The sequence below is a fragment of the Brachyistius frenatus genome, unplaced genomic scaffold, assembly GCF_029030835.1.
Source record: "Brachyistius frenatus isolate BFR_SWC_R1_liver_20210118 unplaced genomic scaffold, ASM2903083v1 Contig_29, whole genome shotgun sequence".
NCBI classification, from domain to species: domain Eukaryota; kingdom Metazoa; phylum Chordata; class Actinopteri; family Embiotocidae; genus Brachyistius; species Brachyistius frenatus.
The window spans coordinates 2,060,051-2,204,229 of record NW_027210628.1 but is presented as its reverse complement, the minus strand read 5'-3'; the positions used below and the strand labels follow the sequence as shown (position 1 = coordinate 2,204,229).

General features: G+C 41.7%; 5 protein-coding genes and 1 long non-coding RNA gene across 8 annotated transcripts; 3 read left to right on the top strand and 3 right to left on the bottom strand.

Annotated features, from left to right (window-relative positions):
- Positions 1–6,602: 6,602 nt before the first annotated feature.
- On the bottom strand, positions 6,603–12,655 carry dmap1 (DNA methyltransferase 1 associated protein 1). The gene is made up of 10 exons (XM_069699120.1): positions 12,217–12,655; positions 11,856–11,947; positions 11,251–11,446; positions 10,942–11,100; positions 10,673–10,840; positions 10,293–10,478; positions 9,814–9,885; positions 9,115–9,187; positions 8,220–8,572; positions 6,603–7,390 (listed from the first exon to the last, which is right to left on the bottom strand). The coding sequence occupies exons 1-10, from the start codon at positions 12,310–12,312 to the stop codon at positions 7,331–7,333; spliced, it is 1,455 nt and encodes a 484-aa protein (XP_069555221.1). The 5' UTR covers positions 12,313–12,655; the 3' UTR covers positions 6,603–7,330.
- Positions 12,656–13,757: 1,102 nt separating this feature from the next.
- hnrnpm (heterogeneous nuclear ribonucleoprotein M) lies at positions 13,758–21,464 on the top strand. Of its 2 annotated transcripts, XM_069699119.1 has the most exons (16): positions 13,758–14,028; positions 14,976–15,157; positions 16,724–16,776; positions 17,514–17,521; positions 17,719–17,812; positions 17,913–18,155; positions 18,401–18,554; positions 18,659–18,708; positions 18,797–18,854; positions 19,208–19,378; positions 19,474–19,521; positions 19,837–19,905; positions 20,000–20,101; positions 20,195–20,784; positions 20,880–20,931; positions 21,030–21,464. In XM_069699119.1, exons 1-16 carry the CDS (start codon positions 13,949–13,951, stop codon positions 21,191–21,193), a joined length of 2,118 nt encoding a protein of 705 aa, XP_069555220.1. In that variant the 5' UTR covers positions 13,758–13,948; the 3' UTR covers positions 21,194–21,464. The 2 variants fall into 2 exon arrangements, with proteins under 2 accessions (XP_069555220.1, XP_069555218.1); XM_069699117.1 differs by lacking the exons at positions 13,758–14,028; positions 14,976–15,157; positions 16,724–16,776; positions 19,474–19,521 and having other exon boundaries at positions 16,805–17,521.
- A 157-nt stretch (positions 21,465–21,621) lies between these two features.
- Positions 21,622–33,590, top strand: timm44 (translocase of inner mitochondrial membrane 44 homolog (yeast)). Of its 2 annotated transcripts, none has more exons than XM_069699116.1 (13): positions 21,622–21,762; positions 22,253–22,357; positions 23,287–23,490; positions 23,615–23,695; positions 23,811–23,960; positions 24,235–24,371; positions 25,377–25,462; positions 27,223–27,315; positions 27,836–27,960; positions 28,190–28,240; positions 28,435–28,524; positions 29,013–29,123; positions 30,945–33,590. In XM_069699116.1, the coding sequence occupies exons 1-13, from the start codon at positions 21,733–21,735 to the stop codon at positions 31,062–31,064; spliced, it is 1,383 nt and encodes a 460-aa protein (XP_069555217.1). In that variant the 5' UTR covers positions 21,622–21,732; the 3' UTR covers positions 31,065–33,590. The 2 variants fall into 2 exon arrangements, with proteins under 2 accessions (XP_069555217.1, XP_069555216.1); XM_069699115.1 differs by having other exon boundaries at positions 21,700–21,762; positions 23,311–23,490.
- Positions 33,591–49,917: 16,327 nt separating this feature from the next.
- Positions 49,918–51,026, bottom strand: LOC138621230 (uncharacterized). The gene is made up of 3 exons (XR_011310927.1): positions 50,887–51,026; positions 50,409–50,500; positions 49,918–50,071 (listed from the first exon to the last, which is right to left on the bottom strand). It is a non-coding gene; the product is annotated as an uncharacterized lncRNA (long non-coding RNA).
- A 14,253-nt stretch (positions 51,027–65,279) lies between these two features.
- On the top strand, positions 65,280–66,163 carry LOC138621228 (cortexin-1-like). Its single transcript, XM_069699114.1, has one exon. It carries the CDS (start codon positions 65,647–65,649, stop codon positions 66,028–66,030), a length of 384 nt encoding a protein of 127 aa, XP_069555215.1. The 5' UTR covers positions 65,280–65,646; the 3' UTR covers positions 66,031–66,163.
- Positions 66,164–67,113: 950 nt separating this feature from the next.
- Positions 67,114–135,293, bottom strand: fbn2b (fibrillin 2b). The gene is made up of 65 exons (XM_069699112.1): positions 135,227–135,293; positions 130,940–131,274; positions 121,563–121,645; positions 121,318–121,425; positions 115,062–115,157; positions 113,914–114,009; positions 105,324–105,521; positions 102,077–102,202; positions 96,173–96,298; positions 91,755–91,907; positions 90,522–90,761; positions 90,245–90,388; positions 89,870–89,989; positions 89,615–89,740; positions 89,397–89,519; positions 88,595–88,870; positions 88,376–88,429; positions 88,143–88,268; positions 87,624–87,749; positions 87,325–87,444; positions 86,127–86,264; positions 85,836–85,886; positions 85,498–85,623; positions 85,151–85,378; positions 84,796–84,921; positions 84,573–84,701; positions 84,301–84,426; positions 83,907–84,032; positions 83,548–83,670; positions 83,310–83,435; positions 82,927–83,052; positions 82,351–82,473; positions 82,062–82,184; positions 81,847–81,972; positions 81,615–81,737; positions 81,036–81,158; positions 80,386–80,547; positions 80,142–80,210; positions 79,839–79,964; positions 79,591–79,716; positions 79,318–79,467; positions 79,149–79,220; positions 78,905–79,030; positions 78,076–78,201; positions 77,825–77,950; positions 77,616–77,732; positions 76,780–76,908; positions 76,525–76,644; positions 76,166–76,291; positions 75,801–75,953; positions 75,632–75,697; positions 75,412–75,537; positions 74,882–75,001; positions 74,663–74,785; positions 74,344–74,475; positions 74,089–74,214; positions 73,686–73,892; positions 73,256–73,381; positions 72,958–73,080; positions 72,579–72,695; positions 72,285–72,413; positions 71,958–72,077; positions 70,546–70,777; positions 70,248–70,401; positions 67,114–70,132 (listed from the first exon to the last, which is right to left on the bottom strand). Exons 2-65 carry the CDS (start codon positions 131,116–131,118, stop codon positions 69,755–69,757), a joined length of 8,670 nt encoding a protein of 2,889 aa, XP_069555213.1. The 5' UTR covers positions 131,119–131,274; positions 135,227–135,293; the 3' UTR covers positions 67,114–69,754.
- Between the last annotated feature and the right edge of the window lie 8,886 nt (positions 135,294–144,179).

Here is a 144,179-nt window from a genome sequence, read left to right as displayed (position 1 = left end):
TCCGCCCTGGATCATCTCTGACATGGCATGTACTAACCCCAAGGATGAAGAGGCCACACACATCACACACAAACCCAGGTGTCTGTACGGGACGCGCAACCGCACATACAACACGTGTAGCCACAGGGAAACATAACAAGAGATAAACTTCTGATCAGTACACTGCACCGGATTGATTTGTCTCATAGACACCCTGAGCTGCTGCTGATACCTTGTATCACGTGTACACACACACACACACACACACACACACACACACACACACACACACACACACACACACACACACACACACACACACACACACACACACACACACACACACACACACACACACACCTGCTACCTCTCACACTTCTCAGCTGCTCCAACCATCCAGGGCGGGCAGCTCAGAACTGGTGCCACCAGATAAAACCCAGCCAGCTCTATTTCAGTATACACAGTCCAGCTCAATAAGAGCATGCACTAAATGACTGCACTGTAATGAGTGGCTGTGTGGCTGTACTCAGAGCTGTGACACTGACAGCGCATGAGAATGTAATGCGTTGAAGCCTCCCCCCCCCTCTCCGTCTCTCACTAGCTCCATGGTCCTCTGCGCCCCACTGCCTCTCAGCCACGGGATCAGCTGCAGGCGCTAATGAAACGTCAGTCAGGTAATTGAGGCTCTGGTGGTGGCGGGCCAGCCAGGCAAGTAGTCAGCCTGGGTGGGTGATGACACTGGGACGATAGCAGCTATACTCTCCCACCAACCCCCTATGGAGCATCACAGGAACTGCTCCAGTACCCAGCGGGGTGTAAAACATTGCATTTATGCTGACATTTCTCCATGCCTTCCTGTTTGTGCTACAGAGACATTTGAGCGGCGAGCAGGATGGTGTGTGTTGCTGAGTTGAGTCGTCAACTCGTCCAGACGTTGTTAACCAGCACAGTGAAAGGTGCTGTTGGTGAGGAGGACGTTCTACCAGCAGCCTGAGTGACGGAGTCAGAGGTTAAAATCCTTTGTTATTGCACCCCAGAGTGATGTTACCATCCCTGCCATCCGCTGACCTGCTCAGCACCCCCAGTGAGTTATGGGTAATGTTTAATTCCCCCACCGTGACAGCTGTGGATCCGCATGGTAAATTGGATTTTTTTTTTTTCTTTGTTAGAATTGTGCTTGTGCAGGTAAAGAGAGGGAGGATGACATTCGCTGCGGTGCTTTGGCGAGGTAACTCTGTCACATATTGTTCAGAGCCTTCTCTATCACTGACAAATCAAATCAAACCGGTTTGTTCCGGGGGGTGGGGGGGGGGGGGGGGGGGGCGATAGGACACCAGAGTGGAGCTGATCTATCCAACCTGGCCTTGTTTACTGTCAGCATGCAATCACAACTCTGTCCTGGACGGGCCACCTTCTGCTCACCCTGCTGTGTCTCCTACTCTTCATTATGTACACCATGATAGACAATAAAAAAACAAACAGCCGAAGTGAACACGTATGAGCTGACAACCAAACTGAGTGCAGTAAACTCATACTTTAAACACTCCAGGTAAGGACACATGCTGTATAAAGAATACTGTTCAATTATACGGTGAGCCTTGTTTCACCATCTTTGCCTGTAATCCATCACCTCGACACTAAGTTAGAGGCCGTTAGAACTAAATCTAAGAGTCTAAGATTATCAAAGCTACACTGAGGTAGGTGCTAAAGAAATACAGTGTCAAAATATTCAGTCCGCAGAGAAATGCACGCAGCCGTATTCAGCAACTGTGAAATTTGGACGAGCAATTTGTACTTTCATAAATTTGTGATGTCACAAACCCACGCTAATGTTACATGTCCCCCTTCAGCACGGCCCACCGTCAAACCTTTTATGTGGAAGGAATCACCGAACAGTTATTCTATCACGGCGCTAACAAGCTACAAGACTGAAGCAAACCTGTAGTTGGCCTGGGCGTGTGTTGCTCAGAAAAGAGTCAACCAATCAGAAGAGAGGGTCACTGACACAGTATCACTGTGGCTTGAAGATACAAAACAGCCTGTTTGTGGTAGAGCTCCAGAGACAGGTTGAAGAGATGAGATGTGAAACTACTTAAAACCACAAAAATATCATCTAAAGATACCAAGACTGCAAGTAAAAGGCCAGAAAAATGGACCTTTAACATCCTTTACTGTCAAGCCCAGCAACTTTATTGTTTTGGGTCAGTCGTGCAGCTCTCATGAAACTTGTTTCTAGCTGAAGCAAGTAGCTGTTTTCAGCAAAGTTCTGACTAATCCAACTGTGTGTTACCCACCCAGTACTGATCAGAAAACAAATTAGACATTTGCAGGCAAACACAGGTAAGAAACTAGTGACAGATATTTGCCCCAGGATTTGGTGGAGAACAAAACAGACCTAAAACGTAAGTGATGATGACATGTGGTCTGAAAATCTAAATATATGCTAATATTGCTCCATAGACATGTCAAATTGGTTACACTTGTAAACCTATTTTGAAGTGTAAGCATGCCCCAGATGGGCAAAAAAATCTTTACTGCTTGAAATTTTGATCATTTTATTTTCCAAAATGTGAGTTGTAAAAAAAAAAGATAGGTTTGTAAAAATAAAACAAAATAAACTATCTATAATGTATTCAACGCGTTTATTAAAATCTAAATACAACATAATTTTCTCCTCAGAAAGCATTTATCACAGCACACATCCATAGAAGAGACATTCAATTACTGTCATGGGTCTGGTTTAACTTTGGTGTTATTGGATTAGAACAAAAAGGATCAAAACTTTCCCTTAAACTGATCTGACAAGTCCAATTTGTCGTTATCGTACAACTACACAAGTAAAGCTCTTCCCCTGAAATGACATTTTCCAGTCCATCACTACCGAGCCCTGTTCTTTCATTTCAAGGTAGGACACCTTGAAAGACAACAACATCTGAGTGGAGATGTTCCCGAGAGCAGCACAGTGCCAGGGAATAGGAAGTCTAGATTTAGTCCCACTCTCTGCTCTACTCCACTCTCTTCTGCCTCCCTGGGGCTTTAATGTGGAGAGTGGACAGTGGGGTTAATGCCTAGCTGTAAGCACTGCTTAGCACCAGTGATTGGGTTTGTGTTGTAGCAGGCCTCCCCCCACCAGCAAAAAAAAAATCCAGTGGAAATGACTTCTACTGTCCAGCCCTGTGGGCACTTTATTTTCCAACCTGCGGTTTCAAGTCCCCTCCTCTTTGTTGCAGCTCCGTGTCCCAGGGGGCACAGGTGAATTTGATGTGGAACAATGATTAAAAGTTTTCTGCCTCAAGGTGACCTGAATACTGAATACACCTGAAGGTGAAAGTCAAAGTGAGGACATGGAGATGAGAGGGGCATGGAGGTGAAAGTCTGATTTGGACATTTGTTATGACGCATAGAAGTGCCAAATCCTGAACTTAGGGAATCCTCCAGCCCCTGTCCTTACACTGCTAATACACAGTTTCTGTCTTTTTACATTGTGGTATTCAGTGATTGCATGTGACAAGATGGCTATAAAGCACTGTGCCACAGAGAGGAGGCATCAACAATCTAATCATTGTCACATCGGCGATTACCTCAAGGTGTGATGTATTTCAACACTGTTCTATCACATCTGCTATTACCTGCCTCTTCCTGCCTTATGTCCCTCACTACACATCTTTTCTCTTAACTGTGTTCAATCACCACCACTGGCTTCGCCTGCTGGTGCAGCCGAGCGACCCCTCGACAGTGACGTATGTCGGCGATTAGCCTGGATACAGTTCAATTATGATAAAAAGCCGGCACACCTCTTAGGCCATGATTAAAGCCTCGGCCTGGCCGTGATAAAGAGATCCCATCTCAATGCCATCACAACCACATTATAAGACACTCTCCCGTGCTGCTCCGCCTCATGCTTTTCACATCACTGTTGCAGAACGTACACTGTGGCCCGGATGCAGCTCATGGCACACGTAGCTGCTGGGGGTCTTTATCATTCACACATAGCTGATGAAGCTTCTCTGCCCACCTATTTTCAATTTAGACTAGTATTTATTAATAACCTTCACGTTCTCCACGCCCATCTTACAAGATATCTGCCATACAACTTAGGAAGGCTTTAGATATTGAGAGACAGAGAGGGAGAAGGAAGCCCCAGTGTTGATAAATGGATGAGCAGTGATGAAAAGAAGATATCAGAGGAGCATGAAAGGAGAGAGAGGAAGAGAGGCGAGCATTAATCCAACAGCTGGCCGGTCGAGAAGAGAGAGTGAGAATGAAAGCCAGAGAAGAAGGGGAGAGAGAGGGGGGAGGAGGAGGAGGAGGAGGAGGCAAAAGAAAGATAGCCCTTCGGCTGTGTTCTGTCAAGGGAGAAATTACACATTTACGGAGGTTTTTTCAAGCAACAACGGGTTCCATAGATCAAACCTTTGGATTTATGAGCCAATTTTCAACATGAAATATAGACACAGAGAATCCATTTTACCCATGTTTACTTGCCTTCTCACTCTTTTCCTCTCTCTCTATCAAACGGGCTGCAGTGTGTGAATGGCTTTACTCCTGTAACCTGAGCATCGCTTACTAGAGCTGTGGATGAAAATCTAATTGATTGCAGTGATTTGGTAATACTACTTTTAGAAGCTATATTAATGTTTTCTTCTTTGACATGTTGAGAAAAATTACTGAGGTTGGAGACGATCAAGAATTTTCCAAAAAATTTACGTTTTTTTCTTGCTTTTGAGTCAATTTCTTCTGTCGAACTGACAAAATAAAACTTGATTTCAAGACTGGTTTAAACGTTATTGTAATTCAAAAAATATTCATATAATTAAAACTGCAAGCAGTGATATGCGGACCCTCGCACACTGCACGTCGGGGATCCAGCATGTCGGGGCCGCCGGCAGCAAGCGAGGGTCCGCATATTCCCGCTTGCAGTTTTAATTTTTCTCTCGAACTAGTTCCTTATTCTTCTTTAAAAAAAATTGCCTTTTTTTTTTTTTTTTGGCAGCTTTAACATCTTCAAAATCTCATGAAAGTTGGTGCCTGACGCATGTGCAAAGTTTCATGAGGTTTGGAGCATCGTTTGTCCTTAAACATCAACTTCCTGTGTCACGGCGAAACATCAAACTTGGCCGCATCCCTCTGTGAACCGTGTGGCTTACCCTTAGGGGGACTCGCTGGCTGTGAACTGTGTGGATTACCTTGAGCGGGGTTTGAACCCAAATCCTCATGAGGTCGTTTCCAGCTCTGACATTACAGGAAGATATTTAATATCACTGCAGACCCCCTTGAAAACATGCATATCTACTATCCAAAGAAATGTCTGCGGCAATTTTGGGCACATTTGAATGAATATTTGTGGACGGTGGAGTTATAGGTTGCTGTGAGGCCAAGAGTTGTCACAATGCACTGTTGCCTCTCAGCAAGAAGGTTTGGAGTTCATGTCCCCCCTTTGTCATGACTTTAAAAAAAAAAAAAAATCATACTATAGCATGTCATCCAAATTATGAAAAAAAAAAAGTCTTACTATAGCAAAGGGACCCAAAGGTCATTTTTGGGTCACTTTTTGTATGACATGTTATAGTATGACTTTTGGGTCACTTTTTGGCCGTCACACCACGGGCACACCGATCGACGAAAACAAATTATTTTGATAATGTTTAATTCCAAACATGTTACGAGTGCAGAGACTAAATTTTAAGTCGGTCCGACAAAATCTGTAGGAGTTTGTTCAAGTACAACGTGTGTGAATCGCCAAAAATGGCGACTGAATTCAAAATGGCGGACTTCCCGTTGAGTTGACGTAATGGTGCATTGGAACTTTTTTGTACGTCTAGTGTGATACACATGTCCACCGAATTTCGTGCATATAGGTAAATGTAGCCGCCGGGGGATCTCTTTAGGGGGCGCTAGCGAGCCATTTGGCCGCGCTCACTCGCGACTCCACTAACATACTACATTTTTCACCGGGAGAGACGCGTGTACCAACTTTCATGAGTTTTTGAATGTGATAAAGCCTTCAAAAATGTAGTTGTTTACAGAAAATAATAATAACGCGGAATAATAATTCCTTGAAGAACAATAAGGCTTTCAGTGCTCGTGCTCTAATAACCACTGAATAGTTTTCTGTAATAGGAATTTTGTTTAGGAAAAAAAAAAGACCACCAAATACGGTGAATACAATTTGAAGACATTTGCAGCCGAAATATTCCGATTTTATAGGTGTAGTGCTACATAGATAGGTGTAGTGTATATAGGCTACACACACACACACACACACACAGTCTGCTCAAATCACCGTGCTCCCCAAACATATTCAAAATTTGCATAGAAATTAATGTCTAAGTGGGCTAAACGACATAATTGACATGCAATTAGAAATATTACGTGGAGGAAACCTAATGAAGTTTCAATGGCTGTGCCAACCTACGAATGATCACAGCTTAATTATCATATTAATGAAGTCATTAGTTGTCACTTAGCTTAGATGACAGGTAAGGTAAGAGTGTCACGATCCTAAAATTTCCTCAACAAATGTGTATTCAACACTGATTACCCACAAGTCAAGATCTCATCTGAGAACACAGACTTGAGAAGTGAAAGGGAGTGCTACCCCGACAAACATGCATAGCCCACAGTAAGAAAAAAACAATGATATTTATTGAATCATTGACTAAAGCATCGTCAAGGTCACCTGAGGACAAACAAGATAAATCAGCCCCACTAGTCCAACATAAAGAATGTGCAGCAAATGAAAGCGGCATCCGTGACCGAAAACGAAATGCACCCGAGGTGGAGAGGGAGCCAGTACTACAGGCTAACACAAAAACACATTTCCAGTAAACACTATGGCATGATTAGGCTACACACGAAAAAAAAAAGAAAAAGAAGATGGGTCAAATGAGCATTGCGGCTCGAGGACCTCCCACTCCCGGAGACTGTTCTTTCATTCCAATTCATTTCAATTACCCAGTCATTCCCACCTTCTTCCCCATGTCCCGATTAGCTCAGCCTGGCAATTTACAGTTGATCTTGCCTCATCTAAGGCCAAGCAGTGGTGGAGGCAGGGAGACGAGCAGTAATGGAATGAAATGTCACTCAGTCGTTGCTTTTGTCACAGCGCTGTTGGGTAGGCCAGATGGGGAGGGGCTGGAGAGGCCTCGTTAGTAGGTGAAAAGTTGTGTGTGCGTGTGTGTGTGTGTGTGTGTGTGTGTGTGTAGGCAGTGGTGTTTCTTCGTAAACAGACAGCAATACGGCTCCGTTGTGTCTCCCCTGTCCGGCCGTAACACTCACAGGCATCTCCCACTGTGATCAGAATAAGTAACACAATCCCTTGTTCTCCAGTGTGTACAAGCTGCCGCTCTCGTCACGGCTTCTTCACCTTTTTCACTGAAGACGAGCTGGATGCCGATTCTCTCCGTTTGCGCTGAAATGTAATACACAAGACGGTAACATCAGGCTGTGGCAGGGTTCACCTCACTCTCCGTGGTACTTTGTCTTCAGTCACCAGAGCTTACAATCAATTTCTAGATCATGCTCGCTGAACTGCTGTGCAAACCGGCCATGAATAGTGAATGTTGTTTAATGAATGACAGACTCACCATGTGGCGCAAAGTGACAAGTGCAGCAATTTCTGTCATTTCCCCCCCCCCCCTTAATTGCCCCTAATTTCTACCAATTTGAAATCAATTCACTGTTGTACTCGTCACTCCCACTGTTGGTCCGGGGAGGGTCAGGAGTCTCATCAATACATCTGGAGCTAGTAGCTGCTTGTTTCTATCTACCACCACAGAACTTTATTATGTGGATATACAAAGGTTCACACGATCTACCCAAATCCACACAGAAACACCAGATAATCACGAGGAGTCCCTGGTGCAGTGAGAAAGGCTGTCTTCCACACTGGCTTCTCACCTATTAGATGTCAAATGGCAGCTGAGTGGTAGGAATACAAAACCTTCTAAATGCGATCAGCAGAACTTGACTGACAGGCTTTTTTTGTCCACTTTAAATCACTGACAAAAGATTTTATAGTAGTGCATCATCAGAATGAAAAGCTTCATTTGGTTTTTTTAAATAATACAAAATGATGCAGTGTTTGAATTGTGAGTACCTTTCACCAGCAGGATTCTAGTTATTATTTGGAGATGTTATAATTTCTGTATTTATAAAAACAGTTTGATGGTAGGTTGATATCCTCTCTCAGTTATTGAAGATGGTTTACAAAAGTTTGGCTCTGATCTGTGCGGACTTACTGAGTTGGGGGTGAGCGGTGCTCCTACAACGTCAATGATCTGCTCCTTGGCCTCCACCTTGATGTCATCTGCACTGGGCCACGACTGAGTGTCCCCCCCTGGTGTGGATGCTGCGGTGCTGTTTGTGGCGTTGAGTTCCCCACCCTGCGGTGCGGGGACCGGTCCGACCCCCGTTGCCGCACCACACCCGCCCCCGCTGCCGGCCTTCAGTAGGGCCTCGTATCGATGGCGCAGCATCTGTTGTTCGTACTCACAGTTGCTGTGAGCCTGCTTCAATTCGTACAGCAGCACCAGGTCGCTACGCAGCTCATTGAACATCTGTACTATCTCCTCTGTGGGCATCGGGTTAAGATCTGGATCCACAGGAAGACACAAAGGGAACGTGATTAAAAACGCTCGACTATAACGCTACTTTTACAAGTGTGATAATATTATGGCAACTACAACATGATGAAGTCAAGGGTGCATGTGTCCCCGTCTGTTCGGGACAGTGTTTGATTCAGCATGTGACGTAGATTATGTAGATATAGACAGCTGTTAAGCCTTATTTGCTTAAATATTATTGTTGGTGAGGTAAAAGTCAATGACAGCCACATCTTAAAGACTCTATTTTATCATCATATTCCTGACAACTGATGCTGCCGAGATGCTGCACGCAGCCACTGCTACTGGTTTTGATCAAGAAATAACTCCGTGTTCAAACACACTGACTTCTCTTTTGTTCAGACACGAAAATGTCAGTGGTTAAAGTAGGTGTTACTCAAAATAAATGTCAAGGATTATATAATTTGTTTATTTTCTCTGCTACATTGAAAACAAGGTCTGTTGCAGAGAAGAGTCCAAAAAAATATAACTGTGAAATGGTAGCAAATTGGAAATCGTTATTTATACTCACCCACTCCTTGCTCTAGCAGGATCTGCTCAATGGCCTTGATCTTCTTCTGACCTACCGAGCTTGGCAGTTTCATCTGAAAAACACACACAAGAGTGTGATTTAAGGTAACGGGGATATTAGGATAAACAGCTCCACCTCGGGGCTTTTAATTCGTATGAAATGCACTTCAGCGGGCCAGATCAAAATGTCTTTATCCACTGAACTCTATCTGACTGATTAGCTGGAGGAGCACTCCACTTCTTTAGCTGTGCTAATGCATTTTCCATAGAGAGCGGCAGCTCCTCATCAGTCTTGAAGATGAATAAAGGTCCTCTTGCTGGGTTTTACAGATATTAGCGGGTCAGTAACAGAATTAATCATCGCAGTGATAATAAGAGATACCTCATGTCAGAAACTCTGGTTTCTCACATACATCAACAACAAGCTTTGACTAAAATCATTCTGATATTAATAGTGAGCAAAACAAAACTTTAAAAAAATTCAAGCTTCGTATTGTTTTTACATCAATTCCACAGCACAGAAAAACTGCTCGATAAAAAACCAATGGGATTATTCCTGAATATTGTAGTTTCAGGTTTGCGCTTTGTTTCAGATTGATGTTTTAAATTCCTCAACAGCATTTCAGAGCCAAACTAAAAAGTTTAAAATGTGTTCCATTTTTGTAACGTGAATAGCTCTACAGGACCGAGATACACTCACCCTCTGACTGCGCAGTGTGACTCCCGCTGATTTGAAATCAGGGAACTTGATACCAGCCGTCTCTGGAACAGCCTGAAGAAGAAGAAGAAATAACCGATAACAGACAACACATTAATCCTCTCTCTTTGGATTGACCAAACATGGGAAGCATTATAATATTGGCTATGAAATAAATCTCATTTATTTGGCTCTTCAACAGTTTTTCACTAACGGAGACAAAGGGGCTCCTTCAGCTGCTCCCTCATAATAATATAAAATTATGAACACAAACTGAGACAGAGCTAAATCTTTGTTATTTCAGTGTAACATTGCCCTGTATAAGCACTATCATGAGGATGAGAGCTGTATCATTTCAATAATATAAAATATTTAAAGGTTTTTCTTTTCTCTAACGAGCCTTTAATCTGCAACATATTTCTCAGGTATGAATGGTTGGTTGGTGCTTTTCTTAGCTGTTTTTGCGTGAGTGCGTAACATACCGGTTTTTCTGTTTCTCTTTTTTGCGGGAGTTTCTTCTTGGAAACCCTCTTTTCGGCTCGCCTCAGCTCTGTAGTTGTGTCAGCTGCTTTAATGAGTTTCTGCAGATCCTGGGCTTTCTTCTCCCGCTCCTTCTTCCTAGTCTCAATCTTCCTGAGCTCCTGAATAAGATATTCCTCTTCTGCCACCTGCAGGAGAAACAACAGAAGTGCAATCTTGATATTTACAACACTGAAGTCTGGCAATAATGTTTTGTTTTTTACAAAAAGCATTACTGCTTTAATAATTACAGTTATAACTGGTTTGTGCTCGGTGTCTCATCTCGGCTGGGTAATACTTCACAGCTGCATTTAAAAACAAATCAAGAGACAAAGTTCCTTACTTGTTCAGGAGTGCGGTTGAAGAGCTTCTCCAGCTGCTCTTTACGGCGCCTCTCGTGGCCAGCATCAAAGATGTAGATCTTGGGCTCTGTCCCTGAAGCTGCACGGACTTTGGTCAGCTTACCACAAATACTATAATATCGTTCTTTCAGGTCCTCTACAGAGCGTTTCTGAAAAGAATAAATTGAACAATGTCGTAACAAATTATGCGCTTTAATTTACAGGATTATGGTTTTTCATGAGTACTGTAGGTGAGGGAATGATCCATTACTCTGTATTGCTGGTGGTCGTAACGGTCGTGGACCACTACAAAGCGTAGGTCAAAGCGCTTGCAAAGGTCAAACAGGTGGTCTGTCTCAGCTTTAGTCCAGCCATCGTCATGGAGATGCATTTGATATTCCTGCTCCGAGTACACCGGCACCTGCACTGTCTATTCAGCCAACAGGAAAACAGAGAAGATACAGTCAGGATGAATAACTAAAATGAGTTAAGGGGTAAGAATGTCAGCTGTAAAAATGAATCCTTTGTGTTTGTACTACATGGGGGATTGGACTGAAAAGGAGACTGCGGTCATCCCTACCTTATTGAAGCGAGCAAAAGGGTAATCCTTGCCCTCCTCTGCCACACGTCTCCAGTGGTGGAATATGGCCCCATCCCTGCGAGCTGGATTCGTGAAGGGCATCCACTTCCAGGGTCGAACCTTTTTACAGCCTAGCTTGGCTTTGACTGTCCTATAGCCTTGAGTAGTATCACTTGGCAGCAGAGGTGGTGCATCTCTGTAGATTAACAGGGGGGAAAAGTCTCTGTTAAAGTGAGTTTACAAAATAAAGGGATAATCTGCTTTATTTGTTACATAATCTGATAGATATTTAACAAATGGAAATTAAACAGCACATACCTTTGGCTGGGAATACAGCAGTGTATAAACAAAACCTTTTAATGTTTCACTAACCATACTTCTTATTGAACACAAAAAATAAGGGAAGAAGTTGTCATTTTTCCTCTTTCTTTTCTGGATTTGAATGAATTACCTTGAATTATACAGGTGGGAAAATCACCCCCTTTTCTTACTTTCATCCTGTTTTCTTCTTCATGCAAGTTAAAATCTTTAAAAGTAAATAAAACTGTGATCACGCACTGAACTAATGAACTCATAATAAAAATAAATAAAAGGGGAACCCATACTTCTTGTCTGAATAGAGCAGAGCGTAGACCTCTCTATGCATCCCCTCTGGTCTCTTAAAGGTCAGCGTTTCTGTTGCCTTCTTGCTTTTTTTCTGCGAAACGTGATGGAAAAATGTGTTTTTACGCATACAGAGACATTTGCGTAATACCGTCAAGCACATACACACAACACACATCGATCAGTTCAATATCTTTTGCCTGGGAAAGGCTTGTTGTTGTGTTTTGAGTATCCAGTCACCATGAGATAACACCGGCTTCACGTTGTTACCACAGGTAATGAAGTTCAAATGGGATTTTAAGTCAGTAACAAGTGAATGCTGGAATATAACGTGGTTATGGGTATTTGGTTATAGTCGCTCACCTTGTCCGAGTTGATGAGGTCTTTTTTGCTGATGGGACCGTCATTATCCCCTAAGCCCAACTCCAGAATATCCCTAACATCAGCACCGGTACCCATGGCTGTTCGGTTTTAATTATATTATGAATTCGATCTTTTCACAACCTGTAAATACTGTTAATTAATTCACACGCGCTCATTCATTCATTGCATGTGGTAACGATCCTGCTCATCAAATCCGCCCCATGCTAAAGGCTACGGCTAACGTTATCATGTCGAAGCTACGTTTACTTTATTGAATTGCAAATAGGAAGAAACCCGTTCGTAAGATCTGTTTCCTTAGTATTACGACGACCGTTTTTCTAAAATACATGAAAGCTACAGAGGTACGTACAACGATTATTTATAAGATATTGTTTAGGCTAGGAGGGTAGTTAACCAAAAACCAACAGTACTTCCGTCCCCGCTCATGTCGCTGTGACAACAATGATCCAGAATTGTTTGTCGCCGCCTTCAGGCCTGGCGGTTTACTGCAGAATTTATTTTATTTTTATTTTTATTTTTTACTTGTAACAATAAACGCACATTTACTGAATATATATAATGATATCATAATCATAAATAATTATTATAATTTAAACAAACTGTATAAGGTTAACAACAATGTGTTTTTTTTATTATTGCTTGTTTAGTGGAAGACAAAAGAAAGAAACAGCCTGCAGCTGTCGTTCTTTAAAAAGAAAAGAATTGTTTGAAAATGCACATATATGAATATGGAATTTACAAATTACAGCAAGTCAAATTATGATTCAGTTGCACAAACCAAGCAACACATTTTGAATAAAGCAGTATTGTAGATAAAGTATATAGTGTATATAAAGCAGGGTATGTGTAATAATATGTAAAAATGATTATGATAATAAATGAAATAAAAATGATTATGATAATAAAATGATAAACAGAGAAAATGTAACAGAGGAGGGACACAGAGAAATAGCCATAGAGACACTTATTGAATAAAACATGAATTGTTTAATACTGCGTGCATGTTACTTAAAGTTGCAAAAAGATCACACCCACACCATCAAACACAAATATATTTATATTTGACGGATGTTTTAATCTCCAAGTTGTCTATGTAGTTTATGGCACTGTTATTAAAAAAAAAAAAAAAAAAATCCCTTACTTTATGATAACTTTTACTTTTGAAAAAAATATCAAAAGTAGTAGTTTAGAATTCCTTGATTCAACACTGATGGTAAACATTATTACAAAATCCAAAAGTACAAGGACTAGAGTTAATGTACAAAGGGAAATATATTTTTTTCTATGTTAAGATTTGAACATACAGGACTCAATACTAGAGGTTCAAATGTTGTTGTTTTCTTTAATGTTTAAACGAAACAGGTTTAATATGCAGAATATAATTTAAGTAATCTGAAGTCGTGATGTTGCAGACTGTGGACGTACACTAGGTGGCGGTACGCACCGAAAACGTTAGTTTAGGGCGCATCTACTTCTCAGAGAAGAAGAAACAAGTTCCCTCTTCTTTTCAGCCTGACCGTTCATTCCGCCATTTTCCTTACGAGGTGTCGCAGAGGTAGTCGGTGTTTGCCAGTCAGATAGCTCTTGAATGTGCTGTCAAAGTCACCTTTGAAAGCGATACGCTCGCAAATATCAACGAACTTTATTTATTTAATTTTTTTTTTTTAACAACACGATTTAATTGAACAAAAACACTCAACTGCGTTAGAAAATGTCCAACGAACAGGTCGAAAACGATGCGGAGAAAGCGATCCAGCAGCAGCAGCAGCAGCAGCAGGCGCCGCAGCAGGGGTGAGCCCATTCATCGAGGTTTCCTTTGTTGACGCCTACCATCTAGTTAGCCTCGACGATACTGAAGGACGGTGGTGTTGTACTTCGACAAGTCGTTCATTAAAAAAAAAAAATATATATATATATACACCCTGCTGTTACTATAAATGACGTATCAACGATCCCACGGAGTTATATTCAGTTGTTTACATGATGTAAAATGTCTGCTGGGAAGCGTGTGTTTAGGGTCCGTCTATTGTCTGGAAGAACCCGCTTTATGATACGTAACCTAATGTAACTCGGTTTCAGAGAGACACGTAGCCACTTGGTTGTGTAAGAAAATACGCGATTGTCGTTTTCCATCCGCTCGTTATTTGATTTTTCGACACTTTAATGTGTCGGTAAGTCGTGTAACGTAGCGCGGGCCCACTTTTGTCCAAAGGGCGGCCTCGCCATGCGGCTGAAGTGCAGGTTGCGTTAGTAACCGTTTACTTACTGCTTTTAAAAGTTCAAACCAATTAAGGTGTGTATAAATAATACCTTCACCTGCTGCTGAGTAATATCGCGAAACTTGGGGGGGGCGGGGGGGAGGATTTGTTTCTTAAACATCGTAATTAGTTTAGGTTTCATAATCAGATTAGAGCAACCCCTTCAGTGTTGGCTGGAGGATTGAGTTGCAGCAGTGGCCTCATTTTGCTCTTAACAAAAGAGCAACGGCCAGAAAAAAAAAAGAAATTGAAATGGCGGAATCTGTGGTGCGTTTTCGGTCGGGATTGTTTGTTATACAGCCATCTGCAAGCGAATCACTTTTATATTACATTCTAACTATAATATCTGTCTTTCAGCTTTGAGATTCACTTGATAATCTAATTATGTTAAATTCGTCACGTAGCTGGACAGACATGTTCACATTCGTGTAAATACGATGCTTTGTTGTATTGAGAGCATTCCTTGTTCTGTTTACACAGTGAAATGAATGGAAAACCCAAGATTGACTCTAATCTGAGCAGGAAGGAGAGGCCCCTGAAGAGAAGTGGAGGTGGTCGCTACGAGCCTTATGGAAATCCAAACAAAAGATACCGCGTTTTTGTCAGCAACATCCCATACGATGTGAAATGGCAAGCCCTCAAAGACCTGATGAAAGAAAAAGGTAAGGTATTTAGATAAGGGACAGATTCATGTCTACTTTAGACATGACAAAAAGTCACAATCAGGATCAGCATCCAGGGTCATTTTGTTTGACCACCGCAGCTCCGATGGGCTCTTTGGAGTTGTATAATGTTGTGCGAGATCTCGTGGGAGTTATTTGGAACAAAGGTTTTGGACAAGGTCTCTCTTATTTGTCCGTCAACTAAGGAGTTGCTGCAGTTTTGTACAAGTGCGGTGAACCTGGATGTTATATTGTACATTTTATTCTCTATTGAGATTACCAAAAGCATTTGACGTTCCAGTGAATTGGAGGTTGTACATGTGTAAAGCAAGTCCACTAATGAGATAATTACTGGTTTGGGATAATGAACGGCATAATGAGATGTTTACCCCAAGAAATGCATGAAAAACATTATACAGTACGTCGCTGTTGTGTAAAGATCTTTGCCCAGAAACAAGGAAGAGGTTGTTTTCAGTTGCAATTGAATTAACAGTATAACATGGACTCTCATGATGTATCAAATGGTCAAAATTTTGGAGACATGACAAAAGAAATGCTTTGTGATACAGCAATTTTGAATTTCTGCAAGGATTATCCTAAATGTTCTATTTAAATGATAGCAGTTGTATAGTTTTTGGTGTATTGGAAAGCCTTCAATGTATCATGAGTAATTCATTAAATTGTCATTTACTCCTAGGTAAAGCATGTGTTAAGGAAGGTACAATCCTTTTTCAAAAGGAAGGCCAGGTATTCGTGTTATGACAACTGACTGTGGAGTTAAATTGCATTTTCTTTTTTAGGTGTGACCTTGACAAGCAAATGTTTTCTCAGCAGATCTCCATGTTGTGCCAAACGCAGCTATGTGCTGGGGATTTCTTTGGGGTACAGGTCTACAAAATGAAGCAGCTTCTTATGCACTGTCCTTGTCTCTAGAGGTTTGGTCACTGATGTCCATTTGTTGAACAGACACGTGACCTGGAACAAAGGCGTGGCTGTGATTGACGCTGAATCAAAATTTTGAGGAGTTTATCGTCATTAAGTTTATGGTTAGTTTTCTAACTTTAGGTTTCCCCCTAGACTCAGCTGATGGGTAAATGTATTGATGCATTAGCCTGAGGTTTAAAAAGGTGACATTTCGAAAAGTATGCTCAGGTTTGCAATGAAATGGGCTGAGGCATCGAGTGGGTTTTGCCAACTAGAAATTATTTGGTCAATTCTCTTCAGGTAGGAGGTGGTGTTCATGGCATTATATCCAAATAGGAAGGCTGTTGGCCATTTCAACAGTTGTTGTCCTCAGTCTATTGCTTTTGGTGTTTTGGGAGAATCCCAACAAGGACAGGCTAAGAAAACTTAAATTTTTGTTAAAAAAAAAAAAAAAAAAGACTTGAGCTTGTTTTTTGTAGACCTGTACCAGATTGTGCTGCTGAGGTGCTGGGGGAAGGCTCAGGACTGGCAGTCTGAGCTCACTGTCACCGGCTGCCCTCCCTGTGTTTCTGCTCTAAACCCCCATTGTTCTCTCGGCTTCTCTCCCCTTGGTGTGTGTCGTCTCTGGAATCTGATTTGTAGTGGGTGAGGTAACGTACGTGGAACACTTAATGGACGCAGAAGGCAAATCGAGGGTAAGTGCAAATACATACAAATAAAAAAAAAAAAAAATGAATAAGCCTAGACAAACCTGTGTTTGTCAGCTTTGGTTTCTTTATTTACATTGTTGGGAAGTGTTCAGATTCAGAAACCTGGCGGCGTGTGTGAGATGGTGACAATGCCGGTGGCGTGTTTTATTTGGTGTCGTCTGTGGCACTGACTTGAGGCCATCCGAAGGGTTGATGCTCTTTATAACAGGACTTCAGCTTCCTCGTAGCCAATCCTGTGGGATTGCAGTAGTTGACAACGTCCCTTTTGGTTGCTGGATTTGCTCTCTATGATCTAAAGTGGTCTAGTCTGCAAGAGGTTGTTATAAAGCTGTTAGATGGTCGTTAAACGTAACTCATTTCGTAGAACTGCTTTACTGGAATAGTTACCTCCAATATCTTAGTAGTTGGGAATCCTGTCTCTCTGTGGATTTTCTGCCCTTTGGATGTTGGAAAATAACTCTTTAGTCACTAAACTTGCTCGTATTGTGTCACTGACTGGGTAAAACAATGAGATTAATATTGTAATTTTTGGAAGTACAGAGTTGTGGCCAAGGCTGTAGGCTTGTGTGTTGTTGAACTTTTTGATTGTGCATGAAAGTGTTTATTTTGCTACATTTGCTAATTGCCAATTAAAACATCTGTCATAACCATTACTTTTACTAATTAAAAATTTGCTTTACTCCTTTTGGTGTGACCTGTTCTGACGACTTCAATCAACAAAGGGTTGTGCGTAAGTAGTCTATATCAATTTATTATAACCATTTCCAACTGTTTGTCAAAGTCTCTCTGACCAAATAGAAACGCAGTCCTTTTCAAGTTAACCATGTGGAAATCATGCACCAATGTATTTTAAGAAGAGATGTTTGGAGGGGGTAGTTTATAGAAATTGAATTTGTTGATTCTTCTCACTGTATATTTTTCCGTCAGTGTCGTTGAGTTTAGGACTGAAGAACTAATGAAGAAAGCTGTGGAGAAGGTGAACAAGCACAACCTCAATGGACGTCCGCTCAAAGTCAAAGAGGTAGGCTGCGGAAAGTATAACAACGCTTGTGAAATTTGCCCATGAGACAGAAATCTTAGGTGTGGACTGGCCTGAGACATATTTTTCTGCTTTTTTTAAGGACCCTGACGGTGTGATTGCTCAGAGGGAAATTAACAAGGCTCACGGTGGAGGTCCTCCAGGGGGCCATGGTGGGATGGGTGGAATGGGAGGAGGGATGGGTGGAATGGATCGAATGGGTCCTGGACCAAATGGCCCCATGGTCAACATTCCTCCCAGTCTGATGAACAACCCCAACATCCCCAACGAGATCATCCACGGCCTCCAGGCCGGCAGGATCGGGAGCACCATCTTTGTGGCTAATGTAAGGCTCCAGATTTTTCCAGTTGTTTGTTTTATTCTCAAAAAAATGTCAATGTATGGATTTGAGTGATGTTAAACCAGGAAACCAAACTGAATTCAGTAAATAATTGGCACCATTGCTTTGTAAAATGAAAAAAAGAGCAATGTTTTCAGTTACATACAAACTATCCTTTCATGTTTCATGTGAGAAACTTTAGTCAGCCTTGGCTGCCTAACCATTACTCAAATTGTTCCTTGTGCCAACAGCTTGACTACAAAGTGGGCTGGAAGAAGCTGAAAGAGGTGTTTGGCATGGCAGGCATGGTGGTGAGGGCTGACATTCTGGAGGACAAGGATGGGAAAAGTAGAGGCATGGGCACCGTGACATTCGATATGCCCATTGAAGCAGTCCAAGCTGTCTGTATCGTTTGAAAAACCTTTGGCTCATTTGCACATGTTCTTGTTATTGTTCACTAGAATTACATCACATTTCTTCCTGGTATAATTTCCTTAATGATTTCGCAGCAATGTTCAATGGGCAACTCTTGTTCAACAGAACCATGCACGTCAAACTGGTATGTAGCCTTACCTGGACTGTACATTAGATCTCATCATGCTCTGATAATGAGCCTATTCTGATTGTCTTAATGTGGCTTTTTACAGGATGAGAAATCCCTTCCCAAAGACTTTGGACCACCAGACAGAGGGGCTTCTCTACCCCGTAAGTATACACCTTAAAAACACAATTCAGGTGACTAGTGAGTCGTTGGTACGTTTTTACAGCCACCTACTTTGCTTGAGAACTGGATGAATTTTGCTGTGATAGATCAAGATTAGAACTACAGTATCATATTCTGGTTACTTATATATTGTTGTTATCTCAATTTGGTGCAGATCAGTATATATGAAATATCTTTTTTTGGGGTACACCCCAGTTGTAACTACTTTCTCTGAAGGCCTGATGCTATTCAATACCTTTATTGTGAATTACCCTATGTGTCCACTCTATTTGTTTTGACATACAATTTGTTGTGTAGACAAAATCTTAAAACTGAGTCCATTTTCTCTGCATAGGTGGACTGAGTGGTATTGGTTTGGGCCTGGGACCAGGTGGCCAGCCTATTGATGCTACTCAGCTCAACAGAGGAGGAGGAGGAGGAGGAGGGGGAGGTGGTGGTAGTGGTGGTGGTGGTGGTGGTGGAGGAGGAGGAGGAGGAGGAGGAATGGGCAACATGGGCCCCGGAGGTAACGGTCACTAGGAGTTGTTTTTTTTAATGATATACCTGTGGAAAAAAAGACAAGTGAAACCAGAGGCTCATCATTGCTCTCTTCACCTGTAGGAATGGATGGAATGGGCTTTGGCAACATGGGAGGTCGTATGGGCGGAGGTACATACTAGACCTTTTTTTAAATGGCTGAAGCTGTAACTATTAAGTTGCATTTGGTATAAAAACAAAGTAAGGGCTCGTTTATAAAAGATAATTTCAAAAACATTACTACAACTTATCCCCCAAATCCATTTCAAATCCCTAAAGAATGATTGGGGAACATTTGCAGGAAGTTTGAGCTCCATTACATGTATAAATCATCCGTTTTATTATTTTAAGCTTGGGTATCCAAAGCATCAGATTCCCATACCCAGCATGTTCATAGGTTTTGGGTTGTGCCCTCTTGTATCAACCCCCTCTTTTCATCTGTGTTAGGAATGGAGAACTTTGGAGGGATGAACAACATGGAACGTTTTGGTTCTTCAGGGATGGGCAGAATGAATGGTAAGGAAGTGTTGGAGATGCACTCCAAACCAAGCGTGGAGCACTTTCACGTTTTGCTGGGCATTTCTAATGGTTTCATCTCTTGCATTGTCAGAGATGGACCGTGGGATTGGTGGTGCTTTTGACAGGGAATTTGGGCGAAATGAAATGGGAATGTCTCGCAATAATTTTGGAGACTCCTTTGAAAGAGGAATGGGTTAGTATTTTCAGGATTTTGTCTGTAATGCTTACGGCAGCTCAGTTGATTATACCGTCCTTCATTTTTTCTTTTGTTTACTTACTTTTATAGGAAACTCAATGGGTATGGACCGCATGAACTCTGGAATGGACCGCCTGGGAACCAACATGGACCGCATGTCAGGGATGGACCGGATGGGCATGGACAGGATGGAGCGAGTGTCCGACCTGGACAGGCTGGGTTCTGGGTTCGACCGGATGGGCTCGGGAATGGACCGGCTGGGGCCGAGCATGGACAGGCTTGGACCTGGCCTGGATCGTATGACCTCCAGCATGGACCGCCTCGGCCCATCTGGATTCGACCGCTTAGGCCCGTCTAGTTTGGATCGCATGGGCACTGGCATGGACTTCAGCTCCCCCATGGGTATGGATCGCATGGGCAACACCGGGCTGGACCGAATGGGAAGCAACTTCGACCGCATGGGCTCCACCGGAGGACTCGACCGTTTTCCCTCTGGTGGCCTTGACCGCATGAGCTCTGGCATGGACCGGATGGGATCTGGAGGTGTTGGTGGGCAGTTCGATCGTTCTGCTGACCTGGATCGTGGATTTGGTGGAAATTCCTTCGGAGGAGCTGGAACTGGAGGACCTGGCACTGGAGGAAGCAATGTCAGGAAGGGATGCCAGATCTTTGTCAGAAATGTAAGTATTTATGCACAGGTTAATTAAGCTTGATTTGTTTGAAAAGCACAGTCTCGCAGGATTTTAATCATTTTTGAATGATTTTTGTTTTTCAGCTGCCATTTGACTTCACCTGGAAGATGCTGAAGGACACCTTCAACACATGTGGTAGGGGTCGCTGTCGATTCTAAAAAATTAAATCAACACTCCTTATTTGGGGTTTAATATTATATTAACATCTAACATTGGTATTCTTGCCTCCGCAGGCATGGTCCAGTATGCTGATATTAAGATGGAGAACGGCAAGTCCAAGGGCTGTGGCGTGGTTCGCTTTGACAACCCTGAAACCGCCGAGCGCGCCTGCAGGACCATGAACGGCTATCGGCTGAACGGAAGAGAGATTGACGTTAGGATCGATAGGAATGCATAACTTGTTCCAGCTTACATTTGATTTAGTCTCTAATGTTCAAACACTCTGTACCATCTGAATTACTCTTCAGCGTACTTGGTTTGTTAGATATTTGTAACAATAAAACAATGTTATTTTAGTTAGTCATTTGTTAGTGGTGAAAGTGTTTCAGTTTGTGCTTACATTTTACTTTTTTTTTTTTAGAGACCAAATTTTTTGTTCTGTCATGAGTCACCTGTCATTGCCTTTGTTCTATAAGGTGTTTTGATAATAAACCTCAATATTACAAACAGTTTGACTTTTTTAGTTTTCTTTCACGAGCCGTCATGTGAAACCTGTGCTACTAGTTTGAGTCGATGATGATGATGATGCTGCTGCTTGTGTAATTGTCCCAACGCTGAGCGGCGTATTTTATACGATGCCAGTGTGAGCAGCGCACGGAGAAGAAACGCACTGTGGACAATGAAGTCGTTTCGTTGGGATCCCACGAGTTTAAGACCCTCCCTCTCGTGGACGTGGAAGGTCACCACCGGAAGAAGGTCACAGGCACGAAATTCAAGATGGCGACCCCCTTGTGTCGGAGTTATCAGGTGAGTGCTCGGGACCGTTTGTGGGAAAAAAAAAAAAAAATGTTAGCCTTTAAAAACGTATTAAATTACAGGGAAAGAACACCAACTATTTTCGAAGAGCCAGTTTTATCGCTGAAGGTGAATGTGAGGACTTTTGTTCCGAACCGGTCCGCTAAACGCGTCGTTAGCTGAATTAGCTCTTTGAACGTGAACGCAGCCAGCCGGTGTTTCAGGACAACATCGTCAGAGGCAGCTTTTCTAAATGTAAAACGTGACTTTTGTTTGCTACGTGTTTGGACTCATTACTGTGCTCTTTAATAAAAAAAAATTAAAAAAGCGTTTCTGTGTTTTAATCATAAACGTGGCCGCAAATCATGAACGCTGCTTCTTCACCTGTGAACGTCAAAGTTTGAGTTTAATGGCTCCACTTCCCATCTCCGTCCAGGACGGGATCTTTACTGTTACTGTCATTGCCCCAGCAGTCTCCTGAACTTTCTGTGTCTTTCTCCAGACGTGTGTAAGAAGAGGCTTGGTCGCATTCCCGTCGTCTCACCTGCTGCTTCCCAACAGAGTCGGTGTCTACAGGACACGTGGGCTCCTCACGAGCTCTCCACAGGTAAATGACACCTGACAACCACGTGTCTGGGACATTGCCTTTGTGTCGATGTCTCTGCCGTCCCTCAAATGATCAGTTTTATTAGTTAAACAGGATTATGCCCTCAACTCACTGCAGTTTGGTTTGAAAAATACTTTTTTTTATTTTTTTTATAAATTATATTTATTGGAACCAAGCAATGTGAACATTATGTTTCAGTGGGAAACGCAGTACGCAAGAGCACTTGACAGTAAATATGCGTTATGGACTTTCTTCCGTGAGCTGGCATATTTGCAGTTGATGTTTTTAAACCTCTGAAGAAGGAACAGGTGGAAGAAGCATTCAGATCCTTGGCTTAAGTAAAAGTACCAGTACGGCAGCGTCAAAAACTCCATTGCAACTAAAAGTCCTGCATGAAATATCCGACTGGAGTAAAAGTAAATAAGTACGGCATCATGCTACTGTTGTAGCTGCTGCAGGTGCTGCTAGTCTGAACTAGTTGGTATCCAGTTTTATATCCAGGGACAGCAGATAAATATGATCGGTCGTAAAATGATTACTTGGGAGAAGAAGGAAGAAAAACGTTCTGATCCCCGAATCTGTTTTTAAATGTGACCCCAACTACAAACTGTTTTTTGTAACACATTAGAAGCGTATTATATAACCCATTGTGTCAAATCTTCAGTATATATAGCATTAAATGGAAATACTCAAGTAAAATACAGGTGCCTCAAAATTGGATTTACAGTCGCTTGCGTTTCAAATCTACTACTCTGGTTTTCCTTCTATTTTTTCTCGCAAATGTTTATACTTGTGTTCTTTTATTTCTACTAGTCTTTATAGTGTTGAGTGTGTAAGCCGTGAACATGAATTCCATTTTCATAGAAGTGCTCCAGACATGCCCCAGATACATTCATCTTAACGTGGTGTTTTTGTTTCATGTCATCAAGGTGCCTCCGTCGCCCCTTCTACAGGTTCGGTATTTGTCAGCGGAAAGGGGTGGAGGCAGAAAGGGTTTCCTGGGGGAGTTTTTGGATAACCTCAAGCAGGAGCTGAACAAGAACAAGGAAATGAAAGAAAACATCAAGAAGTTCAGAGATGAGGCCAAAAAACTGGAGGACTCAGATGCACTGAAACAAGCACGAAGGAAATATGTAAGTATTCGGCCACACACGCGCACACACACACACACACACACACACACACACACACACACACACACGGTCTGAATGCTCCAATTCATTTTTAACAATGCTCCCCTTCTCTCTATTTTCCCAGAAAACTATAGAGTCTGAAACAGTGAAGACCTCCGAGGTTTTCAGGAAGAAGTTGGGAAACATTTCTGAGACAGTCAAAGAGGTAAAATGGGATGTGTATTTCAATCAGTTGATTGATCGTCATATCATAAACATGCTGTTCAATTTGATTTGTCCACCTTAAATCTGTATGGTTGTCTGTGTGTGTGTGTTTATAGGGACTGGAAGAGGTCAGACGTACAGAAATTGGGAAGAAAATCAAAGAGGGAATGGAGGAAGCAGCCAAATCAGCCAAGACCTCTGCAGAAAGTGTCTCTAAGAGCGGAGAGATATTGGGGAAGACCGGCGCGTTTAAAGCAATATCTCAGGTGTGCAGTCACTGAGAGACCGTGGTGCAGATATATTTGTTTACTAAAACATAAACAGGATTCACTTTGTATTTCTTCTAAATTAAGTAATGACTTGTATGCATCTAAACATCATCCTCAACCCTTTTATGTAAGGCAGTATTTAAAAGCACCTTAATATTTAGTAAGCAATGTACCATTGGAAATAAATTATGAAAACGTCCTGAAATTAAAACGTTGAATTTTGGAGCTTACTTCCTGTTTTCTTGTCTGCTGCTTGTTAATCTGTTTTCAGGGCATGGAGAATGTGAAGAAGGATATTGGTGACCTCGGTTACACTGGCCCTTATCGGCCTCCTGCCAGACTCCGAAAGAGGAGTGAGTTCTCCTCCAAGGGGGCGGGGGATGACAGCAAAGTCTTCGAAGCCAACGAGTACGTGAGTGCCCTCTGCTTGCCCTGACACTGAGAAGGTTCACAGATAGTTACCACCACTCATTTTGCCTCACATCTACTTATCCATTGTTAATGAATTACCTGCAATAGATGGGGTTGACACGTTCCCAGTTTGGAGAAACAGCTATCCATGCCAGTACAGCTGTTACACGGTAAGCTATGTGCTGCTGTTGACGAGGTCAGTTACAAAATGAATTTTAGCCAGCTAAAAGAAAACGGTATCAGTTGAGGTTGTCGCTATATTTAGAATATTTTCACCACTTTACCTTGCCATCTGACAGGACTTTCTGGTTAACGGCACCGTCCACAAAATCACACTTGTCTGATGGCAAGGTAAAGCAGTGAAAATATTCTCAATACAGTGTGAATTTAAACTGATTTAGAATTTTTTATGCGGCTAAAATACGTTTTGTTTCTGACCTCGTCAACAGTATTACAAGCTTAGCTGCAGTACAACTGCTTCTTTCTCTAAACTTGGGACGTGTTGGCCCCCAAATACTGCAGGTGTTACTCTGACTATGGATACCCACCTCATAAAACCCCACCTCAAACAATCTGAACTATCCCTGTTATAGAAATACAAGAAATGAAACTCACCCTAAACTATGTGAGCAGAGAATCCCCTCTGGTCAAGTACCAAAACAATGACAATATTATCTCTGAACAAGTAAAAAATGCTGTTGAACCCTCGACCCAACTAAATCACAACTGCTATTAGAGCAGGGAATGACAGTGCACAAACTGCTGTCTCATATTTGCTGCAAGAAAATAAATTGGTGAATGGTTGAACTCCGTTTTCAAAAAGCTGCAAGACTTCTTGAAGCTGACACTTATTAAAATTCCCACTGTTTTATTTACATTCAGTTCATTGTTCTTGCTGTAAAGCGGACATATTTGCATTGCTGTGTTAGCATGGTTAAATGTTATTATCAGCCTGAGCTCTGAAAACAACCGCTCTAAAGCTTCACTTTGTGTGTTCTCCAGGGAAGCGACGGGCATAGTGCTCCACAAAGACTCTAAATGGTACCAACAGTGGAAGGACTTCAAAGACAACAATGTGGTCTTTAACAGTAAGGAATAACCAACCTCGTCAACTTTCTCTGTCTTTTCTTTTTTTCTTTTCTAGGAAGCATTTTACGTTACATTTATAGTGACTGGTTTATTTTGACATTGCTGTGGTCCAGTCGCAAACTTTTAATTGAGTTTGCCCCTTTAATATATGTGTTATGGAGTCCACCAGCATTAAACCAATCAAATTAAAATTTTAATTCAATTTAATGTGGGAAAAGGGTTATGAATCGATTGGGTGTCCCCTTATGTAATTGTTGAGTGGTGATAGATGGTATGATTACACAACAAGCAGTTCCAACCCAGCGATCTGACTGGTCAACGGTACATTTGGAACGTGCTCAAATCACCATAAAGCACATCCTGCTCATTACTAGAAATATCCCTCCGCCTTCTCAATGGGAATATATAATTGGAATTGAATTTCAATGTAATATAATGTTGGTTTTACTTGTTAATTGTGACCCATCTGGCAAAATCTGGTCTCTTTTGGTCCTTTTTTCTCACTCCAAACACCCGTACCGTAACACTACAGATAGTCGGATATGTTTAACACATGACACGGTACTAAAACCTTAAAAATACATGATTCCATCTATATCTTTTTCCGGCGGATATGTACGAGATTGAGCGAGCAACTCAGTTGAGTGTTTCTATCTTCTGTGTTTATTCAGTTTGAGACACGATCGCTAGAAAGCAATAATACGGACTGGATCTCGTCTCTGTTGCTAGGTCGTTACTAAGGGTCGGACCACTTCCTGGAGTGGTACAATTCATTCGCTTTTACTTAGGCAACTGATTGTTTTCCAGTTGTCAGTCATACACCCCGCATATTGCCATGGAAACAGAGCTCCCGCTAACACATTTTTTTTAATATTTTGAGAGCGAATTGCCCCACAATGTGGATACATTTAGATGACATATTTTATTTAGTTGGTAACTTGTTGTAACTCGTGTAATATTGCTTAAATCCAATGTACTCAGGTTGTTCTGTGTGTGATGCTGCTGTTGTTTGCGGTGTTAACCAGCTCTGGTGAGATGAAACCATCTACATCAGTTGTCCAAGTAATACAACTTGTGTCTGGATGTTGAACTCTTTACTGATCCTCAAGTTTATAAGGCTCCACTAATATGCATTTGCTGCAAAATGTAGTTGGTGGAACTTGCTGCTATGGGATTAGGTGGCGAGCATGTATAATGGGACTTTATACATTTACATCACTGGGCTGGTTTATATTATGCATATTAGTTAAGGAAACTGTTGGTGATTAATAATGTTTGGACAGTTGAGAAATTACCTGGGTTGCAGTTCGGATGTTGCACAAAGTCAACAGATTTGCTGCTATGTAGATTTTTATAGCTGTTTCTTACTGTGGAAACTTTCTTACTGACACCTCTGCTTGTTGCAGAAGTGTTTTTGTGCAAGTATTACTGAAGAGGAGTGTGTGTTTATAATCATTTATGAGGACACATATTGGAGTCACACAGTGATTCATTACATAATTGCTGATCCTCAGCTTTTAGCCTTGTCATTTCTTCCTGTCTAACCAGCAGCCTCTGTGGGAATTCATGTTTTTAACAGGAAAAATAATGTCTAACATTGGTATATGGACTTACTATAAACTTGAAATGATGTCTGATCTGAGAGAATTGCAAGTTTTTTTGTGTTTTTTTGCCACGTGTGTGTGTTTCTGTCGGGGAGATGGAGGCTTCAGCTTTCAATTTAAAATCAGACACACTCTCATCCTTATGTTAACTGCAGGGTTTTTTGAGATGAAGATGAAGTATGACGAGAGCGACAACGCCTTTATCAGAGCGTCCCGTGCTGTCACTGACAAGATGACCGACCTTATAGGTGAGAGACGTCGACTTTGACAGTCTGCATTAATCAGACTGAGAGTTCTAATCGAGCTTTAGCAGAGAAGATACAACTGCCATGTGCGCTTTAGGTACTTCAAAACTCTGAAACGTTTTACATCAATATTTTGTGCTGAAAAGATATTCCTGGATATATTTTTGTTATAATTGCATCTATAACTATTATTGGAGTTTCATGCTAATTTGAAATGGGATATTTAGAGATGTTTATATGATGTGACGTATAGTTATGTGAAGTGTAGAAAAATGTGTGATTAATGTAGTTCAAGTAAAATATTTTGATGGTCCAGCAGCAGTCAGGCGATATGTTTATATCACACATGGTTTTAACATGGAACATCTATCCACATCATGTCCTAGAACTATTTATTTCTCCTTTTAGTCACTTTGCAGCTTTTGTGTACAGTCTAAAAAGACCCGATTTACTTTGTAAAACCTGCTGGTTTTGTGTGTTTTGTGTCTTTTTAATCAAATGTTTCTCGTGTTGTTGCGTACAGGTGGGCTGTTTTCAAAGACTGAGATGTCAGAGGTATTGACAGAGATTTTGAAGGTGGACCCTTCCTTTGACAAAGATTCTTTTCTGAAACAGTGTGAACGAGACATCATCCCCAACATACTGGAGGTATGTTGAACTGCAAATGATTATTCTAGCAACTGTGAAGAATCAGGCGAGAGTCACTGTTAAGGAATGTTTTATTTTTGTACAGCACTGACTTTTAGTGGATGTAATTAGGATTTTGTGTGTTGAAAATAAGAGCATACTTCTACAGATTTACCTAAACTGACTGCAAATGTTGACCAGTAGTATTGTGTGTGATTAAAAATGTAGCCTCGGTTCTTCTTTCAAACAGGCGATGATCAGAGGGGAGCTGGAGGTACTGAAGGACTGGTGTTATGAAGCGGTACGGCCCCTCTCACATTCTCAAAGACACACATTGCAGGCCTCGTGTAACATTGACATGTGCACACAGCAGCATGACTAACCTACAGCGATGCTGTCATTGAAAGTTGTGCACATGTTGGCTGCATGTGGGTCGTTCTTCATTAAATGTGTGGTCATATGGTTATTTTCTTCCTCTCTTTACTGGGTTTGCAGACTTACAGCCAGCTGGCACATCCAATTCAGCAAGCCAAAGCCATGGGACTTCAGTTCCACTCAAAGATCCTGGACATCGACAATATCGATGTAAGTTACGTCAGACCAGACGCTTCAAGAATAGCATTGAGGCTTAGAATATAAATAGCACCCTAAGCATTCACCAGTTTAAAATCCCAATTGTTCACAAGGTCACAATTTATTTATTTGATGTTATATTTATGTGTTGGTGAGCGGTGAAAATAAAAATGTGTTATTGACCTGGGCATGCATCCCTCAGAAGAGTTAGCCAATCAGAAGAGAAGGTTGTTGATATCAGTGTGCTTTAAAGACACAGACACAAAACAGTCTGTTCTTGGTAGAGCTCCAGAGAAAGGCTAAAGAAGGATATATATATATATATATATATATATATAATTTTTGGTAAAAGGTAAAACCACAAAAATATCATCCTATGGATATCAAAGCTGAAAATAAAACACCAGAAAATTTTAAAATATGGGACCTTTAATATTTGAATTCTGTCTAAAAATCCAGTTTGTTAGTTCAGTAAATAATTTCTGTATCTTGTTCTCCAGCTGGCCATGGGGAAGATGATGGACCAGGGTCCAGTGTTGATCATCACTTTCCAGGCTCAGTTAGTCATGGTGATCCAAAACACCAAAGGGGAAGTGGTGGAGGGAGACCCTGTAAGTAACAAAATACAGTGAACCCTCGTTTATCGCGGGGGTTACGTTCCAAATAGAAACCGTGATAGGTGAAATCCGTGAAGTAGTAACCTTTATTTTTTTTACAATTATTATACAATGAAATACTCCATAATACATTGAAACCAAAGAACAAAACCTTTTTACAGGCCCAAGCATTTGTTTAACAAATAAAAGTACTGTATAAATGTTTTTTTTTTTACAAATAACTACTGTACTGTAAAATAATAATTTTAATCATCAATACGAACTGAAGGCTTCAAATTGCTGAGATCGGCACCGCCCCACTGCGACCCGAGTCATTGGATTAGAACGGGAGAAAATGAAAAATGATTATGAAAACAAATACAAAGTACAGTCGGACAAATAGTGACTCGTGTATTTCACTGCTCTTCTGACTGAGCCGCTGCATCCTGACTCCGCTCTGCAGCGGTTCTTTCTTCTAAAGCCGGCGGTGCAGGTGTGGTTTTTCGAGAGAAGAACATAGTTATCGGTAGTTGTTGTCGCTCTTTTTTCTTCTGGGCAAAAAGATTCTTATAAACCGACATGCCACCATCGATTATTTTTAATTTGGCAAGCTGTTTTACGTACGTGTACATATTAAACCGCAACGTTATTGACAAACAGGTAGAGAAGAAGCGGAGAGACTGTTTAGCCAATCAGAATGCAGAACACAATGCACGATGCAAATCCGTGAAGCAGCGAGACCGTGAAAGGTGAACCGCGTTATAGCGAGGGTTCACTGTACACACTGCTGATCTGCCAAAGGATCAAAGTAAAGAGCTTCTTAAAACAAGTCTGTGCCACATAAAGTTATAGAAGTATACAAAGCTTTAACTGGCAAGTATGAGAGCCTCTTATACATAAGTAATTAACAGAACGTAATGAGACAATGGAGCCATGTTCATCTATCTGGGAAAGGCTTTTATTGATTTAAACCTGGACCCAGAAAGCTTTATGGGCTGTAAATCAGCCGTGTCGTTCCCTCAGGGCACCTCAGGGACACATGTGACTAGCAAGGAGGTCAAGGTATCCACTCAGTACTGTGCTGCTGGCTCCTGTCCAGTGTTCAGAGAATAAGAGCACTGCCAGAGGATTAATGGTGGATGTACTGTTCTTCTGGGTTTTATCAGCTGAATCCGGCTGGGCTTTAAATGACACACACTGCCCTTCGTGGACCTCTCTGTATCTCCTACACTCTCTGTCACTACTATGTCTCATCAGTGACATCTTTGTCCCCTTCTAAACTTTCTTAGACATATGGGAAATCAGGGTTTTAACTGGGCTCGACTAACTCGCAGATAGTAAGAAGCTTGCTGCAAAAGCTTTCTATAGAAAATTCATCAAAATGCACACAGAGGTGAGACAGCAGATGCTACTTTTGTAAATCTTTTCTGAGTAAGAAATATAAAGCTTTTTTTTTTTTTCAAATCCTTACATTACACAAAATGAATGCTACATACAGAAATTCAATTAAGGCATGTTTTAAATTAGGTTCAATCAGAATTTAGGTCAATCACAAATAAGTATACTTCTTAGTATGAATTATTTTGCAAGAATCACAAACTCTGAGAAACATTTCTAAAATCCAAAGATATGTTTATCTAAGTTTGTGTATGATGAGTTGTTTGTGGTATCTACTGCTTGATGAAATGATGGTAATGAATACAGCTTATGGTGGAAATTAAAGTCGATTTTCATATTTGGTTTGTCTAATCACATTTACAGATGTGTAATTTATCTTTTGGTGTGTATTTAACTGTTAAGAGGAAGTGTACTCATCATGTGTTGTTCCTCCTGCAGGACAAAGTGCTCAGGATGATGTACGTGTGGGCTCTGTGTCGAGACCAGGAGGAGCTCAACCCAAACGCTGCCTGGAGACTACTTGACATCTCTGCTTCGAGCACCGAACAGATCCTCTAAGACTCTCTGATACGCACAAAACACACACTCACCCAGAGAGAGAGAACACACCGTACCCGAACAGGCCCTGGAGCCGGCTGGGAAGATGGAGGGAAGAGGAAACATGTTGAGATGGACAAGTCGGGCATAAGATTACTTCACTACTGGAACATGGTGAAGTAGGGTTGCCAAACACCAGGTGCTTCACTGTCTTTTTTCTTTTTTTACTGTACCTACTTTGGGTTCTTTCATTTGGGTTCTTCTCTTCTTTAAATACCTGACAGTTATTCCTGATCATTCCTCTGGCTCACACTAGGGGGCAGTAGACCACCAACAATATCCAAAGTACTTTCTGCAATGCCTGCATGGTTGTCCATCTCTGAATCTCTTTGGTACAGTGCTGCCATTGTCGGCATTTAAATAATTGATCAAGTTATTTAACTTGGATTCAAATATTTAATTATGAATATGAGAAAACATGATGTGAAATTGAAGGGAGTAGTTTTGTAACTGAAATCCTGAACTTCAAGTTGGTGTCAGCTTCTTAAAAGTGCCACCTTCTTCTGTCTAATCAGTCCATCAGAGTCTCTCTTCCTCTCTTAGGTGTTGTTATCTTAGTGGTTGGTGGTGTCAGTGCCAATCAGTGTTCTCCTGTCCTCTCTCATCAAGGATAATCATCCTTGTTTGTATGATAATTGTTCAATGTAATTGATACACTGAGAGTCTATATTTATTATGAGAAATAAAGATGAACCCTGTTTTCACATGAACAGACCTTTTTAAAAAAACACATTTCTGTCCAACTTTTTTACCTTCAAATGGTTAAGCTTGCCTTCAGGATATCATGTGATGTATTTTGGGACAGTTGCTAATTATTTTTTAAGATTAAATCCTCAGGTGGGATTTCAGTGTTGGCTATAATATTTCCTTTGGGAAAGGTGCTACTTCTGAGGGATTTTTACACTTACAATTCCAGAGCAGAGCTGGAGCACTCATTTGCTTCGAGTGAAATGTAGCTGCATGTGTAGAGGTGATTGCAGTGAGGTGCACGTCAAATCACCCTGCCGGAACAGGGCCACTTTGATGACTGTCTTGTTCTGGGTGGAGCGTAAAGATCAGATTTTTTTTCATCACGGCCTACTAAGGCCGAATTCGACTCGCATTGGATCTTACATGACCTCAGTGGGTTGTCAGCTTTTGGTCTCATCAGCATCAATAATTTGTGCCATCGTGCAGATCTGTTCAGCGTTTTGTGGTTACACATCAGTTGACCTTCGGTGTTGGGAAGGGTTATAAGTCACAGCTACATGTGTTCAGTGTGCCGTGTCCTTGTCATACACACCAGAGCCACATGGCTCACTGTACAATCAGCAATCCAAAACTCCTCTCATGGACACGTGAAACAGTGGAGGTTGTAAAAGTGGCACCCACTGGGTTTGTCTTTGGTAACTCTGCATGTCTTTGAAAAACCTTTGCTGGCTGTGTGGAAAAATAGATTTCACCTTTAGTCCGCCTGCCTACATTCAAGTCATTGAAGGGACAATTAGGGTGTTTTCACACAAAATCCTTTTTTTAAATGAACCGAACTCAGTCCTCTTAAAGTGTACCAACAAAAAAGGGAGTCAGTTCTCTTTGTATTCACGTTGTGAGTTCATTTTAAAGGGGATTCGCTTTTTTTTCTGGTCCACTTCAGCTCTGAAGGGGCCTCACTCCTTTTCCTTCACACTATACATCGATCAACACAACACTGACAGGTGAAGCATATTACCCAGCAGTAAATCCTCCCTTCAGTTGAATTGTAATGTTCAGTTGTTATTCAGTCTGATTTAGAGGTGGTGATTTATTTCAATGGGCATTTTGGAGACTGTAACTTGTGGTGCTGTTGAACTGCACTGATTTCCACTGGGTGGTGTTCCAATTATTTTGTCCCTCCTATTTAATTAATTAAGTGGACAAAATATTAAGATCACCTCTCGGTATATCTCAGTTCAGTTCAAGCACACCAATGATAGCCGTCTCCGAAATAAAGGAAGTACTTAATACTGAGCTCTTGTGTTGTTGCTTCACCTGTCGGTGGTTTTAATGTTGTGTCGGATTACTTTAGTTCCTTTAACCTTAAATACGCTTCATCCACCAGTCGTGTTACAGTTACCACGGTTCCATCTATTTGTTTTTCCGAGCAACAAATTGCAATAGCATGTGAACTGTGATCTGTCTACGGCAAGCCTAGAGTGCAACAAGACCTCTGTTCGGTTCGCTCCGAAGGGGTCTGAGCTCACGTGGTGTTCACGTGTGCACAAAACCTGTTGGCTAATCGCTCTGACTTTTTTTCGTGTGTGAAAACACCCTCAGACGTCAATACAACTTCTGTTAACTTTTATTTTAACTTTGTGTTGAAAACCTGTGTACCACCAATTCGCGGCAGACAAAAGTTTAAGTAACGTCAGAGTATGTCGATTTCAAACAACTCTGCAGCACATTTTTTGCTCTACAGAAAATCATATCTCGATTTTCCTTCTCTGTATTTGGCTTATTTCCGTCATATGTCACCACCGCAATTAAAATGTCTGAATGTCAAACAGCATAATAACTCTTGGTTTTATCATTTCAAATGTTCAAAAATAACCTTAAATGTCCTGTTAATTGTTTCTTAATCAAATCTGTTTTGGATTCTCTTGTTGTGTCTCTGCTCTTCACTGAGGCCAGGTTTTTTTTTTAAATTTTTATTACTCTCCATGTTTTAGGTACAGGGGGCAGATGAAAGGGTGTGATCACACTACTGTAGCTGTTCATCGTCTGAGGCAGTAGTCAGACAGTTTAGTACAGATGGTGAAGCGCAGAGCAGAATGCAGTGCTGTATGAATCTGGTCGCTCGTACTGCAGGATTGATTACAGCAGCCTTGGCTGAGAAGGTAGGTGGCGGCTTATAAACAAGCTTGCATGTTGTGTATGCCTGCATGTGTACTGCAGGTCTGTCTGTGCGTATAAGCCAGCAGCTCCGTCCCGGATGATGGATCCTGACTGTTGCTGAGCTGTGCTGAGGCTGCAGCTCTCCACTGTTGTGCTCATCACTCAGGATGCTCCCCTCCAGCTCTCTCTCACTCTGCTCTCCACTCGGGTGTTCAGAGGAGCCACCCTGGAGGATTGGAAACCTTAAACGGTGGTCAGCTGACACCTGTCAAGAGACCTACTGACCAACACATGTTGGTGTGTATGTGCCGTATGCTTTCACGCTGACTGGAAGTCATTTCAGACTGATTAAATGGCTCCCAAGCAGCGTCATAACCAGTTTACCTTGTAGTGTCAAGAAATAATCAAAGATCAGTATTTCTTGTGTTTAAAAGGTAGCTTCTTACTTCAGGATGAAGTGTTTGACATACAGTACATGAATACCTAAACCAGAAAAGCAATCAAAGCAAAACAAGTCTGATTACTGTAACATGGTGTCATGAACTGAAACCAGTGGATGCCCAGAGGGAAATAAATTGATGTATAAAGTTATGGATCGGAAAAAAATTGTACTTTATATCTTAATAGAGTTAAATAGGGATCTATCAAACATGTAAAGTCCTCTAAACCACCCCACCTCACCAAACCTTAACCTAACCTAACTTGACCTCGATTCTCTGGGCAAAACTTGGAAACTAGTCTGACCTTCAACCCTGAAAAAGTTCCACGTAGTTTTTTAAATGGGTCACAAGGATGCACACATGTGCACGTGAGACAGTTTTGCGACTTGAACCCAACGGGAATATTTTTCTCTGATTCACACAAACACACAACACAAACATCACTGACTCAGGAGCAAAGAAGGCAACAAGACATGCAGCTGGCCAACCAAAGGCTACTCGTGCATATGTCTTTCCCCACACACAGACACACAGACAGAGCAGTGGTGGCGAGGTCAAGGAAGTTAAAAAAGTAGGACAGGAGTGTCACAAACACTCTCTCATTTGACGGGTGAGTGCTGACATGCTGCCATGGTCTGGGATCCAGGTTGGCAGCTGCAGCAGGACGAACAAGCTGAGGGACAACAGCCAAAAAATAATGGAACTCGGACAAACATAATACTTCAGAAAACATCATCATTATGGATGCAACTATTTAGAAATTAGCAAATATCTTTACGTCTGGAAAAATCAAGTTAAAATGATTCTTTTGATATCAGAGTTCAAGACTTGTTCAAATGTATTCAGGAATGAAACAACAATAAACCAAATACAAACTAAAAGAAATCATACAGTATGAGGCCAAATATCATTGACTGTTAAAGCTTTAAAAGTGATGCCATTAAAACAATTGACTGGTCTTTCCTTCCCCAACACTTATTCTTGTGATTGTATTATTCTGTGACGATCACATTTACTATTCATCTTTATATCACAAATGGGAATTTGCCAACACATTTCAAGTGTTTCTTGCCTGTCAGCAGTCCTTTTATTCAACAAACGCTCCATTTCCTTTTCCTCTCTGTCATCTGTCCGATGCCCCATTAACTGTGCTGTCCTTGAGCTCCCCTGACACCCTGTCTCCTTTAGGGTGATGGAATCAGCAATGTACTTTTCTCTAGTCCTCCTGCCATCTAATATTCTAGTAAATTTACTATGGAGGCCCCAACTAGACGGGTTACAGCATTGGTTTTCTGTATACGATCATATGACACAGTATGGTAGCAGGAGACAATACTCTTCTCACTTCCTGTGAAAGAGAATAACAATTTGAAGCTTCAGATGTTTTCTGATGGGCTTAATGCAACTTGACATTGTTCCTACTTGACCTGAAGTTCAGCACTGGCTGCTCCGACAACACTGCCGTGCACGAGGCACAGGAAGTCTTTATGAAGGAGCTCAGATCAAGGTCACCACGCAACTATGTGTGCGCGTGCACATGTTTGCTCTGACCCAGATTCAGCAGTGCAGTGGGACACAGAGGAAAGAGTGTGCACACACGCATTAGCTCAGGCGGTTGGACAGCGGTCCAGGGGAAAGGTCAGGAGGGTGTCCTGGTGAGACAGGGATTATGCTGGACGGTGAGCTGCCGAGCTCAGTGTTTGGACAGAGGACAGCTGGGGCCTGGTCCTTTACTAGAAGAGAACCTGAGGGTTCCCTTATTGTTAAAAGAAAACATCTGTGTGAGCCATGTGTGTTATTATTCCTTTGTTTTTTTCCGAGTCTTTGTGCTTCTCTTTCTGTCTCCAAATCAGGTACAACATTACAAAACCCAGGCAACCTGCCAAGAGGATTGCAGCGCAGATGAATTCTCGTCTGAGTATGCAACTCCTTTATGATCACATTTTCCATCCCTTCTCACTGGGTGTCACCTATGTAGCCCACAACTCTTCTGTTACTGAAAAATCATCTTTGCATTGTTAAACTATTGTCTCTACTAGCGTGTCACTGAGTAGCGGGGCCTTTGTTGCTGTTCAACACGAAAGATTTCAGTATTTGTGTTTTTGTATTCTTGTCTACACATGTAGCAGTATTGTCAATTTTTACTTACTATTTACATGTTCATGTCAAAATTACAAAAAATATATAGTTTGTTATTTAACTCTAGTATCTAACCATGCAAATTGTTTTGTTTTTATTTTCTCAGGTTAAGACAGACCCCTGGAAGCTCCACCAATGGAAGTGAAAGAAATTGTCATGGTAAAGAGTTTCCACTGGAGCTAAGATCTACCAAGAAATGGTCCCTGGTGACATCAAAGTGTGTGGATTATTTCATTTAATACAATTTAATAGCATTTTTTAACCACTCGTAGTAATGCACAACATTCTCCAGAAAACATACACAAAAAAGCGATTCAAAATAAAAACTAATTTCTATTTACACATTCCAAAACATAAATTAACAATAGAGATAGATGGTCTGTTACTTAACAACCAGTACTTACTATAGTATGAGAAAGTAAAGAATCAGGAGCCATTCACAATACTTCACCATCAGTTAAGGAAACACATTACCTCACAACTTCATGTAAACGAAAAAATATTTCTTTATACATTTTTTTTAACTGAAGAAAATCTATACAGCCCTTTATATCATTTATTCAGTAATCCACAGTTTGATGCCAACCACTAAAATGCACATCTGCCTTCAAGTAGATCCTAATTATCTGAACTAAAAACAAACAACTTTTGTAAATTTTGTGGTAATGCTTTGCTTTTTGTCCTCTACACAACCAACAATTTCTCTAATTCATCTAAATCTTTCCATTCAATAGCCCTGATTTCATAAACAGTCTGCTCCTTTTTTCTATCAACAAAGACCATAAACTTAGTTTTTTTTCAAATTCAAATTGCCAAACCATTTTATTGAGTTAGATTGTTTCGTTTTATGTTTTCAGCTAAAAAAAATTTGAAAAGTTCTCCTTAATTAGAAAAAAATGTGTCATCTGCAAACAACACAAACTGAAAAACATGGACAATTTTCTGCTGAATTGTGTGATATATTTATAACAGAATTCCTTTCACGTGGAGGTGGAGGCAGAAAATGACAAATGAAACAAAAACATCTGCACGGCTACCTCCCATTACAGCTAAATCAGGAATTATGTTAATGTAATTAATAAAGCAGTCCTTTAATGACCTCCTGAGATGGTTATACAAAAAAAAAAAATCTGTTAATGATAATGCTTCCCTCAGCCTCGATGTTTCTTTGGCTCAACATGACAAAAAGCCTGCTGTATCTTCTGCACCTTCAGATGAGGACAGCTCAATAATACATCTTTGAGACTTTTGTTTGGGGACGTTGCAACACATTAAAATTGCATTTTTCTTTGAAAGGTTATCCTCTTCATCTTTTCATAAAGCTGGCCTTGTTATTGCAACTCTAACAATGTTCGGGATCTAATATTGAGGCGCTGTCCTGCCCATGAAAGTCAGCGGTCAATATATTCTTATCTCATTTTCATATATCGCTCCTGTCCCCTGAGATCAAACAGTGATATCAAACTGTGAACATGTGTTATGAAAAAAATAAATCACTTTACCTTTTAATAAAAAAAAAAAGAATGGAGTGCTAGGAGGACAGAGATGTGCAGGTGGTGAGGAAGAGTGGGACGGAGAGGGGAATAGTGGAAGGACTGACAGGTAGACAGACAGCGCTTGTTTAGCATTGTAAATGAGTAGCAAAGCAGGCTGCAGAATTATGGAGGGTTAGGTGTGCCTGTCGAACTGTAACAGACGGTGAGAGTGCTCTAACCAGCCCCCGTGTCACCCAAACATGCACGTCCAGAGAGCGGACGTGTTGGAACTCCCTCGGCTGACATTACAGTATAAACGAAGGGTGATGGCTTTCTCAGAATTAATGTGTGCCTCACTGCTTTGTGTGTCTGCATGCACTAGTGCTGATAAATACTCACTCAGGCTGGATCACGGTCAGCGTGGGCACAGGCTGGTCGCCTTAGGTCACGACTCTTTTTCCTCACAATTTGTTTTCAATTCCCTTGATGGACAACGTTTAGTCTCTTTCTGCCATCCTTGTCTTTGTCTGTCTCTATCTGTGACTTTCAGTTAGTTTTTTTTAGTTAATTTCAAATCTGCTTCATTGGAGTTACAGTTAAAAATACAAAGATTAAATCAGATTAATTAGATCAGTCATAAAATCAGCAGATTCTACAGATGTCTACAATATAATCTAATGGTATACTAACATACAGAAGCAAGTATCCATTTCTCACTCACTCTGTTCAAATTGGTCGTTCTGAAATTTGCTTTTGGCATGAAACTGGAAAAGAAATGCAGCTTAACCAAAGTTCATGAAGGAGAGACCACTTCTTGGCTCTTAGCTTTTCATATATTTAGGATTTATGTAACACCTATAAAACCAAATACAGAATGTTACAAAACCACATGTTTCCCATCAGGGCAAAATACATGCTTCATATGTGCACATGGTCATATGTTAAATTCATGTTTTTTTTCTGTAGGGTATCATTAACTACCATTAAATCAGTAAATCAGCATGCTCTACATGTTAATCTAATTAACTAAAGGTGTTGTGTGCTGCATGCTATTTAAAATGTCAATACCAAAAACCCATGCTGTTTCAATTCCATTATCACCTCTCCCTGTAACCACCAGCACCACCTCCCAACTTCTTCCAAATCGAATCCCCTGTCCACACCATCAGCAGGCCCACTCTAATTGCAGAGAGCAGATTCTTTATGAGAATGGCGATTCTGCTGAGAGAAGGGAAAACAATGGAAGCAAATGCTGTTTCTATTGATCAGTCGGTGTCTCTGTCCTCCCTCCAGCCGGCTCTGTGTTTACTGTTCCTATTCAGAGGTCTGATAGGTCACAAGATTTAGTGGCTTGGACGCTCATATTAGCCACCGCAGGAAAATACGAGTGGACGAGGAGAGGGGAGCGTAGCCGTAAATACAGGCTCCTAAAAAGACACACATGGGCTTAAGAGTTGTCAAACATGGCCATTACCATCATTCCCGCACGGGGAAGGCTCCACAAAGGGCAGGAGGAAGAAATTGATCACTTTTCAAAAAAACACAGCGAGTGGGTAGCCTGTGTTCGAGGGCCAAGATTTAAGTGTTGTGGCAAAGGACAGATCAGCAAGTGGGCAGAGCAGAGAAACGGTAGAGTATGTAAGGGTTCAACACAATAAAATGACTAATTGTGGTATTGAGAATACCATGACTCACATGTGCTTTCCTTTTATATCCTCTCTGGGCTGGGGCCAAGGGACAGTTTGGGGTGGGCTACAGGTACTGCCCTGATAGTCTGCTCACCTCTCACTGCTCTCCATAGTCTGTTCATAAATCTAACGCTCACGGGAGGCCTGGTTAGATTAACTTGTCCTATCAGTCACGGAGGCCAGCCAGCCACGGAAACGAATGCTTGCTTGTCAGGAGTTTTCATGAGCATAAGGAAACGTACAGAGTACTTATCATTTAAAAATGGCTCTTATGGCAGTCCTCAGAGACATCAGAGGTCAATCCAGGATACAGAGCTCCAATCCATAGGAGTAACGGTGGGATGTTATAGGTAGTGTCCATGTATTTCTCTTTCACTTCACTCTCCACTTCTAGGCATGCGAGTGTCCGCACATTACGGTCGGTTTGCTCTTGTCTCTCCCTCAGCATGACAGGTAGATGAGGTTGTGAATAAAGTTCCATCCTCTCATCAATAGTGACCAAGGTCAGGGTCAGAGAGACAGACGGGAAAGGTGATTTATTACTGGAGGCAGAAGGTGGAGCGTGAATGTAGGAAAGTGTTGGGAAAGGTGAGGGCGTTGCAAGAGTAAAAAGTCCAAAGTGGAACATTAGAGATCAAATGGTGCAAACTGACCCAAGAACAAACACACAGAGACACCTGAACATGACATAGTGCAGTGAGTAACGTTAATGTTAGGGTAGATACAGATGGAGAGTCTTCGATGCAATTCACTTAATTCAGATGTTCATTCACATGTTTGGATGAGTTTAAGTCTACTAATCAAATCTGTCCAACAGGTCTACCTTGCATAAATTATCAGCAATCATTAAACAGCACAAGTCTCCTCATTAAGGATTAATGATGTTACCTTATGAGGATTTAGGATTTAGATGACCTGCGATAAGACAAGCTCCAGCACTGCTAATTCGTCCACGTCTGGTCTTTTTCCATGTGGCTCTCTGCATTGCATGGCAGCTTGAAATTAACTTTTATCACTCCGTTCAGTGATGGAAGACACATAATTATCCCGCAGCCCCTTGCAACATAAGTCACAATACTATAGAGTAACTTGTATGCTTCCAACTAGGCAATCTTTCCTTGCAATCCCCTGCCAAATTACACAGTTATCAGGCTGACATAGTTAATCCACCGCACTGTTCTCATGAGAATTCTCCACAGGCTAATCATGCTTCAAACAATAATTGCAGTCATTTAAAAGCAATGCGTGAATGGTATTTGATAATATGATTTGATTGTCCCTAAAGTCTTCTATTTCCCAGTGATCCTCCACAAACTACTTTTAGCCAGTGACAAGGACTCTGTGGGGTCCTTTGATTGCTATGTTTATACTTCTTTAAAATTAGGGCCCTGTCCCCTTGTGTCACACCTATACGGCTCCTGTTTTTACAGATTTCTTTAGGCAACAGAAGATAACATTGAGATGACATTGACATTTTTTTTTTATTTATTTTTTATTATTTAGCATGGATAATGCATGTAAAGTAAACATTGAAAAAAGATTGATAAAGATGTGTGCTGTGATACGGCGATGCTAGCAGCTACGGGAGGCTGTACTTAGGCTAAGCAATGTTTTGAGCTAAATTATAGCATCGCATGCTCACAGCGACAATAAAAAGACACCAAAGTGGTTACAAAATTATCCTCTGGGGCAACATGGATATTTGAATCAAATTAATGGTAATCTATCAAATAATTAGCAAGAAAGTTCATTAAAAAACCCAAAATGTTCACTTTATGGTGGTTCTTGCGGAAAAATGAATGTCATAAATGTCTGTACCAGATTTATTGTCAATACATTCAATATTTAGAGTTCTGTCTATACCAAAGTAGTGGACCACCCAACAACCAGACCAAACACTTCCTCTCCTGGAGCCATGACATAAGCATGGCAAACTTGTGTTACGTGGCTCCAGACACTTAAAGCCTAGGCCAGTGATTTTTGTTGCCTCCGTTCCGCTCTCACTTTTTTTTTTGACTTCTTTCCCTCATTTTGAACTTGCTTGCTCAAATGTTCTCCAACTCTCCCGTTCTCACACCTCCCATGAATCATTTTTCTCTCTCTGCATCCATCTTCCCATCCAGCTACCCTTACAAAAGGCCAATCAGGTGACTGGAGAGATGTTTACTAAGGAGCAGCTTGTGGCTCTGTAAAGGATGTGCCACAGAGTCGGTGTAGTCGGGCCTGGAGTGACGGATTGTGCCAGGCCTGCCTGGCTGAATAAATAGAGGCAGTAGCAGCTCTACAGCTGGCCCATGCTACTGCTGAGGCTTACTGGTCTATGAAATGTGCAGCATGGCAATGTCCTGGGCCTCGCAACAGTGTGATATTAAAGCATATTAAAGTCAGATCACATGATGGATAGTGGGGGGAAAAGAGCAGAAAAGGAGGAGATGAAGGTAAAAAGGGGGAGATTAAGGAAGGGGCGAGAGGGGTTTTGATAAAATATGTAAAGAGAGGAAATTAAATCCCAGGCAAAAATATAAAAACAGGTCTCCCTTCACTAATCTAAATTCCATTTCCAGTTACTGATGAAAAGAGCAGATGCAATTTAAATGTTTTAATGATTCCCCCTTAGTCCCAGTACACTGATGACCTTAGCCCCACAGACCAGAAACAGGGGGAAAAGACAGTTTGGCTACATGCAAACCACAGCAGCATTTCCTGAAGGTGAAACATGATTAATCTCTGTTTAATAACGATCAGGCAAAAAACCAGCTTGGTTTTAACTTCAGAGTTTGAGTTAAAATAGATTAACTTTGATGCCATGGCTACAATATTAAACACATCGTTAAGGTCATGGAACAGTCAGGATTAAAAGAAACGTTAACACTGTTGTTACAGTCCAATGTTTTGTTAATCCATCCATTAACTCTGACCTCCTCCCTGTACCGACTTTGTGGCTCTATAACAACGTCACCTCCCCTTCTCCATTGCCCCAATTGTAATTGCTCTACCCACAAGAGGGTGCTGTCACAATGAAATGTAACCGTGGGTCTCCACTGTGAGGTTGCCAGGCAACCAGTGGAGACGTCAATATTTCATTAAACTTGGCCAATAGAGTGTCCGCCAACCTGCAAACTGTGGTTTTAACACCTCATTTTCTGTTCGTATTAAAGGTGCACTTTATAAGATGGAAGTCCGGCCTTGTAACACCACTGTGTACGTTACGAGGTGATAGTGAGTTACACTATCAGTGAGTTTCAGCAGTTTGATCGAATATTGTGTGTTCTTGCTCTGATAAGTTGGTAGTTGCTTCTTTTTTCTTTTTCTTTTTTTTATAACATGATTGTAAAGTTTAGATGTATGGACCCAGCCATTGATCAACCAAATAAATGGCGACGCCTTAAAGTGCAGTACCACCGAATGCTCACTAGTGATTGGTTACAAAAAGCCACAGGCTCCATAAACTCCCATTCAACTTCTCTCATGAAATACAAAGTCAATCCATTTTTCCACAAGTTAGTAAGGTGTCATTCACTACATTCCCTTCTTCTGATCAGTGTTCTGGTGGTCCATCTGGAAATAATTCCATAATTAATTAGATATTAGGCCTCAAAAAACAATAGGTTTTAGTGGTATTACGAGACAAGATGGGCCAGGGCTAGCTGGTTAGCATGCTAACCTCAGTGGATATATCTGCAACATGACCCACGGGAGTCTATCCCAGCAACATCAGTGATTCCCAATTACTACAAGTCTCATGCAGATATAGATTTAATTTAGGGGATCACAGGCCAAATAGGCTGGGAACTACTGTGTTAGGTGAAACGCAGGGTACAACTTTTATTTGTCATGCGTCTCTATCTCTTTGAAATTATGTTATATGTTACTAAAATATTTTCCTATAATTGTCACAACCGATCATGTGGTGGAAGTTGTAATCAGTGATTTATGTTGACAAGCAATTTTTTGGAATACTTAATTTCCCAATTTATGAACTGCAGGTACATGGACATAATCTGCTTGCAAATACATCTCCTTCAAAATTAACTTGACATACCTGTCAGCAGACTATGGGTATTTTAAAACATTAAAACAATATATATTCTTACCAAATGGCAATTAAGAGTCACCTGAGCTGCATGTATATTCAATTATAAATCAATTCAAATTCGGACACCAGTGAGCCTGTTTTGGTGCAAAGATCATTCTTATGTATTGTACATTGTATTGTAAAATGTTTTTGTGCACTATGTTATCGCTTTTGTGTTTTGGCTACATTTATAATTTGAGTTTGTAGAAGGGTGGGACATTAATCGTTGCATTTTTTCCCCTCTCTCTCCAGCTTCCCTCATCTCTGTGAATGACAGAGATCCCCCTGAATCACTTCAGGTACAAATGAGTCACACAGAGGTCGACACATGAAATGTTCTCCGGAAAGGTTTCTTAAAATCCATGTGGAACAGCCTGACAACGAAATGAACTCCAGTTAAATTAAGTCATGATAATGAAGGATGAATGAATTAAAATGATCAAATAACCAAAATATATTAGTAAATATCAATTATTATTGTTCTCTGCGACACCACTGCTTCATTTCTGAGAATGTTAATTACATGGAAATTTCCATTTTCATCAGTTAGCTCAGTCCAGTAATTGCTTTTTCACCGTGTTGATGTGATGTCACTGAAATGAGTGAAGTTGAAGTTTCATGCAGCGTGGATGCAGAGCACCACTGACAGTGATGTAATGCAAAGGTCAACCTGCACATGTAATGTAATTTAATGGGGGGAGATGTTCGCTCTGTTGCCAGGGAATCCTGCACTCTACTTCTATGTCAGTGGGAGTCCATTGAGCGATTGGCAGAAGGGCTCAACAAATCAATGAGTCAATCACTCAGCTGATGAAAACCTGATATCTTCATTGGTGTAGGAGAAACTCATTTTGTCTTCAATACCTCCAGCTGTCTCATACATCACAGGAGGCTGATCCCTGGCCTTTGCTGTTTAATCACAGTTAGAGAGATGCTATTGACTCACTGGCTCTGAAGTGGAGAAGTGAAGGGTTAAACAGGCCCCATTGAATCTGGCGTTCCCACGACAAGTTTAATTAAATGTTGAAAAGAGTCATAAGTGTGTGTGCGTGTTTGTGTAATACACTGGACTGGCATGTCGTGTAAGAAATATAAATAACAAATTTAAAAGTGATGCATTGCAGCAACGTGGCTGGTTGCCTTTCTGGCAAGGCTTATCCCTCATTCGTAACTAATATATTTATTATTTGTTTCATTAATTTATAGAAATGATCAATCACTGTAAATGTAGACAGAATTAATCCTCTGGCGATGTTAATCGTGTGGGGAAAATTTAAAACAGTGCATCATCAGTCAACTGGCTCCATCAGACTATGTCATCTGAACCAAGTGTCCTCTCATTTTAAATTAATTCAGTCCTCCCCTTCCTACCCTCCCCCTCCCTCTCCCACTCTATCTCTCTTGTTCTCAGAGAAGGAAAATTACACCGTGAGTAGCAATACAAAACTATTTTGGCAGCCTGCTCTGCCAAACTCCTCCAATCAATGTCTACTTCTTGAGCTTAATCAGACCTTTACAGCTTTACACTTAATTTCCAAAGCTGATATCAAATGGTCATCAATCATTTTGCCTTAAGTTCAGGAGTGATAAACGTTACCCGGCTCAGAATTGCATCCAGCATTTAAAAAGTCGTTCACTGGGAAACTTGTTTTCTCACTCCACACCGGGATTATTTACTGCCAATGAACGTTCATGCATAATTAAAACTCTTATGAATAACTAAGACTATGCATTTACCCATGCCACACTCTCCCTTGGGACAGAAAATAAATCCTCAGAATGCTCTTACCAAGGTCAGGGTTGAACTAATGTCTCATTAAAAACTAATTTTTTTCATGGATGAGTAGGGAGTGATAGACAGGCTTGACGTATTGATCTACAGTTGTTATGCTTTGAGGAGAACGCCATGTAGCTCCTGGATCTGTACAGGTCTTTGGGAGTACTTCTACATATCTTTAAAAAAAAAAAGTCCTTTAAAGCCTGTTGTGGCTTCACAGGAAGCGCTACACAAAATCTGATGAACTATTATTTTTTAATTGATGTCATTTCAGGTAATATTGAGGTTACAGACTGCAGGTTTGACAGTAAATTAAAACTTTGAGTTTGAAGTTTCAAAGAAATGTGCTCATGAGACCCCTGCAGCCGGCAGTGTGTCTGCTGTAAGCTACACGTGAGCTGCAATGAACACAACATACTGAAATCCCTGGCCAAGCCATCGTTCCACGAGTTGCATTGTGGGATTTCACAAGGAAGCTTGGCCCTTTTGGAAGAAAAAAATAAGCACAAAAAAAATGTCATTGTGAGTCCTACAGTGTTACAGAAGTGAACAAAATCAGACACACTGCATTATAGCACGCCATAGCAAAAATGTTTCCTTCAGTAACTGTACAATCAGTCAGTCTGAGCCACGACATCGACACACACACACACACACACACACACACACACACACACACACACACACACACACACACACACACACACACGCACACACGGAAACCTTGGCTCTTCTTGATCAGGCACTTTAGAGTAATTAAACAAAATAGGATATCAAATGGACCATGAAGTGTGGATCAGCAATTAACTTGGGGACTGATATCATGTGTGTGTGTGTGTGTGTGTGTGTGTGTGTGTGTGTGTGTGTGTGTGTGTGTGTGTGTGTGTGTGTGTGTGTGTGTGTGTGTGTGTGTGTGTGTGTGTGTGTGTGTGTGTGGCCCTGACTCTGTGAGTGAGTGCAGGCCTGCACAGTGGTGGCACTGGGACAATCCAGGGTGAAGTTGTGAAGCTGTATGATGAATGTTGTTCCATACCCAGGTCTGAAGGGGAATGATTAAACCCTTTCCACCAATCACCTCCCTTGGAGCTTGAACAAAACCACCGGGGAAACACAGCCTCTGCTCTCAGCAGCCCCCACAGCAGAGGACACAGAGACACACACATATGCACATTTGAACAGTATTTTTTTCCCAACCGCTGATCCTTGTTGATGCAATGTTAAACATCTATGAATATCAGCAAAACATATGAGCAGAGAAATTGGAATTATTCAGCCAGTGACTCTGGGTTTGTTGTGCTTAAAATTCGACATTGTAATTAGATGCCTAATCCTTTGCTTGTTTGTCATACGTGGCCATGCATGCTGGGAAGTTATGCTGATACAGAACTGTGTTTCAGCTAGTAAAGCATCTTTGCTGAATTTAATTTATATTTGTGCATTTAGATTATGTCCATGTTCAGCAGTTCATGGTGGATAAGCACAAAGCAGTTAAATACTGTTGCTTGCCTAATGAAAATTGCACATAGCTGCTACTGGATCCACAATGTTTCTTTTAGGGAGCAGGACATCTCAGACCATATGCTGCTATGTACCACACCCAGTTTCCAAAGCACCGCTCTCTACTGTGGGTCCCAACAATTCTGAAAATTAATTAAAATCAAATTCACTGATTTAACTATGCAGTTGCCACAGGAAGGCTAAATAACAACAACACAAGACTACTGTTTCAAAATCAAAGAGTGCACACTCCTCTTCAGCATTGAAAGGTTCATTTGAACAGTCAAGTCCAGTGCTGTCTCTCGCCTCTCGACTATTTTTAAGCCTTCAAAATGCCCCTTCCTCAAATCAAAGACTGAGGAGTCTGAATCTGACTGCATAAAGCTGCATAAACATAAGGCGATGTGATGACACTCTAAACGTGGCTGAGTACAGGAAGGCTTTATTTCTAAAGTATTGAAATCATGAACAAATTTTGACATCATTGTATTGTGATGTGTATACGTAACTGTTGTCTGTTGTAAAATTAAAATTAAATGACATGACATTTTCTTTGGACTTGGGCCAGTTTGGAATACAAATGTTCGGCCTTGCAGCAAGGCTCTTGTGTAACACCAGTGGTACCCATACCACAGCTTGGGAATCACTGTTTTAGGGGTCCAAACTAATGTCCTTCTAGTTTCAGGAGAGTCTTGCTAGCTCTCTACATGTGATTTTTAGCAAGGTTCCTATGTCATACTCAATCAGCCAAACCCCTACAGTAAAGTTTACACACACACACACACACACACACACACACACACACACACACACACACACACACACACACACACACACACACACACACACACACACACACACACACACACACACACACACACACACACACACACCACAGTGGAACTGACATGGATCTGAAGGTCAACAGCTACAAAACTACTCTGATTCCCAGAGGTTTTAATGACTTTCAGACACTCTGTTCACTTTCTCACTTTCACTTTGAAAACAGTGGCCATTGGGGTTTTTCTCTGCTTATCGTTGTGATAAGCCATGTGGTGGTGTGTGTGTGTACACGACAGGGATTACTGCCATGAGGGACAGTTGTCCCTAGGGAGGAGAACATTTTCATGCTTGGCATGACCTCTCCCCCAACCCTCCTCCCCCTTCCTCCCCACCACCACACACACACACACACACACACACACACACACACACACACACACACACACACACACACACACACACACACACACACACACACACACACACACACACACACACACACACACACAAACATACAGTGTCATCACAGCTGCTCACTTTATTTTAATTGTAAAAATGTATCTATATACTGTATGCTGCAATGCTTAATTGAGTTTCTACAGAAATATAGGATTATATCACGTTCATGCTTGTGAGATGCATGTGCTGAATTATTGTGGGATATTTTGAGAAAGGAATTTTCATTGCTGTCAATCATGCTAATGCCTCACACTGCGCAGTACATCACAGGACATGACTGTAACTGGTAGTATTAAATGTCCAAAGCAGGATTTTACACATCAAGCAAAGGACGCAGCTGAAATCCAATCGGTAACATTGGTTTATTATTAACTCTTAACATTTAATACAGCACAAAGTTGAGAAAACTAAACCGTCAGTTGTATGAAAACCTCCAAACTGCAGCAAAACCAAATGGATAATTTTTTTTAGACCTTTTGGGAAATAACAGTAAATCCTCTAAAGTGAGAACGATGTTTATTTGCTCAATCGTAAAAGCAGACAACAGAACATGTTTGGGGGAAAGTAAATGGCGTCTGATCGGTGTTGATTTGGCTCCAAAGGTTAATGAGGTGCTTGTTCGCTTGGAGGAGAGGAGACAATAATGCTCTTTACAGAAGAGGAGGTGTTGCTCGCCCGAGGTGCTGCCATAACTACACACCCCAGATCTCATTATCAGGCTTATTGATTGGTCATAGCCACCTGCCCCTCCACCCGCAGCCCCACAAGCCCATTCACAGACACAGACGAATAGATGACATTTTTACATGCATTCAAGAGCATTGTGAAAGCATAGACAAATTTATACATGTATAGTCAACATGCCAGATATGGGCTCTCTAGCTCCAATCAAAGCCTCCTACTCGCACACACATTTCCCACACCTGGGAAAATGACACACTCCATGATGTACTTGCTCACACCCACACAGCCACTCCACACTAGATGAACACGCACACAAACACACACACTTACACCCAATTTAAAATACATGGACATTTTCAGCCCCTCATGCGAAGCTGCCTTTTGTTCCAAGAGAAAATTGCTTTAATTAAAATTAGTGCAGTGATAATGGATGTGCGTCCAGCTGGATTGTCAGAGGTTTGAATGCTCCTCTGAGTCCACCCACACACTCTCGCCATCATGACATGAACCAGAAGGGAATATGTGACATTGTTCAGTAACATGTCCTTCATGTGCTTTTGTTGACATCTGCTCAGAAATAGGTGAACTCATAGAAAAGAAATACATATTGATACATAGAATACCTTAAAAAGTTATTAAACCTCCACTTTGGCTGGTTTCTTTTCTTCTCTCCGAAATGACACATTTTCAGATTCTTTAGCTTTCTGCCATGTTGTTGATGTTACTGAAAATATTTTTACAGTGATGCAGTTGCTGCAATGCTTCGAGAACAATGGAAATATAGCTGATCTGGTCTGAATGTAGACATTAATATGGAGAATCAATTAAACCTATTTATTGGCCAAAAATTGTTCCAGGATGCAAAATAGCAAATCCTCCCATCACCTAATATGGAGGTGAGTCTCTGAGTACCAGAAGAACTCCTGCAATAAATCTAAGGAAGGTGTCTCTTCTTTGCCCTCGTTTCCCACCAGCCACGACACTCCAGCCCTGACCGGCTCCACTGGGGACACGGACATGGCAGCAGTAGCACCTGGCAGGGGATGCAGTGATGGCAGAAGGTGGCACAGATTGCCACCAGTGTCACCACATGGAAACAAACTGGAGGAGAAGGAAGAGGATGGTTAAGAAATGGAGGAAGAGAAGAATGAGGAACACAGCTATGGAAAAGTGAGGTGAAAGAGCTGAAAGGATGACATAAAAAAAAACAAATTATAATTTTTTTTTTTAATGATCTCATGGAGCGGTTCTAAAAGGATGCCTGCATTCTCTTCCTGCTGGAGGAACTTGCTGACTTTACTGTGTGTTTGACCTGGAGGCCTCCAGACCTTCCTGATGACTAAAAAGTACAATAAACCGTCATCTAGAATCAGTTTTGTACTGGAGCATGAAAAAAACTAAAGATTTTGCATTTGATCTCAATCAAGGAGTTTGATACCTTGCATGCAGCAGTTTGAAGGTGCACCATGCTCTTTGGCCCGGTCCTTTTAGTGGAGGGCCTCTGAGGGAAGCAGTGGGTGTTGAAACAAGCTGCTTTCATGTACAAAAGGGTCGAGGACATGAAGAGAAAAGTGGAGGGTGTGAAGTTACATTAGCTGTGATGAAGATAGGCAATGTGCTATTTCTGTTTATATAAAAATCACACATATTACAGTGGTATATTATTGATATTTATCAGGAACTAATAACATTTAAGCTTCATTATTTGCACCATTTGGATTTTCCACCAGTCAGCCCTGAATTTAAGTGTGTAAGTCTGTAACTGTATTGTAACAGACACATTTATTTCATATCCAGCAACATTTATACAGTGTCTGTGCACTTATGTCCTATCAGGACCCACCACATCTCGTTTTTATGACCATAAACAGTTGTGTTATGTGTGAATTATGCACGTATTATTGTGTCGATGGTACCTTTGTGATTGGCTGTGCGCCTTAGGGGAGGCCGGAGTGGGTGGGAAGCTCTGAGAGTCGCTGCCTGCCTCCAGTTGTGTCTCCGAGCAAAGCGACGCTCAGCAGTAGCAGCAGAAGCAGAGGTGCAGAAGGACGAGGAGGAGGAGGACATCCCAAAGTTTGAGGCTGCTGCAGCTGGTCGGGTACAGCGGACGCACGCAGTGGACACAGAAATCAGGTTGGTGATAAATAATGCACAAATATTTACTTATGATATCTGTGTTAGAAAATAAACAAAACAGTTAAAGTAAAAATCTGTTTCAAAGCATACATTTGCAACGAGTCGGGGTGCATAAAAGATTGCGACGTAAACAATGACATGCATGTGTTTTAGTGCCGTTTAAGATGGTTTATTACAAAGTTTGATGTTCCGTCGTCGGTTCCGGTAGCTTATCCAAATTTGTGCCAAACTTTCCAAGTTATCGTCACGCTACAGATGTCGTGTCCTCCTGCAGCTCAGTCTGCCAAACCACTATTAGCTGACCACAGCCTTTCTGCCAAAGTGCAGCAGTAGTACGCAGAATGCCTCTGTTGGTTTAGAAATTAATAGACGGCTTGATGAATCAACCTCAAAAGTCCAAATAAAAACAAATAACTTCCAGGGAAAAAAAAAAAAACTTTGCATTTTTACCAGTATCAGATGATTTTTTTTTTCTCTCTATTTGAGGGGTCAAAAGTAGATCAGAGACCTCACTAGTGGCAGTCCTTTTTACAAATTATTATTGTCTGGATTTATTGGAAACTACAAAAAAAAACAATAACAACCAAAAAACGGATTACCACCTCATGGACCAATGTACCATGAAATTACTATGACTGTGCTTGTCTGAAAAGACAGAATTCCTTCCCCTTGTAGCTCCGATCAGGGCGCCTTCAGCAAATATAGATTGAATGAAATTATCATGCTGAGCTGGGGTGTATTTTTTTTTTTCCCCTCTGAGCCCCCCCACCCCCACCCCCTTTAGGACAGCACAGATGAATACATTCTGAACAGCTTGCACAATGCAGGTGAATTTAATTTCGAGCTGTCACTCAGAGTAAAAATCGAATTTCCCTTCGTGATGTATTTTCAATTTAATTTGCTCTTTCAGGTTTGCAGTTGATGCTGATAGGGAAACTGCGTCGTCAGTCCATTTACACTCTATCTGTAACAACTCCTTAGCAGTTATTGTGTAATTGGATCTAGTTCCTGGCCATGGAGGTGTAGGCTTTAGCCCATCCTGCACCTTATCATTTACCCAGTGCAGGACTCTGAAATCTGTGCCAGGCATTGGATGCCTCACAGCCTTACTGCCTTCCTCCATCCGTATTGTCTTATGTTACAGTGACAACTGCTGAATTATTTACCCCGACTTGTTAGCTATAATGAGTAATCTAAGTTTTGGTATCTGGAATCTCATGGAGGTCGCCGCAGCAGAGGACAGAGGTCCAGTGTGGTTCTGAGACCAGATTTCAGATTAAACTGTAAAAGATCCTCAAAGCAGAGAGATTCTTATCTCTTCCTGCTTGAATGAAAGTAATAAGACCACTCACCCAAGTGTCTACAGCATGCTGCTGATGGCTGCATCGCAGGAAGGTCAAGTAGCTGTATGCTAAGTTATTCTTAGAGTTTTTGTTATGGTTTGTGATGAATTAAGTTTTTATATAGCCTGATGAAGGCTATTTACAAAAATATTTGTGTCTTAATGCCTAACAATTAATGGCAAGCCATTGGGATTGTCTTTACAAACTGTTGTTCTCCAACCAATTATTGATAAATAAAAAAATTGGAAGTTTTTTCCGGCAGGAACTGAGCAGAACTGAGTAAAAAATATGTAAAATGTTCCTTTTCAATTAAATGGTGCAGGCATACAAACAAGGTGTTGTGGGTTTGAAAATTTCAAACCATGAAAACATAGTTTCAGTTAATAGTTCATTTAGAATAAACTGTAAAACTGGGCCTGTCACAGTGTGCAGCAAGATGACTTCAACAAAAACTATTTAAGGGGAAACTAAAAGGGAAAACTGTGTGTTAAGGCGTTTAATCAGTAATTGTGAAAATGAGCAATGGTCTGTGGCTACTTCACTTTATTGTCCACTCTCAGTTTACCAAGTCTGATGAATACACAGCATGAGTGGCAATGCTGATTGGCAGGAAGCTCACTGTGTCATCATGCAAATGACCTGTAATGGGAGGAGAGTTGGAAAGGAAAGAGAAAACCGAGGTGGGTTTAGCCACAAGCCCTCCTCACACTCCTGTCAGGATACACAGTATTACATGGAGTACATTAGTGAATCAGGCTCTCCGGGACACAGCTGTCTCACCGTGTCACTGCCAATCTCTGTTATTAGCTCTGATATCTTATATCATTTACTTTGTATTGCTCACCAAAGGTTGCTTTATTGCATTGTTTGGCGCTTGTTTAAAACCAGCTGAGTGAGGCGGTGGGGTCACTGCAACGTTCTGAAAGCTATAATTTAAATTTAATACTGAGGTATGGTTCAGATCTGAAATTACTTTTTCATGTGGAGGCATAAAGCAAGAAATCACCTGTACGTTTTGTGGCACTTCTGTATATTGCTTGTGAAATAATAGCAATGTTACAATGAGCGTGATTCAATTTGACTGTATATTATGTGGCAGGACGGCACACAGAGTCATAAACATCCTATTTGCTGTCCCTAAGAGCCACCTCGTACAAAAACCAGCAGGAAGGTAGGATGGCTCTCATGAAAATTACTTCTGTCTCAGTGCAGAGGAGACGCAGCCGAGTCATCGTGGGTCTTCAACCTTGACAAGCTAGAGTGAGGCGATCCCCCAAGACGCAGCGGTTTTGATTTCCTGTTGAAGATCAGCCATCAAATATTCATCGAGGCCATAATCTATCAGCTTTGATATCTGACACAGGGACCAGGATTTATTGTCGCAGCTCCATCTGAGCTCAGAGACCCCACAGCACAAGTCTATGAACTCACTGGAAGTAGCAGAAGAAGAAAAGACGTGAGGCCAGTTTGCTTATTCTAATGAAATCTGCTGATGAGCCCTGAAGTAAAGTGTGCAGATAAGCTCTCATCTGAGGGGGCTTTAGCACCCCACACACCACCCCGCTGTAAGCTCAGAAACCAGACCTTCACTTCAGCAAGGTGATATGTCCGAGTCTTTGCGATGCCTTCTTCTTTGTTTAATCCGTGCTCAGGACTCCAACCGGTGGCTTCTTTTGTCTCTGGGGATCAGAGCCGTCAGCAGCACCCTGCTGAGCAAACTTATTTCAGCCTCACTGTCTGAATCAGCACTTTGTCCATTGTTGAGTATTTAAAGCTGCTTTCTTTCTCTAAAGGTGGACTGAATTTTATGGGCATCACACCCTGACATTGTACTTTCACGTCCATGATTTGTGGGCCAGATGGTTTCGAAGTGTTTCTGCCTCGACTGAAAGGCATTGTTTTACATCCTTGGCTCACAGTTGCTTTGACATTTCAGTTAACGAAGTGTCTACATGAATTTATTTGTATTTTTTATTTTTTTTGTGCTGACTCTCAGCCCTCCTCCACCTTGGTTTTGAGCAACTGTTGTGTGGGCAGGGCATGTAATATCTATGGCCTTCATTGTGGGCTGGTTGACTGGCTGGCAGTGGCTCCTTTCTGTCCCGGTGGACTTGACAGAATGGCTGCCTGATGGAAGGAAAGTGCTGTCTTCTGACTTTTAGAGTGCTGACATCTCCATATTGGCTGTCACACACACACACACACACACACACACACACACACACACACACACACACACACACACACACACACACACACACACACACACACACACACACACACACACACACACACACACACACACCACTTTCATTCTGCCCAAATCTCATCTCTGTTTTTCTTTTTTGTTCTTCACCTCCCTGCTTTTTCTTTCTCTGCCTCTTACCTCCAAATGCATGTGATTGATGCCGCCTGACCCCTCGTTCTCCCCAGATAGCTGCGTCCCTCTGCTCTGTCTGAATGCAGACGTGAATCATTGGGATTAGCATTCTGCTCGCCACCTTTCTTCCAGCTTCTGTCGTCTCTTTTGCTCTGTTTCCACTTAACTCATGCCTGTTTCTCTGCCTCCTCTTTCCTCATCGTTCATCTGGCCACCTCTCAGCTTACGACCGGGTCTTCCCTGGCTGCACTGTTAGCTGTCGTCACTGTTGCCTTGACAACAGCGGGGGTCTTTCAAGGTGAACTGTTGTCAGCTGCTCTCTTACACCATCTCTCACCCCCTTATCGTTTTTTGTCTTAATGCAGAAAAGTCCACCCACGGGCTTTCACCCACTCACTGCTGACCATCACTCTCCTTTCGTCCTCATCGTTGTGTGAATATTTCATGCTGGTGATTTGTGAATTAAATATAGAATCTAGGTGGAAAAGATTGGGCTGACATTTATTCACATTGACTTGTGGGACAGATGGGGGTTTAGAGCTGATGAAAGCGGTGGTGGTGGGAAACAGGAGAGAAAGGTGGGTTTCTTTCGCTGCCTGTCAGCACGCCTGCATCAGTGAGGTAGATGACTGGAAGCGACAAATGTGTTTCAGGAGTCTCTTGCCTTTGAGTCAACCCCCCCCCTCCCCCCCGAGGGTTTCATAAGAGGAAAAAAAAAAATGTAGAGCTTAGAGAGCCATGACTTGGTCGAATAAAACGCACTCTGTGAGTGTGAGCATTTATAATATTTTTATCGCCGCTAATATTTTCAGTGACATTTATTTCGGACTATTTACTATTTAGCAGAGGGGGCAGAAAACCTTGCGAGTACTACGTAATATTCAGAGGTCTCATAATTTCAAACCTGTGGTCTGTAGATCCCCTTTTGTAAGTACATGAAAACACATACAGATCAAGGAAAAAGAAAAATTTCCAGCAAAGGGCCAAAATGTAAATAGTTTTTCGCATGTTTGTACAAATTTAAAGCAGGAACATGTTTGTTAAAAATCTGTACAAAGGGTCTTTTTGGATTTCTTGAGCTATATTTTGTGAACCAGTGCATGAAATACAAGGAGCTCTGCATATCCCATAGAACAACTTATATCTACCCAGCACTTCAGAAAATATGGTTCAATTTTAAACCCTGTATGCCATATTGATCCATGTGTTATGGATCAAATACAGTAAATACATTATAGACATGTATACATTAATATACTGTACATAAACTATCTTTATGTACATTGTAGTGTAAAGTATATATATATATAAGAGAAGCACAGCACAGGTGGGAGTGAAGGACAGGATGTTATAGAGCACATATTATGGGCCATTATTAAGACTCACCACATTATGAGTCAGTTGTGATCAGCAGCAGGACATCCAGCTTCCAGTCCCGTCCTTTCACTGGGACTCTATCAAAGTGTTCCCCAGTGGCAGTGATACACAGCAGTGCTTCAGGCTGTCAGGGAGAGTGACACAAACATCCAGGAGAGAAGACGGAGCAGGCTGGAGACTCCTGATGGGAGACTCCTGATGTCTGAAGATCTGATCCCACTCGCTGTTATTTGGAGAAAGGTGCGGTTAACCGTGCAGCAGATGACGCTGTCAGGGAAGAGTTTCAGCTGTAAATCAAGCCCCAATGTGTTTAGTTAAAACAAAGCTGGAATGATTTAGATGATGACTTTTGATTTCTCTCAGTTTTGTTGCAGGGGTGACCTTGAGAATCCCTATATACGCTGATAGAGAAAATAGACGTCGTGTTCATCTGTGCTGGTGATGAAATGATAGATTGTCTGCAGCTTTGAAGATGGAATTCTTCAGCTGCATTGCTGCTGTTGAGAGGGCTTTGTTTTGCCCTTTGATCCTTCATGTGTGCACAGCTCCATTTGTCTTTCCCTCTGTCGCTCCATCCCTTATTTTTCCTGGTTCACTACAAGTTTAGCATGGTTAGCTCATGCAAACAGTTTCATACAATAGTGGGCCACTTTGATTCTTTAGAAATGCCTAACAGTGAGATCTGTTGTTGATGTTTATGACGATGGACAGGTTCCTGAATAATTACTCTATACAAAGTGTGTTGCCCTCTGTTATGTGGCTGTATGTTTTTTTTTTTTTTAAAGTCAGCAGTCTTCAGTGCTTTCCTCTCACAGCCCTGCCCTCTTATTTGCATGAACACTCAGTAAAAAAACCAGGAGGCTCTCTCTCGCTCACTCTCTCTCTCTTTCTCTCTCTCTCTCAATGTGCCTTTATATCTGTCTCACACACAAATACAGACCTTTTTCTACACATCCAAGTGTGTGAGCAAAGCCAAATGACTGGCTGCGTTGGAAATGCAGAATATTTAATTGCCCAACTTTATCACCATTACTGTAGCTCCTGACTGTCTGCCAGCCTAATAATGACAGAGGCTATCTGAGGAGCTGGGTGCTCGTGAGCTGAGATACAAGCCAAGCGTAAAGAGAAATGATTCCACAGACACTTTGTCTCCCTCAACTGCTAAAAATACCTGTAAGACCGATGGTCATGTTTGGGTCTGTAAAGTTTTGTGACTCATTGTTTTAAAAATACCAGTGAACCGCAGGTTAAGCTGCACATGATGAAGTAAAATAGGGTTGGTACTTGGAGAGCGTTTGTTGTTGTGCACAGCTCAAGGTGATTCGGTCCCAATCGTGCTCATTAGCCACAGACACACTGCAGGTGTCAGCTCCCTGAGGTGACGAATGAACTGAGGCAAACACAGATCTATTACCACAAAAATAAAAATCAAATACATCAATAAGGCTTAATGATGAATGGTATCAAAACATTTTCACTGGAGGCCTCCACCTTGTTTTGTATAACAGCATTGCTTCTATAGTGATGTGATGGGGATACCCACCTGAGCTTGTGGATCTTGCATAGCTCCCCTCTGCCTTTTCTTCAGGTCCACTTTATCTTTATGAGCAGCCAATTGGAAAGGGTTAATTAAATTCCCAGCAGGCTGCAGCTGAGACTGGGAACATTTTCCATGTGTCTCTCTCTCTCTCTCTCTCTCTCTCTCTCTCTCTCTCTCTCTCTCTCTCTCTCTCTCTCTCTCTCTCTTGCCACTTGCTCTCCAATGCTCTTTTCTCCCTTTCTCTTTGTTTCTAAAGTCTAATTACTTTTAGAGAGTGGCTTTACTCAGGCTATACATAATGACAAATCAAGGCTGTCTCTGCACTGAACATTGTAGAGGCTGGCTGGGCTGTGTGCTTGAAGGGGGAGGGCAGTTGTGGTCTGGACCCCTCCTGTTGAAAAGATCCTGCTTGGTTTCGATTTGTTTGATTGTGGATATTTGAGGTGGGCAGAGAGCCCAGAAAGAGCTAAAGGACACCCAAGAAGAGCCAAACAGCTCAGCAAAACAATTATTGAAACCACATGGCAAAGAATATGTCAGATTTTTGTAGAAATGACCTGGAATTTTTCTCTACAGTGACCTCAAACTCTAACTTAAGACTAACAGAAAGAAAACCCTCCCATCCCACATAAACTGACTAATAATGCACCATCAATTTTCCCTTGTTACCTAAACACGGCTGTTATGTCAAATATGCTAATTCCTGGAAATGTTTTGAAGAATTACAATGTTTATAAGCCCAAACACATTTCCTTTACTTGGTTTAAAAATTCAGGATTCAGGCATTTCACCACCACTTAAGAGCACATAAGAAAGTTTTTATAATAATAAACAGAGCTTTAACTAGTTTTCTGACCCACAAACTAAAACAGATGGACCTCAAAGTCCTTTTTATGCTGAATTTGAATCTTTCTTAAATTTGATTTTTTTTTCTCCTTTGATAATCCAAACTGTTGCTTGTACACAAAGCAACATTTTTCTTCATTTACTCATGGTTCTGGCCACCTGGCCACTTTAAGCCCAATAATCTCTTTCAGCTCTGTTTTTGGTATCTATTTTTCCTGGCTATTTTGTTGCTAAATGTTCCACTATGTTCACTAGCTTGTCTGTAACTGTGTTTGTCTGCCCATTGTTGCTGAGCAGGCAGTGTGCAGTGGGGTTTTATAGTTTCAAAGTACCTGCCATGGCTGATAACAACACTGAGTGAGCCAAAATATGAACGTGGCTGAACAATGAGCTGGAACTTCAAGGGGCGCTGCAGATTTGGGCGATACCTCTCTTTAGGTTCATTGCTACAAGTGACCCCTTTTCCACCGTCACAATTTTTTCACATTACTTGATGAAGCACATTGTACAAATTTAAAAACAAATCTTGATTATTTGAACTTGTAGTAATTGAACTTGATTGTACTGTCGAGTGAAGCATGTAAAGCTCTGAATTTGTGTGTGTATGTGTGTGTGTGTGTGTGTGTGTGTGTGTGTGTGTGTGTAGACACCGCAGGAGGTGGATAGAGGAGGGAAAAGGTGACACTCTGGTCACCTGAGAGGTAACTAAATCATTTTAAGCTCTCTTCATTTAATTTACCCTGATGAGTTCTGTCAACATTAGTTTGACAAATGGCTCTGTGAGAAAGTGATGACAGTGACGCTGTGTGTGCGTGGGAGTGTGTGTGAACGCACTATGTGTAAATGGACCTCTCTGGCTGCTGTATACAATATAGCCTCCTGTATGCTTGATCTGTTTCGCCGAAGTGAGCATAAGTTTGCCTGCTTCTCTACGTGACCATGCCATAGTGTGTTTTTTTTTATATGAGTGAGTCTCCTGTGGAGGACTGTTTGTGTGTGTGTGGGGGGGGGGGTTGTGTGTGGGAGGGAGAGAGAGATGTCAATCTAAGGACTTTCTGATGAAGACTGACGAGTGTCCGCTTCACTTCCCTTCATCTCAGGGGTCTCGTCGGGTGCTTTGAGGAAGTGTCCTGGATGAGCAGTGGAGTGGGCGAGAACTAAAGCGAGACAATTCTGATGGACGACAGTATGTCCGTGTGTGTGTGTGTGTGTGTGTGTGTGTGTGTGTGTGTGTGTGTGTGTGTGTGTGTGTGTGTGTGTGTGTGTGTGTGTGTGTGTGTGTGTGTGAATAAGTCATTGGGAGGTAGAGGGAGGACAGACAGAGATTGCTCACTTTATTTTCCTCCTCGTTAAGTCTCACTCCCACCATCACCCTCCATCAGCTTCACACACACACACACACACACACACACACACACACACACACACACACACACACACACACACACACACACACACACACACACACACACACACACACACACACACACACACACACACACACACACACACACACACACCTATGACTGAACTCTCTAAGTCACTGACTCCACAAAAAAATACAGTATATACAGTACAGTGTTGAAATGCTATGGTCTACCTGCTGCATACATTTTCCCTTTTCAGAGGGAAATAATGCTTTTTCTCTCATCATTGAGACCATTTGTCCTCTCCTCCATTCATAATCCACTCTCTCTCAGTGATGAGTTGGAGATAATGGAGAAAAGCTGCCATTAATAAATATAGGGCGGATAGGATCTGATGAGGAGGTTTTGTTCGTAACTTTTAGCGGCTCATATGAGGCGAATGCCGCTGCGTGTGTGTGTGTGTGTGGCCCTGGCTCAGTGAGGGAGTGCCGGCCTGCACAGCGGTGGCACTGGGACAATCCAGGGTGAAGTTGTGAAGCTGTATGATGAATGTGTGTGTGTGTGTGTGTGTGTGTGTGTGTGTGTGTGTGTGTGTGTGTGTGTGTGTGTGTGTGTGTGTGTGTGTGTGTGTGTGTGTGTGTGTGTGTGTGTGTGCATGTGTGTGATTGAGTGAGCCGCTGACAGCAGGATTCGACTGCATCCCTTTGTGTTTATATGTTCGAGTTTCCCGGTACAGCGACTGTCTGTTGTTGTTGAGTTCAGTATCAAACACCAGTATGATTTTAGTCCTGTTTAAAATGTGTTTGAGAGAGTAATGAAAATAATACTGAAAGCTGGCATAAAATATTGAGCTGTGTTGTTCATGATGTTGTTATTCTATTCTTCATGTTTTGATCAGATATTTCCTGATCATTCATCATTTACACATGTACTTTTCTGACAAGTTTGGCATATTTTGTTAAACAAAGACCAGAGCTTCTTAGAACATTTTCATATTTTTCAAAGGTTTTTGACATTTTAAAATATGAATATATGATGGTACTAAAACTTCCATATCATGTCACATCAATGACACTGTCCAAACTCCTGGATCTAGCTGGTCCTGGCCTTACCTGCTGGCTTATCTTGAATAAACCTCATTAAAGCTTGGCCAATAGGAGATCACTCTTAATGCCACAGGCCAAGAACATTAGATAATAGTGATCAAATAACTGCTGATGAATAGTACTGCCAAAAAGCTTAAGGATTTGGTCTGAAGTTGGGTCTGAAAGTCTCAGTTTGAAAGCATTCCTGATGTGCAGCTGCATCCAAAAACATGCACTTCAGGTCTAACAAAAATAAAAAAAAATAAAAAAAAATGACAGGTCATCATTGTAAATGAGAATTGGTTCTCAATTGATTCTACCTGGTTAAATAAAGGTCATATATATATGTGCGACATTGTCTGGTGTTATGAATGTCTTCGAAAAATAGGTCAGAAAAACCTTGTTCAGTTTCAAGGTTTTTCTGACCTATTTTGGGGTTTTACAACTCACATAACTCAAAGGCAGTGAAAGCCTGCAATTGCTTACATGTACGCAGCAGGTCTATTTTGTACACACACGGAAGTGCACAATCATTCACAGTGTGAGTGCCACCTCCCAGGTGTGTCATCCTGTTGCCAGCCTGGTGCACGGAGCACCCTGGAGACACTGGCTGATGAAGTGGCAAATAGAAAACCTTTGAACTGAGCGCGACAGAGAGAGAGAGACAGACAGAGTGTATGGAAAAAACATTTTGCCATGGTCATGCAGAGGAGAGTCGGTCCAGTTTGTACCAGCAAACCTCCACGCTCTCCTCTACTGCTGCCTGTTCACCGCGGGAACCTCTGCTCTGTCCATCCATCTTCAGCTCCTCCATCAATCTTCATAATTTCCTTTTCATCTTCTGTTTTCTGTCCTCCTACGTTCCTGTTTTTATCTTGTTACACTGAGTGAAAGGTTTGTTTTAATGTCTCCGTGTTGGGGAGAGCCGAGGCCAGAGGCATCGTGGTTTCAGGTTGTCTGTCTCAGGCTCGAGAACACAATATCTCTAAAATGTTATTGGCAAATTTCGTAAAATTTGGCACAAACATTCACCGAAGGATGCATGGGTTCGATTTTGGAGGTCAAAGTTCAAGGTGACCTCAAACCATTCCCATTGAATCCAATATCTCAGGAAAGCCTCAAGGGAATTTCAAATTCGCCACAAACGTTCACTTAGACTCAAAGATGATCTGATTCAATTTTGGTCTCAAAGGGGAAGTTCACTGTGACTTCATGTCTGTACCATTCTTGTTAATTGATGCCAAAACTCAAACAAACAAAAAGAGAGATTAAGACCATATTTAACATTTGGTCACATATTTAATTGATTGCACTCATCTTGAGTGTCCACCTTGAAACTGTGTTCATTTTATAGATATTCTGTGATGTCAGCATACAAAAATGTGTGTGAAGCATCCATGTTTTAGAATTTGTTGCTTCTTTGCAACAACATCCATACTAGAAGCATTGTTGACTATTATGGCTACAACTTTGTGCCTCATCAGTCCCAGTTTTATTGACCCAATTCCTTCAAAATCTTCACTACATATGAGTCTGGGCAAACATGGATGGAAACTGCAACTTGACTGTCTGGCAGAGGCAAACAATCACAAGGCAGTAATTCCAGTTCTTTTTATCTCACATAGTCATAATGCTCTCCCCATACAGGCAATAACTAAGTCACCATAAATTTAAAATAAATTAAAATCTGTCTTAATCCCTATAAATCTGCTCATTCTTCCTCCCCAGTACATCAACTTAAAATTTAAAATCACTTCTCTCTTTCTCCCTTTCTGCCTCTCTGACCCTATGCATCTTCTTGCCTTTTTCTCTCTTAGCGTGCACACACACACATACACACACACACACACACACACGCACGCACGCACGCACGCACGCACGCACGCACGCACACACACACACACACACACACACACACACACATACACACACACACACACACACGCGCACACAGTGCTCTCCATATCTGTTGGTATCACATTTTGTCTAAGCAAATAGCCCCGTCACCAGGCTATTCAGACGTATGAGCAGGTAAAAATGGTTGATGTATCGCATATCCTTGATGATTTGAAACCCGATCTGCTGCAGGAGATGTGATTTTAGATTATTAATGAGGCTCCATGACACTTTGTCTTTCCCTCCATCATGCGGGCGAATGAATGAAGGGGGTCAACAAGTGAACGAATGGCCCACTGTAACAGTGCACTGACAAATGGGGGTGAGGTAATGCGGTAACAGTGTTTATAATCACACATTCATTACTGCTAATGCGGCCATAATGACACCATAATCAGCTTCCTAATTGAGTGTCATTACAGGGGATGCCGGTGCTGTGTTCTCCCTGCAGATGGCTAATGTCACTGTCACTGTTAATTATTGAGCAGAGGATTGTAATAATCAGATTGTATGGTGAAATGACTTAATCCTCTTATGGTCCGCATTTGAAACAATGGAAAAAATGGAAATGTTGTGCAGTGTAGGTTTTATTTTGAGGCATTTGAATGGAAAATGGTATGCACTGATAAAGGTGCTTTTTTATGTGTGCAGTCTACAATGTTTGGCTCCCATTGAACCCAAAATCACAGCAAAGCGTGATATTGACACACCCATCCACTAAAGCAAAATGTGAGATAGCTACGCTTGGGGTTGTCTAGGTGGGAGGGTTACACATTCTGATTCTATTGCACATTTTGAAGATGTGAAAGTTACATGCATGTAAATGTCACCTTAAGAAGGATCATGTGACCATGGAGCTGCAATAGAGGCCTTGAGACCAAGTACAAAGGACAGTTTTTTTGTGGTATTTGTCACAGACTGCCATGCAGTTCAATGAGGTTCAAATCCAAGTGGTGTCAAGGTGTTTTTATTTGTTAATGTTTTTCTAACCATAACCATGTTTTTTCTCTCTAACCCCAACCATGTGACATGCGCGTCCACTTCAGCAAAACTTGTAAGTGTCATGCCTAGACATCGCCAAGCATAGCTACCTCAAGTTTTGCTGTAGCGGACGGGCATGTCAATTTCAGACTTTGCCATGATACCGGGTTGCACACATGCACACACACAAAATGGCGATGTGCTCCCCTCCCATCAGGAGCAACTTGGGCTTCAGTGTTTTACCCAGGGACACTTTGAAATGTGGAAAGGAGGAACTGGAGTTTGAACTGTCAACCTTACAATCAGTGGGCAACTTGTTCTACCATCTGAGCCACAGTCACTTAAAATTATATTGTTATGTCGTCCATTTTAAATGTATTAATTATTATTAGTACACTAATTATTATTAGTGAGATTTTTGACAGTTTTCTAACCAGGTGCCTTTGTTTCTTTTAGGCTGGGAGTGGTGGGTCAGCTTCACCAGGAACATCTGATGACGGCAGGTCTGGTAACACCCTCATATCAGCTGAAGACTACTGGAACATCCCCATGAACAGATGCTGCATTCAAATGAAGCCACGTATTTTTTTTTAACGTACCTGACAGACAAACTCAGACCTTCTCAAAACATTTTCTATGTCTTATTGCTTCTCGGCTTGTCAAGAGAGGCATTTTTTAAAGCGATCATCCTGAAGGGAAACGTTGGAAGAGACTTATTTCTGCATTCGACAGCTCTGACCCACCTATCACGCTCCAACTAGCCGGGCGAAAGGGAAAACTTTGCATTTAGCAGGCATCCTCAGAAAAGGTTATGCACTGTTTTGTATTCAGGACCACTGATCGGCTGACCTTCCAGTCTAATTAGCCACATACAAACACCCACACATGTATGCACACAGGAACACACACACCTGGTTTCTGGTCTCTGCAGATGGTTTAAATAGTCTTGTGTTTGTAACACTTGTGTCTGCCTCTCAGTTCAGTACCACAATACCCAGACACACACTCAAACAGCTGAACCCAACTGGGTGTTAGAAGTCCATCCGCACACTATTAACTCTCTTAGAGAGCATTGACCTTGACACTGATTGTGTTTGTGTGTGTGTGTTTGCATTTGCAGGAGGAAGTGTCCTGTCCTGTCTGCTCTGATTGAAAGTGAGAATGAGAGCTGATGTGGCAGACTGGCTCTGATAAATACGGTAAAACGAAATTACCACCTGAGGCTCAAATAAGAGAGCCACATTAGACTGTTCAGTCGCTCCCTCAAATGTGTGACACAAAAAAGTAGTCCATATTAATTGAGAAGTTGTGTGTGTGTGTGTGTGTGTGTGTGTGTGTGTGTGTGTGTGTGTGTGTGTGTGTGTGTGTGTGTGTGTGCGTGTGCGTGTGCGTGCACATGTGTGTGTCTGTCTGTCTGTCTGTCTGTCACATTGTCAGAGCAGATTAGGACCAGAACTGTCTGGGTCGTGTCACTTTGACTGAGCTAGATTTGATTAAATAAACTGGCCACCAGAGGAAACAACACCTGTCATAATCAGAACACACACCCCTTATATCCATCACACTCTCTGACCTGAAGATTGATCAGGAGCCTTCCTCCTTGCTACGTACCTGCTGACTTAGGCTACCTAACTTTTTTTTAAGGTCATACGCCCTTCACCCAAAAAACAGGGTCTGCATTATAGAACTTGTAAACTGACACCCTTTCCCTAAGCATCGCCCCTCATGAACACCTTCCCTTCCTTCTCTGCACCTCCACCCAACACACCAACCATTCAGTCAGAGTGTAAGCCCTGTCTTCGGGCCCCGTGGAGGATGAATGATGTGTCCACACTTGACTATGAGTTGCTGCTGTCGCCGGCCAGCTCCTCGCTCCCTGGTAGTCCTGGCGGTGGCAGCAGCAGCAGCCCCCCTCTGGCCTTGGTGGGGGTGGACACAGAGCAGCGTACTGCCTTGGCCTTTGTAGGCCTCCTCATGCTCTTCCTGGTCTTCCTGTTGGTCAGATGCTTCAGGATCCTGCTGGACCCCTACAGCCGCATGCCTGCATCATCCTGGACTGACCACAAGGAGGGACTGGAGAGGGGTCAGTTTGATTATGCACTGGTGTAGGGTGAATTGGGCGTGTACTGGGGGATATTTCATTGCGCACAAACAAACTCTTTTGAAGCATGGACCGATTTAGACATGAAGATGGACAGTGACAATGCATTTTGTGAATGCACTCTACGGAGGGGGTTGTGTGTGTGTGGTGGGGGGAGGTTGCTGGACTCAACCTGATTTATATCACTGTGTGCTGGTGTAAATATGAGGCTGCAGGACTGTATGTAACCGTAACAACTGTGGTTCAACAAGAGGCTCACCCTGCAGGCCAAACACTCACTCAAATCCAGATGTTGGACCATGAAGGACAGAAGCAATGAGCTGCACACCTGCCTTAACCCTGACCTACTGTCACAGTCGAACATGCTACCCCACCACAACATCACTTTAGGGCTAGATTTGACCAAACTCCATAGCTTGTCTGTATTGAAACAGTATGATTTTGGGACCATTCACTCACAACACAGTTTATAACCTCAAATCCACATTTTTGAGACCACTCGACATACATAACACAGGCAGAGCTTAAATGACTGACTGAGAAGCCATATTGAAACTATATAACCCCTTATTACTGCAAGTAGAGTTTACGTTAACTGGTTATGTCCTTTGCTGTAGTCAGCCTGCCGAGTGTGGTGATGAAGCAAACATCAACCTTTTGGCAAAAGAAAGCTTTATTTTTATATTCTTGACTCATGTTTTTCAGAGTCTCCTTTTTGCAATATTTGTGTCTCTTCCTCTTACTGTATCAATCTTTAGACTGGATTTTTAAGGTAGTCATGCAGCCCGGTTTTAAAAAGAAGTAAAGCAGACAGCTTTGCTTTTTTTGTTTTTTTGTAATTACATATTTTTCTGACTATCTGCTTTGTTTTTGATACACTGGTTTGAAACAGTGAAAAATAGTCAAGATTTCCTTCTTCAGCTACTCTTCTCTAATTTCCACTGAGAGCTGGACTGTGTGGAGAGTCCACGTTATTCATGTTGGAAATGAAATTAAAGGAGTGCTACTTACTACTACAGTCTCCTTGTGTTGCTTTTGTTAAACATGGACATTTCACATTCCAGCCTAGAAAAAAACCAAGAACACGAGACTTAAAAATATAACCCACAATACTTTATTGCCATTTATGTCACTGGACAAACGTTTACAATATAATGTGAATTACTCAAATTATACAGACTGCCATTTGGTGTCATAAATCTTTGGTTTTCATCTTTGCAGATAATGATCACTTAGGATTTTAAAAGATGTTTCATGATGGCTGATTTATTTATCGATCCTCAGATAGTAGGTGTGGTGTGACTGGATGATTGTCATATCAGCTTTCAGTTCAACTCTGGTATCAACAGGTGTCAGGCTCATGATTAACGACTGAAACTTCAGGCTCTTTGTTGTCTGATTGACAAGTAGGTGATGTGAACAGATGACAGTATTCAAGTTTGACACTGAGATACAGTAAGCACTCTCAACACACTGCCTTTTTTTTTGTAAAACACATAGTGGCAAATAAAAGAAAAATTACAAACTGACAATAAAGATACAAAGTATACAAAGCATCCCAGGTTAGAAAATGGTTATGTGTTATAAACATTGTCTAGGCTGTGGGACAGTGCAGCAACTTTGGATGTTCAGAGAACAGGATTATCGTTTAGCACCATAGATCCTGGCATGCTTTGCAAATATGCCTTGATTCTTAAGGCATTGCACAGACAGTGTAAGCTTCCCTACGAGTGAGATAACGGGAATGCTGATTATCTTAAATTCTGACGTGTTCTGATTTCTTTTTGCTGACAGTTGATTTTACTGATGAACAGTGGCTTAAATCTTCAGTCAGTGATCAACAAGTACACTGCTGGTGCCTTTTTTTTTTTTTTACTAAACAAAACAAAGTCAACAACACGTAAAGCCTTCAATCTTGGGTTTACTATTGGTTTTGGCAGCCATGACATAAAAAAACCAAAAAAAAAACTACATTTCACTTAAAAATATACAATTTAATTTTCAAGAAGCGAGTTTGATAATATTGTTTTTTCAGCACGGAGACAACACAAAAACAGACAAACACAACAACAATAAAACCTAGCAAAAAAAAGAAAAAGGAAAAGTCACTTTCGCAATCCAGATTCAAGACTGCACTTTCTTTGTACAGCATAAGAGATGGTATTATGTAGCACCGTTTTTCTCTTTGAGAGAAAAAAAAAATCATGAGAAATAAAATACGACCTGACGGGTATCCTTTTTTTTTTTGTTCGTGAGGTTTGGTGTTCACCTGTGCGTGCCCTTACTCTGTAAAGCACTACTTTTAGTTACAGCTTAACATGTCATGTACCTTTGAGACTGCCGCTGTATTCAGCGGCTCGTCTCTTTGTGCTGTAAACGAGGCTTAGCCCTCATCGAGACATCGAGCTCACGGTGAAGCCAAAGAAGTCAGATAAAGTCAGCTTAATGTCATTTCGAGCCGCCCAACTGCCGGCTGTCAGCTCCAGCTCTGCTCTCCTGAAGCGTTCGTGTGTAAGTGTTTGTAGTAAAACTAGGAGAAGCCAAAAGCTTCTGACAGCCAACAGGGAGAAGAAGAGTTTTGACTTGATGAAAAAGCTGGTTCTCAGGTCCTGAATCAGTGCACCTGAAGTCATAATCCCTTAAAGGATAAATACAAATGTGACCTGATCTATCTTCTTCAAAGTCTATGAGCAAGTAACCGCTGCATTCCCTGCTCATGATGGATGCCGAGGGACACTAGCACCCTCTTTTGTTTTAAAGTCAGCATCACAGCATGGTGTCCACACTCGCTGAGAAGTACTGAGGTAACCAAACATGACAGTACACACACGCAAACACGCTAATTCCCTGCTTTGCGCTGCCCGCGGTCGGGACACAAAAAAAAATCAGTCACATCAGAGCAGAACACAGTTTGCTGTTTCTCTCATCTGAAAATTGGTTGGCTTCCAGCTAGAAGACAGAGAGTGCTACGGACCAAAAGAACCTGAAATGCTGTGTAAATGTTGCAGTCCTTCGTGTTAACATTTTCCAAACAGCAAAATACATTAAATGACATACTACATTACTGAGAGGGGCAAACGAGATGAACCTTCATCCCCAGTGTTGTGATTTATTTTTTACCAAGATCACAGAGAGGTGAGAGAGTCCTTAGACCACTATGACGACACCCAACTCCTTATCTTGAGCCTTAGCATCGCTTCTTATTACTACCAGACGACTTTAGATGCTGCCCTGTGTTTTAAATATTACCATACATGTTGCATTAAGACAGTTTTGGCCACTCTCAGCACATTAAAACCCCTGTTTCATGCCATTTCTTGTGATGCTCATCTACAAAAGTGCTCGTTGGACTGGTGAACCTTCTGTCTGCTATTTGTTTTTCTACATGAGGTTACTGTGATCCAAGCACAAAGACACCTCTCTGCCATCTCCTCCACTGGCTCTCAGTGGACAATGAGTGCTGGGTCAGGTAGGAGTGGAGGGGGTGCAAGAGTAAAAAACAAAACAAAAAACAAAACAAAAAAAAACACAAAACATGAACATATAATAAGTTGAACAGTAACAAAGTGGTGGTAGAGTTGGGCTGATTGACTCAGTCCTTCATAGCCCTTGATTCCCCCCTGTTGGTGGGATGGTCCTGTAAGGAGGGGACTGGGTGGGGGAGTTAGTGGATAAAAGGTTAACAACTCAAAGGCTTTAGGAATCAGTCCAGAGCAGGATTGCACTCTGAGCTCAGTGCAGGTGGATGTGGAGTTTGATGCGCAGGGCATCTCCTATTTCCCCTTGTAGGTAGTCACTGTCATGCTGGTCCTCCAGTTGGTGCAGCCTTCGGGGCCCGAAGAGTGGCAGACTGGCGATGTCCAGCCGGTAGGATCCAGGCGAAGGTGGTCTCTTGCCGAGCCGGAGCACGCTCTTTCCATCACGGCGTTCCAGCAGGCGGAAGTGTTCGTTCGCATTGCCGTGGGTTATGACGTAGCGTACGTGGTGCTCCAGTGGCTGCAGGGCGGGCCGGAGCTCCAGGAGAGGCTCTTTGTTGAGCAGCGAGGCAAGAGAGAGGTTCATGGGGATGGAGGCCTGGGTGTCGACGCTGGCCATGCTCACTGCTGGTTCCTACAGAAAGGACAAGGACAGAAGGAGGATTTTAAATTCTTACAAAGTCAAAGTGAAGCAGCTCAGTGGGAGGAACCATGACAAGCATTGAGAATCCGTTTGTTAACACATGTACCTGGTTGAGATCATTTTCACCAGTGTTACGCTTGTGTCGTCCGTTCTTTCCCCCTCCATTGATCTTACACTCATAGCAGGCCTCAGGAGACAGACTGTCATCATCCTCACCCTCCACAAACTGACCTGGGAAACCTGAGCCTGTTATACAGTGACTGCGTGGAGACACAAACAAGACAGTTTCAAATTCAGTACTACCAGTACATGAAACATGGTCATATGTTGTGGTAAGACATGGCATCACTTTGTTTTTAGAAATACAAGCTGCTGAATGTAATCCCTCCTGTGTGTTCCCTCACCCCTGTCCCGCTCTGTAGAAACCTCCAGGACATCCACACAGGTAGCCTCCGTCAGTGTTGGAGCAGCCGTAGATACAGGGGTTTGTGCCCGTGGAACATTCATTCACATCTTGGCAGCCACCAACACCCCGCTCAAAGTCAAAGCCAGAGGGACACACGCACTTGAAGCTGCCCAGTGTGTTGTAACAAGAGGCGGAGCCGCAAACCGTTGCTGCCTGACACTCGTTTTCATCTGTGGGGAAAAAGACAGTTAATATAGTGGTTCATAATTCAGAAAAATTATAATGTCAAAATTATACAATTATTATTTTGACTTGTATGGAGGGAAAGTAATTCTTAAGTAGTTACTATGCTTGATTTTACCCTGCTTAATACTTAACTACTGAGTCTCCTGACATCCATTCTTTATACCACACTGCTTAATCAATCAATCAATCAATCAATCAAAAGTCCAGAGTTACAGAGTAGATAGACCAGAACATATAGCAAGTGTATAAAATAATAAAAGTTAAAGCAAAACAACCACATTAAAACATTAATGTTGACCTAAAGAACATATAGCAGTGAACAAAATTTTGAAATAAAGCACTACGCTGGTTTTAATCACATCTATCATAAAGATTTCATGTTAAACAAATTCATCCTTTCGCACAAACGTTAGTAATGAAGTTCCACAGGGTTTTGTGCGAGGGCCAATACTTTTTACATAATACATGCACCCCTTATGCAATATTACACTTGCACAATGTGATGAATGATCTACAATGAACGGCAAAATGTACAGATATGTCACATCTGGGTTACAATGAATTTCTATAGAGATGTAACGAATTTAAAAACTATATTTGATAATAATATATAATAATGTTTGTAAGTAGCAAGTAATTTTCATCAATCACTTAAAACTATACCCTGACCGATATGAGATTTTAGAGCAGATAATTATACCAATATTTGGAAAAGAAAACCTGATATTGTTCATATAACATAACAAACAATCTTGATGTGAATTCGTCAGCTCTTTAGTAGGACACTTTGAACCTTTGTATCACTGTTTCAAAATGACCTCAAATATATTTTGATATTTCTCTGCTGTAATTTCTTGTTACTTAAGCCGACACTGATCGATCTGCAGTCTACAATCTACAAGCTAATATCCTCTGATTTAGTTTAACAATAATAATTAATGGATGAACTTGATCAGAAGTTTAATTTGTTTCTATCACATTTTCTTTTGACAAATTTGTGATTGTAGGTTAAATTCTACTAAAAAGTAACATAATAAAACTCCTGGTAAGCTTGGAAAATGCCTTCCTAAAATGGGAGCATCCTCTGTAATGCTCCCATTGGCGCCTCTGTTATGATCACTGTCATGACAAGAAGCTGACAGAGTCTGAGTCACAGTAACTCACCCACACACTGGTTCCACTGGTAGTGCTGCACGTAGCCCTGAGGACAGCCACAGCGGTAACCTCCCAGCATGTTCTGACAGCCGTGCTGACAGCGGTGGTTACTGCCACATTCATCCACGTCTGAGGAAAAGGAAAATTAAGATTTTTAATTTCCTGTCATCAGCAGTGACACTAAACATCTCAGTGCAACCACAATTTCTTATTTTGTGCCTCGATCACAAACACCTGAGCACAAACATTTACATGTGACCACACATTTGGATTTTGAACAGACCTGCCTCTGTAAATTATGTTTATCCAGATATATAAGATATTTTGCATGCTCACCCTCACACTCCATGCCTGCAGTGTCCAAGGAGAAACCTTTAGAGCATTCACAGTTGAAGCTGCCAGGCGTGTTGACACAAGAGGCACGGGAACCACATGCACTGCTCTGCGCTGTACACTCATTGTTGTCTGCAAAGGCAAGAGAAATATCATTAAAAATGTTTTTTTGTTGTTGTTGTTGTTGTTTTCTATTGCTGTAAACACTGTATCACACTGAAATTCCTTTTTATTTTATTTTTTATTTCCTCAGTCTCTAAAAAGCTTGACTTGTTCTGATCTTCTTCTTCTACTCACCAATGCAGGCAGTCTGGTGCTGAGTGAAGCCAGGAGGACACTTGCAGGTGAAGCCTCCAATGGTGTTAACACAGAGGAACTGGCAGTTATGCTGTTTTGTCGAACACTCGTCCAGATCTTAGAGGAGGAGAAGAAACCACAGAAACAGCATGAAAACTGAATCACATGGAGGGATGAAGCCTCAAAATCATAAAGCTGTTTTCTAAACATTATTAGAGCAATAATTAATCTAATAATGATCAATTTATCAGATTAATAAACAGAACCTGTGCGTTGAAAGCAGCAAGATTACTAAGACAACTGACTATAAACAAGATCATTAAAGTGCATATCTTTAATGTTTCAACACAGGTACAAACAGCTGGAGGGGTGCGTGTACCTTTGCAGGTCTTTCCATCTGGCTGCAGGCTGTAACCTCTTGGGCAGGAGCAGAGGTAGCTGCCCTCTGTGTTTTTACACAGGAAGTTACAAGGTTTCGGAGACAGAGCGCACTCATCCATGTCTGAAATATGCACAAAGAGAGACAAACAATGAGTAATGTAAGAAGCGATGTTGGGATAAATGTTTGAAGGTCAATAACAGTTCCACAGCTGTAATCCTTTCAATAAATGCAATGTATGTAAACCAAAAAACCTTTCAATCAAGCTGATTGATAATGAGAGAGAGATCAGCTATACCAATGCAGGAGGTTGCAGTGAAGTCGGTCTTGTATCCCACGTTACAGTGACAACGGAAAGATCCAATGGTGTTGATGCACTGACCGTTGCGGCACAGATCTGGCATCACCTGACACTCGTTGATGTCTGGAAGAATAGAGACATTTTAGAAACTGATCTGGATTAGACAAATAGTGCCACTGCCAAACACACAGTGTCCCAGATCCTCTTTAGGACTGTGAGCTCTCCTCCATGCAGCTTCATTTAACTGTGTGTCTCAACATGCTTTGTTTCCTTCCCAAATTCCAAATAAATATTTTTATTTAATTCTATTGACTTAGTTATTGCAACTGCAGTAAAAGATTGTGGTCATTACATTGAAACAAATAAAAAAAAGAAGAGAAATAAAATTAAGATTTTGTTATTGTGCTATATGTATATAACTTGTCACCTCTGCCATCGGTGGTGTAGCCAGGTCCAAGTGGACACATCTTCTTGTATTGTACGGTGCCAGGCAGCGGGCAGAGCTCACACTGGGACCCCCAGCCTCGACCCATGTTGCAGCAGCACTCAGACTTGGTTACACTGTTCCTGTTGGTGGACGACTGCTGGCACATCGTCTGCAGGACCTCCGTGAAACAGTAGCCCTTTCTGTTGTCTGAAGGAGAGGATGACAAGAGGAGTGTTTGGTTTTTATTAATTGCATCGTTGAAACTTATCAATTTCTTCCGGTTTCTGGAGAAGCAACTGCACACAATTCTTCAGCTGAATTTACAACAAGAGCATAAGCACAATTTTAGTTACGGCACCTTCACAGTGTGTAGCAAAAGGTTCTTTGTCAGTAGCGATCTTACCAATACACTCGGTTCCAGTGGAGCTCGGCTCAAAGCCGTCATTGCACTCGCAGCGGTAGCTTCCCACTGTGTTGACACAGCGCCCGTTCTTACAGATGCCAGGTTTGGCACGGCACTCGTTCAGGTCTGCCAGTGTACAGAGCAAAGAATGGCGGAATAAAAGGAGCGAAGAAGTGCATAAATTCAGTTTCAACGATAAACTTGTTTGTGAGGACTAAGGTAACCTCTCTTTCTAGCTGAAACATTTTCGCTCACCCATACACCCCTCTCCATCTGGGCGGCGTTGCATGCCAGGTGGACAGATACACATGAAGGTACCAATCAGGTTCTTGCAGGCCATGCCCTTAGAGTCACAGTCATCCAGTCCCTCGGAGCACTCGTCCTGGTCTGGTGAGGGACAATAGGAGACAGGTAAAATTATAAAACAAGCTGAAGCACTAAAATAATTTAAAATTCTGTTTTTAAATGTGTTAAAGAATGACTATTTGCTGAACGGCACTCAGGAATAATGCCATAAAAGACAGAAGAGAGGAGTCAAGGAGACAAAAGTGACACTTTTGCTGTGCCCTCTCACCTCTGCACATGCGCTGGTCGTCTCGCAGTACATATCCGGCAGGGCACATACACTCATAGGAACCAAAGGTGTTGACGCAACGGAAGGCACAAAGCAGGGGATTCTGGGAGCACTCGTTGATATCTGAAGGCAAGAGGAGAGGCAGCGCGATTTAGTTTCATTTCATATTATCCTGAAAATAAGTGCAGCTGTACAAGTGAGTATGTGTGATCAACTGACCTTCACAAGTCATCATTGGTCCTGGTTCAAATCCGTCCTGGCACGAGCACTCGAAACCTCCCACCACGTTGGTGCAGGTTCCATTTCCACATGGGTTTCCTATGGAGCACTCGTCAGTGTCTGGAGAGGTCAGAGAGCAGAGCATAGATGGAGGAGGCAATTAAAACCAAACCTTTAGACTGTACCTTCATTAGCAGCTTTAACCCAAAATAAATCAGGCAGTAATGCAGGAAAAAGCTAAATTCTAACACCAGACAAATAAAATCAGACTTAAGGGTTGATATTGATTTTGGTGATGCGTTCTGTGACTCTACAATAAAGAGCTCAGAGGTCATGGTTCCTAAAAATAAATCTACCACCATTTATACTTATTTGTCTGTGGCTGTTTCATGATCCATGAACAAATTAATCAGTTCCTTTTCTGTGACTGCAGGGTTAGTAAAATAGATATTTTACACTAGATGGTGACAAAGCATTGATTATATGAACAATATGGATATTATACAGTTTAATTGCAGAAATCATCTCACCAACACAGTTGACTCCAGTGTAATCCAAATTGTATCCGAAGGGGCATTCACAACGGAAAGAACCATCTGTGTTGATGCAGATACCATTCTGGCAGATACCTGGGTTATCCAGACATTCATTCATATCTACAGAGAGCAAGAGATAATTAGCCTGTTTATCAAAATATACACAAAAGTCCCAAAATCCACAAAAGCATTAAGTCAGTGTTGCAGCGCTCACCCTCACGAGCATTATCCGGTCCAGGCAGCGCTCCGTGGCCGTAGGGACATAGAGTGTCAAAGGCAGCTGGAGACGAACCAAAAAAGGTCAGGTTTATTATTTTTCAAATATTGTGTGGGTGTTTATGTATTAATTAAAATGTGTGTGTGTGTATGTCTGAGTTACACACCATCACTCTCTCTGGGGCACAGCTCACAGGGAAGCCCCCAGCCCTCTCCAGGCATCTTGCTGCAGCAGCACTTGGCCTTGGTGGTGTTGAAGGCTTTGGGGACGGAGCACTTTCCTGCCTCAAATTTGGTGAAACAGAAGCTCTCTCTGGTATCTGCCAAACAAAAAAAAATACATCCAGTAAATTAAATGATGATGGTGATTCTGTTGCTTTTCTTGCAAGCAGACAGTGGCTGGTCTGTTATCCACGGGACACACAAAGAACCTCCTCCGTGTCCTCGGTGAAGAGTTTTAAAATATGTCGGAATAACACTTATTTATCTTCAACATTGCTGTGTCCTTTTGTAAACTGACAGCTTATCTCACCGTAGCAGCGTCGTTTGTTGTCAGAGAGAACGAAGCCTGGCTGGCAGGAGCACTGGAAGCTGCCGGGGGTGTTAGTGCAGGTGCCAAACTGGCAGATGTTAGGTTCCACATCACACTCGTTGATATCTGGGAAGTGAGCGTAAAAAGAAGCGGGGAAGAGGAGGGCAAGTGAGAACAGGGATGTATGCGCAATGTGTACTTCAGAGTGTGTGTTGGAGCAGATGGCCCGACTGGTAACGTCTCTGACTCCCTGATGTTCAAGTGTAGCGGTTTATCAGGATTCTGTAACAAGCTGGTGTTAACATTTAATCTGACCTTAAGTGTGTCTCTCTCTTCATGTGTGTGTGCTTGTATCTTACCTATACACTGATCATTTTGCACCTCGTAGCCAGGAGGACAGATGCATCTGAAGGATCCATCCAGATTCTGACATGTTCCCGGAGAACAAGTGCCAGGCAGACTCACACACTCGTCGATATCTGTGAAAAACGGGACATCGTAAAGGAGAATGTGTGTTTAGTGTACGTCTCTGTATGTGTAACAGACTGTATGAAATGCTGCACACATGCCTCACCCTGATTTTACTATTGATCTAACTTTAACTGGTTACTCACCGACGCAGTTCTTCCCATCGGGTGTATTCTCGTAACCCTCATGGCAGAGACATTGGAAGGAGCCGAGCCCATTGATGCACTGTCCGTTCCTGCAGACTTGACCCTGGAGGGCGCTGCATTCGTCGATGTCTGAGATGTAAATGTTCAGATGATTAGGACTAGTGGACATATCTCTAATGTTTCAATACACATTGACAACCACAACAACAGAGAAACAGAAAGTTAAAGGAGTAATGTGTAAAATTTAGGGGGATCTAGTGGTGTTGTTGCAGATTGCAGGAAGGACGTCTCCAGAGCTAATGTTTGGCTTGTCCTTTCTGGGGTAATCTAAAACTAAAGCAGTGCAAGATGGCGCGCTCCATAGGAGGGGACCAGCTTCCTATGTAGATATGAAGGACTCATTATAAGGTAACAAAAACACATTAATTCTGGTGATTATACACAAATAAAAACATAATTTAGTAGACCCATCTAAATCTACACACTGACCCTTTAATTAAAAATAAAAATAAATAATTAATTGTTTTTTTGGCACAGAGTTTCTGACAAAACTGCCTTGTTTTTTGTTTCAACATCAAAGTTCAGAGATACAATTTTCAATGTAGTCTGATATATCTACCTACAAAACCAAAGAGCATAAACTGTTTGTGTAAACCTTGTTTCATGTCAGTCCAAATGTAATACTGCTACAAAAAAAAGGGCAGCATGTGTTTATTGAATGTAAAGGTGTAATCTTCAATCATATGACGTCTAAACTCTTGTCGAGACTTTGACCTTCGAAAGAAAGAGCTAAGTGCTGTTGACCTTTGTGGAGCAAAAAAGCACATGATTCATACCCATGCAGTCATTGTTGTGTGTGAGCTCAAAGCCGGGGAAGCAGAGACAGTTGTAGGATCCCACGGTGTTTTTACAGGTACCATTACCACACGGCTGTCTGTCGCACTCATCGATGTCTGAAAAAAACAGATTGAGAGTCAGAAAAATATGAAATAAAACCACTTTTGACTTATGGTGTCAGAGGATATTTTCTGAGTGTACTCCTCACCCATGCACATCGTCTGATCTGAAGTAGCCTTGAAGCCGTTGTGGCAGAGACAGCGATAACTGCCCTGAGTGTCGATACACTCTCCATGGCTGCACACATTAGGAATCTCCTGGCACTCATTACGGTCTGTGAAGTGACAGAAATACAAAATATTAATACAATATAGCACTGAAAAGAATAATTATTGTAATAATCATCATATGGTGGTTAATCATTTAGTCTCAAATGCCCATCATGGTGGCTGGACTCACCCACACAGGCCCCACTGGGAGACAGTTTGAAACCCGGCGAGCACTCGCAGCGGTAGCTGCCGGGAATGTTGATACAGTTGGCGTTGCGCTGGCACAGGTTGTCCCCACTGTTACACTCATCAATATCTACACCGGGGGAAAAGAGAGAGAAACAGTGGACATCAATCACAGGTTCTAAAACTGTCGAGTCGGAGCCGGCTGTCAGTTCGTGGACAGCAGGAGAGAAAACCAACAGCGCCATTTTGGCTCTGGTACAGTTCAGACAGTCGCTGGAAGGTTCAGGATGATTGATGGGTCTGGCAGGTGATCCCATTCAGTCACTATACTAACATTTACAAGGACATAATTCATATTGGTAAAGACAGCATTAACTGCACTCAGTGGACGGCTTGTAATAGTGTGTGGGAGTGTGTGGGAGTGTGACTGTATTTATGTGAATGTGTACTGTACTGTACTGTACTATGTGTGTGTGTGTGTGTGTGTGTGTGTGTGTGTGTGTGTGTGTGTGTGTGTGTGTGTGTGTGTGTGTGTGTGTGTGTGTGTGTGTGTGTGTGTTGGGATGATGTAGTATAGAAATAGTAGTGCCGGAAGAATGTATATAGTGTATTATATATGAGAGTGCGGTGGCGGGGTGTGGTTAGCTCAGCTGCAGAGGGGAGAGAGTAGGGGAGTGGTTCAAGGAACGGTGCCAGGAAGAAGATAACTATCCCAGCTGAGCTAAACACAGCCCGCCACCACAGAGAGGCATTGGGACACAAGGACTCAGCAGCAGGAACAAAAAAAGGAAAAAAAAAGGAAAAATGAGACAATGAAAGCTTGCGAGTTTTACCTTCACAAATGAGAAGTATGTTGTTGTAGCTGAAGCCCATCGGACATTCACAGCGGAAGCTCCCGATCTGGTTGATGCACACTCCACTGGCACAGATACCGGGGATCTCCCTGCACTCGTCAATATCTTCAAAAAAAAACACCGCCGCAGAATGGTATCATGCAAATTGTAACAATGTGAACAGTTGTAATGTGAAGGTTAGTAGTCTGGCTGACTGCCAGTGTTGATCTTGTAATGACCTTACCAATTGGCTTGCCAGTGTGGATGTCAATGATAAAGCCAGGAGCCTGGTTGCCACACAGTAACTGGTATTCAGCTGAAAAACAACATCAGGAGAGCAGAGATTTATATTCATAAAACAATATTTTAACAGCTGTTTCAGAGTGTGTTTAAAGGTTTTTACTAAAACCCACAGGTAGCAGGAGTAGGACACGCCTCGCACGGCTTATTCCAGGCTTTCCCCACATTGTAGGCACAGCAGCACATCTTCTTGGTCATGTTGAAAGACAGCTCGTTTTCGCATGTGTCGTTGAAGTTGCGGTAACACACGCTCTTCCTCATGTCTGCATTACAAGGAGGAAAAAAGACATTGAATCCAAATCAAAAATCTGACACGTACTTCAATAATTATTCTTCAAGTTCACCTTTAGACGAGACCGCGAGGACAAACCTTTTTGTTCACTCACCCATGCAGTTGTTTCCTCCATTGACCTGCATGTATTCAGGGGGACACACGCAGGTGTAGTTGCTCAGAGTGTTGTAACAAGTACCAGGCCCACAGATCCCAATGTGAGCTGTGCACTCATCGATATCTGCAAATAAATACATACCAGATAATAAAAAATATGGAGTGAGAGCAGGCAGTTAATCTTTCTCCAATAGGTGATCTATATAACATAAAAGAAGTCAGTGTAATTTCTCTTGCCGTTCTTACCCTCACAGATGCGAGTCTCTTCGTTGAGATAGTAGCCGGCTGGACACTCACACTGGAAACTGCCAAATGTGTTAACACAGTTTCCACCCTGGCACAGACCTGGCAGCTCCTGGCACTCATCAATATCTGGACAATAATTCGGATTGTTAGATCCATCAATGTCACCCATGTATTGATTTTTTTTGTTAGATTGCATTTTTATAATTCTGAAATAGAAGCAAGCCAAAGTTTAGTGCTTTTCTGTTGCACCAATGTTTAGCTGCAGCTGCTTCATACAGGACTGGAAAACAGAGGGAGGTTTACCTTCCAGGATAACAGTGATGGGGTTGGGTCTGAACCCTTCTCCTCCCGGACAGAGAGTCTTATACTCCGCTACAGTCAAGACGGAGACATCAACAAGTCAGTTTCATAGTGGGACAAAAGTCAGTGATGAACTTTTGCTAAAGCTGAACTGTTATGAGTGTTTTAATTGTGACATGTGGATTTGCAAATATGCTGTAAATATTATACATCAGTAAATCATTGCTGGAGGTCCTATGGTGCTTACTGGAGTTGGGGGCGGGGCACTGTTCACAGGGGTTTCCCCAGGCTCCTCCCAAGGAGCAGCAACAGGAAGCTCGGGTCACACCCACTCCGATCTCTGCACTGCAGGAGATGCCTCCGTCACCACGAGCGAGGATATCCAAGAAGCAGTTGCCAACGCGGGTATCTGAAAAACATACAGAATGGTGTGAGCCCAAAATAAAAGTGTAACTTATCAGACATAAATCTGTATGCTTCATCTTTTACATGTTGACATAATGCTCCCATATAAAAAAAAAAGAGAAATCTGATATATGGGGCTATTTGTAGTAGAGAAGGGGTGACCATTGTATTTTGAAAAGGCCACGACTGCAGCACCTCAGCCCTGATTAATAACACAAACACACTCTCTCGTGCACTGTGTTTGTAGTGCTATCGGGATGACATTTTTAAATTCGCAAATGTCCTCATGGTGGCGCTATAAGTGCATAACTTTTAAAGACCCCAAACTGTTAATGTCAGAAAGATTCATAACCGTCTCCACACTACACTATATTAATAGATGTTTGTGTGCATTTGATGCACTCATTCATTATTCACTCATCCCACATGGTATCACTCAATATCATCCTCTTAATTAAAAGCTTAATTTGGGAATCTCTTGATGTAACTCACCGACACAGCCCACTCCAGTGGGGTTGAGCTCAAAGTCAGCTGGACAGTTACACAGGTAGCTGCCTGGCGTGTTCACACAGAGTCCATTGATGCAGTTCACAGGGTCCGCACACTCGTTGATATCTGCAGAACACAGTGATACCCCAATTCTGAACTGTATGAACCTATTAGTTTATATCATGCTGTAAACTCATTTTTCAAAAACTTGTTTGTGCCACAAACTGAGACAGAAAATTGATTTCTGAAGCAAACACGAAACAGCTGCTAAACTGTTGTCAGAAGTCCAAAAACTTGGAATAAATATTTATAACATGGTCTCACTCATTGATATAACTGAGCTCCATTCTGTGAGAGAGTAGATTACATTGTTTAGGGGTTATCCAAACATAATTTTTATTAGATTAAGCTACAGAGATACTGTCAACAGTAGTATGTTTGGGTTTGGCCGAAGAAATGTCCTATCTAGTAAACATAAACATATATTATTATTTTCAAGGAAACTGAGCCAAGTTATGTGAGTTCATTTTATCTCTGCGCTGACTGATTTTAGAGATACTGTTAGTGAAGTTGTGCACTAACCAGTGCAGTTTCCTCCGCTGCGGTCCAATTCGTAACCATCATCACAGACACAGCGGAACATCCCTGGAAGGTTCTGACACGTTCCAAACACGCAGATGTTCTGGAAATTACACTCATCGATGTCTGTGTCAAAGACAACAGAGAAAGAGAAAGAAGATGTGAATTACACAACTTGCCTGAAAACAGAACAGTGGAAAGAGGAGACTAAAATGTGTCGTGATGAGTGCAGCACCTTGACAGGCCTTGCTGTCTTCTGTTGGAGTGAAGCCCATCTCACACTCGCAGCGGTAGCCTCCTGGAGCGTTCAGACACTGGCCGTTCTCACACAGGTTCACGTTGTCTGCACACTCATCCATGTCTGACAGAACACACAGCAGTGCATTACAGACCTACAGTGAGCTGGACACTCAAAATAGTATTTAATCAGGGCAGTTTTAACAGTCGTACCAGAGCATGAAAAGCCGTCTCCATTGAAGCCCTCTTTGCACGTACACCTGTAGGATCCTGGTGTGTTGACACAGTCTGCGTTGGGGTTGCAGTTGTGGTCCTCTGCGGAGCATTCATCTTGATCTGTAGGAAGAGAGAGGAAAGTGTGAAACTTTGTGGCAGAACTCAGTCAAAACATATTCTCAGATACGGGAGACAACTTTGTTCCTTTACATGAAACTCATGTTGTAACAGAACTACCACGTCTACACATCACATCACAGCCAAGATAATCTGAATACATACTCACCCACACACTTGATGCCGTCTCCCACCCAGCCGTCTCGACAGCGACATTTAAAGCTGCCGGGCACATTGATGCAGGCAGCATGCATGTCGCAGTTATGAGCTCCAATCTCACACTCATCAATATCTGGAAAGATATGAAGATTAGTTAGCCAATAAAATGGCAGGGACTTTTGTCGTGAAGCTATTTTCATGCAGCAACAAGTACAAAAACAATATTGATAATAGTTTATATTAGCTTCAGTTTGCTGGAGTGAAATGTTCCTCTGTTTAATGACAGAACAATTTAGCTTTTTCTACCCTGAGCAGTTTTAATTCATTTTGCTGTGATACTGACGACCAGTTCTTCAGACACAGTATACTATGAATAAATAATTAATTTCTAAAATATAGACCTGGCACTACTGTATGCCTGGATGATCTGTCTCAACACTCAGCTCAGGTATGAACACACAGAGGCCCAGACCTCTCGGTGACAGGACACACACATGTTCATGTCTTTGTGTGTGTGTGTGTGTGTGTGTGTGTGTGTGTGTGTGTGTGTGTGTGTGTGTGTGTGTGTGTGTGTGTGTGTGTGTACCTGTGCAGCCCGTGGATCCCTTTTTGACAAAGTATCCCAGCTGACAGTGGCAGATGAAGGATCCTTTAGTGTTCTCACAGTCGCCGTGGAGACATATGTTTGGATTCAGATCACATTCGTTCACATCTGGGCAGACGGGGAAGAACAGACACATATTATACAAGAATATTTTTACTTTTGGGATTACAGTGACAGAAAATGAGACTGACAGAGAAAGTCCCAAAGATAGCTGGACAGACACAAAATGTATTTATATATGAATCAGAGACTAAATGAATAAGTTAATGTGGCAGATGGGGAAAAATAACAAAATGACAAAAAAGGATTTAAAAATGGCCACATGTGTCTCAAAAGCAAATTGTAAGGATTGTTTTTCCTCCCACCAATACAGGTCCTCATGTCCATGGAAGCCATGAATCCATCGTAACACAGACAGCGATATTCCCCGGGAATGTTGGTACACTGGCCTCCATCACAGATGTCTGGAGTCTCCTCACACTCATCAATATCTGAAGATGGAGCAGGAACAGGTGTTCTTGTGATACAAGTTGCAACACAATGTAGAATATGACATCGCTGCATTTATGCTTTTAATTTAAATCCGGTGTTTTTTTCTTTTACCTGAACAGGTCCTGAGGTCAGGCATAAGAGCGTAGCCCTCACTACAGCTGCACTCATAGCTCCCCTCCGAGTTGGTGCAGTGAGTCTCACAGCCTCCGTTCATAATGGTACACTCGTCAATATCTGCAAAGAGTGGTCACAATTACACAAGACATTCAGATCTCAGTACCAATGAAAATAGATTTTTTTTTTCCTTAAAATAAACAAGGAAATTACAAACAAAGTGCAACTTCCAAAATGTCAAGAATGTAAATAAACTACAAGGTAAATCTTCAACAGATTGCCGTGTTGAATTTATGTAAATTTTCTGATTAGCCGACATCCTAATAAATCTTTGTGTAATACTTTGCATCACTCACCGACACAGCCCTGTCGGTCTGGTGTGGCCTGGTAACCAGTGTCACAGGAGCACTGGTAGGTTCCCGGCATGTTCACACACTGACCGTTCCTGCACAAGTTGTCACTCAGCTGACACTCATTCACATCTGAAAAGAGAGAATTAAATATCAGACAGGGGAATAATGAAAACGAACCTCTCTTTCTTTGCTGTTGACTGGATTGAAAATTATTCATCATGATTTGAACATTGTGTGAGCCATTACTATGCAGCTGTTTTTACAAATAAAATGATCAGACTTTTATTATAGGTGCACTATCTTAAAAAAAAAAAGACTTGGACATGCTGTATAACACCCAACTAGCCTTTGTGTGCATACAGTACAGTGTGTGTGTGCACTGTGATGTATGCCCCACCTTCACACACAGATCCATCAGTGCTGAGCGAGTGTCCAGTGGGACATTCACACTCATAACTCCCTTCTGTGTTCAGGCAGGTTCCTCCACGACACAACAGGGGGTTTCTCTCACACTCGTCAATGTCTGTCAACCGAGAGTGAGAAAGGGAAAAAGGTACAAAAAAAAGAGGGACAAGAAAAGATTGTTAAAGGAATAATTGATTTTACATTGTACAAATTGTGTTTCACCTGAAATTTGTGTATTTGTGTCTGAATGTGCTTCAAACTTACCCATGCAGTTCTTCATCATCATGAAGCCGCTTTCATAGCCTTCAAAGCACTCACACTCAAAGCTGCCAGGTGTGTTGACGCATGCACCGTGACCACACAGGTCAGGGGAGATGCGGCACTCATCGATGTCTGAAACACAAAAAGGAATCTCGTTAAGGGTTCGTTATGAGGCATAAACATTTCACTTATATTAAAACAATTTCACTCCCTCTCTCCCTCATACCTGTGCAGTTCCTCTCCTCAGCAGTGAGCGCGAAGCCATTATTGCAGCGACACTTGAAACTACCGATGGTATTTCTGCAAGTTCCGTAAGTGCACAGACCCTGGAACACCTTACACTCGTTCACATCTGGAAGGAAGCATTACATTCATAACTTATATAAATATTATCGTTAAATATGAAAGAGACATTTTTGACAAGCTTTACTCTAAATAGTGTGATATTTTGATTTTTGTCACAGTGCAATGAATTCCCTGCAAAAACCTTCACTGAATCTGTATCTCTGCAGCTCCATTAATACAACTTTGCACTTATGTTGCCATAAAGTACTTATTCAATAAATTGAGAATTGTGGTACCTTTGTAGAACGGCCTGCCGGTCAGAATATCTCCTCTGTTGGCGAAGCCGGTCCCTCGGGGGCAGATGGTTCTGTACTCAGGTGTGCCTGGATTGGGACATTCCTCACAGTCAACGCCCCAGGCAGCACCCACCGAACAGCAGCACATGTCCACACGGTATCGTCCTGGCAGAGGCTCGCCACACTCGTCCTCGTGCCACTTCAGGAAGCACTGCTCGCTTCGCATATCTAGAAAAAGCAAAAACAAAGTCGTATCTGTTTCTGCATGTTGATCTTTTAGTGCAGGAACATGATGCTACTGGAAACAGTTTCTCAGCTGATGTCAGATTTCTTTGCAGTTCACCTACCCACACACGTGCGACCACTGCTGTCCAAGGTGAGACCCTCAGCACACTCGCAGCTGAACGAGCCCTGGGTGTTCACACAGCGGCCATTTGTACACACCCCAGGGAACACCTCACACTCGTTAATGTCTACAGGGAGCAGGACATTTAAAAAAAAATCATGATTACAAGTTGAAACACACCAAAACAGGCCCACGTTCTTTACAAAAGTGATCTGCAGGGGAGGATATCAGGGAACATTACAAGGACAAAAAAATAAAATGATTTCATGAGGGTCAATGTTGTATGAAGAGAAGCACCGCCGGTTTGTCACCGCTCATTAAGTTATCAAATGTTCTTACCTTCACAGATGACGCCCTTCATGCGAGCAAATCCTCGAGAACAAGCAGTGTCTGAGGAGACACGAGATTAAAAGATGTGATGAAATTATATGTACTGTATACTTACACTGGTTTGCCTTTAAAGTGTATTTAATATTAAACCAGTCAGGATGTTCACAGTATTACTTTTTATGATGATTTTGGTTGCTACAAACTCAATGCAGCTTTCATGCAAAACATTTCTAGCTCCATTTAAAATCACATTTATGAAAACCCCATACTGTGTGAATGTATCAGTGTGTGTGAACTGACCGATCTCGCAGGGCTCACAGGGACTGCCCCAGGCGGCTCCCAGCGTGGAGCAACACTCAGACTTCAGTGTGGCTCCGTTGATGTTGACCTCACAGCGGTTGTCCTGTATTGTAAGCCAGCAGGTGCTCTTCATGCTATCTGTGGAGCCAAAAAACAACAGGGAAGGCTTGACATATACTGATATTGATTTTTATACGGTGTGGAGTTTTCATCGAAACAAACAGTTATGTTTGTTGTTTAGGCTGTTTTAAAGATGTTTTTCCTTCCCAGTAAAAATTCTACATAATGTACATGCTAGTTGAACACGAATTACAGACACAACACAGATCCGAACATGTCTCCACAGCAGCACTGGTGGTGGTCAAAATGTCAAAATCCCCAAAGGGTGTCTTTAACTATGGTGACACATTGAACCACAAAAACAATTAACATGTCACCTCAAATTCTCTTAACTGCCATAAAACTGGTGGCCGTGGCTGTAGGTTGAGGTGAGTAAAGCCCACATATCATTACATTTAATTCTGAAAGTGCTATACAGTCACAACAGTGACACCTTTTCCCCAAAACCACAAGACCACCCAAACACAAAACCACAATTTACTTGAGTGATGGGCTCTAAAACATGAAACAGAAATGAGCTAAACCAGAGGCATTTTGTGGAGCTGTGACAGAGCCAGCTCATGCACTATGTATTTATTTAATGACTAATTTTCCCTTCCACTTACAATAACATCTGTATTCTGTGTTAGCATGCAGCGTTCTCAGGATGATTGCCCAAAAGTAACAAACCCCGAAACAAGTGGAATTTTTAACCTCAGCAGAGAGTCTTACATACCGCATGTCATTTTGAATCTGTGGTGGATCTCAATGAGGTAAAACAATCTCCATGTGAACCAAGGCCATGCATGCAAGTATTTGTCTAATAAATCATCTGTGTGTGCAATTCTGCCTGTGAGATCATCTGAGGATGATAATGCCTCTTGAAGTCTCCTGGAAACCTGAAGCACCTCAGTGTTTGTTTACAAAATTTCAGAGTAAACCTGGATTAACATGATTACAAATAACAGACTCTTGAACCAGTTATTTTTCATCGACATCCGCGTCTCAGTGTGTAATCATTATCTCGCATAAGCTGTTTCTTGGACCCTGTAGCGCTGCCCTAATTTGCACTGATCATTTGGGAGGAGCCACGTCTTACCCACGCAGATGGTGTTGGTGGAGTCCAGCTTGCTGCCGTGGGTGCACTCGCAGTTGAAGGACCCAGCCACGTTACGACACGCTCCGTTGATGCATGGGCTGGACTCACACTCATTGATATCTGAAACGTGCAAACACACAACAGAGTTCAGGGCTGAGAGGAAGATTCAAAGTCACCATCACCGTTTGTCAGATACAAACACAATGTACTGGAAACTACATGCAACACATCTGGTAATAATGTCACCTCATAATGACCTTGATTGTTGGTAAAAATGACAAAACACGTGGAGCGCTCACCTTCGCAGGTCTCCGAGTCGGGTTTGAAGACAAATCCCTTAGGACAGGAGCATGTGTAGGAGCCTGGGGTGTTTCTGCACAGGCCGTTGTCACAGAGCAGTCGGTTCACCAGACACTCATTAATGTCTGCAGGTAGGAGAGATGGAATAATCTGGTGATCATGATCATTGTTTTTTGCTTTAAAACAGCCTGGAATAATCTGAAGGAAACTCTATCTCGAAATCTAAATATGCAAATCGTCAGAACTGTATTGTATGTATAGCCAGATTTGGACTGGTGTGACCAAGAGCTTCAATTGGCTGATGCTGTCAGCTAACGTTGGCAAGCTGTAGAATGATATTACAGACCTATTTCTCCTCCATATTTGTGCAACTGTCTATTGTGTCTTACATGTAGCATGCACCTCTATTGCACACTTGTGGCCACAGATTAAAAGGGCTCCATAGTTTACAACAGGAACACGGCTAACCTTCCTAACTGGGGATTCACTTTCTTTAAATAAATGGAACACTGACTCACCAACACAGTTCTTTCCACTGGTGTCAGACTCGTAGCCGATGTTACAAATACAACGGTAGCTTCCTCTGAGGTTCTCACATATGCCGTTCTGGCAAATGTCTGGGTCCAAGGCGCACTCATTGATGTCTAGAAGACGTCAGATGTTATTCAGAAGATGAAGAGGACAAAAACTGAATGAGTGAGTGTTTTTTAAACACTACAGTAACATTTACACTTATGTAAAACTTACTCACCTCTGCCATCAGCTGTGATGCCAATACCACTGCTGCACACAGCCTGGAACTCAGCTGGAAGACATGTGACAAGAAAGTAACTGTAGATGAGTTGAATATTTCTTTATTTTAACTTTTATTTTTGACTCCAAATAATTTGATTATTTTCGGGACAGAGCTACCAGCTCAAAAACGGTCACTTCTTGAATTAAACAGTATAAGGTCAATCAAAGAGGCTACCTGAGTTTCTGGACGAGCACGGTTGGCAAGGCTCTCCAAAGCCATGTTCAGGATTGGCACAGCAGCACTCCGACTTTGTCACTGCACCAGGGAATGGACGCGAGCATGTGCCCATCTTTATTGCCCCGTAACAGGTGGTCCTCATGTGTGTGTCCACACACACCCTCCCGTCTACGCCAATAGCCAGGCCCGGCGGGCACTCGCAGCGAAAGGAGCCCTCGGAGTTGATGCAGCGGCCGTTCATACAAATGCCAGGTGTCTGACACTCATCAATGTCTGATGGAGAGAGGATGCATGATGTAAACATGATGTAAACACCACATCACATGCCGGCTTCAGTTTATTTGAGAAGGCCGATGCGTGTTCATTACAGCTTGTGTACATTCGTACATACAGCTATGAAAAGACGGCACAGAAATCACAGAGTGCTTCATGTGGAATCAGGTCAAGGGGAGTTCACTTTATTTAGTTTAGGTATGTGTATGCATGTGGAGTATGCACCTGTGCTGCCTGTGTTATGGTGCAACTGCAATAGAATGGCAGCTATTCCTAAATTTTCCAGACTAAATCTCTCAACAGAGACTCATAAAATCATCTATCTATTCGTGGATGGTGCATAATGGCACCTCAGGGAAGATTCAAAAAGTCAAACTTCTGAAACAAAATGGAGCACAAATGGCTTCAAGAGGGATCTGCAGGATTTCAAAGAACACCAAATCTCTCAACAACGTTTTGAAGTGGCCTGTTTGACTCATGGCCCAAGTTTTGAGGTCTTTGTTTGTGCTTAATGAATCCTACACACCGGTACAGTAGCGTCCGTTGGCTGCTAGAGCAAAGCCAGGCTTGCAGATACACTTAAAGCTGCCGTCCTCGTTGATGCACATGCCGTTGAGACACATGTTGGTGGTGGCACACTCGTCGTGATCTGGAGGTGACCAAGATGAGAAGTCAGGTCAGTTTTATGAAGCTGAAGGTTGATGAAAAGTTCCAGCTGTTTTTGTGTGATTGTGTGCTCCTCACCAATGCAGTTCTTTCCATCCGGGGTGAGCTCAAAGCCAGCATTGCAGATACACTGAAAGCTTCCCTCAGTGTTGACACAGCGGCCATTACGACACATCACTCCATTCACAATACATTCATCAATATCTAAAAAGAGGAAGGAAATAAGGAAATATACACATCAGTGACTCCATAGCTTTGGTATAATATTTTTAAACTGATATTTATCTACAGAAAATTGCTGATATCAGTGATTCACTGTACAGTCAGACATACCAATGCAGGCTTGTTTGGTGGAGGTTCCCTGGTATCCCTCGTGGCACTTGCAATGGTACGATCCAGGTGTGTTGACACAGTCTCCATTGATACATGGATTACTCACACACTCATCCACATCTGGAGAGAGGAAAATAAAGATAATTAAATATTTTATCTTGCTGCACAGTCAAAGTAAATAGATTTAAAAATCAGACATAAAGAATACCAGCATCAACCTACACTGGTATTGAGTTCCTTAAACTGACAGAAGATGGCAGTACAGTGCAGGCACTGTCACACAGTCACTTTGTCTGCCTGCCCTCAGACCTGACTGAGTAAACCTGCATGTACACTTATAGAGTATACTGTACAGTGTATAGAGGTTTTTCTTACCAATACACTCCCCGCGAACATCCTGCTTGTAGCCCATGTTGCACTCGCAGCGGTAGCTCGTAGGTGTTGGGATGCAGCGTCCATTCAGACACAGGTTGGTGAAATGTTTGCACACATCAATAGTGTCATTCATGGAAACAGTGCCTGAAAATACACAACAGATAAAAACTGTAAATAAAACAAAACAACCACAAGTAAAAGACAAAGGAATGATTTTTCCAGATATAGAAACGCCAACTGAAAAGAGCACTTTTAACAGACTCATCCAGACACTGACCAATGTGCTGGTGGGTCGGTCCTCCTCCATTGCCTCCAAAGCTCCCACCATTCCCTCCAAAGCTTCCCCCTCCACCGTTGCCGCCGATCCCTCCGTTACCGTTACCGTTTGGTACATTGGGAAACTTATATCCATAGTTGAACCCGTTGCCGTTGTTGTTGGGGAAGTGTCCATTGGGGTAGCCATGAGGGAGTCCATGTCCTTGGGGAACACCCACAATGCACAGACGCCTGAACTCATCTACAAGAAAGAAAGAGATCACAAGGGAGCAAATCAGTGGATGCAAACAACTGCAGGTAACGTTTCATTTGTTATGAGCCAGGACAAACAGTTTATGTCTTTTCTTACATATCTTAATTTAGACTCAAATGTACTTTGAATCGGTCTGACCACTTTGTAGATTGTATTGCAGAATACAAAAAGGCCATTGCACTTGTTAAGAAGTTGACCTTCTATTGTGTTTACTGCTTTCAGATATACTGTGATTGACGAAGTCATATGATAAAATCATATGCACATAATCTTCTGATTGCAGTATGTCTATTGTATATTTATATGTATGAATGGATATACTGTATGTAAGTGTGTGTCTGTGTTCGAACAGATTACATATACAGTTTGTATCTTTGGTTGTGTGTTCTCCACTGTTTGACTGTCATAATAAATTAAAACATGCACACATCTCAATTTGAGCGAGATGTGTGTGAGGTAAGCGAGACAGAATGCTCTGTGACACATCAGTTACGGATCACACGGTCTCACGCAGATGAATTCTTTTCTAAATTCCAGTTTGAGTGAAGAGATGATGGGTAATTATCTTCAAACAAATATTTTCCATCTTTCTTTGTTTGGACTTTGCTCATGACATCATCAGCACATGAGTGGATGCCCGCGCCTCTATGGAATAAACTCAAACTCAAAGCAGCTTGACTAACTTCAACAGTGTCAGTCTTGTCTCGTTTTATATTTCTGTGCTAAATTCATTGGGCTTATGCCCCATTCACACTGCAATGGCTTTATTTACTGCCTGTGCTCATGCTGTCTTAGACAATCTACTGTGGACACTGCCAGGTGTTTGTCAACAGAGAAAGAAGGTGATGGATGCTCTGCATTAATTTCAGGCTCATATCCATCCCCTTGATGGAGATCAGGTAACTCAGATATCATTAAACCCATGTCAACAACAATAACGGAAGATATGTGTCTTCTGTCCTGGTTATCATGCTTACTCACCAGACCCTCTGACGGGACACATCTCAGGGATCTGCCCCAAAGCCCAGCAGCGCCCTGTGTCACAGCAACACTGCATCTTGGTATACTGGCCGTTCAGCTCGGCCGCGCAGCGGCCATTAGCCAGAGCAGAGAAACAGGTGCCCACACGCTGATCTGAGGAGACGCAATAACATTTTTAGATGACCGAAAAGGCTGATATATAAAGGCACAAATTCATTTGCAGAGATAATAACACAGTAGATTTCCCATCCCAAATATGTGTTTGAGTTGTTGTTTTTTTACAAAATTTATGATTTACATTTTGTGGCCCAACTTTTCTGTCACAATATTTCAGACAAAAATCGTACAATTTATACCTTGCATTAATATAACCGCACTATTAGTGATGTTGTAGGATAAGGTATTACATACAAAACACAAAATATGTATGTAAAAGAGTGTAAATGTAAGACTGACAGTGTAATTATTGAAATTCTTAAAAATTAGTTCTTAAGATTTGATTCTTTGCTGCACCGTCATCCAAATAAAATCTAAAAGAATGACTTAACTGCAGCTGAGCTTTCATGTTTCTATTTCTCTCCAGTGCTCTAACTCCTTATCGTATTACAGTGATGTAAAAGTGTACTCCAGGGTGTGTCAGTACACCGAGACTTCACTATAGGTTGTGCTTACAGGCGCCACAGATTAGAAGATTTCACACAAACAGGGCAGTGAAACAGTGCATTGCAGCCCAGTGTCGAGTAATTATCGAAGAACTGAAAACAGCAGAGCTGTAAGTCAGAAGACGAGGCTGCTCCTTTCCTTGGTGGCTGCGGAAGAAGCTTCTTTATAGGCTAGCAGTAGGAAAGGTAGCCTGGGGTTTCAACTAACTGCAGGCATCTGAAGGGCCTCCAAATAGGGGTCTTATTTGTTACAGTTTGCCAGGTCAAGGTCAATGGGGCAGAAGAGGGGGCTGCGGTTCAAAGAGCGTGTGTGAGGAGTAAATGGAGGGGGAGAGCATGGGGCTTCTGGGGATTTCAGGAGAATACCCAAAGAAATAAAAAAGTGAGCGTGAGTGAATGCATGGGTAGCATTTTGGAAAGCGAACAGCATATGTGAAAATAATTATCAGGGTATCAACAGAAGGAAAGTATGGTGAAAAACTAAAAGAGGAGTGAGGTGGAGGGAGGAGCGCAAGTCGATTAACTCACTAATGAGCCAGCAGTCTGGAATTAATCAGTTCCATGTGGAGCAATTCTTGCCAATTAGATAGAACATGAGGGGCTGTGCCGTGTCTGGGAGCACATAGAGTACAGTAAACACACACACACACACACACACACACACACACACACACACACACACACACACACACACACACACACACACACACACACACACACACACACACACACACTTACGTACAATCAAACATACAGGTATGCATTCCCATTCTATCCACATAACACACATTAATGTGGGCACATATGCTGGTAGAAATACCTCCGCATACACAAACACAATCCAAAAATCATCACATTGGAATGAGCGAGCTGGAGGCATGGTGAAGGGGAAAGGGAACATGGGGAGGGGTTGGAGATGTGGGGTGGGGGGGGGGGCTGCTGATGAGGATGATGATGACTTAAATTGGATCCAGACCCCGGCTTGCTTGCTAGTGTTGCTCCACTACACCAAGCATATGCTTTCATTTGGTGAAGTGTTTTTACATACTGAGTGACTGGACAGGTCCTCTTTTTTTTTTTTTTTTTTTTTTTTCCATGGTTCCACTGTGTGACAGGGCATTAGGCTCTGATTACTGTCAGCCCCCCCCCCTCCCTGCCCTCCAACAACTCCCACTGGCCTACTTCATCACAGTACAGTACATCCCACAAAACACATGCCACATAGTGTAGCCTCAACAGACCAGAGCAAACATCCTTCGTCTAAAGCACGAAGCCAAGAAAGGAAGAAATCAGCCCAAAGAAAAATGATCTGGTCTCGTTTATTCTCTTCAGGTTCAAACAATAAGTGATTAATGAGGAATGGGGAAATGAGCAGAGGTTTATTTGATCTCCCTTTTTTTAAGCTTTGAGTGATTTGAGTGTAAGTGTCACTTTAGACTGGTTTGGAATATCCAAAAGGCAGATTTGCACCCAGTCTAGTCTGCTTTTGTTTGGCTTTACTTATCTATGCTTTTCTCTGCCTTGTCCAGAGACGGAGGAAGGATATATGGGGGCTATGTCTGCTGCCTGTTTTATTTGTTCTCACTGTTTTTCTTTTGTCTCCTTCCCTTTAGTTGGCTATACGAGAGCAACTGGAAACCACAACTGAAAGAAGCAAGGTGCAGGATCCAGATGTCAGGGAATGTGAGGAAAAACAGTCAAGAAAACATTAAGACAGATAAGTGGGAGGATGAGCTAATGATAGGAGTTATAAATGAAAACAAAGAAAATCCGCCAGATGAGACAGAACAAGAGAAAAGGCCTGAACGGAGATGGAAATGAGCACTTCCAGAGTAAACAGCGAGACTTTCTATTGTAAGTCACTGAGCTGTTAGCTGAGGGGATGAACTTTTGGTGTGGTACATGCTTTGACACAGAAGAAAGAGATTGAGAAAGACAGACATAGAGTGAGAGGGTGATGTATCACTTCAGGGGGGAAAGAAGAAGCAAAGGGATGAAAGTGGAATGGGAGAAAAATATGGACACGCATAAAGACAGACAGATGGGGAGGCTTTTGAGTTGGGTGATTGGAGCACCGTGTCAATTTTCAATCCACATTCCCTAATACACGCTTCAACACACAACAATAACACAAGCACGCCAGGCTGCCAGCTAATAATTTATCTATAATTTATCTTTAATCTCATCTTTCACGCCTCCCTCCAGTGTTCTACCAGTTTACCAAGGAAAACACAAATTTGAATAGTTTGCAACTTCTGTCACCCCTTCATCATCTCTTCAATTATCTCCTACCATGTGTTGGCTATTGTTTCTCACACAAATGTTTTTTTTAACCCATTATTTTTTCCGTGTTACTGTTTTTCCTCTAGCTTAGTGCCTACATGTAGACTTATAGGGCTGAAAGTATGGGAACACTGCTGTGTACATATATTTATTTATGCCTGTTTTTCATGGTTTAAGCTGCTGTTCAGATTAGGGAAAGTGCTTTAAATACTTTGAACCTCGTAGCTGATGGAAGCCTTTTAATCCTGTTTAACTTCTAGACTGTATATAAAAGTGGACAAGACAAAGGTGCCATAAAGGTGTTTGATTGACAGGCCTGTGGTGCAGTCAGGTTTTATTCTATAGGTGGGCGGGGGTAGTGTCCTCAAGTTACCAATTAGATCGAGCCAGATTCACCGCTTGCTCTTCCCAAGCTCGTCCAAATATGGTCAATTCTGGTTCCAAAATAGCAAGATGGCGACGGCCAAAAAAACGAACTGGAGGCTTCAGAACGTCAGTTCACAAACAAATTGGTGACGTCATGGCTCGTTGCTGCTTGGTTTAATTAGAGAAGGAATTAAAGCCCTGAACTCATTCCCATCCAACATGATGAACTGAATAGCCAACTGATAACCCGCCCTTATCTAGCATTACCTGAATTCACTCTTGTGGCCAAATGTTTTCACTTTAAAAAGCACCATATGACAGCTACCTTGAAACTGTACAATCCACCAGCTCACAGACTATCTGTGACATCAGCTCCCACTCTGTTTGTGTTACTGTATGTGCAAATGTGGGCACATGTAATCTGGGCACGGATTTCCTTGATAAACTTAACCTGATTCCTTTCCCACTTTTTCCAAAACAAAGCCAATTATTTTCCAGTTGATGGGAGATACATGTCAAAACTAGGGAGTTACTTTATTATGGGGATATCACATTTATGATTAAAAAAAAAAAATTGAACTAAGAGGAAACATGTATCTTCAATTACAACAATCCTGAGGCTTTGTGCTTTTATTGGAGTACAGTCTGCCTGGCGCTATGATGCTTAAAGGACCCTGAGCTGTCCATTTTGGAGCAAAATCTTGAAATAATATATCAACACCTGGCTGTGTTTCAGTGAGGCTGCCATAAAGGCATACATTAGCACCTGGTCGTGTTTCATTGGACATCAGTTAGGTATGCACTGTATGTGTGTCAGCGTGTGAGTCAGAGGGGCACTAACATTAGAGTAGATTAATGCTGTCAAGGCCAAATAATGCGTGCAAGTGTGTTTTCTCTGCACATGGTGACCACAGGTCTGGAGGCCAGCTTGACTCATCACAACTCCACTTACAGGAAGTAGTAATGGAGGGAGGGATGTTACGGGCCAGATGTGAAACTTTCAGTGTGTGTGTGTGTGTGTGGGGGGTGGGGGGAAGTGAGGAAATGCACGCGTAAGATAGGGAGAGAGAAATGTTGGAAAAGAGTGTTTATTTGTGTGTGACTCACCAACACATCTGGAGCCATCTGTGCTGGAGATGTAGCCTCGTGGACAGGTGCAGACATAGCTACCAGCCGTGTTTGTGCATTCCCCTCCATCACAAACACCGGGAATGGTGCTGCATTCATCAATATCTGAAACACATGGTTACATCATAAATACCAATGTTTCCTTTGTATTATAGGCTTGGTAAAAAAAAAAAAAAAAAATTGGCATAAAAAATGCAAAGGCTCTTTTTAAACACTTCCTCTTTGTTGATTTTAATGCCAGTTTGCATCTTAACTGCCATTTTTCTGAAGTTTGTTAACTCCTATTGCCTTCAGTGCATCAACTTCTTATTCTTATTAGGAAGCTGACCGAGCATCTTTTGCCTTGTCCCCTGCTACTGCACTCCAGTGTACTCTTTACTGCTTTCATGTCCCTTCTCTCTTTTCGCTCTACATTTTGTGAAACCTTACAATGATTATGAAACCCTGTTGGATGCTTCCCAATGATGTGAACTATACGGCTTAGATTACTGCTGTCCTCTTCTTAACCTATCCATGATTGTATCCTCTTCTCTATTTCCTTCCCTACATCTCAAAAGACCAATTCTGATTTGACTGAAATTCAAATGTCTCCCGATCTCTGTGCCGCTGCCTCTTTTTTATTAATATCTATCCATATAATGCCTTTTACTTCTGATTTTAACAAACAAAAACTTGTGTCTAAGTTTTATTTTTTAGCAGCTTGCTTGGCTAGTTTGTCCACTCTTTTGTTACCTATAATGCCTGTAAGAGCAGGAGCCCAAATGAGTATGACTTGACCGCCTTGTTTCCTTATTCCTGTGTACTGGTATTATTTCATCAAGCACACCCTGATGGTTACTGGCACAACATGACACAAGACTGTAGGGTGAAGCCAGAATCACAGACTAGGTCTTTGTTTAGTTTGTTTTGTTCAACCCATGAAGCCATTAAAATAGCATATAGTATATATACCCTTCTTAATCTCAGGTTTGTCTGCATATCTCACTTCTATTGTTAGGAACTATAACTACACACCTGTGTTTCCTGTTATTGGATCCATCTGTACAAATCTGCACAGTCTTTTTATACTTATAAAAAGGTATAACTCATATAACAATAGGTATAACTCATACCTATATAATTCACTGACCAGATCTATTCTTTCTTGCCTTAATTTGCAATCATTTCAAATCTACCGCTGGAGTTTCAAACATTCACACGATCAAAGACCAAGTGGACAAAACTCATTTTCATGCACTCCCAAGTCTCTGGTTGTTGCAACTTTGGCCTGTTCTTTTTTTCTTTTCTTTTTTATCGTTTAGTGCTCGACGCGATGTCGCAACGTCATCGTTTAATGCAGCGAGATTATCTTATGCGCGTGTCCAAGCGCGCTCACGTTCTGCACACCTTTCCAGTGTGGAGGCCCCCCTCGTGCACAAAATAAATCCCTAAGAAATTACAACATTGGAAATATCACTTATGTATTATAACCCATAAACATGACGGTGTTCTCCTAAAGGCCTTACATTTTTCATGTTAATACATTTTAAATACGTAGCCTATCTCTAAGTTCAATATCTACACAAACTCTCTAATTAAAAGGGTAAATCATTTGTCACTGATGTTTAAAATAATGCAGTAACTTGAAATTGTATTTCTAAACTTGTAAAAAATAATGGTGTTCACTAATCAAAGGCTTAGGCCAGAGTAAGAAAGATAGAGGTAACAGATTATAGAAGGTGAGTTTAATATCTTTACACTGAGACAGTAACTCAGTATGGGGAAGTTTAATACAGTGTCCATGTCTTGGTATGAAATGTAGCCTTTGTATTATCCCAGTCAAAAGGCGTCATACATATGCAATGTTAAAATGTGGTTTAAATATGGTATTTGAAGTTGTTTCCAATTTCCAAATTATGATTCCACTGAAATCCCGGCAGGTTAAAGGTAATAAGCTGACCTGATTTAAACGTACCATGGTTTGACTCTGAAACGTCCTCGATGTCTGACAGCGTCTTGGCTCCGTGCTTGGCAGGGCCCACCTCGCTGTGGTACGCTTTATGATGGCATTAAGTTGTGTTACTCGGTGAGTGGGGGCCTCATTGCTCCATGACGGGGGAACCCAAAGTAAAGTTCCAGAAGGTATTGCGTTTTTATGATGTGTCATGCTTATTTATACATATATGTAATTTCTGCACCACTGTGAAGCGTAATTACAGCATTAGTGCAGACATGGTGTGTGTACGGTAATGTGTGTGCCCTTTGCGTTTAGCTGGAAGAGTGAAAGCTGTGTGTGTTTGTTTTTCTAGTGGTAAAGAGCATGCAACTTCTGCGTCTTCCTGTGTGTCTGTCTAGTAACGCCTGGCGCGGGAAGCTAAGAGGCTGTTCTTCCCCTGCTGACTCCTGTCTGACAGCAGTGGCAGAAGGCCTAGGTGAGGCTGTAAAAGCCCAGCCAAATAAACCCTGTGTCAGCAGCAGCAACAGCACGCCAGACATTACTCCACAGACGTAGCACTGTGGGACTGCCTGTGTGTACAGAGGGAAATGTGTGTCACCTGGATAAATGTTTACAACTGAGTCGTCAAATATGCAATGTCTGTATGACTATGCACACATGTACACACATATAGAAGTTTGAAATTTAACTAGTATCATATTTTCATTTTATCGAAACTCCTGTGTGTGAGAGTGTGAGAGTGTGTGAGTGTGCGTGAGAATCCGTGAGTGTCAGAGCAACGGGGAGGTCGATTTGTGTAATGAGAAAGTCTCCCAGATGCCGTAAGTGTTTCTTTGTTCAGCACTAACAGCTGGTTTTGTGCCAAAGCACTGTATTTATGGAAGGAAAATGGAAGGCGAGGCAAAAAAAGCTGAAAGAGGAGGAGGGTAAAAAAGGAGAGACTGTTAAGCACAGTCTGAACTCTGCTGGCTGTAAAACCAGGTGCCTCGTTGTGCCCAAAACGATCAGACTGCCGTGACATCTTAACTGTCCTTTGTCTTAACTGCTCCAAAACCTCACAAATTTCACTGAAAGCTCTCAGTGAGGTGGTGTGTGTATTAGCTAGGAGGGTGTTTCAATAAAAACCTTCCCCCAAGGGATGTGCTGTGATTGTTTGTGAGATTTCTCTGAACATGGGTTTCCTGCTGCTCCATGACTTAAAATACGTCACAATTGTTCTTTTGTTTTACGAGCTTTACGAACAGTAAACTCTTTCTCCCCTCGCTCTGCATGGGTAAAAAAAAAAAAAAAAAAAAAAAAAAAAAAAAACTGCATACAAAACCCTAAAATAATCAAAACAACATCAGAACTAATATCAGTTCATTTTTCAACTGACAACTAGAGTTACGACCTTGCAGCTGTATGCCTCCACCAACTAGTCAAGCTGCATAAAAGAAACCATTTATGTTTAATACTTATTAATTACCATTGTATTTAACTTTTGAATAAGACAGAATCTGCTGCTGCCACTGATACTGACTGATCACTCCATTAGTCAATAAATATACATTTTTACAATGAAGTTCACTTAGTTCATCAAGCAAAAACTTGAACCTATTGTTGGTTCCTGTGTCTTAAATGTGAGGATTGCCTACATTTGTATAGTTTATATAATTCTTTTGAGACAATGAAAATGTTGTGCCTCTTTATTGATTATGTGAAATGATCTTTAGTGGAAGCTCTTGTCTTGTTTTGACCATAATCACCTTGTCTGAACAGAATAAACCTAAACTGTGGAACAAGGCAGTGTGTATCATATACAAATCTGTCAACCTCACCTAAGGTCTCCACAATTGAGCTGTTTTCTCTTTCATGTCACCACATAATCATCAGTCAGTTTTGATCATTATGGTGAAGTGATATAACTACAAGCATTTGGGGACCAGAGACAAAGGTGACCTTGTAATCCTGATCTCCTGGTGTGTACTTGGTTAGCCCTCTGTCGCCTGTATTGTACCAACTTAAATGTGTCTACAACATCCACACCCAAATCTCACCCAGCAGAGCTCAGCATCTCTGGAAACGCTCAGTCTCTTCTTACTGTAAATCCTGAACTGAGGTGGCACTCCCCCAAAACCTCAACTGAAACCGGGACTCTGGTGAATTGAGTGAAGTCATCCTTCTCATTTCCTACTTTTTTTTACAGTGACATAAATCACTTTTTGGTGTGTCATGGTAATTGCCTCTCATTAATCTGAAGGTGGAAACACTAGTTTTCCAGAAAATATAAACAGTTATCGTCTTGTTGTCTGGAGCAGCTCCTCGCCCTTTTGGAAGCTAATAAAAGCAGGATTTAGATAATAATTCACACACTGATACAGCACGATAGCCAATGCAGCCAGGGTCTTGTTCAGTGGAATAGATGTCATCTGGCTGAAACAGTTTAAGAGCTTTCTGTAATCCTCCCACGAGACTAAGAACATACCGGCTCCAGTCCAAGAGACACAACGCCTGCCTGGCTAACTATCGGACTGTTTAGCCGGGGCATTGTTTAAATTCCATCCAATCAACACATTGTAATGTGAATCCACTCTGCTGTGTGAGCACACCGCTTTCCATGAGTACATGTGTGTTTATGAGCACACGTCAAGCTTACTTTAACTCCGAACACATCGTCACTTTTTAAGGGCCCGTGGAGATTGGACGAAATGATCCCAGCTAACCCAAAGTTATCATAAAGCGCAGAGTCCATGGCTGTCTCACCAATAATTCAACAAAATCTAATTTAAGTCACACTGAATTCTGTTGAATTGGCAATAAGTCCCTCTGTGTCGAGTTGATATATCTTGGAGTGCACGGTTGATTATTATTAAAATGTGAAAAATCATCTCATGGTCATTATTTTAGTGAATAATAAAGTTCTTTGCTTCCAAATGTAGAGAAACATGGAGAAACTTGGCTTTGACCTAAAAATCTACATTTGACTTTGAAAAAAAATAAGCCTTTGTCAATAAGTTTTCCAGACTAAATGAGGAAGTTGTAAAATCACAGGGACAATAATTAATTGCAGCCATAACAGGTTCTACATTGTAGTTTGTCCTGAGGAAGACGTGGGACAGTTGGAATAAATTTACATTTTGCGGATTCAGACAAAGTGATCTTTCTTTTCTTCGTCTCTAAAGTTATCTTGAAGATGTCTGCTTTGGTCTTTTTGGTGGTACCTGTGGTGATGAGCTGTAATTGTAGCTGTGGTTTTTGAGGAAATGAATCTGAGATCCAAAACAGTGTGGCCTGTGTGACGTACTTTGTTTTTCCTTGGAGTTACACTTGTTTTCGTCATCTTAAGTCATCCGTCTTTTCTTTGTTTGTACAGACATAGAAACTGTTTATTTGCAACGCGAGCAGAGACAGCAAAAAGCAGTGTGTCTCTTCTTCTTGTCCCTCTCCTTTATCATCTTCTTACTCTTCTTTGTTTTCTTTTATCCTCTTTTGTTCTTGTTCTCCTCACCCAGTTTGTTCAGTTTGCAATACTGCATATGCAAACACTTCGATCCATCGAGTCACCGCATCATTCACCATTGTGGTACTTCGTCTGGTGATAGTTACTTATAAGACATTTATTTAGTTGAAAGTCTAGGAGATTATTACTTTAAAGAAGTTAAAACATTACACTGTTAGCTTATTTCAAAGCCCTGCTGCCTCTGTCCTGTAAAAAGTGTGTTTCACATTCAGCGCCTCCTGTACTGCTTTTATCTACCTTAATATTTCCCCAGTCACTCATCATCCAGCAATTTAGACGATGGCAGCACATCAAAGATGTCCGTAGGATCTGTTTATTGACCAGAGTTACCCAGAGCTGGTGGACATGCATTTTGAATATGGTGACCATCTTTTGGTCTTTTCTTAATTCTCAAACATGACTTTGTGTTAATGTAACTACAACGAATTGACTTTCTGATCCGCCTTACCTTCACATTTGTGGCTGGTTTCACTCTGACGGTGGCCGGCGGGACATTTGCATTCGTAGGATCCCACAGTGTTGATACAGTTGCCTCCAGCACACAGACCTGGCACTGCCTGACACTCATCCACATCTAAGAGAAGTCACAGATATATGTGAGAAGAGGCAAAAGCACATAAGAACAACAGTTGCAATTATTACTTTCATCTGCGGAGGTTAGGAGATGCAGCGCACAACGTTTGTAATAAATCCAACTCATACTCAAACATAATATATGCAGTACATTTTCTTTAAGTAAACAATGGTTCAAAGCAGCCTTTTAGATTGTTTCTGGCACATATTCTGTCACTAAAACTTGGCTCTTTATTCCCCTTCTGTTCTGTTTGCAATGAGAATGAGGTAAAAACGAGCAATAACTTGGCACTGGCTGTGATGTCTAAGACCATGTCCAGAAAGACTCACTTCAGCTCTTGTGTGAACAGGAAATGACTTTTTAAATGTACGTTCTTCCCAGTATTCAATGTGAGTCACTTTTACCAGTATTGGGGATATTTCACAGGGCGGATACTTGTAAAAAAAAATTGTGGATACCTCTGATTCTGTCTACGCTCAGACACACACACACTCACACACATTGAGTTCAGTGCCAGTCACTGAGCAGGAGCCAAACATTGTGAATGTGCAGCTATGCTCTCACAAAAACAAAACCCACCTGCATGCCTACACGCACACACATCAACAATAAATTCATATAAGCGGCCTGTTTCTAATCATCTGAAAACATTAAATCGCTGCTTCTCTTTAAAGAAAGGCGGAAAGTTCTGTCAGTGTGAAGGAACTCTGTGGCAAAGGCTGAGGGAGAAAGAGAGCAATGACCAGCCAACATCCTGATGTGGAACCTGGAGTGCAATCCTTACATTTGGATTCATAGTCATGTGTGCTTTGTACTGCTGCCAGCAAGACGTTGCTCTGGGCTCTTTGGCGATTGTTGGTCTTTAGTGTGAGTGTGTGTGAGAGAGTTGGAGTGAAGGAAAAATACATATTCAGAGAGAGAGGGAAGCACAGACAGACTATGAAGAAGAGTCCAAGAGCCGATATGCAAATCTCATACAGTAGAGATGAGTTAATGTCTCACACTGGCATACCTACTGTATAACATATGAGCAACCTAGCACCCCCAACAAAAAGAAAGGAAGTAGTGGAGTTAAATACAAATCAGTTACTGATCCCAGATGTATCATCTTTTTCAATCACCCTCATAAATGATTCATACATATAGCTGGGAGGACTGTGGTTTTACTCTGTCATGTGGAAGATCCTGTTATATATATATCCCTAATATTTTTACTGTAACATTTTCCAGGTGTATAGATAAATAATTATCAGTACATGCAGTGTATTTTCGAGGCTGTAGTTATTGTTTTTAACTATCTTCCCTCATGGAAGGATGCATTTATAATAGCTGTCAATCTTACAATACATAACTGTTTGGTTAAAAAAAAAAATAATAAAATAAAAAGTTTCTCCAAAGTTAAGAGTTAAGAATGAACTGAATTCATTAAAAGATTCGAAAATCAAATAAGCCTCTAGCAGCAGTGGATTTGGACAGGTCTGTGTTTGGCCTTAACCAGAACTTAAGTCTTGAAAATCACTCGTTTACACAATTTCATGCTAAAATGAGGACCAGTACTGCACACTGTCACTTGATCTGCAAAAAACAATCTGACTTAACCAGCGACTTCTGCACAAGTGAGTTTGTTTTGTGCGACAAAACTGGGCTTGATCCTAACAAAATAAATAGCATTGTTCTTGCAGTTGCGCTACGGCTAGCTTTATGCCTGCAAAGAAATAGACCGTCCGCATGCACCCTGGCAGTATAATCATTTTTAAACTGAAGGCTCTGCACTTTTAGATTTTGCCATTAAATTATAGCAGCTTCAATCTATTTTTATTTTTTTTAATTACTCAAAACCTGAGCTTTCTATAATCACTAATTGTAAAATCCATGAACCTGATGTTTTTAGCACTGATACTGTTGATACTGATACATGTGAAGATCAGTACAAAAATACTTCAGACAAACTCAGTCTCCCCCCATGACGACATCTAGACATCAGCCATCAGCCATCACAATCTGCCCTGGGTAATGTTGGGTGTATCCAGAGAGGGCCTGGCTGGGCTCATTTAATAGGGGACATGACCTCCACATGTGTGTCACACATTGATGCAAGCTTAGTGCTTAGTCTGGGCAGGGCTATAGGTTATTGGAGAGGCATGCCGAGAGAGTCTGGTCTGGTCCGAGGGGTTTCTGGAGACCTGCAGCAGGAATGTTGATGAAAGAGGGCGAATCTAAGCTGATATTTTCCTCATTCTCTCAGCCTGAGTTTCTTGATTCTGTTATGTCTACATACTGTTTGTGTTAAAGTTTAGAGTGTGATGAATAGAGTGAGGAGATACTGTGTATATATAGACACTTTGTAGGGGTACTGCAGTGATTTAGAATAGCATTTCCATGAGGTTAAATGACTCGAAAAAGACCATGTAAAGACGAATGGTCAAAGTCAAACTGAGACAGACATGGGTGAAGCTCCAAAAACACTGGATCCTAACTATCCCGCAATGGAACTCAATCGCATGTCTCAAAAAACCCTCCATTCCTTCTCCTCCTCCATTCCTCACTCTGTAATGCTGCTTTCTGGTTAAAACCTGGGGTCTCCATGGCAAAACTAAGTGATGTCACTGTTACGTTACACAACTGTTTTTACAGGCTAAATATTACTCCCAGTAGTCTAGTGAATTGAATTTGAGATGTAAAGGTAGTAGAGTGCCCTTTAAGCAACAGGGAAAGGTTTCTGTTTCAGTGAGCCACTCGAATACTTTTACATGGCGTGTTTACTAAAAGGGTGAATAAACTCATATCCTGACTTTGAGAGAGACAGATGTAACTCTGTGGCATGTTGATATGAGGCGGTTTAATGAAATACAGCAACACCTAAACCTGCGAAGGGATTCATGTACACAGATTCAGGTAAATACGAGCTCGTATCCGGCCTAATGTGTCCATGTAAACACCACCTGTGTTGTTAACACTAGTCTGAGGATGTTGCCGGGTAGGAACAGCAGCTGAGATCATGGGGATTTTGGATTGTTGTGTATTTGTGTGTGTTATTATGTGCGCCCATCTTCAACTGTGTTAACGTGCCATTAAAAACAAGGTGCACCAGGTGTGTATATAAGAAAGGGTGAGATCTGACCTTGGCAAGCTCCCGTGCGGATGTTGGGGATGAAGCCTCGTCTGCAGGGGTGAGGCTGGGCAGGACACTGCTCGCAGGGGTGGCCCCATGCTCGGCCAATTGTAGCGCAGCAGAGAGTTTTGGTGCAGACGATCCCACTCAGCTGGCCTTGACACATCTGGTTGTTCACCTGGGTGAAACATGGCCCAGTCCTGTAGTCTGTGGTTGGAAAGACAAATGTACCCTTTGTTAGTTGGTGGCTGATTTCACATTTAACTGATTAAATGAGAAAGCAGTGATCAATTTCCTGGAGTACATCTGGTACGCTAGTAAATGAAACCAGATTAAGTACATAATTGAGAAATTTCTTTGTGATGAAAAGGGCATATTTCCTGCCATATCTGAGTCAGTGATCTTTTTTTTCTTTCTTTCTTAATTTTACTCAAAGTTTACAACAAATGGAGGAATGAATATGGAAAAAAAAAACAGCACATGAAAAGATGATTGTAGAGAGATGACTCGCTGTACCTTGAAACACAACTTTTTTTTCATGTGTTAGTCCTTGGATCAACAAAGAAGAGCACTTACAGGAAGCAGGTTTAACAAGGACTTAAGAAGAACAATGACAACTGGTAGCAGCACAACAGACCATGTCAGGCATGTGATTTCATCCTATTAAACCTACACAGATTCGACTTGCAAATGACATTCACTGTTTCTTTCAGCACAAACTTGGCAATAGGATAAGTATTTAGTCCCTGTGATAGTACGTTTACCCATCAGACTGACATACTGAAGCACATTCCAGTACTTCTAACCAGCAGTGGATGGTCGGCTAAACAGTGGTGGGTTTTATTTCCACTGCAATAACAGTGCAACCAGCTAATGACAGCATGGTTGTCGATAACATCACATAATTATTCTAGAAAAAATAATCTAAAAATGATTATGCCATTTGAATGCATCTGTATGTGTGACTTTGCTAATAAAAAACTTCTTGATGACATATATTACTTAAAGCACATCCTTTGTTGATAAGTAACACTATTATCTCAGCAGAAATCAGACAGATGTGTTTAATTGCACATCATTTATTTTTTTGGAAAGCTTAGTCACAACATTACAGATTAATACACAAACTCCTTCATATACAAACATGTTATGAGAACAAAATGTCCTCAGCTTCAGTGATCATCTTGGCTCCTTGCTACACTGCTGCTGGCCAGTGAAACTGGCATAATCTTGTTAAATGCACTTCACAAATCAGACACAATGACCTCATGCTGAAACCATTTCAGCAACACTATGTTCGTCCTTTCAATCACATACAGCCTAATGATGGCTTCCCTTGTGGGAGAAACCCTTATTAAGTTTTCTACAGTGGCGCCAAACTTAATATAGCCTTCATTAAAAAAAAAAAGAAAAAAAAAAGTAGATTGTTAGATTGTCACAGTGGAGATGAAAGGCAAACTGTATGGTCGGCTAGCCAAGACTGTGACAGTGAGATGTGGTGAAAGAGAGCCGTGTGCTCAGCTCTGAAAGACAGAATGAGAAGGCAGGATGGGAATCAGCGGTGCTGTCTGGTGCGAGTTGTGCTCTACACTTATTGCCCCTATTAGTTCCTTGTGCAACGTGAAAGGGGATCACAGAGTAGGAGAGAAAAATCAGAATGAAGAAAGTAGGTCAAACTGAGCATGCAGAGCGCAGGTTGGGGCTAAAGCCAGTTCTGCTTGTCGTCCATCTGTCTTCATTTCTCTCTGCCCACTTCAGGTCTTCCTGTCCGTCTGTCTTTCACTCTCTGCTTGTCTGCCTATCAGCTCCTCTTTGATCTCCCAGCTTTATGTGACCCGGTTGGCTCAGCTGACCTACACACCACATGTTTTGAGCCCTAAAACAACACATTACCTGCACAAAGCCCAATACTCCCTGTTTACTCTGCAACAAAGTTACATTCAATACGAGGCAAAGCTAAAGACTAAGACTGTTGTTATTTTGCACTTTTCGTGTCGTCAACAAAATGTATCTCTCAATACTTTTCAACTTCACTGTGTGTGATAGTCAATGTTCAGTCCTGAAATCCTGATTTAGAAAAATAAACAGGTTGGTCACATTTAAAAAAAAAAAAAAAAAGTTACTGAAATGGGAGTAAATAGTTTATCTACCTACTTCTATATTTAACCCTCAATTAAAACTTCTTTTTTTTTTGCACATTTACAACAACACCATGTTTATGGATGTGAACCATTCACTTTTTTTTATTATAAAGCAGAAAATGTGTCATGTATCATTGAGCAACACTGGTCAGACACACAGCAGCCAAGTTCAGCATGCATGTGTGCTAAATTAGATGTGAATGCATACACATTCTTTCTCAAACACTGGCCCTGCTCTTGTCTGACTCTTACAAACATGTGTACACACAAGAATGCACATACTTGTCTGTGTACATACACATGCCTGAAGGAAAACACAGCATCTGTCTGAGCTGCAGCATCGAGCCAAACAAAAAGATTGGAGCGATAACAGCTTTCTTTAAAAGCAAAAAAACAATAACGACCAAAGCCTGCCCGTCTCCTTGTCTCCTGTTGAAAGTGAATCAGCGTGTGTTCAATTTTTTCTTGCGCATAAATTTGTGTGTGGAAAAAAATGTGTGTATGTTTTAGTCCAGAGGTTATCAGAACCAAGAGTATACACATCTGTATGTTACACATGTAAGTTTAGCAGACACGTGCAAGCATGAGTGCTGGCAGGTCAGGACGAGAGAGCAATCCAACATCCTGACTCGGTCCGGCTGACAACATTCGGAAGCAATTTGGTCTAATTAAGAGTTCCAATTGCTGAATAGATCAAAAACATTCTGCGATCCCCCTCTACACTCCTGAGCCCACTGTCAGCAACCTCCGTCTCTCATTCATACCTCTCCAGTTTCATTTATAAACTCCATCCTATCTCCTTTATGTATACTCTCTGTATACATCGCAATGAATCAAGTCCTTTTACTGAATTGAATGTTTCAAGGTATTGCAGCCAGTCTGCAAAAAGCCACACTTTCACCTAGATCAGCCCACGTAGATGAGCCAATCAGTCATATCAGACATTGTTAATGGCATCTGACCTCTCACACATGATGATGTTTTTGTAGTCAAGCTAACACTGTAAAAATATATGATCTCTCACTCAAAACTGATTACACTTTGCTCTGATGAAAGTTGGATTAAAGGAAGATAACATACTATAAAGGCTGAACTGAGAAAATATTTAATCCTGTCTGGAACTCAAAGCTCTGCGCTGAAAACATTTTCCCATCAACCCATATCCAGCTACGGGATCACAGAGATGGGACAGGGCACAGACCTGAGCACAGGGAGGAAACGAGAGGAAAGGAGGGATAGCACATGAGAAGACAAGAAAATCTAATTTCAGACTCATTAATAACTGCTGAAGTATTTCTAAAAACTCCCATGAGGGAAGGTCTGGGAAGATAAGAAACCTGAAATATGAGTTTATTACATGGAAATGAGGCTGTGATTAATTATACATACTTTCCTTTGACAAGAGTTCAACAAGTCAAATGCATAGAGAAGAAAGAAATATATGTATACAAAAGTGTGTGTGTGTGTGTGTGTGTGTGTGTGTGTGTGTGTGTGCGTGCGTGCGTGCGTGCGTGTGTGTGTGTGTGTGACCTGCGTTTTCCCATCTGTCTGTTTGAATTTAAGTGTGAGAGTCTGTGTATGAGTGTCTCTGTGTGTACAGTTCAGGCGCGTGCGTGCGTGCGTGAGTGAACAAGCATGTGTTTTCAAGCGGATGTCCTCTCTAGACTTTATACAGCTGGAAGATTTACTCTGAGCCCAAACGTCATGCTGTTACTCACCTGTTGAGAAATTTCCCAATTATCCTGTGTGTGTGTGTCTGTGTGTTTTCATATTTGGTTGGTGTGTGCAGACTGAGCACACGTCTGGTGGTTCTTGTGGAATTTCTGAATGCAGCGGTTTATTTGTGTCTTTTAGCTGATGTGGATATAAATAAATGATTCAAATGTGTGGATTTGTTTGTTTGTAAGTGCATGTGTGTGTGCGTTTCTGCCGCTGTGTTCGGGATGTTTATCTCATCATGGCCAACCATAGCAGCCTCTGTTAGTCTTATCAGCGCTATTATCAACAGGCTTGAAATCACCCTTTTTCTTGACCCCTAATCATTCCTTGAGGAGTCTGCTCCTTTAATTTCTTCTGCTCCAAAAGCAGCCACTCAAACGTGACTAAATGTTTAACACAAACACACACGCACACGCACACACGCACACAGGGAAAAGAACTGTGGGAGAACTGCAGTGAGAGATAAGCTCTCAGCATTTAAGATCTGAAGGCCTTATACCGCTAACTGCTACGTGTGAAGACGATTATACAGATCGCACATGACAACATACACAAAATAGTTTAGAAAACGATGAGAAATTCTTAACATGTTGAATAATTTTGTGTATAATTTTTTTGTGATGTCATATCATGTGTCAGCAGGTTGTAGATGCTGCACTTCCTCTGTCATTGTTTCTGCAGCTCACCCATTGTGCCATAAATTCTATATCAGCTATTTTGGTCTGTTTTGGGAAACTTCCTCGACTCTGTCCAGCAATGGAACAATAATGCACACCCTATTGACTGCAGGCACCGCCAGGCAAAAAACAAAAAAAACAGTCCGGCCAATGGGCTCCAAGTCTCCATCAACAACCACCACTCATGGGACATTTTACTTATCCAACAAAGGGGAAGTCTTTGTAGTGTGTGTAAAGTGGGTCCATTATTCATCTGATTAGATCAAAGATTCCATCACCGTCCCATGAGGCTCCTCAAATATTGATTTGAATAAACCCGAGCCTCTACATTTTGTCCGGGTACTGGTGAGTGGGTTCCTCAACTTTCTGTTTATGAGACAGCTCGTAAATTTTTTTTAGACGGCATGAAAAGCAGACACTAAAAACCGCTTGTGAAATGTGGCGCTCCTAATTACACTTATAATACATAAATTGATGATTTGATTCATAACATATAATCATGCATAGTATCTGGATGAGACACGGGCCTCATTATATCAGGGAGTCACATTTTCAGTTGGGGAATAAACTACGGTACGGCAGGGTTTTAAAATGCTCTGTGCCCGTTTTCCGGACTTTCAGTTAATCTTTGCCCCTTTGTGCCTTGATACAGTTTATTGCGAATCTTGAAGCAGAAATTTCTGCATCTGGAAAACACACATTTGGGGCTGCCATTAAAAGGCAATATAGACTTGCTGTAACAAATTTAGCCAGGCTCCGAACTGGCTGACTCAGACTAAATTGTCGCTGGGTATATTTTCCATAAAGTGACCCGTGTTTGCCCTGGAGTCCCACCCACCAACGAGTGCAGCCATCCTGTCCAGCCATGTTCTGTCCACTCTTGTCCAGAGTCAATAGAGCAGAAATAGATCAACTTCCTACACTTCCAGCACCTCAAACACCCCTCACATCACTGCTCGCTGGGGTGCAGAATCGCCCCTCTGCGATTATCGGTCTGTTTGGTCTGGACTGGATAGAAATTGACCGCAGAGAGGGTATAGGTCCACTGAGACAGACTGGACTGAGCATTCCTGGAATAGACTTGGCTCAGTGGACCAAAGCTCCGCGGACACACTTTAGCACCACTCCCTGTTACTTGTATGTGAAATGGTGTAAAAAGCATTAACAGAAGCACCATATTGACATGTGATGCATACAGTTCACATGTCATGTAATGCAAAAAGACTAATAGGAACAAATCTCCATGACAGCTGCAGTAGAAGCCCTGTGAGGCTATATGCCAAGGTGCTTTCAGCTAAATGCTAATGTCAGTGTTTACTTGCTTTTGCTCATCATTTTTAATTTACACGGTTAACATGATAACTACAGGTGAGCCTTATGCTTTTCCAATTATCTGGTTTTAAACCAAAGTGGACAAATAACATTTGACCCGATGATGCTGCCAGATGGAAACTGAAGAGATAGCCAAGTTTATTATTATTTATTCTGAAGGGAGCATGAATGTACCAAAGTTGATGGCTGTAGTGAAATGTGTCGATTGCTGTTGACATTTCATTTAAAACCATAAATGTCAAGCTCACGGTAGTGCTACAGGGTAATCAAAATCTTTGATTCATCTGAACAGGAACATATTCATCATCCTTTATTTGAATCATTGAATTCAAGTCAAACTACATACACACCATTAGCATGCACGTCTTTCAAAACATAACTGTCTGTATCAAAAATAATGCCAATCCATCTGTTTAGATGTTTCAGTCGACAACAAAGTGGTGGACCGATCTAACAATACGATGAACTGAAACACACTGCTAATGTCACTAAATACAAACTCACTTAAAGGTGAAGGTCTTCATGCATGCACACGTATACAGAAACAAAACAATGAAACACACGGCATGAACATGTAGCTGCTGCGTGAGGATAGGGTCGTCATTGCAGAGAGATGGTGGGAAATATCGTTGATAAAATATAGAACGACTAACTCTGGCTGTAACTCATGCTAACCATAACTAAAGTCAGACATCCTCACATAGCTCCACATGCACTTTCTCCCAACACACGCAGGGCTTTCCCTTGACTCCATCCTGCACGCCCAGCTCACCCGTACTGATTGACTTTCACTGCCTTCATAATCACCAATCCTCAGCAGTCTTCTCACTGAATCACGCAGTAAATCTACTGACTCATGGCCTCAGTTACACAAACTCCAAAACCACAATATACAGCAAGAGCACCAAAAGGGTACCCCAGGGATGCTGCAGCCTTTTTTCAAGCCAATTCTAATAATGTTTAGAAAATTTACTGGTTATTTATCAGAATCCTTGAATATCTCTGAGGACATTCAGTCTCTAAACTTGCCATTATATATTTTTTTGGTTCAGTGTGATAACAAGTCTGCTATTGAAGGATAATTGTTTAAAAGTCCTTTGTGATTTATTTGCTAAGGGTGCCATGAGAGAGTTAAGAGGAAATAAATCAACTGTAGCTGGTTAAATCCTGATTGTTGATGCCAAACCCTTAATTTGCATATCCAACACACAGTGGTAAGGGTTCATTTTTATGTTTATCACTAATATGGTTCCCTTTGAAGTACATTTTACAAATGTAACCCACCACCTTTCTCTCACTGGGCGATATCTTGCACAAAACACACAAACAAAGATTTACGACCTTATCCTTTGTGACAACCTGCAAGTTCTTTGGTCTCCTCACTCCTCCTATGTGGAGAGTGTTTGTACTCTCCTCCAACAGGCTTTGTGTACACAGCTGGGGAGTCCATTTTTATTTTCACCCTGGCCCTCCCATCTTCCTCCCCTCCCCTCCATCCCCCTCTCCCTCTCTCTCTCTCTCTCTCTCTTTCTCTCTTTCCCTACCTTGTTCCACTCCTCATCAGGAAATGGCCATAAATCAGTCCAAGAAACTATTTTGTCAGTCCTGTGCAGATGTTGTGTATGTGTGTTTGTCTTGCCAGATGTTTTAAAGCTGCCCCTTTTTTCCTAGAAAACATGACCCATGAGTTTTAAGAGTGATGTGGAGATGGAGAGATAAGTTATAGAATTTGATGAAGTGGTAGATAACGGTGAATACAGAGCGATGAAAAGAATAAAACAGGACAAAAGAAGACTTGTGTATGAGAAGATGGGTGCTTTTGTCGAGGCACAGTACATAGACATCTGTACTGGGGAAAGGGGAATGCAGAAGAAAGGGTGAGATGAATTTATTTGGTGTAATTACAGGCCGAGATCCTTCCTCAACCTGAGTGTAGGTAACAGCAGGGTGAAGGAAGGCGGAGAGAGAGGGGACAAGGAAAGGTGAGACTGGTGCCAAACAATATCTGAAGATGTAAAGGTTCCTTATCTTTTCTAACAAGGTGGACTGAGGTGAGCAGAAATTAAACACAGCCACCGATTCAGACACTTTTTCATCTGCCAAGGGACTGTGCGACACCCTACCATCACCACACCACACACATACCACAGGCTACTGTTCAAAGCACAGGAGACAAACACCCACTGTCTGTCTGAGCCAAGTGGATGAAGTCATCAGAAGAGCCTGCACTCTATGAAGTCTCACCAAGTGCTTAGGCAGTTAGTTGAGAGCACATCTGGACTGATAGGAACGACACTGACACCCACAAGGCAACATCAAAGTCTTCCTGGTTCGATAGCTTTCTTAACATTAGAGTATGTGTGTGGGTAGAGAGGGTATTGATAAAAGGCAGGGTCACACCACATACCACTCCTCCAGTCTGACTGCTCCATCAGTGTCCATCAGTTGACTCCCGAGCAAGAAAACACTGTTTAATTTAATCACTAATATTCTTCACTTCTTTCGATTCTACCATTAATGATGTTAAAAGAGCCACAAATATCAGCCGTGAAGTTGGTGAGTAAAAAAATAAATAAAACCAAAAGCACAAAAATACTTTATAATTTCCCTTTAAATTAATTCAGCTCCCTCTAGTTTTCCAACTTGTGTACATGTGTGTACAAACTGAGCTCAAAGGAGCACTTTGTGCAGAATCAAAGTATAAACATAAGAATGAGGATGAGCTCTCACCTCTCTCGCACTGCGGGCCAGTGAAACCGTAGACGCAGGCACATCTGTTGGGCCCGATGCAGCGCCCACCGTTCTGGCAGCCGTTCTCACACACAGCTAAAGGAGACAGACGGAAAAAATAGAGTGATTCACTGAGAATTACACACTTTCATTTTCATTCTTTCTCACAGACACACAAAATTTGAAATGACATGATCACATTCTGGGCTGTGTATTTGTATAACAGACATCTAAGAGGATTTCTTATTGATGACATCATTCTTTTGAATGCTGCAATGGCAATATAACATAGTACTGTATGTATACAATGTAAAATGTTACTGATTGTACATAAAATAAGTAAAGACAGGACACTTAAAATGACCTCAAGCCAAGTTCTTGTGTAGCTGTTCATACTTGTGTTTAAATTTAAAGACAGAAATATGACAAAAGTTCCTCAAAGTGCTGACCGTTTGTAAAATGTCCATCATGTTTCTATCTTTCTGAAGCCATTTAGTCATTTTAACTAAATACACACAGTGTATAGTGTAGCAAGTGACACATATGAGATGTGATCAACAAGCTCAGAGAACAGAGTGCACCACAGTAGTGCGCATGGAGCAATAACTTTTGTAAGCAAGTATTCCAGGTTGCATCGCTTAATCAACATGAGGTGTTTTGTTTTTTTACATTCGCAGGGTTGTGCACTGTGAGATTGTCCACCAGGGTCGGACTGTCAACACCAAGCTCTATTAAGACCTTCTGAGGTGTCTGAGGGAAAACATGCAGTGCAAACGACCTGAACCGTGGCAAAATGACACTTCTCCTACAGGACACTGCGACCAATTACAGCATGTTGAAAATGTCTGACTTTCTCGCCTGTTATAACACAATCGTTGCTTCCCACCCTTCTCCTCACCAGATTGGGTCCCTGCAACTTGATGACACTGATGCTGATGTTGATCAAGCAATGTAACTTTGAATACTTACTTAGAAACCGCGTGTCGCTTCCCCTTCCTCCATGTGCATCACTGTGCTGTGCTCCGTTCATACACAGCAGGAACAGTCACTAAACTTTTTGATCACACTTCATATGTGCATAAATGCAGTGCACCACCCGACACACATCTACACCCAGGTGTGCTGACTCTGCAGCAGTTTGCACTCACGCTGTCCACAGTGGTTGCCTGTGTATCCTTTTGGGCAGGAGCAGGAGTCCTCTGCGCAGCTGCCTCCATTCATACACCTGACATTACAGGACTGAACTGTAAGAGAGAGTAAAGTTTCTTCAATAAATCAAAAGGCACATTAGCAGATAATTCCAAACATCTCAGTGTTAAATTAAACATTTGGTTTGCACAGTGTTGGTGTTTCTTTAGAGGCTTTAGAACGACAGATAAGGCTCAAGACCCCAGGCCACAAAACCAAAGCTAATCAAGCAGACTGGGGGAAGGCAGTAAGTCGAGCCAGCTGCATGTGAGTCTGTCTGTCAGTCAGTGAGGAATTTGCTGAAAGGAGAGGAAAACTGGGTGAGGGAGCTAAGAGAAACGGAGGGGAAGAGAAGTTCAGTACCATGGCAAAAAAAAAATCCAAACATAATAGGATCCACAGAGGAGTAAGATAAGAGAAGGAAAGAGCAGCAAGTAGAAAAACCATAAGTGCTGCTTCTTTAATGTAAAGCAAGACCTCACTGGCTGGCAGAAGGCTGTACCAGAGTGAGAGGGTCAATTTGACAATCTCTAACATGTAGGAGCCACTTCCAGGAGACAAACTAATTGGTCTTCCTGGCAGACAGGCAGCTTTCTGCTGAGCCAGCTTTTAACCCAATGTGAGAGGAGCAGAGACACCTCCAGCACTGGATCTCAGGGAATTGTATTCTCTTACGTCCTCTTTTCCTCTTTCATCACAGCTCAAAAGGATATTTTATTGTCCCTCGGTCCCCTTGTGCTTTTACTGTTCTTCCTTCCTCTACTTTTCTTTATGACCTCTGTGCCTTTCATACTCCTCTGTCTATATCTAAATCGCCAGTTCAACATTAATTTCCTTTCTCTCTCTCTCTCTCTCTCTCTCTCTCTCATCTCCATCTGCCTGTTTATGTCTCCTTAACATTTCTGGCATGCAGGGCTATGCAAGCAGAGGGGAAATGACTGAGCTTCCCCGTAGCTGAGTTTGTCTAATGAGACTTTCTGAGTTTGCACACTTGCCTGTTGGTATTTCAGCCACTGTAATCCACCCACTTATTCTTACTGTACCCAAACACACTAAATATGACTTGTGTGATTCATAATGAGTGAATGTACTCTAAGGTAGCTTTTCATTGTGATCACCCACGTCTGTCTTACCGGAAGCCTCCTCGGCCCGGGTTTCAGTTACATGAATCAAATAGCATGAATGTTGGATGTGTTGTTGTTGTTGTAAATGCGAGGCAGAGGTGAAATGATCAACATATTTTTGGTACTTTCAGTATATTTGATGCATCTGGAAGTCTAGAAGGAGTTCCAGTAAACTTTGCAACACTTGGAAGTCTCCTTGACAGACAGAAACTACTTTAGTTTGACTTGAGCCTCATGGCCACATGCAGCCTGGGTTTACAGGTTGGTGTACTCCTGTGTTGTCTCTCTCTGCTCTCTTCTTGTTCACTCTCTCGAGTGTTGAGTCAGGTTTCAACCTCAGCTCCATTGAGGTTTACTCTACACACTATTAACTCTCTTTCTTCACTTAAGGCCAACAATAGGAGCAGTGATGTGAAACATGAATAATGAGTGCAGCGGGTGATTAAAATTTTTCCCAACCATGGAATAAACCAAGGAGAAAACTGTTTGAGCCAGACTCCCCCTCAAAACTGCGGGTAACTCCGGTAAGCTCATCCATTTTTCAATAGCACCCCTCCCTCCCCCTCCCTATCTTCTTAAATAGGCCAAGGAGGCAGAGGGAGAGACTGTAGCTTGATGCATGAGACACTGCAGTTTCTCTGTGTGATTATAGTCACTGAACTCTCTGGCCTCAAAGAGGATAATGAGAAAGGTAACTTGAGAGATAAAGAGACACTTGAGGTAGAAGTCACAGAGATTTAGTCTCTGTCATGTGCTTTCTCTGTAACGGGAACTAGTTGGGAGAAGGAGAGGAGGAGAAGGAGGGAAGCAAGCATATTTGTAACAAGAAGGAGATGATCTCACTGGATAACTTCCCCCTTTGCCCCCCTCCTCGTGGCACTCCATCTCCTGCAGGTGGAAAAAGATGGTTCGCCCCAATGACCCGTGCCTGGAAAGCTGCACGTGTGGAGCAATAGGATAGTGGGGTGGGTGTGTGTGTGTGTGTGTGTGTGTGTGTGTGTGTGTGTGTGTGTGTGTGTGTGTGTGTGTGTGTGTGTGTGTGTGTGTGTGTGTGTGTGTGTGTGTGTGTGTGTGTGTGTCTTCCAGACGCTAAGCAACAAGGAGTCGGGTGTAGCGTTGTGGCAGCACAATGCACCTCTGTATTCTGGTAGTGTCGTCGGTGAGCTGCTCACATCTGGGTGTTTTTTTACGAGAGGCTGCGAGAAACAGGAAGTCCCGGGGTTGTGTAAGTGTGTGTGTGTGTGTGTAAGTGTAAGTGTGCGGTTGCATGTGTGTCTAATGGAAAACTGAGGAGCTTTATAGCTGTGTTTTGTCCTGATTTACACACACCAGAAGGACCAGTGACCAGTCAGCCTCAGTTTCAGCATGGATGGGCAATGTAGGGAAATGTAAAAGCTGCATAAGATGCTGTCAAAGCAGGTTAAGGTCCAAAGGCATTGATTTATTTTCATTCTAGGACACTCCACTTTGGTTTCAGAGGAATGTATCCTGTACCTCACACATCATCAATTATCTGTGCAAATTGGAGCAATTTATTTCCTCAACCTGTTTACTTACCTAACAGGAGAGAGCATTACCTTGCGGTCAAGATGGACTACATGGAGCGGCATGGTTTCTAATTAAAAAGGCCCCTCTCTGCTTCCCTAGGTCTCACCACTGCTCCCAGTTGATCGCCAATGGAAGCCTGTCAGTCTAAAGACAGCTGTTTCTCAGCTTTAGGGCGAGAACATCCCTGGTAATGATTTTGTAATTATGGTTATGGGAAGACAAGGTTATAAAGAAAACCCTATACAATCCTCAGCACAGCTGCTCGGCCCTAAACTGTGGCTTTATCACAAGGGTGACTTACAGTGTGAAACCTTGTTGTCTGGGAAGTGACAGGACATCTCCAGGTTATCAGCAAATGTGACTCAGGCAGTCATAAAGCCATCGCGGCTTTGCAAAGATTTAACTTTTCTATTTCTAGAAATGTGTACATTTCCAACAGCCTGCCAGGCCTTCCACAGAAAACATGTGCACGTATTGTTCATCGGCAAGCAGCAAGGATTCCAGGAAGAGTCATTAAAAAAAAAATCATAGACATCCATCTGTGTGGACACAACAATAATCACAGACATGTGGATTACATGAGGAAAGTCAGAAATGTGTTGCTGATTTATTTAAACCTCTGCATTCCACAAGCAAGACGTGAGACATAAAGATGCTATCTATAACCCAGAAAACCAGGGTGCTAGAATCAGGCTGTATAATTAGAGCAGAGGAAATTGGCGTTTCGAAATGGATCTCCATCGAGCTGCAATTTGTCTCCAACTGCACTGAATTATCCTGTTAAATGGTGAACCCTCTCCAAATGCTGAATTTTGGAGTTAGCACATTTGGGAATACAAGATCTACAATGAGAGCGTTTGCCTTCTCTTGGCATGGTAGAAAGCCCCGGAGACCGATAATGTTGTGAAAACAGTTTTCAACTTAGTAATTGGTTGAACACACCTAAAGGAATGAGAAGGGCTCTGAGGGAATTCAAATCAAAACAAAGCGTTTGCACCAAACAATGAGGGAGCAGAGACATCCCACCACAATGCAGGAGTATTTCAGTAGTAGTTGAAGATAAGATAGAAAGAAACTCAACAAATATTTAATGTTTGAGACTAATACTTGATAGAAGAGATGGATATCAATGAATAAATAAGGTGGGGTCATCAGTAAGCTGATGGGGCTTCACTTTATGTAATTTCAGAACGTTGTCTGACCTCTGACATTCATTAAAGCTGGCAGAGAGCCCAGAGGAAGCTCTTTCACACTCTAAAAGACCATTTTAACAACGGTCCCATCTGCTAATCACAGAACAATAATGATGGTGATTATAGTGATCACACAGTATTTCAGGAGCATTTTTCTCCTCTCTGCTGTCTGCAAACCCATATGGGAGGCACAATGAATCCCACTTGAGAGTCACACAATCAGTTCAGTCCAGCTCTGCTGAGCTGTCGCCCCTTGGGGCTATGACCTCCTAGCTCTGACCACAGTACTGACTCTGCAGGACATCTCTGCATCTCCTTCCATACAGGTCAGGGGCAGTTTCTCTCCACCCCTCCCTCCGTGGTCGCCCCCTAGGGGCCGTCTTTCCTCATGTCTAGAACAGATCCTGTTCAACACCTCTGGGTCACAGCCAAATGATGCTCACTGTGTGTGTGTGTGTGTGTGTGTGTGTGTGTGTGTGTGTGTGTGTGTGTGTGTGTGTGTGTGTGTGTGTGTGTGTGTGTGTGTGTGTGTGTGTGTGTGTGTGTGTGTGTGTGTGTGTGTGTGTGTGTGTCTGTGACCTACGTTTTCCTGTCTGTCTGTTTGAATTTAAGTGTGAGTGTCTACATATGAGTGTAGCTGTGTACAGTTCAGTGCGAGTGAAAAAGTGTCTGTTAGCGGGTCTAATGGAATGTGAGCATGTGTGAGGGGTCTGGCATGGGCCAGGTGTGACTGACGAGCTGACTTTGGCCTACTAAAGCAGTGAAGCTGAACACATTGCAAGCCACTTAAATACACACATTGACACACAACTTGTGCGCTCCCAAAGCGGTGCTTAACAACAGTGTTTTCAGGTCATCCTGCATGTATTAACGTTGTATCTAAACCCTGCACTACAGTAATCTCACAAAGACAAATGATTTCACACACTCTGCATGTGCAGTAAAACACTTCGCTCTGCTCCAAACACACACACACACACACACACACACACACACACACACACACACACACACACACACACACACACACACACACACACACACACACACACACACACATCCTGAGTGGTCTGTAACTAAGCCCAGTAGACTTTGCTGGGGCAGCCAGACTCTCTACTTTAATCCTGACAAACCCTGTGACCTGCTGGCTGAGGTGCATGCAGGCCTTGGACTCTATACACTATTACACTGGCTACAGTACTTCTCTGGCTACCATAAGAGAAAGGTGGGTCCAGTACATCTGGTAATTGGGGGAGTGGGAACTGAATCTGCTCAGTGTAACAGACATCATTGTTTAATCAGGAGTTTGAGCCAATTATTATGGGCACACAGTAAAGTGAAGTAAAGCTACAAGCCATTCAGAGGCATAAAGGAAATATACGTTTCTGTGCTTCTACTTTCTGATTCTGATTATTCTGCTTGTAGTGCTTGTATAGAGTAGATCAGCTGATCAATAGACCAAATGCTCTTTAGCAACAGACTTCAATCTCAGTTGAAGAAAACCCTTTTCAAACAACAATCCTGCTGTTTCACGTGTCTACAGTATTCAAAAAGGAAAAATAAGCATCTTGTATTTTGTAATTTTATATGATTCGTCTGCATGTTGAAAGAGCTATACCTCACGTGTTATAGAGGGTTGGAATGGTTTGACATTTTCTTCAAGTTTCAAGTTTTATGACATGTCATTTACCTTGTTTTATTTGTACAAAAAACTGAAGTGTGAAAACAGAGCTGGAAAACAGCATTGGGTGCCTGACTATTTATAGTTGAGGGTCCAGGAATTTACTACTTCCAGTTAATTAGATGTGTATGTAGGCACTTTTGTTATCCTCTGTCCAAGCCAGGCAAGCTGTCCTCATCGTTTTCAGTCTTTATGCTAATATAATAAATTGCTGGTGAGAGTGGTATTAATCTAACTCCAAACAAGAGTCTTTCCAAACATCTTTAACAAAGTTAAATGTCTTGTTTTGCTCAATTGACACAAGTTTACAATCACAAAAGACAGAAAATTAGTAAATATTCTCAATTTTAAAAGCTGAGAGAGGGGACTGTTAAGTGATATGCTTGGAAATGACTTGAATTATCTGTCTGTACATCAACTTACTGAATATAATCAAATCACTGTTTCAGCTGTGTTTGGTGGTTTGGTCCTAAAAAGTGTCAAATTATCTTCGTGCAAGACACTGAACACCAAATGGACTCTGATTTGTGTGTCAACTGTCAGATGAATGTAATCCAACCAGATAACTGCTCCCCGAGTTTGACTTCATTTTGTCTGCTACCACCTCATGATGGGGCTTGATGTGACTGTGAATGTTCTGTTTGTGTGTGTGAAATGTGACTTCACTGACCTCCTGCTCCTGCTCCTCCTCCACAGCTGGGAGAGAGCTGTCCATTTGAACAGGTACACATGTTGGGTCTGGAGCAGAAGCCATCACCGCATGAATTCCTGCAAATTGCTGGCGAGAGTAAGAAGGAGAGCTGAGGTGAGTACATCTAACTTTTAACAGAGAACTGTCCCACTGCTATTTGTTATCTTCTCCACTCTGCTTTGTGGTATTGTATCAAAGAGGGTTTAAGGATGAAGGAAACTTACGAACAATACACTGGTTCCCTCCCGGCAGAGTCTTCCAGCCTGGACAGCAGTATGAATGGAAGCGAGAGCCACACACATTGGGTCTGACAGAGACAAAAAGAAAGAACAAACAAACTCACTACTGACCCAGACCTTCCAAACATATTTAAGCAAAATCCCTAAACAAATACACACAGTTATGAGTTATTTTCTGAGTTGACCGGCAGGGTCTCTGCTTTCCGAACAAACAAAACAAACTATGATACAAAGCCTCCTTGAATGATGGATGGAGGTATTTACAGAGAGGGGAGGAGGGAAGGAAATGAGAGGGCCCTACAACATAAGGAGCAGCATTTTGTTTTCTTTCAATGCTGTGTTCTAAACTTGGAGGGACAGGATGTGTGAAGTCCTCCTTTCTCTCAAATTCCAAGCCTGGCAAACATCCAGAACTGCTCCCCGTCTTGCTGCCCACCCCCTCTCACTCAGCTCTGATTCTTACTGGAGGAGAGAAAGCAGCAAACTTTGACCCTTTCTGACAGATGTAGGAGTCATCACATCTAACAGAGTGCTTGGCTGCCCTGACAGGTTAGCCACAAAGTTTTACACCGAGGAAATGGCTATACCACATCTAGAGATGACTGGCTCTGCACATACATGCACGAGCACACACATAAACATGCAGCAGGACTGAGGTCTGCTTTACAAGCCAATGTGAGCAACTCTACATTTTGTGTCTCCATGAATAAATATCCACTTACTTATAACTTAGTTTATTTAGGAACGGAGGAAAAATCTTTGCATCTATCAGTTCCTAATTTATAAGAGTTAGTGCAAGATAACTGTGTACACTCAAATTAAATATCCCAGCACACTGTATGAAGCTGTTTAACAAACTGGAGTCCAACTCTGTGGTTCCACTAATGATGTTCATAGTGACTTTTCAGAGTGTGTAATGACAGGTATGTGTGGTCATGTGTGTTGGTGGTTGGTTGTTGCATTGGTGAATGACATGACTAAGAATTAAGGGACCACAGCATGGTAAATAGAGATAAAGCCTGAGCCAGATGGTAAAATAATTTGCCACAGGGTTCGCATCTCTGTAGTCTAAACCATTTCTGCCCCCAGGACATATTTCATTTTGGGGGGTAGAAACTGTTTTCAGTAACTCTAGGTTACCCAGTGTTTTCTGATACTGACCAAGGACTAGTATTAGACTCATAAAAAAACATTGGCAGAGCAAAGTCTGAGATATTTTGACTTTTAGTCCTTGGATGCCTCCATTTCCCATGATGCAGCTCAAGAGAGTCTCTCATCAGACCTTATCTGCCTGTTAAATGCCATCTTTTAAATTCCATAAATGATGCAGAGTTTCTGTCATATATTTTAATTATCAACCCTAACTCAATAATCCATCAAAGTTATTTTACAACTGTTTACCCCGGCTAAGAGGTACATCTCATGAAGAGTAAACTCACGTTTACGTGTAAATCAGCGGAGGATTTTACTTATTCTTTTATTAAACATGACTCTAGTAGGCATAAACGTCCACAGCTTTTACTCAGTTGATCTGGAACGTCAAGTCTACTTTTTTCAAATTTTTTTATTAATATATAAATGGTTAAAAAGTAAACATCATAATTAAAGTGAAAGTGATATTTTTACCTTGTTTATTTTGTGAAACCAACAGCCTAAAAGCAAAAACTTTTTCATTTACAAATGGTATAAAAGTGAAAAAGGCAGCAAATCTACAGATTTTAAGAAATTAACCAGCGCCCCCTTTGCATTTTTGCTTGGTGAGTCACTAAAGGAAGTGTTTCACATGCTAGGAAATATACTTATTCAAAGAGTTTGATGAGATGCTAATACTCACATATGTAGTGGGAAGAGCAGCCTGGTCCTTATCTTAGCATAAAGACTTGAAAGGTGGAAAACGGCTAAAACTCACCTACCAGTGTCTTTAAATCTCATGAATTAACACAATAAGTTTCATTCATTGTACCTATGCAAAAACTGTAATGTAAAAACATCAAATTGGCATTTTAGAAGTTATTATGTGTCAAATTATTTATGTGCTGGGATTAGTTGCCAGGCAACCAGCAGGAAGTTAACAATAAATCAGTCATTAAAAACATTATGATGACATGTTCTGCAGACTGACTGATTGATTTTAGTGCTGCAGCAAAAACAAAGAAGAGGTAGACAAGCCAAAGTGACACTAGTTGTAGTAGCCGACCACAATCCATTAGTGCAGCTTTTGGTTGGATCTGTCGTCCATAACAAGCGATTAAAGGTCCAGATATGATGTTTGAAATTAAGGTGTCGCTCTGATGAACATCTTAAGCTGCTCCTGTGTGAAACTTCTTCATCTTCCTCCCCTCCTCACAAGACAGTATCCGTAGCAACCCTGGGCCGTCACCAGGGAGATGACAGCTGGGGTTTGAGTCTCTGATGCATGTAGAGCAGAGCACACCATATTGCCAGATGGCAGAAGGGGACAGAAGGACAGATAAACAGGTGGGCAAGCAGACAGACAGAATATATTTATGTAGGTAGAGGTGGTGGACAGAAAGAGAAGTAAGATTACAAAAATAAATAAAAGAAGAGGGAAATGGCAGAGGAAGTGAATTCTTTTGGGACATTTGTAGAGACTGAAACGTGACAGTTGGCTTTAGAGAGAAAGTGTGAAAAGAGTGAGAGGAATGGCGATTAGGAGGAGGGGAGACTGTGTGGTGGGAAAGGAACAGGAGATCAGTGGGAGAGAAAGCAAAACAAGTTTATGTTGAGAAGAGGAGGAAGCAGGAGGAGTAGTGAGAGCGGAAAACAGAGATATGGAAACGAAGCAGTATAAGCAAGAAGAGGCCAGACCCTTGGTGGGGGTTGAAATTCTGGGGCAAACACACAAACCAAACAGGGTTTTGAAAAGAAAACTTCAGAAATGGTCAGAGAGAGACATCAGCATTCCAACACTTAATGAGCAGTCAACCAGAATTCTTCCCTGATCTATTTCTCCACACAGTGCTGAAGATTTTCCACTGTTACAGACCTGGGGGATGTCAATATATGAAGGATTATAAGGCTCTGACCCTGAGGTCAGAAACTCTTAGTTTGTTTTTCTTCCTCTTTTTCTCTCTCTCTCTTTCCTCCAGGTCAGAGCCTGGTCTCCTATCATAGAGAGAAGGCTTTGGAGAGTGAAGCGAAGTAAAACAAAATGAAAAACAGCCATAAGCATAAGAAGAAGAAAATAAGTTTAAGCCCCAGGGGTTTTCCTCAATATTGAAATGTCCTACTGTTCTCAGGGCTCAATCTAAAGGAGATTAACTCTTCTGTGGCAATGTCGCCGCCTTTGAAGATGCCTCCCGGCCCGCGGATGGCTCGTTAACTGCCATTAATAGTAATAAAAGGAAAATGGCTGCCACCTCATTCAAGGGGAAGAATGAAGAAAAAACTGATACTGTAGTTAGGAGTTCAATGTTCAAGAGGAAGGCGGGAGAGATCTTAGGAGAAGAAATATACCAAATAACTCCACTAATGTGAAAATACATTTTGCATTTCGTTTCAATGTATTTATTTCGTAATCTTAAGAAACTCTGTTAATTAAGATTAAGTTTATAGCCAGCGCACAATGAATTCTAGCAGAGATTTTTCTTTTTTTTTTCATCACTTTGTAGGCAGGTATATATTTCAGTTGGAGCTCTAATTTTCTATGGAGTTTGTTGTGGTTTCTTTGAGTTTTCTAGCAAAGCGTTTGATAAAATTAGAAACTGCAAAACTAACAAGTTATGACGCTGTGGCCTGAGGCTCCTATTCACACAGGAATCCATATGGGCAAAGGTTAAGGCAGTTCAGAGCAGCCGTTCTCCACTGACTTACAAGGAAGGGCAGCGCCGGCCAGCCACGCGGGTAGGCATGGAAAATGACTACAGACGGTCTGTTTCCATAAAGACATTGACCAGAACTTTACAGTTGCCACTACTCCAGGTCAGGTGTCTATGCCCATGTATGTGTGTGTCAGTTCACTGATCATAAGTCAGAGGTCATCTGCCTGGTATATGACCCCCCCTCCTCCCTCATGAAGGCTCTCGTGTATTGCTGCCTCTAACAACACCTGGGCCTGTTGCTCTCCCATCAGATCTAAGAGGTGGGGATGATACATGAATGTAGAGCAGAGAGGATGACCCAATTACAGATGGAGGTGAGGCAGATGGGTATTAATCCGTAGTGGAAAAGTTACTCTCAATAGTTTTAAAGCTTTGCTTTTCATTTAAGTTATTTTAATCAAGCATTAGTTGTATATTGTCCTAAAGAATTTTTTTTTACAAATTTGTTGTTTTTTAGCTGCTGGGTAAATTATGTTATAAAACCAGTTTGGAAGATTTTCATGCAGCTAAAGAGCAAAGTACAGAAACTATAGGGGGGAAGGAAAGATTAAAAGAAATCAGGAAAGAAAGAGTGATAGAGGAAAGAAGGGAAGAGAAAAAAGTAGAAGAAAGTATTGTCTTATTATATTAAATGTATAGTCCCATTCGACCGTCAGATAAATATAGATCATCTTTTAGTTTGGCAAAGTACTCCAGTAGCAGTATTATCTTAAAAAAAACTATTGCCATTAAAGATTTGAAAATAAGTTGAAGTGAACAATTAAAGTGGAATTGGAATGCCTACAGTAAGTCAGTAAACATCATGGTTATGGATGTTGTGATGACCCTTCTCACTGACAGGACATAAAGTTGTATAGCACAGTAACTTATATTGTGGTCTACCACACAAACCCCAAAGGCGATATCTGTTTGAATAAAACCAAATATCTCGCTGTGCTGACATCATTTGTGGCAAAACTAATATTGCTTGTTATTAGAGAAAATGACATGTCGTTAAGCAAAAGTAATTGCAAAACAAATACAGCTCTCCACATCCTGCAAATGAGCTTGTGTAATGGCTTTATGTCTGTGAATATGTTTTGTATACGAAGCGTTCAACACAGTGTATGGTGATGTCAAATGTCGGAAGTAAACTGATGGCTAAATCTTTTCACACAGTTTGACATCAAGTAGAAACCACTTTAATCGCAGACCACATGCCCGTCAGCTGTCCCAGATAATCCTCTCTTTATAGCTCACCTACAGCCTGCACATACAGTAAGCATAAAATGCACGCACATAAAACTCTAAAATGGAACCTAATACACATAAAACAGAAGGCTGAACTGGCAATCGTTCATTCATGCCAAATATAAATGCTTCTCGAGCTCTGTCATCAAACTGCTCTGATCATGTGCATCTGAGGTAAAACAGTTTGTTCTACTGCATCCAAAATGGGGATTTTCTTCTTTTCTCTGTCAAATTAGATGTATGCCAAGTCTGTAAATACAGGACCCCATCCAGGCCATCAGGGTGGTATTGACATTATCCTGGAAGGGACTAGAGAGACTAAATGTAATTCTCTGCTTTGGGGTTGAATGTCTGCCAAGTTAGCCAGTCTCTCCTCTGCAGAGCTGGGTAAAGCCGTGCCAAGCAGGGCTAAGTTAATAAGGGGGACGGTTGCAAAAAAAAAAGAAGGAAAACCTGGCTGGATTTTGCAACTCTAATACATATGTGATCTTTTTAAACAATAAATATTCACCTCTTTTAGTTGGCAGGACATTAGAAAAGCAAACGCTCTCTGTCTTTGCCTCATGCTTTCCCTTTCTCGTTTTACCAACCAGATAGTCACTGATCGAGTGAAGCGGGCCAGACATCCAACCAGCCGCCCCGAGGTCTGATCAGATACCGCCCTTGAATGGACTGATGCCAGGGTGCAGTGTGCTGTGGGAGCCAATAAATCCGAGTCAGTCAGCATCAGACCCGGCGCTACCAGAAACAGACCAGGGGATATGGAGCTCCAGCCAGCAAATAAACACTGCACCCCAGCCCAAGGCCAGCGTAATGACCATCATTAAGCTAACCTCCCTCCATCTCCCACACGGAGAATCTGTGAAGCCCATACTGAGTTACTGACAGTCCACTGTGATTGGGGAAACTCTTAGAAGAAAGCACAATGGTAAGACACAAGCATAGGGACACAAGTATTATAGTTAGTGAATGAGTTGTGTATTCAACAACTCCCATGGAAGAAACAACAGCCAACAGACTTACTCATCACAAATGTGATTTCTTCATCCTCAAGGCTTCTGTCCAGAGATGGTTTGATGAAATGGACTCGCATGTAGATGACTAATTTTACCCAATTTCAGATGAACTGTGATCATTTTCAGCCCCCTCAAGAGAGTAACTGAAAATAAATGCAACACTTTGTGCTTTGGCCAGACTGCCGCAGTTCATGGGAGGTACTTTAAAGTTATTTCAAGTGATTATTACTATGCAACATGCAGTAATCCAATAAAAACAATCTAAAAGATGTTGGAAATTTTTGTCAGATAACTCGGTACTCGTAGTGGCCTGAAGCCCAGCGTGAAAACAGAACAGAGTTTTTTGACCTTGTCACACACGAGTTTCAAAGATGTTTCATAATCTCATCACCTATTTACAAAACTATCACTGCATGAGCGTTTCATTCCTGACACTGAAGTGTTTCCAAAACTTAGCAATGTAATGGAAACATTCTGCAGACTTTTGTTAGTTGTTCTCATGAAACCGCTAACTATACGATGGAAATAATCTGCTATTGTGCAAGTTCTCTGTCCTCTGGCCGCTCACTGCCTGACAGACAAGCTGTGAATGTGAATTATTGTTCAGTCAGGTCAAACAGTATATTTCATGTTTTGAGTTTGATGCCAATCTGTGGTTCAGTCTGTGGCTCATTGATGATGTATCTCAAAGGATAACTCTGTCATAGTGGCTGTACACAAGTAGACTTGTTAAAGGACCGCCAGGCTCTCACACTTCTGTTAGGTCCAAAAATGTGTTTTCATTTTAAAATAGGGTTTTAGGTATGACGACTGAGATGGTTAGGGTACGAATATGAGAGAAGGTTAGAGAATATGGTAGGCCATCAAATAAGGTTTCAACATCAGTGCCTCATATAGGGCTGATAACGCTGCTGGACACGTGAAATGTCCCAAATCCCTCAAATAATAGCTTCCTGTGCATGGAGGCAGTAGTATCATCATAAAATGCAGAATTTAACTCCACAACAGACGCTAGCATAGACAGCAGGCCTGTAATACGTTATCCATGTTGATTTAAAAACTGGGGGTTGAGGCTGATGTTGTTTGTAATTCAGAAACGGGTGAGAAATCAGGGAAGGACACCTCGTGACACAATTAGGAAGCAAACGTGGGAGTCTGTGTCATCGGTTTCAAAAGTCTCCATTTCCGCCCGTCCCGAATTTTTCAAACAAAATCTAGATCAGTTGTTTTTCAAAAGTCTATGTTTTAGGGTTTCAAAAACGCTGCAGTGGAGTGCATGAGGCATAAACGTGGCAAAAGTTCTGTTTTAAAACAAAACCGTATTAGTGTGGGTGTAGCCGTAGGTATACAATGTTTTCTCTCTCTAATGCAGTAACTCAACAAAATGGCCAAATGTCCTCCATATTAACCAAAATGAGTGACAAGGCAGACAAATCTATTTCCATGACGCAGCAGGAACTCTCGCTGGACATGTTTTCAGAGAAAACACCAGTTCTCTGACTGTGTGAGCTTTACCGAGCATTACTCACAAGCCACAACTGAAAACAGTTCACTGTGTGTAGTCATTCCCTCGATATTTCTCACTATCGCTCTCATTTTCTTTTTCATCTCATCCCTCATTTCCTCATGTGCTCTCTGTCTTCCATACCTTTCCTTTCCTCTGTTATTCCTTCTGCTGCTTTGTCACCTACAGCAGTGAAACAAATGCCCCTTTTCATACCCCCCTCAAGTGATACGAATACCTCATTTCCTGTGGCTTGGCACTGGGGGAACCATAAGCTGGGACAGATGGGAGTCTGATTGGAATAACTGATGCAGACACTGAAAAAAGGGGCTCCAACAAAACATCCTTTGTTTTTCAAGAAGAGGTGAAATATACAATGACATGTATTCCACACCCCGATTGGTGGTGTTTGGGTAACAAAGTAAGAGAGTTGGGCTGCAGAAGAGAGAAGCAACAGAGGGAGGGGGTGGGGGGGGGGGTTGCAGCTGGCGAGAGGTGATGTGATCCCTGTAGTTCATTTCAATGGATACTCCCCACGTACAGACAAATAAACAACACCTTAAAAAACACACACATGGATACATATGTTCATGTGTACCTCCCTATATAATTCAAACTCCCCTTTGGCTGCCTCAACTTAAACACCAATCTCTCCACTACTGCAGTGGAGAGAAAAATGCCCAACTATTTTGTCCAACTTAACTAATGCAACTAATGCACTTGGGGGAATTTGGGTCACGCTTTTCATTCATCATCCCCTCAAGAGATGTATGGAAAGCTGCTTTTTCCTCCCTTTCCCATGAAAATGTCAATTTGCTGTAAATACACTGAGAGATTTCAGTGTGGCAGACAGCCTGTTAAGGTCGAACATGTGCTGTTTTTGAGAAAACAATGTGGTAGTATTCAGCAGCATAATTTGGTATAAGGCGAGCTTGGCCTCGACCCAGAAAGCACAGCAGTTGAAACAGAGCTGCCAGGAAAGCAAAGCGGGGAAAGGCACTTATATTTTAAACCTTCTCCAGATACAGCTATTAACGTTCAGAGTTGTTTATGCAAAACCAAACTTTAAATTAGAATCTCCTAGATTTTTATGAAGGCAAAAGTCTGTTCAGTCACAATACTATATGTCACCAAATGAGGTAACACAATAGTGACTGAGCCTGTGGCACACTGATGAAAGGCCAATTTGCAGAATTATGAACAGAACAAACTGGCCGTCGGTGGCAAAACTTTTGGGAAAAATCACAAGTTACACAACAGGCTTGCTCTTCAACCTACTTATGTGTGAAACCAAGTGCTAGAAGAGAAAGAAGACAAACAAGAACAAGACGAAGAAGAAGAGGAAGAAGACAGGAAGAAGGCAAGCAAGGAGACAAAGAAGGAGATGATGAAGAAGACAAAGAGGAAGAAGAATACAGGCTTTTTTTTCCATTTTCGGCAAGTTTGCGGCCAAGCGAAGAAAAGATCAATGACTACAAACAATGAAACTTCAAAAACAAGTGCAAATCCACAAAGAAGAAGAAACAACATCACACGGGTGTTTGGATCTCAGGGAAGTGAGGTCCAAGAGTACAGCTCCAATAGCTGCTTATTGCGATAGGTGCTGCCAAAGAGGATGAAGCAGAGATGTTCAAGACACTTTGATTTTCCAGCACTTTCCACAAGAAAGCCTGTACAGTAGGCTGTATGAATAAAACCAATATGCCACACAGTTGTATGCATTGTTGCTTAACTGGGATTTGCCAAAGACAGTGATACACAGATTCTCACCCTCTCAGTGTCTCCTGTCCCCGGCGCCGAACCCGCTGCACCTCTCTCTGGTCCACGCTGCTGGTGAAGCGGCTAGCTTGGTACGGCCCATTCCCAGTTTGACCGTAAGCCACATGAACCGCCCCGAGACACACCGCCGCCCATCCCAGCAGCACCTGAGCCAGCTTCCCTGATCCCATTGGTCGGTCTGGCTAGCCCTCCAACCGAATCACCCCCCGTGCTACCGCTCACTCGCTGACTCTTTGTTCACCCAAAGACCTTTATGGACCCAGACTGAGCAGTGGTTTCTAGACCTGGATCCAGACCAAGTCCTGGTGTGCACTCCAGAGTAGGGGCTAGACAGAGGAAGAAAAAAGATAAAAGCTAAGAAACACATAAAACACAGACACATCAAACCTACAGTGAAAGTGGGTCAGTTTATTAAACGCAACACCTTTCAATCAGATGTACCCCACAGCCTTGAATGGTTTTATATTCTATTGATCGTTTAAAAGTTTATATTGTTCGAATATTTTTTTCATACAATAGAACAATCTGTGTTTGTCAAGTATGCATTTGTAAGTTACCTGGAGCAGCATAGGATACATGGATAAACAATATATCCACATCCATACTTTTAGCTATTGCAACTGCTAATTTATAATTTAGACTTTCGAATTTATTAATCCCACAGTGGTGAAATTTTGTCTTCACAGAAACATAGAAACACAGTTAGGAAAAAAAAAAGGTGCACACAATAAGAACAAATTACAAGTATTTATACAATAAAATAACATAGATGAATAGAATTTTTTTTTTTTGAAAAAGTAAGACGAATGAATAAATACACAACCTATATAGACAAAAAATAAATAAATACAACTTGGGATGAATGGAAAGTGTCAGGTGCTATGAAATGAAATACAGTGCAATGTTATTTTAGGCTAATTTACCCTAATGTTACAAGTAGGCACGTTGTGAGTGGCAGCTAGTTACAGCAGCTCTTAATTTATAATTTCAGCTAAAATGTGATATTTTAGCTAACTTTTTTTTAACCGTTGATCAATTTCTTTAAGCAATGATTAATGAGTTACGTCAACACACTTTTTATACATTGCTTTTGGTTAGATTACTTATTTAGCTTAGGATGAGACTAAGTAGAAATACTTCAACAGCTAAAAATAGCTTACATTTGTCTATCCATCATTTTGGCTGAGCTAATTATTTTTAACCATTTTGTTTTTTTGTATTACTGTATTTGGCAAATAATTTTAGCTGTTACCTTTAGCAAAACATGTAAATCATTAATTACTTCTATACTAACTATTTAAAGAGTTTATCCATTACTTTTAGCCCTTTCAAAAAAAATTTACCAGTATGCCTACATTTAGCTGACTAACTCTACTAATTATACTTAACATTTCAAATGTTTTTACTTACTTTTGGATATGTAATCTTTCATGCTTACACATTATATGAGCAACTTCAAGCATCTATCCTTTACTTAGCTTACTAATTCAACTTCTCTGCCTGCTTGGTAACTTGTTTTCAAGCAAGTTGCAACGATTGATTTTGTGACAACTGACCAAGGTTAATGGGCAGCTTACTGGTTATTCAATTTGCAAGTTTAATAGTTGAATTTTGACCTCCAGAACATTGAGCTCCCCTCTGGGGTACAATACTACTGGGAAGCATTGGTCTAACATATCAAATACATCTTACCCAAGTAAGAACACCCACATATTCCAATCCTAAAAACATTGTGGAAAAGGACACCATACAACTCCTTTGTAAAACGATTTTCAATTTAACTATCCAGTGATTCGATTTTTTTGTTTGTGACATGCTTGGTGGTTAGATTAAGAAAAGAGAAAACATGAGTGGAGGGTGAATAAAGAAGAACATGCAAGGAAATACTTAGAGACTCTCAAATTCTGACTTCTAGCAATTTGTTTTCACTGTACTGCACTTCAAAGCACTCTCATAAATGGTTTATCACCCATCAGACACCAAATACTGTGTAGTGACTACAAACTACAGAGAAAAGTCATAAATTGATGAGAGACATCCTCAGTGTCAGAATCCAGTACAGTTCAAGATTAAATGTTTGTTGACATTAAAAGCTGTAATAAAGATTGTAATCATATGAAATTCAAGAAGCTGTTATAAATTGACACGTCTTCATACTGAGATTGTTTTTTTTCCTTCTGAGCTACTACACAATTAAAAAGCCTCTATATTTCTATACTTTCACACAGCCGCAGTGTTATAAGCATAATGGCTGTGCATCTAGTTTCTTATTTTTCAGCCCCCCTTCCATGTAGTCCATCCATCTTGTTTCCAAAAAGGTTCAGCACCCACAAGAGGTCACAAGGTAAGGAAAAGGAGAAAATGTGTGTAATTTACACAAATTATGTTAGTTGGGTTTTTTTTTTTTTCAACTTTTTACTGAGTTGGCCCTTAAAAACTATGAAAGAAGGAATAATTTTATCAGGGCACATCACTTCCTCACAGCTCGTACATATATTCAGCTTGTGACATTGCTTTGATTTAAAGGGGTAGTACACAAAAAAGAGAATCACTGACCTAAGGCTTTGCTTTGAGACTAGAGGGAGCCAGAGTCGCAGACTAAAGGGAAGCTGCTTGTAAGGACAGGAGTTAAATTTGCTAGCCAGGTATAAGCAGATGATTAATCAGCTAAACCGTTTTCTCTCCATGACTCATTTAATAACCAGAAAGAAGAGTGGGAACATTTAATTGATTACGAAGACCAATTACTCATCTACATAATTACACACATTTCAATTACTCTCATTGTGTGGTTCATAGAGCCTGGGTTTCTAAATCAAATTATTTTTGATTTGCTAACCCCATACAGTAAATGGCTTATAGAGTCTTACGACCCTGCCCTAACTGCATTAGGGTATATTGAAATGAAAAACATCCAGGGTCCAACTGCATTAAACAGCCGTGAGGTTTATTTTCTCTTCTCCACATCATTATAGACCACAGGGTTTAACAGTGAACTGTGGGCCCCTGGTGATATACAACCTCAGCAGACCCAACCTTCAGTCCTCTAGCCATACATAGGTCCAACCACATTACATATCTGGGCTGGACAAGGAAAAGAAAAGAAATATGACTCCACATCCCACCAACTCAGATTCATTTAATGAAATATGAGAGACTGATTGACTCAGTCAAGTATACAAAGATGATGACAGGAAGTGATGGATATTAAGATACGACAATGTGAATATATGATAATTGTTATTGTCTTTTTTTTATTATTATTTTTAATGAAAATACATAGGCCTATAAATGCATTAAAATGTGTATCTCAACCTGGATCTGTGGTGGCCTATTTTATCTCCTCTTGTATTGCTTAATCTTAAATTTAAAGGTAAATTTTTCTAACATTTCACCTGAAACACGACAAAATAGAAAAGGTTGTGACTGTTAACTTCTCCCCAGTAAGAGAAGAGTATGGAGGCGGGATCAATTCCGAACAAAAGAAATGCATGATCAATTACGGAGTGAGAGCTCTGCTGAGCACTTCTCCAACTGTGCTGTCAAAGTAAAGCAGGTAAAGCATCCATCTTGCATTCGTGATAAATCATCTAATCACTGCAAATGTGTCGTTGATGTGACAAAACATTTGCTCGCACACTGATCTGAAAAGTAAAGCTTATCACAGCACAACTTTACATTCCTATAGAGTTGATGTAGATGCAATACCACAGTTATATCTGCATTCTGTAAGTTCACCAAGTTGGCTATAACAGAGATACACAAGTACCTGATTCAGTCTGCTACAATTGTAAGCCAGCCATTCAAACCATCTGCTGTCGGCAGACAAAAACGGCAAATAGGATTTTCCACAATATTGAGGCAGTGAAATGAGCTGAGCATGTCACCACAACTTTATGAATGGAGAAAAACGCAATATCAGCTCTACTCGCTGAAACACAACTTAGTCCCAGATGGAAAAATAAGTTGGTGCGCCTTCTTTTTTTTTTACTCCGCTTCACTCTGCAGTAAAGATACACTCCAACAAGGCGAGCTATCAAACTGTAAAAAGTGACTTGCCTTTTTTTCAAAAAAAAAAAAAAAAAGCAACTTCCGCTTCATCCGGTAACAAATGTTAAACTATTTTAATCTTGTTATTTGACCCGCATCTATTTAGCAGCCATGCGTGAGGAATTAATACCCGTGAAATAACAGACTTCTGAAACAAGTCACCATCAATGCCATTGACAACCAAATTGTAGTGTTGTCAAAGGATCTCCAATACACACAATAGCCTACCTTGCAGCAGTTGGAGTACTTTGGCGTCGAGGAGCCCAGTCGGAATTTGAGACAGGATATGTGCCCCAGAATGGAATATTGAACTATAGCCTGGTGAGAAAAAGAGAAAAGTTAGGGAATTGCCCTATTTGGAAGAAGGGAGGGGACACGGAGTGAGGCAGACACTGAGAGAGAGGGGGTTGTAACGGACTGCAGGACAAACCCACATTCCTCAAGACTCCTAGAGTTGTTATAACAGGGGCCAAGCAGCTAAACCTCCACTCTGACTAACATGGCTTCACTATCATCAGTCGGCCAAAAACACTCCTCCTATGCAAAAGATGAGATAAGTTAATCATGATGATGCATGAGTGCTGCAGAACTTGCATTAATTTATTATCATACTATCCAATCAAAGCTGAAGAAGCCTTAATGATTCATGATTAAAGTTTTAAAAAGGTTGTGATTTGTTGCCATATTTGATGGTTGTTTAGCAGAATGTAAGTGTAAAGTCTAATTTCACATAGATTGGCTCAAATCACAGACAATTTATGAAGTTAACAGCAAAGCCTTCAGAACATGTTGCCGCAGTGTCTCAAATTTATGCTTGCTATTTAAATAGTCCTGCTATTTACTGCCAAAGCCTACTGGTGCTTGTGATTGACACATCCTTGTGCTTTGTTGCCACAAGTGCTGATAGGAAGTTAACATTGAGAGAGTGGCCATCTGGGTGGTATATTGGTGAGGACAGCTGACCACATCTTAAATGTCGCTACCCACAGCCCTGATTTCACCACTGTCAACAAAAATGGTTGAGTGTAGCTCCAGAAAGGAGACTGTTCTGGCATGAACTTGATGCAAATTCAGTTTTTAAAAAATTACCCCATGATAAATGAGGCAATTGAAGGATAAATGTATTGAAACTTTGATTTGATATACCCCCATATACAATCTGAATCAAATTTTTATCCAAAGCCAAATTGTTGTTCTATCTGTTACATCTATTAGTAAATTCAGTTACATTGATAAAGAGCCATTGTGGGTTCCTTTTGTGCTAGCGGGGTAAATTTTGGCAAAAATGTGATGCTATAGTTTTCTGACTCTACAAATGTTCCTGGCAAAAATTATAACTTCTTCTAATTGTAGAAGAGTCACGACATTTTGAATATTAGGGTTTTTTTGTTTTCTCGTTTGACCTTCATCTTTGACATGAAGATTCAACTTTGTTTGAATACAAGACAGTTTTGTCGTTGTAAGACAGTGGTTCTGTGTTTTTAATGGCCAACAGGGGACAAAACTGCTTCAACAGAACTGCTTGTTTGACAGATTGGAGGGTCCAACCATTTCTGTTCCATTCTTAAATTGATAAATTTTACATTCAGACCCACTTCATGCAGAGATTGTTCACATATGCTGAGAGGAGCAATGGTAAGGTTAGAACTCCTTCATAAAGCTCTCTTCTTCAGTGTGAACATAACTACTTCACTTTTCACGGGTACAACCAACTCGTCCTCATACGGAAATGATAACTGACTCCCAAAATGATACTTGATTGTTTTCAGAGCCCTCTATAGGACCAGCACGTCCTCACACCTTAATGAAAATAGGCCACAGCAGTGCCAGGCTGTTTAGAGGTTTTTCCAAGAAACAACCTTTGCCTTCAATTGTACGCAGATCTATAAATATGCAAATATTTCCCACCTCCACTGTATCTCCATCCACCCCTACACCAGTTGCAGCTCAAGATGGCAGCTTGATGATATGGAAAGCCCCACCCCTCAGGCTGATGGGATTGGTTCCTTAGGTGTGTGACATATGAAGCCCTGGCAGTCTGAATCTGTTTTTTTAGACTGTCAGTATGATACTGCAGTTCCAGAGCAGAAATGTTCAGCCATGGCATTGACTGCCTTTTTCGCTTTGTCTTCTAGCATATCACAAAACATCATATGGACATGTTAACATGGAAAAGGAAACCGATGAGGTTATTTGGAACCTCTAATAATTCTGATTTCTTGTGTTTTCAAGTTGTTCCTTTGGTGACGAGAACCACTGAGCCCTAAAAGGACGTTCAAACAACTACTGGTTCTCAGAGCAGAAAGACCTTGTTTTTCACTACAACCTCTTAGGGGGAGAACAATCAGTCAGTATTTGCTGGGGACGCTTAAATTGTCTCCTGTCTGTTCACACATGCAGGTTTTGTAAGGGTCACAAATACTTTTTTACGCAATAGACCATTAAATGGACCAAGGTACTTGGAAATCTTATTTATTTCCCCCCAACATCCTCTGAGGAGCTTAAAAAGGGGCTTAAAAGTTTTGTTGGAGCATCTTCTGCCAGTTTTCAAGACAAAGATTAACAAAGTTGGATAATTACAACCATATGCATGATGCTTTTTGTCTCTGCAGGACTTGGCATGATCTAAATTGACCTAAATGAATGCAGGGGACGAGGATTTCCGGAGAGATGATGTAAGGCCACTTTTAATTATCGGGGGATGTATTTAAATTGACTCATTTCCACATTGTGTTTAATGATAACTGAGCATTTAGCTTTGTTGCCACCACTTGATTTAAACAACAGTAAAAGACACGGGGAAAATTCCTATTAAATCATATGTTAGTATTGCTACTTTCTATCCTGGATTTGGACACAAACACACAAACCTCTCTGTGCACTCATGCCCCCTTGTTCTATCCTATGTACATGGCAATTTATTGTAGTGGGGAACATGCAACGTGCTGTAAGAATCAGCCTTAGACATGCAGCACAGTCAGGATGGATGATTTGTGGAGTGCTGCAGGATCTCTCAGGGAGTCTCAGTCTCACACTGACACCATGAAAGACTGGGATGGATAGGAAAAAAGAATTAGACCCTCAAGGAGATTCAAGCTCATTTATGTGTGTGTGTGTGTGTGTGTGTGTGTGTGTGTGTGTGTGTGTGTGTGTGTGTGTGTGTGTGTGTGTGTGTGTGTGTGTGTGTGTGTGTGTGTGTGTGTGTGTGTGTGTGTGTCCCCTTTCTCTCTCTTCCTTCCCTCCCAGCTGTCCCTCCCTCTCCCCTCTAAACAGAACCACATTTTGAAAAGCAGTGATCTGGCTACAGTGAAAACACACCACTGTCTGGACTGTATTGTACTTTCAGAGCCCGGGAAAATAGTTTTACTAGCTCTCCTTTCCCCTCTTTCTCTTTGCGCTCCATCTCTCACTTGTTTCCGATCTTTTTGTTTCCAGTATATACATTTGTACACAGGTACATAAACACACAGACACAAACCTTATGTTGACCTGAGGTGGCTTGAGGATCTGGCTAAATGACCCAAAAGCAGTGTGTGCTCAATATTGTTGAGTTTTCTGATCAAGATCTTTAAAGTAAAGGAGAAGAAGAGGAATAGCTCAACAAACATGGAACATAAACATATTTTGAGAAATAGAAGCTGTAAGATTTAAAATTATTCCATGGCAGAAAGATTGTCCTTGTGAGACTTGTGGTCAGCGTTGTGGTGACTACATGGGCTCATGTTGACAAAAGCAAGCTATTTGTTTTACATGGCCCAGACTGCATTATTATTTCATGAGCTTGGCCCAATAGGAGCAGGAATGTGGGAGTTTGGTCAACGCTGCAGTGCCGAGCTCCGGGTCCCTATTGTAGCTCACTTGGTATGAAAGATGACAAGCCAGTACAGAAACCAGATGAGGGTTGGATTGTCTTCACATGAACACATAGTTGCACTCTTTTGCACACACGCACGCTTAAAGCCCACCTACCTTTTAGATTCCACCCCTAACTCAAATCCCATTTATGTCAGCTTTATCAGTATCACTCACTGATAGGAAGAAAATAAATTACGCATCTGTGTCTTCTTGTCTTTATATGACTGTGTGCAAAGTGAAACGATCTATACTTCTGTCTGTGTATTAGCTGAATTCTTGAAGCGATGCCTGATCCCGCCCAGTGCTGAAAGACAGAACCAGCAGAGACCACCGGTGCCTGACGGGGGCTTTCAGACTGTCTTTATCCCAGCCAGGAGAGCCGTCACGGAGCCAAATCCCTTCCATGACAGCCTCTCAGCAGGGAGAGATTCATGGCCAGAATTAGTCATAGCGTACTGCTGCCCATAGGGGTGAACCGGTGCATATATGGGTCATCAGAGGTAGAAGTGGGCCTGAGGAGTTTATGTTAAAATTGTAAAATCTGTTTCCATACGTTGTTTTATTTATATAGCTGTGGTACGTATTATTTCTCTGTATGTCCCTGAGGACGCAACAAACACGAGTTATATGCATGATGCTATAATCTCCTTCATGATGTAAAATATAACACAGCTAAAGGTCATTTTTCATTCTGTATGGAGGTTCCCACAGGCGCAATACATTCATGTACTTAAGAAGGGTTTTGACAAATAGATAAAAGGATATTGACCGTAAGCTTGACCACTCTAGCAAAGATGTAAAGTGATATGAATATACAGAATACTTGGGCTTTTATGAGGTGTACAAAAGTGCAGTAACTTTGAAATTTTGTTCGCCTCAGGTATGAAGCAAAATATTCCACATGGACACTTTGTAAGCCACATGTCTTTACTTACACAGCTGGTGAAGCTGGATACCCACCAAGGAAACGATGCTTCAGCTCAAGTATTAGCTTGTCTTAGCTGTTGTACCTGATAGTAGGAACTAAGTTGTTAGTGGACCTTATTTATCTTTGAAAGTGGTGAAGCATCAACAGCAAGAGGACAAATGACCGTGTGTTTTTTTGTGAGACGAAATGGAGAAAAGGTCCAAAGTTAAAGTTGCTTGAATGTGGTGGTTTTAGAAGGGGACATTGGGGTATACAAATTGTTTTGAAGGTTTATTTAAAATTCTTTGTATGCCAATAAGTCAAATGAGGTAACAGCAAGGCAATGTGGAGTGTCAAAGCTCAAATAATCAAAGAAAACCAGGAATCCTGCTGTCATGAGCATCACTGACTGTCACGGTTCCCATTTTCCACACTAAATTTATTTACTCTCTTTATGTCTCTTTAGCTCATAGTATGTTTTGGCAGAGGGTAACCTTAAGGTCATGGGAGCATGGAGGTGTGTGTGTGCATATACAGTGTGTATATGTGTGTGTGTGGTAAGGTGGGGCTGAGGGTTTAGAGGTCGGTTTTGGAGTGTCATCATGGTCTCTGGGTTTGTGGTTGGAGGCTGTAGGGTCAGGGTGGAGTGTGACTGACTTTAGAGATGAGCCCAGCTGAGAATCCTGTGGTCCACTTGTGGTTTCTTCCTGGGTGGATGAAAATATGATCGCTGCACCACACACACAGAAAGACACACAAACAAACAAACACACGCAAGCTTTGGTTTTGGTTTGGTTTGGCTGTCGTACAAATGGTTTTCCCCTTTTGGAAAACCATTTGTACGACAGACAGACAGGCAGTAAGTAAGTAAGTAAGTGCTTTATAAAAGGTAGTTAAGAAGATTTGGTGACCACCTGAGCCACATTTAAAAACAATATAAAAACACAATACAAAATAAAAACTGAATACACAATAAGTTTGACAAACTACAAAGCTGCAGACCTGGTGCATACAGGTTACCCTAATGCCTATGTAATCAGTAGTGTCTTCAGCTGTCCACAGTGTCAGCAGACAATAGGGATGCAGGGAGAGCATTTTATAGATTTGGAGCTACAACCTCAAATACTCAGTCACCACGGGTCTTAAGGCGAGTGCGCGGGCAGGAGAGCAAATTTAAATGATTCGATCTCAAGGGGTGAGCTAAAGAATGAGCTTTGAGTAGATGGACCACATATGCATAAGGAAGGTTTTCTGATAGACAGACAGACAGATAGACAGACAGGCAGGCAGGCAGGTAGGGTAGATTGACAGGTATTTAGGTTGGTTGGTACATAAACAGAAGACAGACAGGTATTTAGGTAGACAGACATATAGTTAGGTAGATAAACAGGTAGTTAGATAGATAGACAGGTAGTTAAGTAGGTAGACAGGTAGTTAGATAGACAGGTAGTTAGTTAGGTAGGTAGACAGACAGACAACAGATGGATAATTTTCCTTTCTCACACTTTTCCCTCCTACCTCGTCTTCCATCGTTCTTCCATCATTTGTTTACAAGGTGAACATTTCTTGCCTCACTTTACCTGGAGCGTTGCTTTTCTCAGCTCTGTAAAGAGCTGGCCTTGTGCAGCTGTGCTGCCCCAGTGATGCAGTGGGAGAGGAATGTAGAACTTCAAAGTATAACATGAGCATAGACAAAGGATGTCAGTGTTCAAGGGGGGATGAGAATATGTGATCTCATAAAACAGCACACAAACACATTGGTCCATTTATGCGAGGTTAGGCTATAGAGAATGATGAGGAGGAGGGAAGACCTGCCTCACATGTCCCCATGCAGCCAGCTTTGTGTGAACCAGGGGAGGAAGAGGCGGGTATACACGTGATGTGGCTCTCCAGTGATAGAGTACATGTAACTCTGCACAGCTCTCCTGGCCACGGTTAAATGACTGTTAAAACATACAGTGTGGAGAGGGATGGAGAGATGTGGATGTGTGTGTGATGAAGCAAGAAGTCTGTAAGAGTGGGCTGTGGAGTAAAAATCTTTTTATAAGAGTTGTGAAATTCCATAACCCTAATGAACAAAGTTGAAGCTCCCCAAAAAAGAAAGAAATTAAAGTAGAAAAGAGGCAAAAAGAGAAGTGTAGCAGGATTCCAAGAGAGCGGAAAGAATCCTCAGACTGCTCGCTAACAGTTTGAGGGGCTAATGGCTTTCAGATGTGTGCAAAGTCTTTTGTATTTTCAAAGGAGCATAAAACATTCCCTCTCAGAGGAATCCAAACAACGGCTGGAATTCACAGTCTGATAACTCACAACAGCAGTTATAACTAAATGTTTATCTCATGTTCGCTCATGTTTCAAGTATTATATGTTTTACATCCACAGAATGGCTTTTATTTTCCCTGAAATCATCTTTCATTTTGGGGTTCCATACTGTTGATGTTTTCTCTTTGGGAGTGCTGTAATGGGTGCAAAGGGGTGGGCGGGGGTGGTGTTCTCCCTATTTCCTGTTCAAACCTTGGGGGAGCAGATACTTGGACGTGGTGAGGTCATTGCTTGTTCCAACTGTAAAGTTGACTGCAAAGTGGGGAAGACGGTGGAGTGCTGTAGTCACCCTGTCCATTTTCAGCCACGTGCATGTTATGGCTGCTCTGTGACGGACCGGTTGTTCTATTATCAGACAACTTATATCAGTTACACTTTCATTTTAGTCATTGAAATGTACTGTAAAGATAGAGATGACACATTTTAAAAACGTGTGGAAGAAGTCTGACATCTTGGGGAATGTGCTTATTCACTTTTTGGCCAACAGTTAAATATATGACCTTTATTTAACCAGGTAGAATCAATTGAGAACCAATTCTCATTTACAATGATGACCTGTCATTTGATTTTGTTAGACCTGAAGTGCATGTTTTTGGATGATGGGAGGAAGCCGGAGAACCCGGAGAGAACCCACGCAAGCACAGGGAGAACATGCAAACTCCGCACAGAAAGGCCCAGGACCGGATTCGAACCCAGAACCTTTTTGCTGTGAGGCGACAGTGCTAACCACTGCACCACCGTGCCGCCCACGGTGAGAGGATGAGAGGATTCAAACCGCTGCCCGGTCTGGTCGATAAATATAAAGCTACAGTCAGCAGCCTGTTAGCTTAGCTTGGCATGGAGAGTGAAAACAGGGGGGAACAGATAGCACTGTTAAAAAGCAACAAAATCTACCTACCAGCACCTCCAAAGCCTACTAATTTACATGTGATTAATAAAAAATTAACGCAAAGGTTTTTTGTTGCGGGAGCACTACCTTTCCTGGAATCTCCATTGCTTGGCAACTGAGAAATGACCTCACCTTGTTGAAGTCCCAGCCCACCCCAAAGTTTGAAGAGGGAATCAGCAGAATACTTATTTTAGGGAGAGATATTCTGCGTATTTATTGTGAAGATATAAGAAGCTGCATCAGGCCTTCTTGTTTTACCTCCTTTAAACAGACACAAACTGACAGCAGGACAGATGGATGGACTGTCAATGACACAGATGGAGGTTGTGGTGTAATTGATGTGGAACAACAAATCTCCTCTATCATCTCAGTATTCTTGTGCAAACCATCTGCCATCATCATATCCATTGAACATGTCCTAAAGTTTCAAGTTTTCTTTTATCTTGAAAAATATATAGACGTATTCCCTGATGGTCCCTTTTATTTTATAACATAAAACACCTCCTTCCTGTGTCTTTACCTTGCAACCATTCTTTCATCTGGTTCCAAAATGAAATCACATGCATCAAATCAATAAAGATATGTAGTTACATATACATTAGAATATATCCTATTTTACATATGACTAAATCAGTACTGAGTCAGGACAGTATGTAAACTGTTTTACTGTAAAACTATTCAAAGTGAAATTCCTCTTTTCCATTTTTTAATAAAAACCCTCCAAGAATTTTCCCTCAGCCTCTGTGGTGAGTTTAGGCCCATCCATACTGAGGTGTGGTCGTCCCGAATGACTTATGCCACTAAGTGAAAAAGGAAAAGGGGTGAAAAATGAAGCCCAGTCCCCTTTCTCCTCCTCTCGTCTGCTGCTGTAAGGGGGGATGGGGCGCCGTGCAATAGGAAATGATGTCTGGATTTTGGAGCAATCTGTCAAGCAGAACCTGAGTATAATAACTTTGATATGTACTTCCTCCCTCCTGTTAAAATGTTTGCACTTTAGCATGCCATAAACGTGTCATTTCTGTTCCAATGGAGCAGTAATTTGCCCCACGCTGAACTCCACACGGATTAAAATTTAGCGTAGTTCCGTGTCCACAAGATAGGATGCTAACATTATGTTTTGTCATACAGGAGTTTGTTCTCCCACTTTCTCCCACTCACCAAGTCTGTGATGTTGTAATTGGCCTTTTGTGCCATGACCTTTAGCCTTATCT

What these genes read in the sequence shown, in the direction of transcription:
- LOC138621228 (XM_069699114.1), top strand. Translation starts at nt 65,647, where the DNA reads ATGAACACCTTCCCTTCCTTCTCTGCACCTCCACCCAACACACCAACC.
- fbn2b (XM_069699112.1), bottom strand. Translation starts at nt 131,118, where the DNA reads ATGGGATCAGGGAAGCTGGCTCAGGTGCTGCTGGGATGGGCGGCGGTG. An exon ending in GGACAGGAGACACTGAGAGG is followed by an intron (nt 121,646 to 130,939) that starts GTGAGAATCTGT and finishes TGTCTCTGTCAG; the next exon opens with ACCCAATGTGTGTGGCTCTC. An exon ending in AGGCAACCACTGTGGACAGC is followed by an intron (nt 114,010 to 115,061) that starts GTGAGTGCAAAC and finishes TGTCTCCTTTAG; the next exon opens with CTGTGTGTGAGAACGGCTGC.
- dmap1 (XM_069699120.1), bottom strand. Translation starts at nt 12,312, where the DNA reads ATGGGTACCGGTGCTGATGTTAGGGATATTCTGGAGTTGGGCTTAGGG. An exon ending in ACCTCATCAACTCGGACAAG is followed by an intron (nt 11,948 to 12,216) that starts GTGAGCGACTAT and finishes CACGTTTCGCAG; the next exon opens with AAAAAAAGCAAGAAGGCAAC. An exon ending in CCTGCTAGAGCAAGGAGTGG is followed by an intron (nt 8,573 to 9,114) that starts GTGAGTATAAAT and finishes CTGTGGATCCAG; the next exon opens with ATCTTAACCCGATGCCCACA.
- hnrnpm (XM_069699119.1), top strand. Translation starts at nt 13,949, where the DNA reads ATGTCCAACGAACAGGTCGAAAACGATGCGGAGAAAGCGATCCAGCAG. An exon ending in AGACCTGATGAAAGAAAAAG is followed by an intron (nt 15,158 to 16,723) that starts GTAAGGTATTTA and finishes TCTGATTTGTAG; the next exon opens with TGGGTGAGGTAACGTACGTG. An exon ending in GGGCAACATGGGCCCCGGAG is followed by an intron (nt 19,379 to 19,473) that starts GTAACGGTCACT and finishes CTTCACCTGTAG; the next exon opens with GAATGGATGGAATGGGCTTT.
- timm44 (XM_069699116.1), top strand. Translation starts at nt 21,733, where the DNA reads ATGGCGACCCCCTTGTGTCGGAGTTATCAG. An exon ending in CGTTTAAAGCAATATCTCAG is followed by an intron (nt 23,961 to 24,234) that starts GTGTGCAGTCAC and finishes ATCTGTTTTCAG; the next exon opens with GGCATGGAGAATGTGAAGAA. An exon ending in CAACAATGTGGTCTTTAACA is followed by an intron (nt 25,463 to 27,222) that starts GTAAGGAATAAC and finishes TGTTAACTGCAG; the next exon opens with GGTTTTTTGAGATGAAGATG.